The 144179-nt window shown below is 37.6% G+C and overlaps 1 protein-coding gene and 1 pseudogene across 1 annotated transcript; both read left to right on the top strand.

The window, feature by feature from the left end:
• The first annotated feature begins 31635 nt into the window (after positions 1-31635).
• Positions 31636-135384, top strand: GPM6A (glycoprotein M6A). Its single transcript, XM_036763338.1, has 7 exons — positions 31636-31651; positions 45133-45325; positions 77708-77864; positions 113458-113611; positions 128273-128349; positions 129161-129226; positions 133245-135384. The coding sequence occupies exons 1-7, from the start codon at positions 31636-31638 to the stop codon at positions 133395-133397; spliced, it is 816 nt and encodes a 271-aa protein (XP_036619233.1). The 3' UTR covers positions 133398-135384.
• On the top strand, positions 113668-114459 carry LOC118853220 (annotated as a pseudogene).
• Positions 135385-144179: the final 8795 nt, after the last annotated feature.

Genomic DNA, 144179 nt, shown 5'->3' with positions numbered 1-144179 from the left:
AATAAAGCCTGGGTTCGCTAACAACCTGGTAATTATTTCTGTGTTTTCTGATGAAATGTAGAGTGTCCTTCAAGCTCCATTGTTTATTGTTTTCTGGTGCCCTATATTTGATCTGAAAGTGAACAGTGTTCAAAGAGTGATAAAAGGGAGGAATGGTTATTTAGCTCCTTAAAATAATGCTTTTCCCTGGGAGAAATGTCACTGCTGCCATCCTGTTGAAAAGTAGATAGAATCCTTTTCATGGTATTCTTGAGGCTGGTCTAATCTCAGTGGACTGATTTTGAATCATCCTTGAACAGATTTATTAATATCATCATCACTATGACTATTACTATGACAATAGCCATTCTTCATCCACTTGATTTTTCTCATGGGGATAGTTAGAACAAATTCTTTGGAGTGATTTGTTTTTACTTAATTAGAGAAATGTATATTCTTTTGTTCTGCTTGTACTGATTCATCATTGCCTCATACAATTCTTTGCATGTTTTGTTGTAATCTTTACATTTGCCATTTTTCATGGTGTCCTAGTATTCCAATATTTTTATATATTTTATTAGCTATTCTCCAATTGTTGGACATACAGATTGTTTCCAGTTTTTTTTTTTACCATTTCAAATAAAGCAGTTTTAACTGTTTTTGTATAGATGAGTTTTTTTTTCCTCTTTTCACATACATTTGACAAAATTTAAAAAATAACTGGGCCATTTGATTTATTCCTGAGTGCTTGATTCTAAATTCTGAGGAAAACATATACTAATTAAATTATTACTATTTATTATAGCTAGTCTATTAATAGACATCGTATAGGTTAGATATGTAAAAAAATTATGTGCTATATCAGAATAAAAATTATTATGAGGTTACTAAATATCAGGCACTGTGCTAAGCCCTAGGGATACAGGCAAAAGAAAAAAAATAGTCACTGCCCTAGAGAAGCTTCATATTGTTTTACTTAGGAGCTTTCAGTATAATAAATGTATGCAGTATATGTACACTTCATAGGTCATAGTCCACAATTTTAATACAAAAGTATAGAGTTTTACTGTTGTATCTTTGCTTTGAATGCACATTTTTTCATGTCTGAATAAATGGTCAGAAACACAACTTCCCACAATAGTATTCGTATAGGAAAATAGAATTCATTTTAAAATGAGATATATTTTGATAGTTTCTGGGAATATATTGTGGCAAAAAGTATTAACTGCCTGGACATTGTAAAATTAGAGGGCTCCAAATCTAACTTTGGAGAAATCCTTGTGTCACAGAACTCTTGAAAACCGCAAAGAAAGGTCCAAATCTTAACTAGCCATAGTCCTTTCTAGGATACTGCACATCTTTACCCCTTCCGCAGGCTAAATAGGGCCTTAATCTTATAAGGTCATTTCTTTCCTGTAAACCTTGTCATAAGGTGAACAGAAGATGAACAGAACATACTTCCCTTCCTCCTTTTCTTTTTTTTCCTCCTCCTCCCTTTCTCCTCTCTTCTTCCTCTTTCTTCTTCTTCCTCCTTTTCCTCCTCCTTCTGCTTTTCCTTCTCCTTTTTCTGCCCCTACTTCCCCTATATATCCTTCCAGTTCCTCCCTACCCTCTATATTTTATTTCTAGATATTTGCCCATTTCCACATGTCTGCTACCTGTTAATAAGAAGTGATCCTTGATATTGCATGTTTTGGTCGGAAATATGAAATTTGATGGAGATATCCTCTCATTCTGTAGTTAGAGAGCTTGAGTTTTCTGGGAATCGAAGAACATTTTAAGGCTCATTCCACGTTGCTTTTGATTATTTGTCTTCTGCTACTCTCAAGTGTTATTTTTCTTGATCAATTTTGACCTTCCAGGTTGACTTGTTAGACTTGATATTGGGACCTTAATTCTTATTCATTTTACAAAATGTTATACACAATATATATATATACACACACATATATACATGTATGTATATATATATATACACACGTATATATACACACATACATATATATATGAGATGTATATGATGGTCATCATTATCCTTAATTACTGTTGGTTATATGCAATCGAAACAAATGTAGTCATTAGTATGTAATCTTCTTGAGGCCAGGGTCTGATTTTGCTTTTTCTTTGGATATCTATTGCTCTAGTACCTGGCACAGGATAAATACTTAATAAATACTTCTTGAATGACTTCCCTTTGGCAAAAAGTGTTGATCAGGAATGACTAAATTTGTAATACAATGGCATTTAGGTTACAAAATAAAAGCCTGGAGGAAATAGGATAAATAGGTATCCGAACCAAAGTTTTATGCAAAGATTCTCATCTGAATACCTGAGCCTTCCAATGTCCCAATGAAGGCATACAAAAACGTCACTGCTCAGTACCTGTTAGCTTACAAAGGCATTTTCTTTAATTCTTGCTTTAAATTGACATCAGATACTCTTCACTTTCTTTGAATAAGATAAGACCACCTCCACAAATTATGGTGTATTTTGACAGCTAATGTTTCCTCAGTATGAGGTCAGGCCACAAGCCTTCAGAAATGAGCTGCAAGCAATTTTTTTAAACGAATGTATTTAAAAGCAAAACTGATACCCACTCCACCTGTAACTTTGTATTTCTAAAACCAGCAGCAGATGGTGTGTGGGGAGGGTAGCACTCAAATATGTTTGAGATTCAGATTCATGGGTTTGTTTTGTCTTAGTCAAATTGTCAACATGTTAAATCATTTAAAAAATTTCTTACCTCTCATTTTAGAGATAGGGTTTCATGCCTTTTGTTGTTTGTTTTAAAAAGATCAGAATCAGGACAAGTGGGATATGATGGCATTCCTTTGATAGGGTTGTTTAAAAAATGTCTTGGGTCTGTCATTATAAAAATACCGTGAAAAGGGAAGTTTTTGTTTGTTTTTGGTCCTCTCTGCATGGATTTTAATGTAATCATTCTTATCCTCATGATTGCCTTGAGTTGTCAGCATGTCAGCTGCCGGTGAATAAACCAGTGTTCCAGTGTTCACTAATACATTTTCTAAAATCAGCCACACTTTAAAAATAGAGAAAGCACCGTGTTTAATATTATGACCCAAGAATCATCAAATTACTTATAGCCAGAGGCATAATGGTGTTTAAGATTAGAGCCAAGGATGGGGAAACACAGATTGCAAAAATGAAATTACCTCAAGTATCAAGCTGGCATTGACAAATTTATCTTTTGAAGAAAATGAGTTACTGGACAAGCATATGATTAAAATGCAGTGTGGCTGCCAGCTTGCTTTATTCGATGGACAGCTCTTTTGGCTTGTAGTGCTTTTCCAAGTGTTCCGCTGACAGCCTGAAAACCTTCCCTTAGCAACACTGAAAGGAAATAAATCCACACATTTCTTAGCTTGGAATCATTGTTAGCATATGAACAGTATAGTGTCAAGAAGTCCTTTCTTGGAATTTATCTATTTTTATAACTAGAGAGTTGGGGCATATAGATGGATCATTGCTAGAGTCTTTTGTGTTTATAACACTGCTTTGTTATCTTGTCTTATGAAACAGGATCAGAGGACTGGAGATTGAGAACTAGAATATTTGGATGGCAAAAAAGGGAAAACATTGTTGACAGCTTTAAAAATAGGACGTTTCAGGTACCAGGAGACTGTATAGTTTAGAATAATAGTTTTCGAGACCTGAAAGTAGTCTTTGATATAAAGGTATCTGTAAAAGGAAAAATTGACTCGCACTCTAAGATTCCCATCTGAATACCTGGGCCCTCAAGAGAACTGATGAAAGAACACACAAAAATTACTATTCAATGCCTTGTTAGCTTACATAGGTAGTTTTCCTTAATTCTTGCTTTAAATTGACACCAGATATTCTCCACTTTCTTTGAAAAAAATACAACCACCTCCACAAGTTATGTTGGATATTGGATTTTGACAGTATCTGTGATGATCGCCTTCTCAAGATCTGAGAGAATTTTTCTTGTAAAAAATACCATGTTTATTTCTATTAAGTATGTTTAGGAACATAGTAAGATTTCTTGTGGGGCCGGATGGGGGAGAAGAATGGTATGTTGCAAGATGTAAGGGCAGCTTTCTGTATCATGTGGTCCCAGAATGCATTTGTGGGTTAAATGGATGGTAGGATAGTGGGATAGTAGGATAGCTGGAACTCCCTTCCCTTCTCTTAGCCACCTACAAAGCCAGCCCATATTGTCCAAGAAAAGTCTGTGGTTGAAATCTTGAAGTCTTGGCCAAAAGTTAGTGGATGGGGAGGGAGGCGGGAAAAAAGGGACACCTGTCAACTATGACTGACACTGGTCAGTGGTTGGGCAAGCAAACTCCTAAGTCCAATTCAGCTGAATGCCCTTGGATTCTGTGCTTAAGGCTGCCAGTGGTGAAATTCTCTTAGATAGTATTTTCAGGCATAAATTTAATGTCCAGTCTTGTAAAGTAGGCACAGAGAATCCCCAATTACTGACCTTTGGAAAGAATTGCAATAGCCATTTTGCCATTTTTGTTGTTTGCCTGGCATTTGGCGAATTAAGAATAATTCCAATCCAATCATGTCACGCTGCTGGGGTCTGATTCAGTAGTAGACAGCAGGTATATTAACTTCCCAGTATTTATATTTATTTATCTTATCTCTATCCTGCTCTGTATTCCATAATAAGGGTAAACAGGATCAGTCCTCAGACTGATGAAAATCCATAACTTGATCATACAATAATAAGTGTTTTTATAGCATTTTAGAGTTTGCAAAGTGCTTTCCATATGTTAACTCACTTGATCTTTGCTACAACCCTGTGAGGCACGTAATATTATTATTCATATTTTACAGGTGAGGAAACTGAGACACAGAGAGATTAAGTAACTTATCCAGGCTCAGAGAGAGAGTATTTAAAGCAGAATTTGAATTCAGTTCTTTTTGTCTCAAAGTCCTGCTTTTATCTACTATGTTATCAAGCTGGGAATTTTTTCTTTGTTTCATGAGTATTTGCATATGGGGTGTACATGTGGGCGTGTATGCATGCGTGTGCCCGCACACGCTCCTTAATCTTTAGCTACAGTGTATTCATAACTTTAATTTCCCTCAGTACCATCAAGGCTACTGTGTTTAAAAAGGAATGCAGGACTATGACATGGCATATATTTCCAGTTAAAAAGTAATCCCTGAGAAGTTTTTTTTTTTCACAAGCTTTTCATTATAATTCACTTTATTTGGGTTGCTTTTCCTGTTTTTTTTTTGGGGGGGGCAGGGCAATTGGGGTTAAGTGACTTGGCCAAGGTCACACAGCTAGTACATGTGTCAAGTGTCTAAGCTGGATTTGAACTGAGGTCCTCCTGACTTCAGGGCCGGTGCTCTACTCACTGCACCACCTAGCTGCCCCTTCCTTATTTTTTTTTAATTTTACAAAGTTACATTATCTTTTTCCCCCCTTCTGGGATACTGAAGTGAGTCACTGAGAATATTTCATGATGTTCTGAGCAATCTAATTACTATTCCAGTATGTCTTAGATTTACATATCTATATGTCCTCAGTAGGCACCTGAAATGGACATATTTAAAGAACTCAATATGGATGCATTACATTCACATAATTTGTAAAGGCTAATTTGTTCATATAGTTCTATTCTTCCATTAGTTTGTTTACTCTAAAATTCTAGGATGGGGTAGCTAGGTGGTACAGTGAATAGAGCGCCGGCCCTGGAGTCAGGAGCAACTGAGTTCAAATACGGCCTCAGACAATCGACACTTACTAGCTGTGTGACCTTGGGCAAGTCACTTGACCCCAATTGCCTTGCCTTCCCCCCTCCAAAAGAAAAAATTACAGAGCCATAAAATTCTAGGATATTTAAATGCTATATGTTAATATTAAATGTGGTAAGGTTAGGCTAGATGAGAGGAGTAAGCAAGGTATATCAAATTCAGTGTAATTCCGGAAATGGAACAGATATTTTTTCCTACCTTAAAGACATCCTTTTTTTTTTTAAACCAAAAAGTTTCTAAAAATTATTGAGTCCTTGGTATAGTCTGAGATTCAGAGGCTTAAGTAAGAGAAGAACTTGGAAGAAAAAGCTATTTTACATATTACATGTATATATTTATAGGCATCCATGTATAAGTATGGTGAATATATTCTTATATATGCACATTTGCACTTATGTATATGTAGACACATGTATGTCTATGTGTACGCCTTTATAGACATATATATGCAAACATGTGTATATATATTTGTACATGTACAATTGCATGCATGTGTATATATTTGTGTGTATGCATAGTTGTATGTATGTATACACACATATATGTTTGCATATATATGTATACATATACACGCATGCATATATATATAATGCCTTCTGTATATTTGGGGTACCCCCAAAATCTTAGTGAAGTTTTGAGCTACTAAAACTTATTAAAGTTATAAGAGATTTAAAAAGTTTAAAGACGACACTAAGATCTTTTGCGATACCAGCGAATATAGGTATGATTAGCTGTTTTCCGTACATGAGCACTAATACCAATTAAAGGATTGAAAACTTAAGGCTGTAAGGAAAGAAAAAAGGAATGAAGAATGTTTGTCTTATATAGAAAAAATATTCTAATAATGGTTCTCAAGTGAATTATAATGCAAAGGAAAGTGATTAACTGTTCTGCAGCCTCCATCCCAGGAGAGTGGACTGAAATTACTAAAGGAAGAACATGCTCTGGCAGCGAGGGATGGAATGGATTAATAAGGGACATTGGGGATCTCTTTAGTTATTGTTCATTAAAAACAGTATGCTATTATTCATCTTGTGAGACATATCTAGGTGTGATTCATTTCAGAAGGTAGGGTTTGTAAAAAATGGATGCTCATTTCAGCTTGTAATTGTTAGAGAAGTCCAGAGGGCACAGGCGATTCTGGCAATGCATTAGTCCATGACTCCCTAAGTATACCCATTTCCATTTTAAATTTGATGTCTATGAAAAGATGGCGATATTTGTCTACTTAAAGGAAGTCGTACCACAATGGATCGGCTAGGCAGGTCCTTAATGGAAAAGTTGTATAAAGACATGGACAGGAGCCACATGGAATGAGGAGTCATGGACCAATAGCTATCTACAGTTGGACGGAGTAGATGCATCTGAAACATCACACTCATTCCTCAAATTTTCCATCAGGACTGAGCTGATGAATAGTAACCTCTTTCTCTAAGGACTGAGACAACTCTATGAAGGTAGTGGATTTTTCATAATCTTAGAATCATAGATTTAGAGCTGGAAAGGACCTTGGAGGTTATCAGGTCCAATCCCCACATTTATAGATGAGGAAATGGAGGTACATAGTGATTCAGTTACTTACCCAGTAAGTGTCTGAAGTGGGGTATGAATCCAGAACTTCCTCACCCTAAGTTCAGTACGCTACCTGCTATACCATATTGCCGTTGGTTTTAGACTATGTCCTTTTAAAAATTTATTTTCAAGTGTTGGAAGCTACTTTCCCAACACTACCTACTTTGTCTGACTCATAGAGTGTTTTTACATAAAACTGGCATTTCCCTCTCTGTAACGCCCACACGTCGATCCTAATTCTTCCCTCTCTGGCCAAGTAAATTAAGTCTAATCTTTTTTTTTTCCCCACATGATAGCCTTCTCAATATTTGAAGACTGCTGTCATACCCTGCCCCTCCCAACCAGGATCTCTCCTCTTAGCTGATATTCCCAGTTCCTTCATCTCTTGCTTAACATGGCACGGTTTTAATTCCTCTCTCTCCATCTTAGACTATCTTCCTTGGGGAAGAGCACCCACCAAACATGACACGTTGAGGCCGGTAATTTCACGATTGTAGAAGATAACAGTTCCCAAAGCTGTCGCATGTTCATGAAGGTCAGCTGTTTCCTTGAGTCTTCCCTGGGAATTCAGAGGCGGTGTGACAAGTGGTTAGAGAGTGAACCTCGGAGCTAGAAAGACCTGAATTCAAGTCCTAACTCTGACGCTGGCTGAATGACGCTGGGCGATCCAATCAACTCTCAATATCTTAGGCAAGTTTCTGAGCCTATGGGTTTCAAAGAAAGTGCTGACCGATTCTGGAAGGACTTCCTTGTCTAAGAGTTTACCATACCAATGAAATCGACAAGTCCCATCCCTATGTCTGTCCCTAATTCACAGACTCCTGCAAATATGTGAAAAAGAAAAAAAATAAATCTCTGAAAGGCTGCAAATACTCTCATCTGAAGAGTCTCCTTCCATCTTTGAGTATGGATTTCTTGTACTTTGCCTCTACTGTACATCTCCCTGTGCCTCCCCACTCCAAACTCTTCACCCCACACCTATTGTCTAACTTTCAGTTAGAAGTAAAAACAAACAGAATCGTGTTAATGTCCTAGTTGTTTTTTTTTAGCTGCATCCTGCGCTAGGATAGTTTCAAGCCATGGTGAACCGAGTAAGTTTTCTATCCACTGCTTGGTTTCACATACAAATTACTATAATATAAGGCAGAATACAAGTGGTAGGGAAGAACAAAGTGCACTTCTAGTTAAGCAGGGAATGCTTCATGAAGAGGGTGGCATGTAACCCAGAGCAGATAGGATTTGACTGGATGGGGGGGGGGATTAACCATAGCAGTGCAGGAAGGCATTCAGGGCAGAAAGAATCTCATTAGCAGAGGTAGGAATGCTTATGATGTGGGTTTTTTTGTTTCTTTTGAGACTGTCTCCCTCTCTGCTCTAGTCTGGAAGTATAGCTGCCACTCCCAGGCCTAATCAAAGCAGAGGCTTTGACCTGCTCCATTTCTGATGTGGGTTGGTCCACCACCCTCTTCAGGCAGCCTGGTGGACCCTCTCCCAGGGGCTTACTGTATGGATGCCAGACCTCAGGTGGACTTCTTGTAGTTCAGGCCACTGCAGCTCAGAACTGCTGAGCTCAAGAGATTCACCAGCTTGCATTCCCTCATAGCAGGGAATATAAGCGTGGCCAAGCACACCCACTTGAAAGATGTATTTTGGCTGGAACATAGGGTATGTTTAAAAGAATGATGTAGGATAAAGCAGAAGAGGTAGCTTGGAATTAGAAATGAAAATCTTTCAATGTCAGATTCCCATATTCAATGGGAACTCATTGAAGATTTTTGAGCAGAGGAGCACCCATATAGTTATCACTGTGCCTTAGGAAGATTACTATCATATGATAGTCTGCATAGATTTCAGAAAGGTGAAACTGGCTCTGGAGACAAAGAGCCCCGGTGAGTGTAAGTTATGCTTTCATCCAAGTCCAAGTTTTAATGTTGCGCCTTAGGTAAGCATAAGAATGAACTCATTGCTTTGCCTGCCTCTGAATGGTCATCATGAGTTTTCCCCAATGCAAACACTTCCAAGGTTTGTTTGTGGTTATTTTAATTCCCATTTAATTAATGTTTTCTTAAGAGAAAATAGGAAGAACTTTGATAAAGGAAATGCCTTTCTTGCACTGTCTGTAGGCTTGGGCTCTCAAACATTTTCAGATACTGTTTCTATTACAAAATACAAACTTCTCCATACACCAATTTAATAAAACCTATGAGAGCTGGTACAAAACAGTCAAAGTATATGCTCTTTTTGTTGACTTGGACATCTAATAAAGAGAATATTTAAATCATGGTGCTCACAATGAGTGGAATAGTGACTGAACCACTCATGGATTTCATAACCCCACTTTAAACAAAATAGTGAAAGCTGAGATCAGCAAATGAAATTAGTTACTAGGAAATGAGGACGAAGGATGATTCATGGCTATTCTTGGTAATCTTAGCAGTAGGATCACATCAGTTGTAGGTGTGAAAGGTGATTGTGCTTAGCATTTTCTGATTTTTTTTTGTGTTGACATATCGCTTGAGAGAGTTGTTTTAGAATTGTGCTATCTTTTATTCAGGTGGCAATGAGTATCTTTCTGTTCACTCTAGGCAACTAGGTGGCATGGTAGATGGAGTCTGGGCCTGGAGTCAGGAAAACCTGAGTTCACATCCAAGCTCAGACACTCAGTAGCTATGTGACTCTCAGCAAGTCATTTATCTGTCTGCCTCAGTTTCCTCAACTGTAAAAAGGGGATAATTTTTGCCTCATTTGCCTCACATCTTTCTCTTCTCTAGATTTTAAGACATATAGATTCCAAAAATATCTTTCCTTTGTATTTAAAGCTGTCACTTCTACCCTTAATTGTTAGCAAAACCTGAAAAATCTGGGCCACACACAGTTCTTCTAAGATACTACATATACATAAAGACTAATGGTAATTTCTAGATCATAGAATTTAGAGCTAGTGGTGACCTTAGAGAATATTTAGTCCAAACTCCTCATTTTGCAGTGTGGAAATAGCGTTCTATAGAGGTCAAGTGACTTGTCCAAGGTCACACTCATAGGCAGTAGAATTCAAGTCCTCTGACCCCTGATGTAGTGCTCTTTTTACTCTATTAACCTTTGTCAAGCTCTAGTCCAAGGGTTCTTATCCTTTGTTTGTGTGTCATGAAGACTATGGACTCCTCAAAATAATGTTTTTAAATTCATAAAATAAGATACATAGGATTATAATGAAAATTACTTATATTGAAATGCCATATCAAAATATTAAAAAAATAATAAGCATCTATTTAAGAATCCCTGTACTAGTAGATAATTTCCTGTGTCTGAGTATCCAAAGGTCAAGTTAAGCAGGTAGAGGAAGATGAGAGAAGTTCTTCCAGTTCAGCCTGAGAGAGAATCATTGCAACCTTTTGAGAGAAGCACTGTGACCAGAATGGCCAATTTGTTCCTCTTGAATTGTGCTCATGCCTTGGTTGATCAGGAAGCAAGTTTCTTGGGGAAAAATGGCAGTGAAGAATGGGCCCTAATACACTGACAGAGTCCATTGCTATGAAAAGGAAAGTATGTTGGTCCCCACAGCTTTAGCCTCTACGTCATCAGCCAACTTCATTAAATGTACTACTCAGCATTAGGTTCAGCTGGACTTAATTATTTAGTTTATAATTTGGTTTTGATTGGCTGAAGCTTATCTCTCCCTATACTTCATAATTAATTTGCTTATAGTTCAGGACCAAGGAAAGCTTCTACAATAATAAGTTGCTCAGTGTTTAACTTCAGCAAACCATATCATAAAATAGAAAGAAAAAGACCTTGAAAATATCTTTGTTGATGTTTTTTTACTAAAGGAACTGAGAGGAAAAAAAAACCCCAGTAGGAGAAATATGTGTGCTATTTACATGCACATGCATACACATATATTTACACTATTAAAAAGTATTCAATTATATCAGTTTTATTATAGTTATTCATCAGCCACTATCAACTTGATTTAGGATAACAATATGGGTTTCTGTACAAAGATAAATCTACCTGATAATAGGTTTTTTTTTTTACAGTTGGAATAGTTTTTGTTGGGAAGATATTAGTAGTAATTTTTTTTCCAGGACTGTAGTTCCCATGAGAATCAGGACTCTACCCCAATAAAAGTAATATGTATTTTATTATGGGAGTGGTATTATAGTTTACATATTTGTGATGGTTTCATTTTCCATTCAATAATAGGTAAAAAGCTGTAGTTTTAAAAGGTATTGTTTCTAGCTATAACATTAATATAAAAGAAAAGAAAGTAAATAAATTGGATAAAATAAATTTTAGAGAAGTAATTTGATGAAAAGTTTTGATTTGGTAAATTTAATTGTATTTCAATGGATTACCATTTCAAATTTAGTTCTTTCTACATAGTATAATGCAAATTTGGTGGGAAACAAGACCAGGCCTCTGTAATGTTGTAGAAATTACATTTTCCAAAATACTTTCCCCGTAATTAACTATACAATCTGCACATTAGTCTCTCAATATAGATTCATGTTTTTATTCTTGATGAGAGGCACAGTAGCATGGTGGATAAGGGCCATCTATGACATCAGGAAGACCTGGTTTCAAGCCCGGCCTGTGACTCATATTTAATCTATCATCCTGGACAAGTCATTTATCCTCTTGGTGACCCCAGGTAGCTCTCTCTAAGATATTTTGTCACAGAAAAGTACCATGATCTTCATTTATTTTTTTTAACCACAGAAACTCTTGAGGACCATTTGCTAACCTGTAGAAAAATTGCAGTCTGTGTTGGTGTAGGGTGGTGTCCTTAGCCATGTAGTACTTTGCAGAGGGGTCAAGTAGGCTGCTGCGACACTTCCCAGGTGAACCCCAACCAGATTAAAATGTAATTGGGAAGTATTTAACAAAATACAATAAAAATAGATGTTGCATTTTTAAAATAAGACAATATGTAGCCCACAGGGATGCCTACATACAGATTAATGACCTCCATTTCCAATTGAGTTTGACCCCACTAGTATAGTGGATAGGATACTGGACCTGACATGAAGAAGGCCTGAGTGGAAATCCTACCTCAGACACTTACTAGTTGTGTGACCCTGTCACTTTCCTCATCTGTAATATGAAGGGGTAGGACTTCTGACCTCTAAGGTCCTTTCTGCCTTTATCTCTATGAGCCTGTGAACCTAAAGGGAAGCTTCCATTAGCAACGATTCTTCAGCCCCATCTTGTCAAGTCACAGACACTTTAAATACTAAAAGCTGTTTGATAGATAGACGCAAGTAAAGACAAGAACAAATGTTAATATTTATCTTTGTTTCTTTGAAGGGGAGATGCTGTGTACCTATTAGATGCATGTGTTATTTTTTCAAAAAATGAATTGTATACATATTTCATAGGCCACAACCATTAGTTCATTTTATTATTGTTCAGTTAACAGCACATATTTTGATGAACATCCAATTTGCATGTGTAAACAATATAGTCCTTTGCAAAAATCCTTCTCCAAGGTCTTATCACAGCGTGAAGATGCCTCTCAGATCTCCCCTGGGCTTTTCTAGAAGAGCTTGACCTCTGGAAGATTTAATCAAGCTAGATAGGCTTCAGGTATGGCCCTGACTGTTTACTGTCCAAGGACCAGACTTACTATAGAAGGAGAGACTCCTCACCAATAAGTTGACTACTTAGTGATACATTATTTGGCCATGAAAACCCATAAAACAAAGAAAATTATAAGATCTCCACCAATACTGTACTGTGATCTTTGCTTCTGTAATGAGGGTCTCTTAGTGGTGAAAAGGGGTTGCTCTATAGTATTATTTATAGAATACTAAGTATCGCAGGGTTTTTATAAATATTAAATATTGGTATTCTAAATGTCCGGTATATGTACAATGGTCATTGAATCACTATGCTATTCAAGGAACTGAAACATCACAATACAAACCTCCTTGCTTTAAATAAATCCAGAAGACAGAATGAGGTTGCAGCCAAATGAAAGGCTGGCTGATAGGTTCTCCTTAGAGAGGCAAATAAAGGAATCATCCCAATTGGGTTCATCATGCTCCCCAAAGCAAAAAAGAAACATCATTTCATGGGGCATTCTTTTATCTTGTCTTCCAGTACTCATGATGAGCAAAAGCAAAGACTACCATGAAAATACTGATGCCAACATCTATTACTGAAGATGAAAAGATGGGCAAATTTTATTAAGAACTTGTCAAGATAAATCAGCATTGATATACAGTGATACTCTGTTACTTGAATGCAAACCTGGCCATAGGGAAGGATCATGAAAAAGCTTTCAGAGAATAATGTTTGAGACTAAGAAATGAGCTTGATCAAGGGCTTTCTTTCTCTAGCCCACATATCATGAATATTCTCCTCCAGGAGAGAGATGGAAGGTGCATAGATGGGAGATCATAGAATCATAGAATGGTCATCTTATCCAAATACTTTGTTTTTACATATGAGAAAAATGAGTCTCAGAAAGGAAAAGAAGGTCACATGTAGTAAGTAGCAGAGCTGAGATTCAGGAATTATGGTACCAAACCAAGTGCTGTCTCCCTTACTGAACTGACATGGTGAGCACTAAACAAGATAAAAAAGGTGAAATTGACTAGTCCCAGCAGTCAGGAAGTTACTGGATATTTATGTTAGTATGGGGCAGGGGGCATTGATTGCTTTACTCCCTACTTTAAGTAATAAGATCCTGACATATTTATCCGCTGAGAACAAGCCTCAAGCAATCAAACATTATAGATTAGGTATAAACAGTCTTTAGATGGCCTAGAGTACCATTGAGAGGAATTAGTGTTCAGATTGTATGAAGAAACTTGATCACCCCTGGGCATCTCCTCTAAAATAGAAGACAGGTTCAGAACAGAAGTTATTAGAATGTTTGACATTAGAAATTTCTAGTATCTGGAACCAAAGAGCATGGGGTTATCTATGACTGAAATGGAATTACCAGCAGCCCTAGGGCAAGCCAATAAAAAGTGAAGGAGGAAGTAGGACTGAGTGATGGTAGATAAAAAGATATTGAGGAGAACCATTTGCCACCTTAGCATCTCAGAGCTGGAGGCTAGGGTTGATACAGACTGTTTTACCTACTTCCTCAAGTTCTGAAGTTAGAAGAAAAGGTTTGCTTTGTAAAAAGCTTCCTCTCTCAGTGCCTATTGACAGATACTGTGACATACCATGCTGCTTCTTTACCCAGTGTATCTACCAATCCCTAATTAACACTTTGCCTCAACTACAAAGAGGCCAGAGGTTAATTAGAGATAGACATAAATGTAAATTTATGGCAGAGAACCAAACCTCTGTCTAAATGTTAGGAATTTTTCTAACTGGGGGCTTGGAGTGACTGGCATCATACTACCAACCTTTGATCCAATATAAGCTCCCTAAAGAGCCAAAGGAGGGAACTGGGTAGACCTATGGGTTCAAGATATACTGCCTCTACTTTTGAAACAAGCTCCTAATTATAATAGCATTTCACTTAAACAGGAGGCCTTTTTCAATCAACCACATGTATTCCTTTTTACTGTCAACTACTTATGGCAAAGGCCAAAATCATCGCCAAACCAGAGGAAGGTGAAAAGATGAGAAGACAATGAAAGCAATTAAAATAACTCCAACCTGACCTATTCAAACAGCAGTTGGCACTGAAAATAGAGAATAAGGAGAAAGTCATAATGGCTGATTATCACCATTTCCTACAGAAGTTGAAAGCAATGTAAAGCATGAAGTTCCTTCCATGTTCCTACCCTGTTTACAGATTTTAAATTTCGAATATTGTGATGTATGGATATAATTCTCCAGATTTTTTTTCTCTCAGCTAAAAATGAAAAAAGATGATTTCCCCCATGAATTTTTCACTTGCTACCAACTCCACTTACAATAGATTGTCCGTTAACGATCTATGATTGGATTAGTGTGGTTGGTATTCCCCTTCCATGCAGGATAGACCCCTAACACTTCCACACCTTAGTAGATGCCTTTGAGTTGTTGTAATTCTTTCCTTTTCCCCCACAAGTGAATAAATGAACCATCATCTGGTGGCCATATCTTCTGGTTATAGTTTTGAGTTTCTCTGAACCTAGCTAGGTTGGTCTTGACACTGTGGGCAACTTGACACTAGAAGACTCCACTGGCAACATTCAAGATCAGTTCCACACTGCAGTGAACCATTATGGTACAACTCTAGAGGAAAATTTTAAAGGATAAGTTTGTAATTTTTATTCCACTTATAGCTGACATATTTTTTTCTATGTGGCAAAAACTTAAAATGTGGCCACATATATATATATTCATTAGACTTGGTTGGTTTGGCTCACTTCTCCATCTTAAGGACTTCTAGAGAACTATTTAATAAGAAGAATTAGAATGACCAGTTCTACTCTAGCTTCCCTGGTTACATAGCACTTAGGAGTATATTGATATATAACCATAATTGATTTTCCCACTTTTTCTGTGTGGTTGTGGTTATGTCTTTTCTCCCAATTATAATTGTGAATCACATAAAGACAGAGGCATAATTTTTCTTGCTATATATAAATCCTGTTTCTACCATAGTCTAATGCTATTTATGCAGTAGGTGTTCAGAAATTATAATTTAGGGACTCCCCCTTCTCCTGCTCCCATTTTATGTTGATTATACATTTTGAATATTTGTACATTAGAGGATACTACAGAGAGTGTGCTCTAGAAAGAACTTACATGCTAAAGAAGGAAAAACTTGAAGATATATGAAAAATGGAAGGAATTCTTATGATCAAGAAATATTGAAATTTAGTGCTGGACTATATTAGGAAGGCAGAATTTATGATTTCAAAGAAAATCTCATATGTGCCTAAAAGGTCCAGAACCGCAGGATACAAGGAATTCTTTAGGCAGAAGGCAGGAGAACTAAAGCATGTATTTACACTCCACAGTAACAAGCCCACAAACCAGCATCCCCATTTTGATATTTTCATCAAAAGCTTCCAGGCCCAATAAGTTCGCCTCACAAGGGCAACCAGGAGGCCACAGAGAAGCGAGATGGTATAAGGCAAAATCGTATACATGCTTCCCCTCTACAGTAAGAAGATTACCCACTAGCCTCCAGTCAGCTCTGCTACCGGCAGCTCAGCTTTGGCTGTAGGCGTCTCTGGCTCCAACCGGAAAAGGAAGAGAGGATCTTCAAGCTGTCCTCTCCCCTCTTATAGAGTTTTTGACATCATCAAGTGCCGCCTGAACGACCAGGGCCGATTGGTTCTTGACTTGGCCCCTCCCCCTAGAGTAGACCAGGTTAACACATCTCCCTTCAGCCAGCCCCATGACTCACCACACAAGAAGTTCTCTGATTCCTGGCATGGTCGCTGGGCTTCCTGCCCTGCAAGAGCAAGCCCCAGTGTCCAGGGAAGCTCAATGAGGTAAGCTGAGTCATTCAAAGAAAACAAAGTCCATTCTGGTTACATGGACACAAAAGATCATTTTTTTGGAATTCAAACACACCTTAGTGATTATTCTATAGATGAGGAAACAGACCCAGAGAGGTAAAGAATCTTACCCAAGGCCACATGGCTAGGAGGTAGCAGGGCCAGAATTCAAAACCAGGTCTTTTGACCCCAATCCAGTTCTACATTAGGGAGATACTGAAGTTCATTGAGTTTTTGCTTCTTAACAAAAGTAATACATGTTCTTAGTTTGAAATCTTTTGCATTCTTCACTCATTGATCAGTTCAGCAAACAAAGGAGCTTTAATAGCTTAAAGACTTTTAGGACAGCTTCTACCAAATACCCACTACATATGTCAGACATTGTATTAATACTTGAGTACTGAGATTTTCATTATCTCACAGAGACAGATTTTATAGGTATCAAGGTGGCTGGTTTAGGGAGAGTATTTGTTTTGCTCAGAAAATGGAGGAAACAGTGCTATATGTGTATATGTACATATATTATAAACAATATATTTATATTATATTTATATATCATCACATATTATGGTATAATAAATATATTAATATATAATTTCTATATATTGCAGTCCAAAATATAGTCGAGCTCATTTTGTTAGTTATATGGAAATATATATATATATATACATATATATATATGTAATTATTTGCTTCACTTTATATAATTGGGGTTTCCTTATAATTGGGGTTCTCTAGTAACACCTTTATCCAAGAATTTCAATTTTCCTACCAGCATCGTCTCATTCATGACGTAAATAGTGAAAAGGGCATGGGATGGTAGAGAGGGCAAGAGATCTGGCGTCCTGGTGCCATTTCTACTATTGACTAGCCAGCCATGTGCCCTTAGTTGTAATGTTTCTGGGGTTCAATGTCCTTATTTATTAAAAAAAGTTAATCTATCTCTCTCCCACCCCCCACTTTATGCCAAGGAGTTAAGATGGGATAGCACTTTGTAAAAATAAAAATGTTATGTAAATGTAGGTGTGTATTATTCACTTTCATTATATATCTGCGAGAGAAAGCCAAGAGAGGCAACTCAGTAAGAAGCAGTGTTTTTGTTGTTGAGTCATTTTAATCATCTCCAACTCTCCATGACCCCTTTTAGGGTTTTCTTGGCAAAGATACTGAAGTGGTTTGCCATTTCCTTCTCCAGTTCAAGGAACAGTGTGGTCAGACTCAAATATAAACATCCCTGCAGGTAAAATATTGACTTAAAAAACTATAAATTAACAATTAACAATTATCTATAGTGTATTGTATTTTTATTTATTTTTAAAATATTTCCCAATTACATTTTAATCTGGTTTGGTGGCAAACAACTGGGGTATGAGTTTGGTACCTCAAGAGAAAAAGCATGGCATTTGGAGACCTAATCTTCTAAGCTTGATTATTTATTGCCTATTACCTGCTTGACCCTTGGCCTTTTTCCTTATCTGTATGAGAGGTTTGGACTACATGACCAGGGAGCATTCTTTTCAGTTCTAAACTGGAGTTGAGAAGACCTAGATTGAAGTCTCACCTGTGGCACATACTGTCTCTATGACCCTGGGCAAGTTATCTAACCACTTAGGAAGGAAGGAAGGAAACATGTATTAGGCTCCTACCATGTGCCAGGCACTGTGCTAAGCTTTGGGGATACAATAACAGGCAAAAGACAGTCCCTCCTCTCAAGGACCTTACAATCTAATGTACATAACCTTCCTCCTGAAAAGTCTTCTAGCTGTACCACTTTTTTGAATGTTATTAAGGTCCTTAAAATCCAGACTGTCACAGGAGGGCTTCCCCAAGATATCAAAGGCCCTTCTTTTCAGTCATTCATTCAACATTTATTAAATGCCTACTCTGTGCAAGGCACTATGCTAGACTCTGCCACTATATCATATAACCTACCGTTTGATTATATACTAGTTAACACTTGAAATAGAAGAAAATCTCTCTATTGTCTCCCCAAGAAGACTAAGGTTCTTGAGGGCAAGGTCCCATTATAGGCACACAGTAAATTCTTAATGAGTTGAGGAAAGCTGAGGTTTTCTCACATGCACACATAAGTGATGATCTTTCATTTGTCACTTAAAAGTCATAGTCCCTGCCCTTCAAGAGTTTATATCTGATATCTGAAGGCATTTCATTAACTCTTAGCAACCCTTTTTAGATCCTACAATCAAATTATGACTACACATAAGTCATTGTATACTTGTCTTTTTTCTAAGCAGAGCTTTCCCTGCTGTAGAACTCTGCACATAGTAAGGTATGCAGTAACTGTGTGGAATCGAATTGAAAGTCACTAGAATGCTTGTTCTGGTAAAACAGCATTTCTTAGACCAGTGTGGAAAAGGTGGACCAAAATCCTGACAGTGATTAGGTAGAGGAAGTCGACACCTGGTATGTGGCCATAATCTCCCTGGGAAATGTAAAGATAGTGTGAAGTAAAGCTTATTATTAAGAAAAGGACAGATGGTTAGTACAGGAGATGCTACTAAAAATAGTGTGTGCTTTCTGTGAGTTTCAGTGATTTAGGCTAATAAGCACACATTAATGGTCTAGTTATCCATGGATAACTTCAGCTGAATAGGCCACCTAGATTTCATGGCCTTCTCCTCTTTGGATTATGAGGTCACAGGTGCTGTATCTTATGTTAGCCCTATAAGAGGCTCAGAATTTATTTGGCTGTAGTCTCAACTGACTCTTCAATTCATTTGTTTTGCTTATTTCTTGGAACATCTTTTTTGAACGTCCTTGATGCTCAATAAAAAGCCAGCTGTGCTTTGTAGGACAAATTAAACAATAGATGGATGAGTTTGCTCTGTTTATCCCAAGCCATCACATACATACTAAATCCTTTTTTATTATCTTTGGAACCAGAGCTTGGAAAGAACCCAAAACGTTACCTTATTTTGCTCAAAGCATTCCAAATAGGAGCTGGACTACAACACATGAAAATAATTTGTCATTTCCTGTCATTTAAATATAAATATATGTATTCTTATATGTATTTCTATTTATTCCATTTGAACTTCACTATGTACTAGTTTTGAGGGTTTTTTTTTCATTTGCTAGTCCCTTGATTCCTCTTCCTTTATCTGCTGAAATCACCACCTTCTCCCCCCAATTCTTTTACAAGATTTTTGTTTAAAAGGCGAATGCTCTATGTGGTTCATACCACTGAGACCACTTGCTTGCAAATTTCTGTTGTCTTTGACCTATGGTTATGAATTTATTGGTCCTGTGAAGCTAGCACTTTTGCCCATGATTCATCCCTAACCTCCCCTAAAATCTTATTCTGGAGTTTCATTATCATGATTCATTTGCCTTTGGTTTTTAAAAGCTATACCAATGGACTACCAGCTCTGTCAGGGCCTACAAAGATGGTAGGGTTTAGACATATGCCCAGTGATGAAATGGTATGCTTTCAAAAGAGGTCTAGTCCAGCTAAAGAAGTTTATCACTAGGTTGGCCAGGGGATGATGAGATTTTAGGCCACTACATCTTTTCTAGACAACTTGTTAATTCAGTCAACAAAATCATTGCTCCTTTTATATTCAGTGCATTCATGGCAACAGGAAATTCAATGATTTGTTGTTATGTATTCTATTTGTTGGCTAGATTCATAGATTCAAAGAGTAGCAGGACTTTGAAGGGGCAAAAATTTCTTACTACAAAATACAATTTAGTCCTTTAAGATGTTTAACATTTTTGTACTCTAAATGCAATATAGCTTCTAGGAATAGATTTTTACTCTAATTAGGGAAGCTTATAAATTTAATTTTAAAACTCATATTATGTCCTAATCCATCCCTGGAGATTTACCAATTAATGGTGAATAAATTGTTATAAACAGAATAAACTGGGTCTCTCAGAATATTAAAATTTTAAAGTTAAATATTATGCTTCTCTATATATGAATTCTATCAATGACATTTCACACCCAATGGATATGATTTAGCTTATGATTTTAAATAAAGCATGAATTCACTTCCTATTTTCAAATTATTGAATATTTTTCAAGAAATGAGAAAAAAATAGATATCCAGCTTTGCTCACCCCCTTTTTGGGTTTTATCGCTAAATAGCCTGCCTCTTAATAGGGCATGTTGACTTGACAGAATTCTATGGAAGTTCATCTCTCAGTGCCTTAATTTTGAGAAATTTCTTCTTTGCTCCTCACTGTTTCTTTTCATTTTTTTGCTGCGACTTTACCCTTCACTGAGCTTGATGATGCACTTAAAAACTGATTTTCCATCTTTTTAGCCATTTTTAGTAATTTTTTCTTCTTGTTTTTTTTTGAAAAATACCAGTCTTCCAAGGAAATACTTTCCTCTTTGCTATAGAGAGATGAGAGACTGCAGCTGTGGAATGTTATAGATATTGATAGGTACGGTCACTCTACATGGTAGATTTTACTGTAACTATTTTTCTTTCTATCAAGGAAGGGTTCATTTGGTAGAGGGGGCGACATTTCTAGAAATGACTAACAGCCCCAATAAACCATTTTAAAAACCTTACTTATTTGCTTATTTATTTTAAAAATCTTTCCCTTTATGTTCATAAGGTACAAAAAATCCCCAGCCTACTATTAAATTTACTATATTTCTTAACATCTCCTATTCTGCTCACTACTGCTCAGAATTTCAGAGCTCAAGAGAGCTCCATACTCAGTTTTCCTGATAACTAGGATTGCAGACATGTACTACCACACTTGGTCCTTGTTCTTTTCATAGGAACTGTGAAAAGATAAAATTGATACTTAAATTTCTAGATTTTATTAAATTTCATATTATTAGATTCAGTTCATTGTTGTATGCTTTGGGGATATAATTTATTTTTGATTCTATGTTAGAATAAGTTAACTCTTCCTTCCATCTCCAAACTTGATAAGTCTTCCATCTTTGCTTTCATCCAAGTCATTGTTCAACACATTTAAATGAAGAGAGTCAAAAACTCTGTGGAACTCCAAAAGAAGTGTCCTTCCTGATCAACACTGATTGCTGGCCTTTGGGCCTAGTCATTCAGCCAGTTCTGAAGTTACTGACTTGTACTGTTACTTGGCATTCATTTTTCCATTTTGTCTCCTAGATAATTTCACATGCCTTACTAAAATGCTAATATAACATATTTTCATCATTCTCCTGATGTACTCATAGTGTCATAGTGATCACCACTTCCCTTTCAAAATTTTCTGAAACCAACCATCCTTTTAATCGTACATTTTAGAATTATTCCAGGACTGGGAATGTAAGTTCACCATCTTATGGTCTGAAATCTCTATCCCCTCCTACCCTTCCAAAAAATAAATAAAATATAGGTAACATTTGCCCATCTCCACTTTTGTGGCTCCTCTCTCATTCTATATTATTTCTCAGGGACAACTGGCAAGCAATTCAGTGATAACAATTGGCTCTGTAATTACTTCTGACTGGATTAATCAGAGAAAGTTTTATGGAGGTGGTAGAATTTGGGTTGGCTTTTGAATGATGGTAGGGTTAGAATATATAGATTCATGGGAAACCAAACAGGAGAAACTATGAACAATGATATGATAATAGGAATAAGTATGATGTGTCTGTGGTATAATAAAGAGGCTACTCTGAATATATTGAGATGCACATTCAAATATGGGTTACAACTTACACGTTAATTATCTTGGTGCTTTCCTAGTCAATAAACTTAGGTTCACAAGTTCTAGGACTAACAGGGATCTGAACCCCGACATGCCTTACCATGTGGTTTCATGAGTTGCTACATCCTCCGAAGTTGTTTTTGTTTTGTTTGTTTATTTTTACCTGAAGACTAATCCTCTGCTAAGAAGACTGGTTTTCCAATGGAAAAAGTACAATCTTTCTATGGGCCCATATTTGAAACCTTTCCAGATCGGTAGTCTCTGCCATAGCTTGTTATCTGTTGGCATTTCTTCTGAGAAGTCAAGGTCACCCTCGTACCAAAAGGAGTCAGCACATAAGACCTTTGAAGTAGGAGTCAATCACTTCTTAGACACATCCCTAGGAAACTGGGCTTGACTCATAAAATTGCTTTCCTCCTAGAGCGGTCTGTTATCCCGTTAAATGACACATCTAAGGAAGCTCAGTATTTACCACATGTTCTCCCCTTTTCACAGATCCATGGTAAAAGCCCTGAATATACCAAATATTTGGAAAGGATAACTTGCCTCCATCCCCCACAGCTGGGTTCATGTCTCCAACAGAAATTAATGAGATTCTCCTTTACATAAAATTAGGAAAACATCAGTACATATTCATTCCTTGGGATGGATTTCTTTCATTCTTGGTGAATTAACAGTCTTGATAGCATGTTGCCTCTATTACTCCCAATTCTTTCCATGAGACCCAGCATTGTTTCTGGTTTTGTCACCTTTGAGCATCCATATCTCTTCCTGATTTCAAGCAACTGACTTGTGGGTAAGATTTGAATTTATCATTCATCCTTATAACAGAGAGATTCATCTTCCTACTGGAAAGGATAAAACAAAAATGGTAACAGGGACTTGAAGCCCAAGATAAGAGGGAAGATAGGAATAGACCACTGAGCTGCCACTGTCACCTGGCTGAATCGAACTACATTTTTAGGTACTAAAAACATTAGGAGATATGAGTGCTGAAACACATTGGTAATCTATAAAAATCATGGAAAATAGGATAGTCATTGCATGACTAGAGATAGTCCAAATAACCTTCAGAAAAGGGATACTTCACACTGTTGAATAGTAAGCTCAATATCTGTATTGTTCCCGGCCAAATTCTAGGACAGTTTATGAGCACATAGAAAAGGAAAGGTGATTACTATGTGCCATCCTGGGTTCAGTATGAATCATTTATACCAGACTAACCGCATTTACTTTTTTGACAGGGTTCTTTGATTGGTAGACCAGAGGAATACTGTAAACTTATATAACAGTCCCCCTATGCTACCACCAAGGATTTACCCAACTTTGGGTTAAAAACCACTCACATCAATGCTCTAAAAGCACATACCTGCACACTTTCTTATTTTAGATCGATGAGAATTTATCATATAACATCAAATTGTAATGAGGAGAGGCAGAATTTATTTAGGTGCCACAGCTAGGATTTGACCTCAGATTTTCTCAACTTTAGCGCTCCATTATTTTACACTGCTTTTCCATATGTCACTTACTATATAAAAATTATAAATAATATTTTTCAGATTTTCCAGGTTTATAGGAAGAGTTCACCTGGATAGAAAGGAAGCCAGTCAGGTAACAGCAGGACTTAGGTCTTTTAAGTAGCATTCTCCTATATTGAGGAATGTCATGATTACGAATATATCATGGAGCTCTAGTACACACATAAATATCTACTGTTTCTCTAGATGGGGAAGAAATAAAATCAGGGCAGTTGATAAATGAGGAAAAATTTGACAGCATCTTGCTTTATTATCCATTTTGTTAATTGTGTTGAATTATGCTCTTCATGTTGATAAAGTAAATTAGGCAATTTGAGCATAATATATGTTTTAGTAAACTAGGAAGCATCCATTTTATTAGGATTTTGAAGTTGACAAATGGCACAACATTTCATTTAGGAGGTTGACTTAGGGCCATAGAATTTATGACATGACAGCTGACAGATTTACCTGTGTTCAGAGGCTCCTGTATATCTGTAGTTTGTTTTTTATTACCTTTCGGATTATGATCTGTCTCATTTAAATTGCAATAAAGCTTGTGTTATAGGGAAAGCAAAAGCTATAATCACAGCACAGTCTCCTCTGCATTTTCATACCTTGTTTTAAAGGAGGCTGGGATTGTGCATATAGGGAAACTAAACTCTGGAAAATCCTAAATATGTAATTTAAAATGAATATTTAGATATGGTCTAGTCTTTACTTTCTACGTTAGCATATGCCAAGTGGTGACAAGACATATGTATATTCTCATCAAGATTTTGAAATCTTCCTTCTTCTTGCCCCTTCCTGAACTCTCTTCGTATGCACATGCTATAATAACTCTTCATTTACTGCCTAGCCACTGCAGGCTTAAACCATTCACTATGACTCACTGACTTAACCTCACAAAATAACGATTACTTACATGACTTCACATCACAAAAGAACTACATAAAATATTATAGAGTAGAATTTTATTACATAAAATAAATAGGCATTTATATGAAAGAAATACTAGAAAGTGCCCACATTACCACTGCCCCTCCACAACATATTTTATCCTAGACTTCCCTCCTTTATTCTCAGGCCCAACTTTGAACACATCATGAATTTTCCTATCGAGGAAAAGCAATAGAGGACTTCCTGTCTAGTGCACAGATATGCTCAACAAATTAAGTAGGGATAGATAACTTGGTGCTCTCAGTAGAATAAGGATGTTCTAAGTGCTAGTTTTTCTTTTCATCATTAGTTGTCTTAGCCCTATATTTTTCATCCCTCTTTATGCTCTTGAAAATCTGATTAGGGAATTTTTGGGGAAGCCTTCAATAATCATTGTTATCCCCATTTAATAATGAGAAAACTGAGGCCCAGATAAGTGAGTGAAATGACTTGGCTAACATCACACACATTTAAGTGACTGAGTTACTCACAGTCAAGTCAAACATTTATTAAGCATATGCTGTATGCCAGGGGTTACAAATACAAACAGGAGGAAAGACTGTCTCTGCCCTCAAAAATAATGCTAATAAGGAGAAACAGCTTATAAAAAGGAGTTACACGGCTGCTCCAGGCTCTACCTGAAAATGGCAGCTCCCGAAGGAAGTAACCAATGGGGGAAGGGGGCTACAAGGTTGGAAAGAGAAGGCAGCTCAAGTATGATGAGGAGACAGAAGCATGACTCATGAGGGGTTTCCTCTAGGACAGGAACTGTGCTAAGTGGTGGGGATACAAAGGAAGGCAAAAACAATTCCTTCCCTCAAGAAGCTTACACTCTTGTGAGGGATACGACATGCAAATAGCTATATATGTACAAGATAGATAAAGATATTTCAATATATTTCTCTCTATATTTATGTTTAGATCTATCTACGTGTAGTATAAATTTGAAGTAACCTCAGAGGGAAGGTACTGGCGTTAAGGAAGACCAGAAAAGGCTACTTTCAGTAAGTGGGACTGTAGCTCAGAATTGAAAGGAGGCAGGGATACGACCCCCAAATTCTCGACTCTGCCTACCAGAACACCCTGGGCAAAATACTTTTATTAAGCACCAACTATTTGTAGGGCTCTATGCAGGCACTGGAGATATAACAATAAAAGAAAATCTTTTAGACTCTTAAGGAATGTTACAAATACTAGAGAGAATAAGAAGCCATAATAAACGTTAGGATATGTTAGAGTACATGGGGTCATGGGATTTGTGCCACCTAGCTGCCCCGTTGTCATCTTTCTGCAGTCTCCTGATCCAAAATGCTCATAGGGAGAAAATTCTCCTCTTGTGGGTGGCCATTCCTTGCCAAAAATATACATTTGACATTTTTCGTTGCTAATAGCTACTAGATTGTAAGTTCATTATGGACAGGTATATTTCTCTAGTTTCTTTTTAGAGGCAGCATCATGTAATTAAAAGATCATCAGACTTGGGGTCAAGGGACCTGAATGCGGGCTCTGTGATTTACAATGGGTGATTTAACCTCTCTGATCTCTGTTGTTTTTCAGCTTTAAAATTGGTATGGTCATTCATACAATACATATGTAATAAGGTTGTTATGATGAAAGTACCATAGAAAAATGAGCTATTATTGTAACCCTACAGGGCCAAGCATAGAACTTAACTGTGTGAAGTGAATCCTGTGTTGAGAATTTCCTCTATCAAAGTGAATCCCAGCCTATCTATGATTTAGTACATAAATCTCAGAAATTGTTTGAGGCACCCAGAGGGTAAGTGGTCTGCTCTGGGTCACATAATTCCTGAGTGTCAGAGATGGGTTTTGAACTTTGGTCTTCCTAATTCCAAGTTGGGCCCTCTTTATTCACTATGCTGTCATGCTAGTTCTACACAGGAAATAATATGAATAATTGAATTCAATAAACTACTGTAATCAAGACTCTTTCCGCTAGGTATTGAAGAATATAAAGATGATTAAGACATAGTAACTATCTTCAAGGAATGAATAATCCCATTGTAACTAGAAATGAAAGCCTTCAGGTACTTAATGATATATTAAGGAATAGAATCTCAGAGTAGCCTGGTCCTCTCTGTACAGAATTCTTGCTGTTACATATAAAGAAAGAATGGAAATCTCTAACCAAAATCAGCTTTAAAAATAGCCAGAAGTGAAATAGGTTCTTTTCCAGTCTTTTCCAGTCACACTTTGTTCGTTAATCATCTGTATGCTCCATTATTTTACTCTGAACTCCATAATTAGGCTATATTTGTCCTGGTCCATGTAGACCTTATACTCTGATAGACAGCATGGACAAGAACAATTTAAAGAGTAGCTGTGTGCTTTCTCAAGATGAAAGAAAAAAGGGTTACCATTTAGAATAGTTGGAAAAAGGGCTGCTTTTATTGCAGTGGGTGTCCTGGGACGTGGGTTCAAGTCCTGAGGCTATTACTGATTAGCGCAAGTGTGATGTTGGGCAAATCTCTTCACACTTCTCTCCAATGGTTTTATCATTTGTAAAGTGATGGGGTTAAAGTGGATGCTTTCTAAGGTCCCTGCTAACTCTGTCATTGTTTGAATCTAAGATTATTTAAACTGACCAATTTTTCAGTATTCAAATAGTTAAAATATTGGTCTTAATTGTGTTTGAGTCAAAGCCTCAGATGAAGAATAAAGCACTGCATGCTTCAAGGGAGGCCAGGGAGCTAGAGGCAGGATGGATAGGAGTAGAGGCCAGAAAGAGGTCCAGAGCTTTGTCAGTGGTTCCTGGTGTTCATTTTTAATCTTCTTTATGATCCTGGGTGACTTTTTTATCCTTAGCATAACCATATTGAAACCAGGTTTCAAATTGCAGGTAGGTCCTTAGAGGAAGAGATGAAGTGATATTTCTTCTTTTATTAAAACAGGGTGCTGTGAAATGTGAAAATAAAGATGTTTCTTTTGCAAATGTGTTTGGCCATATTTTTTAAAAATTTAAATAACTTTTCATTTGGTGCCATTCTAAAAGTAAATCATGCAACCAATATCATACAGTAATCACAGTCTAGCTTAGTGTTATGAGAGATGTTTCTTATGCTCTGAAAATTATAAAAATTCATATTTTAAATGAGCATGAGGATTTTTTTCTATTTAAAAAGTTCGTTTCTAATTCTTTGGTCCCTAGGCTGTTCTGCAATCCAGTCATCATACAGTTGTCAAAGTAATCTAACAAAAGTTCTAATATAACAGTGGCATTGTCCTGCTGAAAAATCTTCGGTGGCTCCCTATTGCAATTTCTCAGCTTGATATATAAAGCTCTTCACGATCCAGCTTTATCTCCCTTTCCGGATTTACTTTATGTTGTTCCCTTTCGTGTCCCCAGAACTGCTACTCTTTGATCATGCCTGTGCATAAGCCTATCCGCATGCCTGTGATGAATCCATTTTTCGTCTCTACCTCTTTCAAATTCTTAGTTTCCTTCAAAGATTATCTCAGATGTTAGCTCTTTTGTGAAGTCATCTCTGATCCACCTCAACTTGAGGTGTTTCCTCCATCTTTGAATTTCTTAGGTACCTCCAATTGACTTCTTATATACAGTTTATCAGTTTCTAACTTTATTTTATGTGTATATTTATATACATGAATTTGTATATTTATCTATTAATATTGATAGAGGAAGAGAGATATTTCTTATCTTCCCTATTAGATAAGCATTGGGACAGGGTCAATTTTCATCTCTGTATCCCTAGTGAGAGGCACTTCTGACACATCCTGGTGATAACTCTGGGTAAATCTATCAGTACCCCAGGCCAGTATCTAAGATATCAGGCTGTACAGCAGATGGCAGTCTGCTTTGGCGGAGGGAGTTTCCTCATTAGAACACTTTGCTACCAATAAAAACAAGTCTACACCAAGAAAAAATAACAACAAAAATCAACCCATTGTGTGCTAGCAGGTGGTTTAAATATTGAATTGAATGGAGTGGGCTGCCATACCTGGCATGTGGTTACCAAAATGGTGTACCTCTGTGTAGTGTACTTGTGCTTCTCCAAGGAGGCATGGCTTGGGATGCAGAAGTAACAGATTATAGGGGAGGGAGGAGACTGGCAATGTTCCCAACACGGTTGCAGGTGAAGCTCTAAATATTTGATTCATCACCATGATATGGCAGCAGGTGGTAGCTAAATTAGAGATTATAATAAAGGGGAAAGAGACTTATGATCCCCTTATGCCCAAGAGAGCCTATTATTTTGGGACTTTGAAAAAGGAAACTGCTTCCCACTGAGCTTTTAGAAAAGAGTTCCAGAATACACCCTTAAGACTTTTGTTTTACATTTCATTTAATGAGCTATTAATGTGCACAACTTAATGGGCTTGGATAATGGTTAATACTTTTGTTTTCTGTTGCATACATACCACACAACAAAGATTATAGTTATTAATTTGGACACAAAGAATGGCATGTTAGCTTTGTAGGGAAGGGTCCTACAGGCTGAGACCCAGTAATCTACAAATTTTGAGCTCATTCTGTTTATAAAACTGTTTTATTTACTAGGCTTAGGAGCTGGAGTAATTGGTAGAAGACATATGTACATATGGATCATATCCCCTAATCCCCAGGTCTAGTCTTTGAGTATAGCCTTTTTATTTTGCAAGAGCTCTTTGAGACAGTGTACAGTTATGAGCCAGAGTGCTCTGCTCAGTTTTTCCCTTTATTGGAGGGGCAGGTGAATGGCCATTTAGACTGACATCTTTGGGGCTTTTAGGATGGGTCATCTGCCGGAATTGTAACATATGTATTGATCGTGAGTACTATTAAATATAATTCTGAATATTTGGATAAATATGAGCTCTTTAGTCCCTCAGAGGATCTGTGATGTCTTTGCTTTGGGCAGTCCTTATATTGGCACAGATCGTAATCTGTTTCTTCCATAGTAAATGGTCTTCAGGAGGCTAGATGGCACAGAAGATAGAGTGCTGGGCCTGCAGTCAGGTAAACTTGAATTCAAATCCGGCCTCAGATGCTCACTAGCAGTGTGACCCTGGGCAAGTGACTTAATTCTGTTTGCCTCAGGTTCCCCATGTGTAAAAATAGTTGGAGAAGGAAATGGCAAACTACTCTAGTATCTTTGCCAAGAAAACCCCAAATAGGGTCACAAAGAGTTGGACACAACTAAACAACCACAAAATGGTGTTCATGAATTGCTTTGGTCAAAAAATTCATCATCTGGTAACTAGCCTGCTAGTGATGGGCTTTTTGGAACTTAAATAGGCTAGCCTTTGGACAAAAGGCTCACCTAAGCACATTTTCTGAGCTTGGATCCAAAGTATTTCCAGCTTGGCAGACACTTGCCACAGTCTCCTTAGGGGTCAGTATGACTTTTGAGGACCCATGGATACCTCCATGCTATGATAAACCATTAGAGTAGAAAGTTAATAAAGCATGAAGGAATCTGTTGCTACTAAATCTAGAGGATTTAAAAAGGGTAAAGGTGATAATAGTAGTAGTTGATATTTATATAGTTCTTCAGAGGTTACAAACATTCTCCAGGAAGAACTCTGTGAGGTGGATGGTATCGTCATTATTATCCGCAATTTACAAATGTTGAAATTCTGAGTCTCAGAGGTAAAAATGCCGTGCCTGAGATCACAGTTATTAAATTACAGAGCTGGTATATAAACATCAGATCTAATGATTTACTAGTCCAGGCCCCTTTCAGCTGCTTCATGCCGTTTCAATTTAGGCCAATAGAAATGAACACCCATATTCTTTAAGGTCATAGTTTGCTAATGTTAGCCTTGTCAACAGGAAGCCTTTGACAATCTATTTCAGGCTTTCTTGTGGGTTATAAAAAAGCATCTTTCCTATTGTTGCTACATAATCATGACACTTCATTAATATTTATTGAATCTATTATAGATCAGATATCTTTTAAAATGGCTTTACTTAACTCAGTCACGGATTTTGAGAGTTGAAAGAAACACAAGTGACTTGCTGGTCCAATCCACATATGAGAAGACTTCCCACTATAACAAAGGGCCATCTAACCTCTTCTAGAAGATCCTTAAGAGAACACATCATGTCTCCAGTCATCTTATTATGCTTTTAGAGGGTTCAAATTGTTAGGAAGATTTCCCTGAAAAGATGCCTCAGTTTCTCTTTTTCTCACCTCCATTCATTGTTTCTGGTTGTGATTTCTGAGACCCAACAGAATAAATCTATTCAATCCCTCCTCTACAACACAGGACTTCAAATACTTGAAGGGAATTATCATATGACCCTTGAGTGTTCTCATCTCTTAGTTAAACATGCCCGGTTCCTTCAAATGATCTTCATATGGCATGCACCCAAGGCCTCCCTCCATCCTGGTGGCCCTCTTCTTGACAGTCTTTTTCGGTTCATCAGTGCCCTCAAACTATGATGCCCAGAACTGAATATAGAAGTTCAGATGATGACCTGGCCCGCAGGTCACACAATCGTGGGTTAGCGAAGCTGGAGAGGTCCGGGGGAGCTAGGCTCGAGGGGAACCTAATGGCTCTAAGGGCCAAGAGGCTCGGGAACGGGATCACGGAGAGGAAGGAGACTAGACGCGCTGCTGGTGAAAAATGTCTCTCTTTATTGTTCCTGGTAAGGGTTTTTATGAGCATGTTATCAGGATGCCACGTCCCCAGAGGCGTGGCTATGCATTGGACGCAGGCCTGCGTCATATCCCAGAAACGAGAGTTAGCCAGGAAATGAGAGCTAAGCGAGAAATGAAAGCTAGCGAAGGGAGGGGGCGTGGGTCAGGCAGAGGGGAGGGGTAAGGCGATTTTCCAGTCTCCGGCAAGATGACATTTGTTAAAGGCAAAATAAAGTAGGATTCTCATCTCTCTATTCCTGGAAGTTCTGCCACTTTTAACATAGACCACGATATCATCTCTCTCTCTCTCTCTCTCTCTCTCTCTCTCTTTCTCTCTCTTTCTCTCTTTCCCCCTCCATCTTTCCTTCCCTCTCCTCCATCCCCTCCTTCTCCCCCTCCTCTCCCTTGCTCCATCTATCCCTTTCCCTTCTCCCTACACACACACACACACACACACACACACACACACACTCTCTCTCTCTCTCTCTCTCTCTCTCTCTCTCTCTCTCTCTTTCCTGATGTGGCAGGTAAACTGACTTATATTGAGATTGCAGTCCTCTGAAATCCTCCAATCTTTTTTCATAATAACTCATGTCTAACCATGCCTCTCCTATCCTATACTTGTAACACTGATTTTTTTTGTACTCAAGTACATTTCTTCCTATTGAAATTATCTTGTTAGATTCAGCTTAATATCCTAACCCGGAGAAATCATGCTTGCTGCCTGAAGGTACAAGGGACTGGTAAAACTCCTGAGTGCAGTGAAACCAGATTAAAATATAATTTGGAAATATTTAACAAAACAAATCAAAAATATAGTATAACATAGATAATGTCAATTTGTGTTTTCTAAGTCAGTGAGTGCTTGGCAGACATCCCTTTCTACCTGAGTTTGACACTGCTCTCCTAGGCTGTCAAGGCCCGTTTGGCTCCTGATTTTGTTTTCCACTCTGTTGACTATTCCCCCCAACTTCTGTGTCTTCTGGACATTTGTTGAACATACATCTATGCTTTTATCCGAATCATTGATGAAGATGTTAAACAGAACAGTGCCAAGCACAGATGCTTAGAATACAATGCAGCAGACTTCCTACCACAATGAAAAGTCTTTAAACTCCTCAAGTCTATCCATCCATTTAAATCTGAATCCATGTAATTGTGAATTACCATGTAATCCATATCTTTCCATCTTCTTTAAAGAATAGTGTGAAATTTTATTTTAAAAATTTGATAAAATCTAGGAATAACCATACCTACAACATTTTCATCAATTCTTTCTGATATCTTGAGAAAATTGTACACTAAAATATAAACTTAATGGAATACTAAGTGATCTTGTGGCCTTGGTGTGGCTCTAAAAATGCTTATGTTACAAGGGAAAGGAGATTGATTCAGTGGGGTAATCTAGCCCCATTTCTTACGTGGGAATTAACACTATACCACATACTGTACATAGTATGTTGTATATGTCAATCTAATGTACAACAATGGGCTGATGTACAATATTAGCCTTGTTTGGGACTGAATTAAATATTCAATGTAAATGGAGAAAACCTAGGAGGATCCCCTCCTGAAGTTTCAAGTCAATGATGAAAGATAGTCACAAAAATAAAAATTCAATAATTCTACAAATAGACATTTTCAATAGGTGAAAAAGTTGGAGAACTAGCACTGGTGGTTTGAGAGTTAAGAGCTATGAGTTCTCATCTTGGTTCAATGATTAACACAGTGTTTGGAAAATGTCTGTAAGTCATTGGACACAAGTTCGAGGCTTTATTTCATCTGTGAAATGAGAGGGTTAAGACCAAGCAATCTTTAACTTCCATTTTTAGCAGTATTCTTCTTTGTTTCTGTGATTTACATTGAACATTAGATACCCCTTCAGGCTAATAGTGAATGCTGTCCAACTGTGGGACATTAACTAGTGTCCAATTTATGAGCCATATGGGCTAGGGAAAAGTATTTCACTTCTCTGAGACTCAATGTTCTCATCAAACATTCAGTTCCTGCCTCCCAGGGCTGTTATGAAGAAAACACTTTGTAAACTGCAAGGTCTTACGCAGATGTGAAATATAGAGTTCTCATATATTTGTCTCGTATCTCAGACTACACAATTATAAAACATGTTCCCATAGAATCAACACCTGGTTCTTAATTAACAGCCCAACTCACATACAATAAACATAGGACTGCCCATTTCAGAGAACTGTTAGAACAATTCTGTACTGGTTCAAGATGTCCAGATCACACTTTAGTGACTAAACGTGGTTTATAACTTAGAAAGTGGAAGCAATTGCCCTGAGTTACACTTGATTGAAAGATCCCTGTGTATTTTATGTCTGATGACTTAATTGGTATCTATCAATATTATCAACATGTTCTGCAGCCTGTCTGGTTTCTACTTAACCCCTTACTCACAAGCATGGAGCTACCTAAGGCATATTCTTGGTGCCCAGAAGTCTTAATTATTTTTATTGCCAAGTAGAGGTAATTTACTATGGTGCTACTCTGAAGGATGCATAACACGGACATCTGGTTTAGAAAAAAAGAGAGGAGACTTACCCTTTTGGGCTTACCAACTCCAGAAATGCTTCTTCTCCAAACCCGCAAGTACTGTGTGCATAGCCATGTTCAAATGGGAACCCCAAATAATTGAGAGTAAAGACTTGGAATTATAGATGTTTTATCTTACACTTTAGAGAGAAAACTTTTTTTAAAAAATGTACCTTTTTAAAACAAATGTTAATTCTCGCTTTCAAACTACAGTTTTGTAGTGTTTTATAGTTTGCACAGTGCTTTCCTGACAAAAATCTTATGAGGCAGAAAGTATAAATATCACATCCATTTTACAGATGAATACTCTGAAGCTCAGGGCAGTTAAGCATCAGAGACTCAAATCTAGTTTGTCTGATTCCAATTCCAGTGGTTTTAGAATAAAAACCAAAAGATTTCCTAGGTATAGATTTGAAATAGTGAGGAGGGAGTTGAGATAGGAGAAGGAACAATGGAATTTTACCCTTTGGCTCAAACCTGCAAAGACCTTGGAGTTGTAGGGAGATACAATATTACGTAATGGAAAAATCACTGGATTTGGAGCCCGTGAGATCTAAGTTTTGAATCCTGGCTCTGCTGGGTACTACCAGTGGTATCTTAGGCAAATCCTTTACCCTTTCCTTGCATGAGTCTCAACTCTAAAATGATAGGCATTGGACTATATTCCCATGAAAGTCTATGATCTATGCTCCGTCTCTGATCTATGGTTGGTCCTCTTTGTGGTTTCCCCTAGGTCTCCTACACCACTCGTTGTCCTGCCCTTTGTCTAGGTTTCTAACAGTTTCTTTTCTATTGGAAATCATCTCGTGGATCACCATCTTGCATTCTTTCCTTAGACACTCAGACCTTGGTGTTTTTGAAGGCTTTGGCTTCTAAAAAGTAATGGCAATTTTTGTTATGTCTCCCATGGGCTATTGTATATATTTTCATTGCTTTGCATTCTGTGGTGGTAGGTAACTTAGATAATGTAGGTAAATTTAGTATATAATATAGCTAGAATTCTTTTACAGAAATAAGGAACTATAATTTTGAGGGTTCATGGGAACCTTCCTTATTTTATACATAATCAACAATCCTCACTTAGGGAATGGAAACAGTAAACCTGGGAGGTAGAAGATTTATAGAGAAGGTTACTGAGCCTTAAAGAGGTAATAAGCATGGGGATGTGAATCCAGATGCTCTTGACTCCAAGTCTTGCTGTTCTACATCATGCCATGTCCCAAAGAGAACAGCCACAGACTTAACCAAGCAGAATGTTATAGTGGTAAAAGAGATGGTCTTGGAGTGGGATGAACTGTGTTCAAATTATTCAGGTAACATATACTCCCTGTGTGGTCCTGGGTAAGTTATTACAACTCTCAAAGCTTTATTTTCCTCATCTGTAAAATACATACTTATACTTATTTGCCTTAATGGGTCATTGGTGGGAAACTATTTTTAAAACCACAAGACACTAATTAAACATTATTATTCCCACCCTCACAGCCAACAAGCATACCCTCTTAAAAGGCATGCATTTTCCAAGCCAGGTTTGATTTTACTGCTAACAGAGAACCAGTCTGCTACCTCTTGGGAATTTCTTTGTGAATATGTGGTGTCTTAGCACTTTTATACCAGGAGATTAATCAATCATATTTAAGGAATTTAAAAAAATGGTAGGGAAGACCGTTTTTTTTTTATGTTATCACTTGAAAACAGAACTTGCCTCAACTATTAATTTAAAACATTTGCAAAGCTCTTATCCTCCACTTAGATGCCTAAGTCTCAAATATAGTAATAGTTGGTCTTGAAAATGAAAGGCAGAACAGAGAAGTCATCATTCTCTTTGTCAGATGCGTTGGCTAAAAATAATTCTCCCAAATGTACAAAGCTTTTGATATTGCTTCTCTGAGAGATTCATGAAACAACAGTGACTTTTCTGTGGTACTATAAAACACAGTCTTCAATGTTTTCATCCCAGCTAAAGGCACTTAGATATTAAGCAGGGCCTTTGAGAGTTGACTGCCAGGAGGATTATATCACGTTGATCTAAGGGAAATGCAAATACTAAGGAGCTAGGGCAGCAGTTGTCATGATAACCAAACCTGGCCTACCTACTTTATAAAATGTAAGTCTAAGGCCTACAATTTGGTTATGTGCCTCTCATGTCTTACTAGAACCAAATATTGCAGATGGGAAGGGAGTCCTAGGCTACACATGTACAATCTCTGTGGTGATTACACCTCTATGTCTATTTACTTTGGTCTGCACCTCTTAAGTTTCCAAGCCAGATTGCGTCAGAGGCATGACTTAGAAGCCAGCTCTCCACTCATGTAGTCATAATGCCTTTCATTTGTTTATGTGTAGAGATGTTTCTAGACATGAATAGAGATATGAGATAGTTCTGCCCACTTTTCCCTCAGTCTTTCTCCTGTATATTTTTTTTCTTGTTGTGCTAATCTCTTAATCAAACCTGCAAAGAACTTGGAGTAGTGTAATGAAACAAATACCTTATATCTTAAGGTATTTGACTTATAGACAGAAAATGAATTCTAATAGTGAGATTTGTTTTCAAATACATTGGAGGATAAGAATATGAAATAACATGGCATCAGTATAGTGTATACCCGGACCTAGACTGAATTGGCATCGAGATCTGTCCCTGTGGTGTGACAGACTACCACAAATAAACTAGAAGAAATATATCAACAATACCATGCTTACAATCTCTCTCTCTTTTTTTTTTGCTTCTCCCCCACTGGGGAGAACCATATCAGAGAGACCTGGGGGATGCTAGTATTGGAAAAGATTAGCTTTAATGAAGGTGGCTGCTTTTAAAAGCAGCTGGATTTTCCTTTCACAGGCATGGATACGACAGCATCACTGTGAATAACTAGGCACCAGTCGATGAATAATTAAGGGCTCTGGTACCTACAAGCAGTTAAGGAGCAAACCTGTGTTTTGCTTCAATGAGACCCATATTTCCCCTTCCCAGTCAACAAGGATCCAAGAACCACTTTGAACTCCCTCGGCAGTTCTGCTCTTTGGGGAGCTGACCTAGTAAGTTGGCCAAGGAAGAGGGAGGCTAGCCTTTTGTTGTCAGCACAGCATGGTGACGGGTTGTAGAAATTGGAGATAGAATTCTATTGCCTATGTGTTAAAGACATATTTTTCGAATTCTCAAAGGCTTTAGTTGTAAGTTAAATAAATGCTCACAGATGTGAAGCCCCTGCTTCCTTTGAAATGCTGCCATTTTAAAGTGCCTTCCAGGTTCCAGGAGTGCCTACATCAACATTAGTCCAAACACAAAGCTTCTTAACAGTGCTCCAATACCGATGAAGGGGGTTTCCAACCACTGCCCCCTCCCCATAGCAATTGTAACAAAGGTATTGTTATATATATATACATATATATATAACAATATCCCCATATCAATTGTAACAAAGGTATTGTTATATATATATATTTTGCTTGTCCTGTCGGATAAGAAAGGCTCAATGTAAATACTGAAACAATAATTATGGGCTTGCCTCTCTTCTTTCCTCTTTTCTTTTGAAATGAAGTTTCCATGTAGGCAATGAATGAATGAATGAATTTTGACCATGTTCATTTTTGCCAATGTGATATTTCAGAATATTGCTTTTAATTCAAAGCATCTATTTTTATCCATTATCCATTTTTCAGCAGGTTTCAATTGTCAGCAGGATTTTTGTTATGGACGTTAAATTGCACTTGCTTTTCTAACCATCATTTGTGTTTGCTCGTTGAAACTGAAGACAAAATATACCTATAAATGCCAGTTTGTAGGGCAGTCAGCCTTGTGGAAAATGAAGATCCTTGTAGATTCCATAGTGAATTGGCATGGGTTGAATCAAAATATTTTCCTTGATATATATATATATATATATATATATATAATATATATATATATATATATGTTTGACAGCTGCTGCTGGACATGAAACATGAAATGAAAGCAGTAAGGTTAAAGGAGTGTGTGTATATATATATATATATATATATGTGTGTGTGTGTGTGTGTGTGTGTGTGTATGTATATGTATATATATATACACTTTGTTTTTAAATATACTTTTCTTAAACAAAAACTGTCCTTTTCTTAGTTCTAATTATGATTTCACTGTTAAGACACAACCATGAGATCTGCTATTATTATTAAAATATATAATATTAGGCTATAAGTTCTTTAGAATATAGGTTTCAAAATCTGAAAACACTTTATCTAAATATAATTTTCCATTCCTTGATTGCATTTCAGATGTAACATATGATCTATAGCTGTTAAAAGGTGGAAATGGGAGTTTGGAAAACACTCCCTTACTCTATACTGCATTGTTTAAGGGAAATGTGATTTGTACATGAATGTTCTATCACACTGGGAGTTCAAACATTGGTCAATGCAATTTCAATATTGTAACTATACCTCACTAATTCCACGAGGGCATACTTAGGATTTGTTTATTTCCTATTTATGGTTTTAATAAAACAGCTCATGATATACTAAAACATATGGTAATCATATTTATTGAAGAGTAAAATTTTTTCAAAAGAGTTGAAAGAATGAAAACTAATCAAAATGTTTAAGTTCTTATTATATATTGTATGAATTATAAGCAAAATCACATAACTTTATATTACACATAATTTGCATATATACACAAAAATAGACTTCATATATACATGTGCATATATTAATATATGATACATGTCTATATCAATCTAGTATATAATATATAGATATAAACTATCTAGTATAGATTAGGCATTATATTATTAGATGTTATATGTGTGTATGTACGTGCCGAAGTAAATGCCAAGAAGTAATGTGGCATAGTATACAGAGGACTGGTATTGGAGTCAACACATGCTGAGTTGAAGTTCTGTCTTCTGACACATACTGGCTGTGTAACCTTGTATAAATCACTTAACTTCTCAGACCCCTCATGAAATTTTCCAAGTTGGAAAACATTCTGCTCCTGTAGAAAAGGTTTTCTTACCCAAGTTCCTCACACCAGTAAAGTCACAGTCCAGATAGTCAGCTAGAAGGTAGCTTGTAGCATGCAGAAAAAGGCATGGAGGCTTGCATGTCAATTTTTAAAATGGTTACCTTTTTTCAGTGCTATCAAACATTCCTTGAGGAATAGAAAGCAGAAAGAGCCTCGAATGGCTTAGCTACTTGTTTACAAATTCAAATATAATATCCATGCAGAATAATTTTTCACTCCAGTGAGTGAAAGAAATGTTTTGCACAATTTTATTGAAATTTGCTAACGTTTTTACAAATAATCTCAGGCTTCATTTTGCTTTGTGGTGTGATATATGGCCACTTCAATCCTATTCTTTAGATTTAGTTAAATGTAATGATGACAGATGCTGAAGGGGATGCAAAGATGAATAAGACACTTATGGAGAGACCTTAAGGAGTTCACAGTCTTTGATTGTATAGAGGGGAATAGAACTTGTACACAAATAAATACACAAAAATAATAGTAGTTAACATGTAGCACTTTGAGGTTTGCAAAGCCATTTTACATCACTGTGAGATTGATGCCCATTTTATAAATGAGGAATTTGAGACAGAGAGAAATTAACTTGCTAAAGTAGAGGTGATGGAGTCCAAGACTCCAAGATGACTTTCCAAGGGTCACACACTTTGTAAGTATCAGGCAGAACTGGAGCTAACATTTTCCTTAAGCATATAAACTTGCACTATTAATGACAAACAACATACGTTATTATATAGAAATAGCAGTATAAAAATATGATAATCACTAGAAGCACAGGCTACTCATGCTACATAAATGGCATTTAAAAAAACAAGCCAAAACTCTTGGTTGTCCTTGTTCCAGGAGAAGGGAATGGCATCAAAACAAGCGACTTGACACTGTGGCATTTCTTTATATGTGTAACGAGATTACATTATAGACTATACCAAAAGTGTCATCTATAGACACTATTGCAAATACATCTTGAGTTGTCAATAATCGGAAGCTGACACATTCCAGACAGGTTTTGTATAGGAATAGAATAATAGCTTCAGATTTGTTTCAGGTACCCTTCAAGGCATTTTTTTTCAGCTGCCATAACTCCCATATTGCAGAGAGCCAGTGCCTTAAAGGAAGAATTGATAGTAACTTCTAGGTCTCTTTCCTGGATCCTTGTTTTTTACTTAGTGCCCATCATTCTACACGTATAGTTTGGATTATTTTAAATATTAATACATTACCTTAGACTTGCCTGCACTTAAACTCAGCTGCCACTCAAGCTAAGTACACAATCTCTAAGTATTTGTTAATCGATTTTTGTTCTGATCAACTTGGGAATTTTATTACATACAGAGTCTCTTTTATGTAATTTTTTAAAAAGTTAAAAATATATAATATTTATAATATAATTGAACAATATAAGAACATATTATGTTAGTAACATTATTATAAAACAAGACATCCAGATGCCTTAGGTAAAGTCTGGAAATTGCTCCCCTTGTGTGTTACTGCCTACTGGAGATTTTGAGCCTTCACTATAGCATATCACAAAGTTAAAATGAAACTGGATACCATGGAGAGAGGCTTCCTTATCTTGCACTGAAACAAAATGTACAGTTTAAAAAATTAATTTGACAAAGTGTCTCTCATTGTACTCTCTGCATGTGGCGCCCTAGATGGATGCCTACACCTATACCCAGGTACATTATTAATCAAAAAACTGATTCTTCAAGCTATGAATTTCCTATTTTCATTTCTGTAGCCAGAGCAGTGGCTATTTATTTTAACCAGTTATTAAAGCAGTTCCCTGTTCAAACAACAACAAAATTCTCACCTCTCCTTTCCCTCCTCTCCTATGGTGACTTCAATTTTTAAATAGCATTTGGAAGAAAATAGTAAAATCTTTCAAAATCATTTGAAAGGCCAAATAATTAAATTCTTTTGTTCTCTTTGTTCATATGCTCTTTTATCCCTGGACAAAAAACTCTATTATATTAGTGTTATAATTTACTCTCTCATTGCCTAAGTTATGTTTGCCGAAGTGTATGGTGAGTCTATTGTTTATTATATAGTCTACCTACTTCATTCTATATGAAAATGAGACATAGGAGTCTGTTGATTTCAGAGTCCTATTTAATTTCCATTTTCTTTTAAGAATGAGTCATACATTTTGGTCAATAAATTTTGAAAATTCTTTTTAGTTTATTTCGTACTAGTGTTAAGTGGGTGTGTCCACAGATAGGATTGATAGATTTGCAGAAATATATTTGTGAAAATAGATAACATTTAGCATTAGAAATTATGCATAATTTCCATGGTTTTTATATAGTAGTTCGGCTATTTGGAAAGACAATTTGAATAAGGACTTTCAGTCTCTCTGCTGTCGTCTTGTCATGCAATATAGAGTTTTTCCCCCCTTTCTTTTTTCTTATGGTTGAGACCCTAAAATGACTTAAGTAGGGAATTTGTGAAAACTACTCGATAATTCAGGCAAGATGTGGCTTTTCAGATATTTATTCTGGTGATCATCACTACAATGTTATTTTGCTCTGTATTACTCAGATAACTGTGTCCAGGATAAAATACTAGTATTGGAGTTTAAACAAGATGCTTTCTAAAATATTTTGGATATCTTAACATTTTTCAAAATCTTAAAAATAGAATGATTAAAAAAATCGAATCAGGTTCATACTTAATTTCGATTAAGTACTATCTCATTATGATTTTTTTCATTTATATGATGCTTATATATTTGGGTTAGTGATTATTTTAAGAGGCCTTCTTAATCTTGGGTCAGTGGGCTAGTTTAAAATATATATATACATATATATATATATATAATTGCATTTTAGTATCATTAGTTTGTAACCCTACACATTGTATTTTATGAATTTAAAACACTATTCTGGAGAAAGGGTACATAAGCTTCAACAGATTGGCAATGGGATTCCTGCAAAACAAAACAAAACAAAACAAAAGATTACAACCCCTGTTTTTGAGTCTCTAAAAATCCTTTGTATGTTTTCAGTAAATACTTCACTGATAAGTTTGAATGTTTCAGAAATAGTATTTGCTTATAGTTAGAAAATTTTGTAGCATTAAGCTTCTTGTTAAATGAGAAGCCACAAATGTTTTGATTTTAAAATTGTAAGTTTTGTCTTACGATCTAGAAGTAAGGATGAGAATTTCACATTTAAAAGTAATATTGAAATCCAGTAATTGTCAAATTCACATTCTTATTTGAAAAATTCCTGTATATATTCCACCTTTTTTTCTATTCAGTGTCCTAGATGATTCCCTTGAACACCTATATTTAAAGTTCTTATGGTTAGACCTTTAAGGCAAATTCCATTTAAAAATAGATTATCTTGGTACTTCTCAGATTGTGCTTTCTTCCATTTGTAATTATTGTATCCCTTGATAAATCTTTATCTCATGAACCGAGGTTGTAAAGCTGAGGATATGCATAGCTCTTGAAGTCTGGCCCCTAAGGGGTTCCTAGCCTGGTCTAAGCTAAGGGATAGCTGTGTTGCTATGGTGATGCTGCTCTTCTACAAATGGGGATCTTTACTTTTGGATGGCAGACAGCTCTCTGCCTGCCAACAATTCTATGTCCTCCTGTCAGGAATATTACAGAAATGAGGAGAGCCTTCCCAGATGGGAGTGTTGTTAACATCCTCCTCAATCAAAGAGAAGACTTAGGGTGATTATGATTTAGTCCACCACACCAAAAGACTAAAAAGAAGTTTGAAATGAATATGTTTCAACTTTCTTTTCTCTTTCTGCACTTAGTTGGGATCAGACAATTGTGTGTGTCAAAAGTTTTATTGGAAATATTCTAGATCTAAAAGGTAACAATGGAGTATGGGACTGGCAATTGGCTGTATGTTAGTTGTCCAAGGGATGAACCTGGCTAAGTTTTAACAGAAATCAGCTGCCATTTTTCTTTGTGCCAAAACAACTTGGAAAGACTTTCTAAATAAAAATAGAGATACTCATACAACTTATGGAAAGCTTTTTACATGTTATCTATAACTCGGAGGAAGTTGTTATCAGAGTTGGGGTATACACACTAGAAACATCATGGATCTTAAATGAAACCGTACTAAGGAACTACTCTTTGTAGCAGCTCCAACTCAAGCAGGAGGTCCATATCCCAAATATAAATTTTCCACTCATCCACTGAAATAAGCCTGAGTTTCACCTAGTATTCAAATTTTGCCTGTGTTTTTCTAAATTTTCTATATCACAAAATATCCTGAACTAGAGCTGTTGTTTCATTCTTTGGGCTGTAGATTCAAGAATCTAAGTGCACCTCACTGCTGCTCATAAGCATCTATCTAGGTATAATGTCAAATATGACAAAAAAGAGGCAGCGTGAAGGAATGAAAAGGGAGCTGACTTGGGAGCCAGAAGATTTGCTTTCAAGTGCTAAATGTGACCTTTACTGTCTGTGTGGCCTTGGAAAATCTCTTCATCACTCTGTGCCTATAAAATAAGAAGATGGGAACCGATGAACAACTGTGCAACCTTTCCACAGTTAGCATTTTACATGTTGGTAGTTTTTTGGGGAAAGAAATTTTGCTATGAATTCAGGTCTTTTGGATGATTCAATGATGCTTTTTAGAGAGACAAAAATATATTTGATGGAAATGTATTCAGGCTTATGAATTAACATATATATTGCTAGGAGTATGAAATTTAAATTAGCAATTCTTAGGTAATTTGTTTAGGTAGTATTGATTATATGGAGGAAAGGTGGGTTATTCATGTGGAAAAAGGGGGAAAGATAAGAATTAGAGAGCAAGAGTGCCCATCTAGTATGCTCAGAATTTCCACAGAAAGTGAAGAAGACCTCCAGCATGTTGGGGGGCCCTTTGTAGTGGATTTCTGGAGAACATGGTCAAGAGTCACACATGATGGGCAGGTATGGATGGACTGTAACCTACATCAGTGGAAAGAACATCTAAATTGAAGAGATCTAAGATCCAAGAATGCTTTCTTTGAACATCCCATTAAAAAAATAAATAGAACTCTGATGATACGTTCCATTTAATAGTACATTCAGTTTCAGGAGCTAATGACATTAATGTTTATTAAGTACTTGCTACGTACCCAGCAATGTGGTTTGCATTATAAAGGATACAGAAAGAAATAGAAGACTTGGTCACTGTACTAAATTTGTCTGCAACTTAGGTAAACAGGTGGAGTTTAACCTACATGAAACAATTTTGAAACAGCATCGTCTAGTACAAGGGCTTCCTCATGGAGTAAATGTATGTCTAGGAGGTATGGGAAACTTGTCAAGGGGGTACAAAGTCATATTTGGCAAATAATTACATTATCATAATGAAATTAATATCTTTATTTTTTTTACTTATGTACAGATGCATGATAAATACTGAAATGTATTTCTGTTAATACTGAATAGGGAGTAGGAAAAGATTTACTGAAAACCAAGAGATCTAGGATCCAAAAAACATTGGGAATCTCTGCTCTAGAACATAAGGGTTCTGGAAATACTGAGATAAAAACTCCATTATTGACTTAGGGCTGTGGGAATCAGAGAAGACTTCTTGGAGAAAGTGGCTCCATAGCTAGGCCTTGAGGAATATATAGGATTTGGATTGAACGAAGAAGTGAGGAAGGGCATTTCAAGAAAAGGGAATAACATGAGCAAGGAACAGTTTTGCCAGTGGATTTGTAGCAGGTTGTCTTCAATGGGAGAAGAAAATGGAGTTAATCTCAATTCAGTTCAATCAACAAAGAGTTAAATTAGCTATCTATTATGTCCAAGGCATGGGACCAGCCTCTGAAGTTACAAAGGCAAGTTTCCAGAATGATACAACTTATATGTATGTGTGTATATTACATTTCTTATTATTTTCATACCCTTGGTAATGGTTGTCTCATCTGTCAATATGAGGCATGGTGCAAGAATTGGGCAAGCATCTCTTCTCTACAATAGTTAGTTCTGTGCTCTGATGGTGAAGAACTTGATAAGTAAGGAGCCAGATGTTTATCCTGTTTTCATAATCCCCAAGGCCTGATTTCCAGAATCTGCTAGATTACACTTGTGAACGCAAATATCCTATTTCCTCCCTAATAAGAAGCTACTCACAACTTGATTTTTAAATTAATTCCCTCTTTTCTTTTGGTTCTCTGTAGGGTGTTTTGAGTGCTGCATTAAGTGCTTGGGGGGTATTCCCTATGCCTCCCTGATTGCCACCATCTTGCTGTACGCCGGTGTCGCCCTCTTCTGCGGCTGTGGCCATGAAGCCCTCTCGGGAACTGTCAACATTCTGCAAACCTATTTTGAGATGGGAAGATCTGCCGGGGATACTATTGATGTCTTTACCATGTAAGTCACTTTCTTGTTACTGTTGTTTTCACTCACTGCATGTGCGAGTGTGTGATGAATTTGATGTGTATGACAATTTTGTGTTTAAAGGTGAATTGAGTGATTATATCAAATTATTAGAGGAAAAGGCTGTATTTGTGCATTTAATCCCCAAGGGAATGACTGTCTTTTATAATCAATCAGTGAGAATCAAATTTCTAAGAACAACATCCCAGATTAACTGGTGTTTCGACTCCTGTGCTAAGTTATATCTGAAGTTCCACTTCACCCCAAAGCTACTTGTCTTCTGAGCTCGCTTCTTAGGGCTTTTCAGTGTTTTGATTGGGGTGAGAACGTCAAAGTCTCATGGTAGAACATTAGGTTGGTCGTCATGGTTTAGTGTCCAATCTACTGCTGAGTTGCTGTGTAACTGGATAAATCCCTTAACTGATCTGTGCCTAAGGTTTTAATGGCACAGGATTTAGGAGCCAGAAGTCCTTAGGCGAGTCTTGGCTCTGTTACTCACTAGTGGCTTCATGGTGGGCAAGTCACTTAAACTCTCTGACCTATTTCCTCTTCTGTAAAATGGGGACAATAATAATTACATTATCTATAGCACTGGACAGTTATGAGGAAAGGACTTTGTAAAATATGAAAGCGCAAAATCCAGAGAGGCAGATTTTGGCTCAGTATGAGGAAGAACTTCTGAACAGGGGTGCCCAGAAATGCAATGGACTTCTTCTGGGTGAATGCCCCATCACTGCATTTAAGCAAGGCTGAGTGACCCTTTATGGGGGATGTTGTCAAGGGGAAATATGCCTCAGGTATGGCTTGGAACTAACCGGTCTCTGAATTTCTACAAATCTGTAATATAAATGTGAGTTACAGTGAATGAATTCAAAGCAATAAGCATTTATTAAATTCCTGCTATGTCCAAGGCACCATACTACAGATACAAAGACAGAAGAGGGCCCATGACTTCATGAAGTTTATGTTCTTCTGGAAAGATCATTATCATTATCAACCAGTCAAGCAGCATTTACCTATTAAGCCCGTACTATGTGCTAGGTGCTGGGTCAGGTGCTGAGGATATAGAGACAAAAATGAAACAGCTGTTGTTCTCAAATTAACGTTAGTTAGACTTCTGACTCCCGAGTCTAGTGTTCTCTCCAGTACATCAAGCCTCACTAAAAACTTATGCACAGAACACTTAAGGGATTTGTCTAGCCGCACAGCAGCTCAGCAGTAGAGCCAAGCCAAGATTTGACGCTGAACCATAACTACCAACCTAATGGTCTGTGTAAGACTCTGTAGCATCTCAGTCAAAAGAATGACAACATGTACATAAACAAGCATATACCAGATTTATACAAAGTAATTTGGTGGTGGGGAGAATGGTAGCCATAGTAATTGGGAGGATCAGGAAAAGGAGAGAAGCTTTGAAGGAAACCAGGGACTCCAACAGGCAGACATGAGGCATTATATTCCAGGCATGGGGATATGCTTATGCAAAGTTACAGGGATGGGAGTTGGAAAGTCACATGCCAGAAACAGCGAGAAGGCCTGTTTGGCTAGAATGTAGAGTATAAGAAGAATGTATTAGAAGTCTGGAAAGGTGTATCCTTTTATCTGTAAAGCAGGAGTGATTTCCCATGCTTCCCTATGCCAGTTTGAAGGTAGGATTGCAAAGAGTCCTGAAGTCTTTGGAATAAAGGCTCCTAAGAGTAAGAAGTTAAAGGCAGAGTTTTTGGAGCATCTTGTCTCTTTCATTCATAAACTCCTTGCTGAAAGTGAGTTCTTGTGGTTGCTTACTAATACTAGTGAGGTTGTGATTCCAAAGAATCTGCTTTTCAAGATTTGGTCTTTTGGGTATGATTATGAAGCATGATTTAAAAAACAAAAACAACAACCACTCATTGTCAGTCAGCTGTAGCATTTAGTGATTGTAACCAGTTGAGTCAAGAAGGTATTTATCTTTAGGTAGGCTGAAGAAGTGGGGCTACTTTGAATGATTCTGCTGCCACTGAAGTATGACAGCAGGTTAATGTGTTCAATCGAGCATTTCTCAGAGCTCTGTACATGTGGTCATAACTGTCATTTGAGGCTGCAGTATTTAGAATAATGTTTCTAGCTTGACTACACAGCTAAGACTTTTTTGGCATCACAGCAAGAAAAATCCATCATTTTATTAGGTTCCAACTTATTTTATGAGTCTCTGGGAACTTATTGATGCCCACTGCTCTCAAATCAATATTTCTGGTTTTTAAGTTTGCTTGGTCTAGTTCCTCCTTGGTGCAAACCTCAAACAAAAGCCGCAAATAGAAGGATGAGTGGTCAATGGAAATACCAAAGGTGTTGCTGAATCCGGAATTAAATTTTCTTGCACTCTAAGAGTAGGGTTGGACCCAGGCCTTTCATGAAGCGTATGTATATATGTGTGTATGTATATGTATGTGTGTACATATACGCATTTATGTAAGCATGTGTATATACATATATACATATGTACACATAGACATATAGACATATACATATGTATATTATATATGTGTGTGTGTATATATATATATATATATATGCATGCACACAGACATAAGGATGCATATATAGCATTTGTGGTCCTAGGAGCCCTGCTATTGAGTTTAGATTCCAGCTGGGGTACAGGTGAAAAGAAAGTAGCCAGGATGAAATCTTGAAGGGGAAAACACTGATTGAAAACAGACCAAATTGCCATCTGTAGGTAGACAGATCGGGGCATTCTCAATGGAGTCTGGCTGGTGCAATTTTCTCCATTTCTTTTGAAAATGTATACCACTTCTTAATCAATATTATAGTCTGCCTTTGAAGCTTTTCTTCCAGGGACATCCAATGATTTGGTAAAATAATAGTTTAAAAATATAAATGGAAAAACTTCCATAATGGTAATATTCATTCTAATTGGGAAATGGATGTTTTAATAGTTTCAATTATTCATTAAAATGTTCACATTTCCCTCAAGTGAATGCTTTCATAAGTTTTAATAGCTGCATTTCAACACTTAGGCTTTCCTTAGCAAATACTCAATAAAAGTTTATTTAAAAAAATGTTGAATATCACCCTTCCCAGCCATTCTTCCCTTTTCTACTTCCCTTCCCTCCCTTCTGCCTTTTGCTTCTCTTTTCCCCCTGCTATCCTTTCTTTTTCTTCCTTTCTTTTTTTCCCCATATTCTCCCTTCTTTATACAAGATAAAGATGTTACAAAAAGAATTTTTTTTTGTTCTGTGCCTTCCGTTTTACAAGTGAAAGTGTTGCCTAGGGCAACAAATGTTATACTGTAAAAAGGAAGTTTTTTGTTCAGTCTTTTACCCTGATTAACAATGCAAAACTCTGGACAAAGAGAATTAAAAGGAGTTGATTAAATATATGCAAAGTAGCAACACATTGACAGGCTAATCAGTGGAGATCAGAAAGGGTATCAAGATGGAGCCAGCTTTCATTGAAAATTTTTGTAACGAGATACAGACAATTCAGATAGGTCCATGTCAGTAAAAGGGGATGGGCCAATTCATCTTAGTTCCTCCCCAACTGCTTATAGGTAATGTTATGGGTATAAACATCACTGGTATGAGTACATGCCAAACAACAGGTAATACAAAAGCTGCAGGCTGGGTGACACCTTCTCCAGGAGAGCCTCCCACAACACTGATTTACCAGAAGCACTAGAACAGTGGGTCACTGAGTCAGTATAATTATCAGTAATATATGTGGCCTCGCTTTCCCATTGCTGAGTTCCTCTTAGAACCTTTCTTTTCAAGAAGGGCCCAGAATAGCCATTCTTCCTTCCTTTCCTGAATCTTCTGGCTCTGACCATCTCCACCATGCCCCTCAAGCAGGTTCGCCTTCCTTTTATGCCTGCCTTTCTATATTAGATTATAAGCAACTTGAGGACAGGGACTGCCTTTCTGTTTATATTTTTTGGGACCCTGTGACAGTGACCTAAATTTCTCAGTCTCAGTTTCTGTATCCGAAAAATAAGAATAATAGTAACGCCAACCTCCCAGAGCGGTTGGGAGAACAAAATGATGGAGTATTTGCAGAGCGCTTTGTGAGTTTTAAAACACTATATGAATGTTAGCTATCATTGTTATGGCTAAGTAGTATTATTATATTTGTATCATTCACTGCTTAGCATAATGCCTGGCACATAATATATTTATTTTTACAAATTTATATAATTAAATGATGAATATTCCTAGCCCTTAGCACAGTGCCTGGAACATAGTATGCACTTGTTACCTTGATTTCAAAGCACTTTGGAAAGGACTATATAATTCCAAAATATGATGATGAGGATGATAATGTTGATTATGATAGATAGTGATAATAAAATAATCATGACCTGTTTATTCATAATTTTGGAACTTCCCAATTCTCTCAGACCCCCTCACCCAGGGTCTTTAAAATAATACCTTAGTGACTAATTGGTAATGGGATTTAATCTCATATACAGTAACAGCAATGTTGTTTTAAGAATGACTTTGAGGGATTAAGTTATTTTGTCTATTATAAATGCCCAAATTAACTTTAAAGGATGTATGAAGACAGACACTATCTGTATCCAGAGAAAAAATAATATTAGTATCTTTAGAATAAGTGTGTATATGTATGTATGTGTGTGTGTGTATACACACACACACACATCTATTTGTGTCTAATAGGTGGCCATCTCTCAGGGAGGGGAAAGAAGGAAGAAAAAAAAGACAAAAAATTTACATAATAATTTTGTTATATATTTGAAAGGAATAGCAAGCTATGTATAGTAGATCTGCAGCTTCATGTACGATCATCTTTTTTATTGTACTGTGTTATGGAAATGCTTGTTTAATTCCATAAACTAAAAGTAAAATCCAAAAAAAGAAATAAATAAAAGGAGAGGCATTAACTATGAGGTTCCTGAAGACCCTTACGCCCCTTGGTTAGGGATGGGGGTCCTATGAGCCCCCAGAACTCTTTGATATGTTCGGCAGTGTGAGATATGGGCACTCTCTTTAGAGATACAGATCACAACCCCTCCAGGCCGTATAGTCCTATGTGATTCTTGTTTGTGCCCATCCATGAATCTTCAGTAACAGGAGTTGCTAGTGTTATTGTTTTAAACCCCTTTAGCAATCTGGTGAAAACTATGGGTCCCTTTTCTGAGTAATGTTTTTAAATGCATAAAATAAATACATATGATTACAAAAGAAAGTAGTCATATTAAAATACAGTAATCAAAATATTTTCTAAAAAGAGAAAAAATCAATTTTGTGAATCCCAGTTTAAGAATTCCAGTTCTATGGAATGTCTTATTAATTTGCTGGAGGCTTTCTCTTTGCTCTCTGAATGAAGTCACCAATTTTAACTGTGAATGTATGAAATGAAGGTAAACCTAACCCTCCCTATTTCTATAATTCAATTGAAGTTTAAATTGCAGTGTCCTTTACAATTAAACTCTGAATATTAAAATTATAACCTGTATCATTCAGTGAATACCATGCAAGCAACTAAATATTTCTGAATTGCTATATAACCATTGGTTGGGAAGAAACCAAATGTTTGTCTTATATACTGTGAATTACTTTAATGATTACCGTAGACTATTTTGCTTGATTTTTAATTTTAAATATAAATTTAAAATTTCTTAATTATATAGAAGAAAAATTTAGTCATACTATTTTGCTATTATGTGGTACTAGGAATTCACCTGTATATAGTACTTTCAAGGCTCAGAAAAGGCTTTTCCAGCAACAGCCCTCTTGGGAAATGCCAGTGTTATGACTTACATTTACTACATGATGAAGCTGAGGTCCAGAGAGGTTAAATGACTAGGTAGCAGAACTAGGCATTTAAGTCAGGTCTTCACATTGGTACACACTATTGTACCATGCCGCCTCTACAAAGTCTTGCTGCTATAGGAGTTCAGAGGACAGGGCAGTTACAAAAGGAACATTTTCCTAGAGATCGTGGGGCTTAATAAGTGGGTGATGGGAAAAAAGAACTGCACTAAGACTTTTGGGACAGTGTATCATGGAGCATGTTTGTGTTAGCATGATAGAGGAAATGCCACTTAGAATCAGGGAGACTTAGGGTCTCATTCTGCCCTAACACTTATCTGTGTGAGCATGAGCAAGTGTCTTAACCTCTCTCAACATCAGTTTTCTTATCTAGAAAATGGGCATAGTTATAGTACCTATATCATTGGATTTTTGTGAAAAAACAGTGAAATTATATATCTCAAACACGGTTGCCAAACTTATAGCTCTATATAAATGTTTCCTCCTCTTTTCCTTCCTTCTCCTTCTCTAAATAACCTGAGGCAAAGGAACCAATCAGCTGTATGAGTAGAAGGATAAACAGAAGGATAACGAATTTTGAATTTCCCAATGCTTTTTCATCCTTTTGAATTTTCACTCAAGGATCATAGCACTTTTTAGACCAAAAGGACCATTGAGGTTCCCTAGGTGCAAATGAGGACAACCACATGCCCCAAAATGAAATTAACTGGCCAGTGTCACAAGGAAGCTGGGATCATTCAAAGGATTCTGATTCTGTCTGGTATTCTTTCCTTTACTCCACACTGACTCATTTCTTTTTATCATCCTCCATTATGCATCATAGATACTAAAGTGCTCTAAAATAAAATATTTGATTATCTTTTGTCCAATTCATGAAAGGTGAGTACAATTTGTCAGTTGTCATGTCTGTCTAGAAACTTAAAATGAATTATATGCATTTATGATAATCCAGAGTAAATTTTAACCATTTATTTGACTTGAAAATTTTAAAAAATACATCACAGTGAAGTTTGAGATTTAGGAAAGATATCACTAATAATAATTCACATGTATACATTATTCTAAGGCTTATACAGTATATGAGTAGCTATGTGATCATGAACAAACTAATAAACCACCATGAGAATTTCTTCATCTGTAAAATAGACATCATAATATTCATAAAACCTAACTCAGAGTGTTTTTTTGAGGTCCAAATGGGGTATGGGGTATAAAGCACTTCATATATTTGCTCTTGGCTGATAAGTAAAATCACTCACATGTGATTCCTATGAGACAGATTTTAAGTGGTTTTAATTTTTAATTTTCGAAATATCCTTGTGGGGGTGATTTTTCCTTGACATTTCAGTTAGAAAAGTCATGTTAAAAGGCAGAAAAGCCCATAGCATAAAATACTTTAAAAAGCAAAAAAATATCATTTTTGACTTTATAAATATTACATTTTCCTTATTTAAATCATCATTGGAAGATACTTAAATTTTATTCTAGAAAAGTAATTCCCTGAACAGACATTGAGTAGTTAAAAAGCTATGCTATTCATGAAATTCAGGTTCAATATAAGAATTCCTTCTTGTATATGCACTGGACTAGGTGATCCCTGGGGTTGCTCTGATATTTGGAAATGAAAATTGAGGACACCTCTTCTTCTGAGAAGGGAAGGAAGAAAGGGTGGGTAAAGGAAGCTATGGTAACATTTTTAGGGTCCCAGGAGGGTAGATTCCCTTTTTGAATGTCCAGAATCTTCTTAGTACAGTAGGAGATAATGTTACCTATTTAGAGTAAGCATCTAGAGGTGGGATATTTCTATAGGTCTGTTTTACAATTCTTGAAGATGCTGAAATGTCCATTATCAGTAGTACTTGCTCTTTGAATTACTTTTTTTTTCTAGTAAGAAATTCCTCTTGATTCCTCCACATTCTTGGGTCCATTGATTTTTGTCAAGCCTTTGTGGAGTAGCTAATTTCATCAATCATGATTTTTTTTAAAAGATGTATTCATTGAGCAGAGGGGTGGGTTAGATGACCTTCAAGTCAATTCCAACTTTGAGGTAATGTGATTCTTTTACTGAGCTCCTTCTAGCGTCATATATACATACACAATAGAGTGTGTGTGTGTGTGTGTGTGCGTGTATACATATACATACAGGCACATATATGCATCAGTCAGTCAATAAACATTTATTACGCAGCAGTTATGTGTCAGTCACTATACTAAGTGCTGGGGAAATGACGTAAGGCCAAAGGTAACCTCTGCTCCTCCAGGAACTCCCTGTCTAATGGAGAGGCAACATATAAACTATGAATAAGCAAGATATATACAAGATAAATTGGAAATAATCAAGAGAAGGAGGTCATTAGAATTAAGAGTGATCAGGAATGGCTTGGGGCAGATAGAATGCTGGCCCTGCAATCAGGAGGACCTGAGTTCAAATTCGGACTCAAACATTTCTTAGCTGAGTGACCCAGGGCAAGTCACTTAACCCTGTTTGCCTCAGTATCCTCATTTGTAAAATGAGCTGTGTTGGTAACCAAAAATGGGCTCCTTAGCACTTAGTTCAACAAGTGCCCTTGAACAGTTTGGCTTTTGTTCCCTTTCAGTAATTCATTGAGCCTTACTAGGTGCTAAGCCCCAGGCCCAAACCCCTATTAGGTGTAAAACCTTAGTGGGTGTGGATTGGCAACTAAGGTGGGGCCCAAGGTAGGGCTAACTCCAGGGAGGGCCTAGTTTACATGTCTGGGAGAGCAGAGGCTTTTAGACCACGTGGATTTAAGTCTGCCTCTTTGTGACGATTCTAGGTCACGTAGGTGAGTCGCATGTGTGACTCACCCCTGACGCTGAAAAAGATATAAAAACCAGGGGTTGGCTGTCTGTTCTTTGGAGCTCTTTGCCGCAGCAGTGGTGGCTGCGTGACTCTGGGCCAGCCCTTGTTCTGAGCTCCCAGGTTGAACCTAGATGTTGGTAACTGTGAATTGTATTAGGTCTCGTCTGTTGATGTTTGTAATTTGTTTGTATTTTGTTCTGAAGTTCAGGGTGCTGGTTTTTTCCTCTGAACTAAGTGAATGATATTTGTATGGTGAATTAATATAAGCTTGTCAACCCCTTCACCTTACTTTCCTTAGTTAAGCGGATCAAAAGAAACTGTGCTGTTGGCAGCTTTCCGGGTGGTGGCTGTGGGTGGATCTTACACCCCCACAGAAGCTGCTAGCCGGATTGTTGAAACATGAGCTGGAGAAGGAAGTGGCAAACCATTCCAGTTCTTTGCCCAGAAAACCCCAAATGAGGTCATGAAGAGTTGGACATGATTGATTGACTAAACAACAGGAAAGGCTTCCTGTAGAAGGTAGGATTTTAGATTGAGCTTGAAGGAAGCCAGGGAAGGGAGAAATGAGGAAAGAAGAATTCTAGGGAGGAGAGAATGTTAGGGAAAATGTCCAGAATTGAGAGAAATGGTGCTTTGTTCAAGGAACAGCAAGGAAGCCTGTGTCCCTGGATTACAGAGTACATATGTGGGATTGGTGTAAGAAGGCAGGAAAAAGGAGGAAAACAGTGGAAGGGCTTTGAACCCAAACAGAAGCTTTTATATTGGTTCCTGGAGGTAAAAGGGAGACACTGGAGTTTTTTCGAGTGTGTGTGTGTTTGGGGGGAGGGATTTATGCATGACATGGTCAGACCTGTTCTTTAGGAAGGTTACTGTGTCTGTCTGTAAATGTATACACACAAACATATACCCTATTGTATGTGTTGGGACTGAAGTGAGAGAAGACTTGTGGAGTGGAGAACAACCTGCACTGTGCTACAAGAGCCCAAGCTTGAGATGATGAGGACACGGACCAGGAATGATGACAGTGTGCGAGGAGAGGAGGGGGTGTGTGTGTGTGTGTGTGTGTGTGTGTGTGTGTGTGATTAAAAAATCAACAGACCTTGGCAAGAATTTGGATATTTGAAGGGGAGGAAGAGAAGAGTTGAGGATACATATGTATACATATACGTTCTATACACATATATGTATATTCACTGTTCAGTCACTTCAGTTGTGTCTGACTCTTCGTGACTCCTATTTAGGGTTTTCTTGGAAAAGATACTAGTGTGGTTTGCCATTTCCTTCTCCAGCTCGTTTTGTAGATGAGGAAACTGAGGCAAATGGGATTAAGTGACTTCCCCATGGTCAAACACTAAGTGTCTGGGTTTGAATTTGAACTCTCAGGTCTTCTTGACAGATATGTGTGTGTATATACACACATACACATACATACACATGCACACATACTGCCTCAAAGCCAGCAAAGTGCTTTATAAAGTGCTATATATATATATATATATATATATATATATATATGTATATTATCTCATTTGATCAATGGGGCCCCCCATGTTGTAGGAGGTACAAAACAGTGAGAGAGAAGCAAGTGAAAACATGGGCTGAACTAAATGACCCCTGAGAGTCCTTGCCAGCTCTCAAATTCTGTGATTCTGTGATGGTGTTACATTTCAAAATGTTAAATACTTTGGTGAAGAAAACAAGTCCAATATTAGTTTAGATAATGATTGATCAGTATCACCAATTAGGGATGTATCCTATGGTCACAGAGCCATGTAAAGCTAGCATATTTACTGAAGGATCAAATACCCAAACAACCTTCTTAACAATATGATATAACAGACTTGGTTAGCCAACCACAACCCTGAGGTAGTCACAAGAGGGCAAGAGAGTCATAGCAATGCTCATATCTGATTATAGGAGTCACTGTATGTTTTTCCTCAAGGAGATCTCCAAGTAATAGAGTGTATAGAGAGAAGAGCTAAGAATTGAACCTTGAGATCTGGGTCAAGTTAGAAACACTCAGCTCTGTACTCAGTCAGACTATAAGTAAGTCCATATGGATTATTTCACAGTTTATTCTGAACTTCTGGTTATGGATATTTTGCCTTAGCAAAGAAAGATGTTCATTCCTCTATGCTAATCCAAGTTGGTTTTCTTTGTAGAGAGTGAAGAGGCCATAACATTTAGGAGTTAGATTGTATTGAAATGTTATGCTAGGGCACTGGTCACTGTTTGTTCCTGGAATATAGCCTGGCGACTTCTGAGATAAACTAGACAACATTCTTGGATACTGCTTTCATCTTAGAAATACAAAAATAAAAGTTTCTCTGTTAGATTTTCCACCGAGTAGAAAGATTAGTCTGTATTACCTTTGATGCTTTGTGGCCTTATTTGTCTGCTAAATTTCTCAGCTTGATGAGGGCTTGTAAGTTGTGTGAGCACACTATGCAGGAAGCCAACCTGCTTAGGACTGTCAGCCTGTCCTGACCTGGAGGGAGAAGGTAATACACCTGTCCTGTGATCAGCAACACTGGATCATCACTAATGTTTCAAAGGTGAAATTCAAATGTTTTTTCTTGTTGCCTTCTTCAGCTCCAGGTCATTTGGGGAAGATGAGCAGTTTTCAGAGCCACCAACCTTCAGCAGAACCATTTGTTTAAACATGGATGGGCTATTTTTCAAAAAGTGATTTTAAGGACTCGAGGGTCAGGATAATTCTTGACCTCTGTCATCCCTTCCAATTTAATAGAAAAAGAAATAGAAATGTTTGTCTAGAAGTTTCAAACTCCTCTGAAGAATTTTGTCTTTAAAATACCAATGCCTATTTCCCCACCCATTTTTCAAGAAATGGAAGTTTAGTAACTCTTCCTGCCCTTTTTAACTAAGAATTGTATGTCAGCATCCCCACTTTCCCTGCCTCATGATAACCTTGCTTCTTTTCACTCCTCAGAGAAGTCAAACGGGTCATCCTGTTGTTCTTCACATAAGAACCTTCCATGTTCTGTCCCTGTGTCTCTGAACAGGCTCTCCTTCATGCCTGGAAGGGACTGCCTCCTCCCCTCTTTGTCCAGATGAAGCACCACTTTCCAAAGGAGGCCTTTCCTAATCCCTCCCACTGCTGGGTACCCCCCATCATCTTTAATTTATTTTGCATGTATTCTCTCTTTTTAATTATACTTTCTGTGCGTATGTTATCTCTTGATAGAATACAGCATGAGCTCCTTAAGGGCAGGAAATTTTTTTACTTTGTCTCCTCTGTGCCTAGCACAGTGCCTGTCATATATTTGGTGCTTAATAAAAGTTTCTTGGTTGGTTAATTGATCCTAGTCTGCTCTACCTTGAATCTCTTTTTACTTACAAAAATTTCTGAATATCAGACTGTAAAACCTATAACTTCCATCTCTATAATTTATGTTAGGTGGCAGGTATCTGAAATGGGACACTGGGAACATCCTGTATTAAAAGGGACTTCTTAGATACCTCAGAGGGATGGGATACATTCACATTTTAATAAACAGCAGGCAGTTGAGTGGAGTACACTTACAGTCTCAGAGAGGTTTGGGTTCAAATACTGAACCCAACACTTAACCCTTTGTGTGACCCTGAGAAAGTCACATAATCTTTGTAGCTTCAGTTTCTTCATTTGTCCAGTAGAAAAGAGGAAAGAAACAAGCACGTGTTAAGAATCCACTAAGTGCCAGGCATTAAGTTAAGTGCTTCACAGATATCTCATTTGGCTTCACAATAACTCTGGGAATAATATCTGTAGTACACACTCTACGGACTGTTCTGAGGAAGAAATATGATAATGACAGAAATAATATCGACAATGAGAACAGTAATAAAGGTCCACCCCTTTGTGCCCCATAGACCCGTCTAGGCATGCCAGGCCCGTCTATCCTCCACTGTCTCTCAGAGTTTGTCCAAGTTCGTGTTCATTGTTTCCATGGTACTATCTAGCCTTCTCATCCTCTGCCATTCCCTTTTCCTTTTGCCTTCAATTTTTCCAACAATAGCTAGCATTTGTATGAGACTTTAAGGTTTTCCAAATTACTTTACATTATATTAACTCATTCCATCAACAACCCTGTGATGTACTTCCTATTATTATCCCAGTTTTAAAGTGAGGAAACTGAGACACAGAGGGGTTAAGTAACTTGCCTGGGTTCACATGACTGGGAAGTGTCTGAGGAAGGATTTGAAATCAGATCTTTCTGACTCCAAGCCACCCCCCCACTTTAGCCACTGTGCTACCTAGATGCCTGTAATGTGTGTTTACACATATAACCAGTGTATACTACATGAGTGCATATGTTACACACATATACATATATACATGCATGTTACATGTAAAGCTCATATATATACATTAGTATATGTGTGGGCTTTGCAAAACTTAAGAGGCTGTAAAAAATGTCATCTGTGATGATGGCATGATAGAATTAGAAACTCCTAGTCTATTAGAGAATTATAGAATGTCAGAGTTGGAATAGACTTCAGAGGCCATCTAGTCCAGTCTGTGCCTCATCACGTATTTTCTACAATGTCCTCAATAAGTATTTATTCAATATTCATTGGAAGATATAAACTTAAAGGGGAAACCACTGTTTCTTGAGACAGTGCATTCTATTTTGGGGTAGTTCTGATTGTTAGGAAGTTTTTTTTGCTGTTCTGACCTGGAGGGATAAGGTAATATACCTGTTTGAATTGATCTTTTTTCAGCTATCCCCCATTTTTCCTAGATCCAACTAACAAATCCCTTTTTTACATGACTGCCCTTTGCTAAAAAGATTTAACTCTCAGTTCCTTCCTCACCCCAACAAATCTTAGAAAGCTTTTCCTTATATCCATCCTAGGAGAAAATATACATAAAAAATTTATTTTTAAAAAATGCATTAAATGCCGAATGTGCATAAATTCAAAGAGCTTCGTTACAAGAGGTTTGGCTGCTGTGTATTAGTAGTTTGGGGATAACTTATTGACCCAATAACTCGTTGACCTAACATCCTAAGGTATATAGCAGTGTGCATTCATTTGTGGAAGAAACAGTCATACTAGAAAATAATGAATCCCATTACAGAAGAATTTAGAGTCAGAAGAATCCTGGGTTTGTCACGTCCTAGCTATCTGAATTTGGGCAAATGTTCAAACTGTCTTGGCCTTAGTTTCATCATAAAGACTAGATGATCTCTGAGGTCCATTTCTGTGCTAATTCCTATGATTCTTGAAGTATCAAATATTAAAATGACATTCATTTAATTAAGCCACAAATATTATCCATCTGAATATCCTACCACTCTTGAGGAGCCAGCTAGATATGGAGAACAAGAGAAGAAGAGTTGAATTTATCCTAGGTTTATCCTTTACATTGTAAGGCAGTTTTCTAAAAATGAACACGACTTATTGGTTTCTGGTCTGCATTAGTGAAGGGAGCTCCCAAGTGGTAGTTACACATATCAGTGAAATCACAGATCTGGACAAAATAAAGAAACAAATGTAGTGAAGCTCCATGTGTTGCGATGTCTGTCTCCTACATGTAGTCTCAGAGTGTCATATGGTTTGAGGGGAGGTAGAATAGATACATCTAGCCTCTTCTTCCTCTACCCTTCTCCAAGAGACTTTAATTCCTGCCAGGAGAGGAAGCAGGAAGTTGTGGCCAGAGATGGCCATTCTGCTCTCCTCAGAGAAAGGAGGTATGAGGCTAGAATTTTATCATCTGCTCTCTTAAATATTATTTTCTCAGTTCAGCCTAACTTCTCATACATTTGAGAATATGTGGCAAACAATACAGAGTAAAGGAGCTCTCCCTTTGGGAGCGAGGTAACTCGGCTCTGCTGAAAGAGATTTCTACATTTCACCCAAGGGGAAACTCCCTGAGGTCTCTAGGATAGTAAGCTGGGAGTAGGGCCATGATGGAGACTGCTGGCTCCTCTTGTCTTCCCATAGTCTTTTCTTTCAGCAACCTGAAGTAGGGCTGCCCTCCTCCATCTCCTCTCTCAAAACTGAAAGTCAGAAGGAACTGAAGCACCTGCAGCACTTAAAGCTAAAAGGGACCTGAAGAGACATGAAGCTTCAAAAGATTTAAGCTCTTCGTTGGTCTGGACAACTCTAACCCACCCCTCATGCAAGGCAGTGCATTTGTCCCTACCAATGAGGAGCAAGTCCCACACCAATGGGCTTTGGGACACAGGTTATACAAATATGCTTATATTTGAAGCTAGTCCTCTTATATTTTCTCTTGAGTTTCAACAATGTCTTAGTCAAATGTTCTGCAGTTCAGTTTATTGGCAGTGAGAATGTTGTCATCAGAGTTTTTCAGCACTATCCACAGTGATTTTTGCATATGAAGAACCTTCTGGATGGTGTCCCTCTTGTGTTTTCCATCTGTTGCACTTTAGATCAGTCCATATACATATTGACTTTCAGCTCCTGTTTGCTCTGGTGAAGGCTTAATAGGTGGCCATAGATGCCTGTTCCCACACTGGAATCTTACGAATCTATACCTTATAGCAACTTCTAGTTCTTTGCTGACGTTGCCTATGAAATAATTAAACCAATGTCTACTTCAAATCCTACCACAAAAATGTTTCTTAAATTACATACGAGTGTGTTTATATATGTGTCTGTGTACATTTGTATGTGTATATGTGTATGTATATATACATAGACACAGATTTATACATGTATACATATACACATGTATGTATACATACATACATATATGCTCATATAATTCTTAAGGCTGTGATAAGATTTCTAAGACTTTATCCTTATAAGTTTTTGAATAAGCCTATTAATTCTGGCCTAATTAATTTATCTTACTTGTTTCCCGAAAAAGGCCCTAATAGTTTTCCTTTGTTCCTTGCAGTCATATGTGATTATAGTTAGAGGATTCTCAATTATTCATCCAGTTTATATATTCTTTGTCAAAAGAGACTGTCAGTAATTTTAAAAAAATCTACTCTTAGGCTCAGGGATTTTAGAACCTATCTATAGAAATCATTTTGCAGAGGAGGACATTGGTTCAGAGAGACCTGGTGACCTAAGCTGAATACTGGGATTTGAAACCAGGTCCTCTGACTACAAATCTATTGCATACCACATTGCCTGTTTCATGCTTAATGTCATTTGTTTTAATTACTTATACTTCATTTCCCCCTTAATTTTCCTTCACTCTATCTCATCATTTTAATTTGAGAATACCCTCTATATTTTAGAAGAAAGTAAATGCTTCTTTCCACCATCTCCTTTCCTTAGTCATGTGATTTCATGTGTCTTGACCTGAATTTCCTCATCTTTATTTCAAGGTAATAATATCTAAAATTCTGACGTGATAGATGATACTCAATGTTCTAGGATTCTAAATTGCCAGAGATCAGTGTGTCTGTCTCTTGCAGAATTCCTTGTCTATCAGATGACTAAAATTCTGCCTGAGCTACTTTTATCTAATCTTTTTTGAGAACTTGTCAGGATTGTTCAAATGATCTTTCTGAATATTTATTATGGACTCTTAATTGCAAAGAAAGATAGACTGTTTAGTTTTATATATGTCCTTGTGTTCTTTCAGTCACTAAACATCCCCCTTCAGTGACTCTTCCATCACATGCAGTGAGTTTTCCCTGACTGGTTTTGGTTCTTGTTACCCCTGTTTATTGCAGAAAAGCCATTTGTTTGTACTGTTGACACATTTTATTCACTAGAATGTGATCAGAACCTTCCATACAGGGGCATCTAGACGTTTAGCCATTGTACACCTGATTTAAAATTTTATGGAAAAAGCTTTTTCAGTGGAAGGAATATATTAATGTCAGAGCATTCATCTGCTTTTGTTTTCTTCTTCATTTGATATATATGATAATTTCCTGAGCAACAGCCTTTCTTGGAGCTTTAGTTCATTTTTTCTTAGTTATCAATAATGAATCATATTCCTGAGCTGCTTATCGTAATAATTTAGTAATTCAGATATCCATGATTTCATTTGTGGCTGCTCTGTCCGCCCACATCATTCCCTCCATGTCTTAGTAAACAATCTTCATGAGTTAATATGGCCCCCCAGAAGTCATTCCTGATGGCCGGGCTTCTGATGATAAGCATCTGTGATCTTAGGGACCCCATCACCTGGTTGGTTTCTGGGTGGTACCCAGAGTCTTTCCTCCTTGTGTAGGACTCATCAAAACCTATGTTCCACTGGCCTTAGAGAACCCAATCTCACTCTTATATTTGATGAAGCAATGACAATGAAGGAAACCAAAGAAGGAAATAAAGTATCTTTTCCTGCCATTACTCCGTATATAGATAATGGAGGAAATAAGACCCATATTAAGTAACATTTAGTTAAGTGACATCTTGAATATGATTGTATATTTTTGGTAAAAGTCCTCAATTAAAAAAATCAGAAGTAGTAGTCTATGCCTGAAGTTCTAGGTAAATATATTATGTAGAACCTTAAGTAATATAAATAACATTTACTAAATTACTTTGCTTGGAAAATTTGTTCTCTAAAAAACATTTTCATTGCTTAGCAACTGTTTTACTTCTGAAAGTTTAAAAAGTTAGCATAGGATGTGCCTTAAAAACCAGAGAGAGAGAGAAAATAGCAAAGTTTCGAGTCAACACCATCTTTAACAGGCAAGTTACATAATATGAAATAAAAAATGCTTCTCAGCCCTGGAGTGAAGCAGCAACATATGTGAAAACTTCATAAGGCTTTTGGGACAAAGCTTATCATTTGGAAGTGGCTCTAGGACTTAAGAGAAATTTTATGCCATCAACCAAATAATTATTCCTTATCATATTTTTTGATGCTGATATTTCTGATGGAAACACATGTGAAAAGCCCTAGGGGAGAAAAATCTCACTCTTCTTAAAGGCAAGAAGACAATAGTCAAGGAAAAGAACTTCCAGAACGGAATAGAATCTTGCAAGGAACAGAATATTGTAGAAAATCTGATAACAGCAGGAGTTCAAAGAGACTTCTTGTCAGAAAATCTCTTCTTAAATCCTAGCCTTTGCCCTGCCCCTACTCTTCTAGAGTCAAGTGCCATTAGATTATTAAAGGTAACGGAACAACTAGAAACCGCAATCCTCTCTCCACTGAGTACCAAATAATCATATTACCTCCTAAAATCAACCTAGATTTTCCATGACATTTTCAGCCATAAATGAAATGGCAACATTATCTGGCCATTTTAGTTTATCTGCCAACCCCCTCAACAACTCTCTTTAATCAGGTAGAAAAAACTCTAGACAGTGAGTCAAGAGATTTGGATTTGGGTCTAGGTATGTCTGCTTCTTTCCAGTCATGAGATACTTTATGAAGCTCACCGAACCTCAGCAAGCCCTAGTTTGCTTAGATGTAAAATATAAAATAATACTTTTACTACCTGCCTAATTCTGCTCTGAAGAAAATGCTATATAAATGTCAGCTTTATTTTAGGCAGCTCTGCTCCTAATTACATATGTGATCTAGGAAAAATCACTTTACATCCTTCAAAGGTTGAGTTTCACCATTTGTAAAATGGGAATAGTATTTGCACTGCCTGCTTTATTGAGCTGTTATGAGGAAGGAATGTCTGAAGTAAAGTGCTGTAGAAATGTGAAGCCGTTCTTTTGCATTTGTGCTCTTCACTTCCAGTTTTGTGAGGAAAAGGGGGAAAATTAACCATCACCAGCCAGAATTCTTTAACATTAAGAAGTCATCTGGGAAACCCAACCTAGATTTCCTAACATGAAGTAAATAGGAACTTGTGGTCTCTATTTGTCCTAAATATGGGCATGGATAAAATAGGAACCTGAGAAGTGTATATGAATGGAAATAGAGATATGTGTGTATGGGGGGGGGGCTGCAGTCTTTCATTTATGGTAAAATGGTGACTGATCAAGAGTGGAGGAGAATGGCTTAAGGCCTTATTTGTAAATATAAACCTTTTATTCAGGCATTTTTCACTCATGCCTGACTCTTTGTGATCCCATTTTGGGTTTTCTTGGCAAAGATATTGGAGTAGTTTGCCATTTCCTTCTCCAGCTCATTTTACAGATGAGGAAACTGAGGCAAACAGGATTAAGTAACTTGCTCAGGGTCATACCATAAGTGCCTGACAGATTTCAACTCAGGAAGACGAATCTTCTGGACTCCAGACCTGGTACTCTTTCCATTGTGCTACCTAGCTGCCCAAACATAAATAAATATATATGTGTATGTGTGTGTGTATATGTTTACACATATACACACACACACATACATGCATATACACACACATATATACATATATATCACACAATAACAATCAATCAAAAATTACTTGTTAAGTGACTATGTGCCAGGCACCATGCTAAGGACAGACAGACAGAAAGACAGAAACACACACACACACATATACATGCTTTACTGTCAATTAAATATAATTGCTTTGACATTTCCTTTCCAAGAGAACCCATTGGTTTGCCTTCTCTTGGTAGAATTTTTTGTTTGCCAGTAGGTTTTCATTTAAATCTTGTTTGTTTTTGTGTGTATGCCCTAAGGCATATCTTGACATGTCTTTACTAAGAGGTCATAACAGATATAGAAAATTTATTTATTAGTTGGCATTTGTAGAACATTTTTGCATAGTCTTCAACAATTATTTTATTATTTAGAACTGGAAATGAAGGTGAGAGCTCAGCTAGTCTAACCCTCTAATTTGACAGGTAAAGCCCAGAGTGGCAAAGACATTTGGCCAAGATTACATAGGTAATAAGAGGCTCTTCTGAGTCCAAAGCCTCCATGGGTGAAGAAACAGACTTGGAAAAGTTATATGACTTGACCATGTGTTTGAGACTAATTTTGCTCACTCCGCATCCATCCCTATGTCATCTTTCCTCTCTGGTACTGAACCTGGTGATTTAGAGAAACTGCTTAAGTGTTGGACTTACGAGTCAGGAACATCTGCATTTGAATCCTACCTCAGACCTGCATTGTGTGATCCTGAACCAGTTCCTTGACCTCTCCCAACCTTACTTTCCTCAGCTGTAAAATGGGAATAACAGCACACCTGTCTCACAGGGTTCAGATGTCATAATTTATGTAAAATAATTGGCAAACTAAAAGTTTCTGTATAATTGCTATTGTAAGTATCATTACCCACATTTTACAGATGAGAAAACTAAGTACTTTCAATGATTTGGTTTCCCAAGTATCCCCAAGAGAAAGAGGTAACCTACACAAAAGGTAGTCCAGTTCATCCGAAGTTATAATGACCATTCATTTCATTCTGAGAGAACTATCTTTTAGTATTTCGTTAACTGTAAGAAAGAAAAAAGTAAGAAAAATGTCCCTGAGGATGCGATAGCCATGGTGGTATAGTCAAAAGAGAATATTCAAGAGGTCACTGGAGCAGTCCAGGCAAAAACTGATAAGGGCCCACACTTGACACTTTTAATTCTCACAGTATGTCTCATGCAAGGATATTAGAAATACTGTACACACTTGGTGCTCATTGGATGGTGATTGACTGATATTTTCATGGCCACAGCTATTAGCTCAAATTTAAAATGGGATAGTGCCAAACAATATCACTTTTTGGTCTTCATGGTTATGGTTATTACCACTTGCAATGACATCATCTATTATTTTTAAAAATTTGATTCCCTTCAAGAGTTTAGCAGAATTAAAACACCAACTCTGCCACCAGCTTTCTAGCGTGGTCTTTAGCAAGGCATCTAATTATTGTTGGTTCCACTTTTATCCTCAGGAAAAATGAACAGAATGCCATGTAGGCTGGTTTTACATGATATTCATTCATGACAGCTCCCAAGGAAGTCTGAAATGGGAAAATTAAATTTACTTCATTAGTTGAAAGAAGTAGAAATGTCTGCACTTCTAAACACTAATAAAACCTCATTATGTATATATAGATCCATTTATACAAATGTATACATACATATTTTTAATGAAGCTGTAGCCATTAAACATTTGAAGTTCTGTAGAAAGACAGAGCTTTCTAGGAAAAAGGAAAAAAACAATGTGGAAGCCTAGAAATTCTGCCTAGTGTGTGTGTGGAGGGGCAGATTCTTGGTACCACTGATTGAAGAGCTGGAAGGGACATTGGATCATCTAGTTCAACCACCTCTCTGATTTACGTGAGGTGATGAGTAGATGCATAACCTCTGTTCTTGGCAGCTACACCCAGCTCTGTCCCCTACCAGCCCAGGTGGCAAGGAACAGAGAACGCTCATTTCTTAGTCAGAGGGATTTTTAATTTACAACTGAACAACAAAACAATATTTTCTTTTCTTCTTTTGACATCTGAATTATCTCTTTTATGATTTTTCACATTTTGTTTCAAGCTGGCTCTCCTTTTAGTTAGAGCAACACATTTTTCACTTACAAATATTACGTAAATTGCTACACAATAAAGTTTATTGTCATTCTACCACATTGCCCTAAGAGTATGACATGGTAAATTGGCTTTGCTAGTTTAAACAACTCAGACATGTTAATTGGCATGACCAACTTGCTGGCTCACATTGCCCTTGGCAAATAAAGGATGGCAAGATTTAGGTTTTTACAGTCAAAATAAGCCACTGAACAATTTCTCCAGTACATTACACAAAAGCAGTGTCTTTCCTCTCCCAACATGCAGTATCATCTTTTTAGGTTATCAAGTGTTTTATTAAATATTTTAACACAGATGTATCCCCCAAAGAGTCTAGGTTTTTTGGCCGTCGTCTTCTACAGCCATTTCTGCCTCTTTCCCTCAGTTCATACTTGAAAAGCCAAAAGTATCCCTTCAGAGCATCATACAACACATTCTCCCTGCTCCCCCCTCTCTCCACTTGCATCCTATCATATGGAGGAAGTGAGAGAAAAACAGGGCAATTTACAAATACAGTCATATAGCCCCTAGAGAGGGGCTGGGGTGGGGCCCTTTCTTGTAATCACACCCTAGACTAGTCCTGGAAGTCACAGAATCACACAGTTGAAAACACTGACGCTTTGACTTTGTAAACCAGGGTGAATCTAGCATCCATTCCCTAACCCTTATTAGACAGAAAATTCTTTAAAACCAGCCTGTTCATTGTTTCCCTATCAGACTTGCATCATCACCATCATCACCACTACTTACTGTTCCGGGGTACTGGGCTATCTCTTCTGGTTTTTGTTGGAAAGGGGTTTGGAACTCCCTATTAAGGGTCTATCCCTCACCCTCCTCTTTTGCTTTCTCTTCTTTTGCTATTTCATTTGCAAGTTCAACTAACAGCTGTGTAAGTGCCTCCCAAATCTACGTTTCTAGTCCTGACTTGTCTTCTGAGCTTTAAACATGCAACTCGTACTACCTTCAGGATAGGGAGGTATGGTACAGAGGATACTACAGAATGTTGATCGGAGAATCAGAATGGGTCCTTGGGTGTGGCCTTTTGACTGAGTCCAGGTTTTATAGAACAAATTCTTTTATTAAGGGAATTTGCTCTGTGAAGTTTGGATCAGTCAAAGGGCTGCACTTAAGGAATCCCACTTCTAATGCTTGCTAGCCATGACACTCAACCTCACCGATCATCAGCATGCTCACCTGTAAAATGGGTATAGTAATGCCTGTGTCACTTAGCTCACAGATGGTTGCCAGGCTTAAGTGAGATCTGTCAGACATTTTGAAAACCCTGTTATGTCCATCTAGTTTTGCAGATTCTGCCATGGATGCCGGTTCATGGTATCCTCCTGATCTTTCAGAGCTCAGTAGGTCAAAGCCTCGTCCATTCTACTTTTAATACTCCCTTACCTGACACAGGAAAGAATAGACACAATTGGGATAAATGCCGGGGGAGGGCCATGTATTCATGACAACCTGTTGACTTGGGCTAGGAAAATAGCTAGCTCTCTCCCCGCCCCCAGATATTTAGAGCAGTCCTTGTCTCCTCACTCACATTTAGCCAGGTGGGAAAAAGAAAACACATTATCTCACATAATTTTGTAATTTTCTCCTGTACTACCATGTTCTAACGTCTATTACAATCATTTGGGTCCAGATCAAATCCCCCTTCTTAAAGGCCTGTGTCTTATATATGTGTCCTCCCCACTACAGTCTGTCTGTCTATCATAAGCATCCAAGAAATCCTTCTTGAAGGAATGCCGAATGAGTTTTATGCTCTCATGTGACCAACTCAGATAGTTTACCATCTTGACTGATGATGATTTGTAATGTATTCTCAACATACCCAAAGGAAAAAGTGCTTCGTTTAGGATGGAGAAAGAGGGGAGGGTCATACGAGCTGTACACTTATTCAGGGAGAGGCCAAGATGACTTGGTTTACATTTCATAGTGACTTGACATTAGACATGTACTTGCTATCCCTACATGAATACTTTATTAGGACTGTTTTGATTTCTCCTCTGCTCAAAAATCTTTGGCAACCCCCATTGCTTTCCACTGTCTGCTGTTAGTGTCTCTTTCCAGGTTTATCCTCATGTCTTCTCCCTTCCTTATGCTTAAAACTTTAGCCAAACTTGACTACTCTCTGCTTTCTGAACATGCCCCCTACGGGGGGAAGGGGGGGAACCTGTGGCCCTGAGGCTATATGTGGACCTCTAGGTCCTTAGGTGCAGCCCTTTGACTGAATCCAAACTTCGCAGAACAAATTCCCTTAATAAAAGAATTTGTTCTATAAAACCTGGACTCAATCAAAAGGCCACACCCAAGGACCTAAAAGGCCACAGGTTACCTACCTCACCTAAAGACCTAAAAGGCCACATGTGGCCTTGAGGCCACAGGTTCCCCGCCTCTGTCTATACTTTATTTCCTTCATGCAGTATCCCCATGCCAGTTATTTCCTCCTTCCTTTTTTCTGCCTGTTGAATTCCTATCCATCTCCTAACCTGCCATCTATTCCCAAAGGTCAGTTAAGCTCCTTAACCAATCAGTTCCTCATCTGTAAAAAGAGACAGACTAGGTGCCCTCTAAAGTTGCTTCCAGTTCAAAATCTATGATTATGTGTCACCTCCTCCATGAAGCCTTCCTTTATTCCCCTGTCCACCCCTGTAGTTAATATGATCTTTCCATTCTCAGATGTTACTTATTATGTTGATTTTGACTTATATTTTTCTGTGTTCAAGTCACAAAACTTAATGGATTATTAACTCCATGAAAGCTCGGACTGCATTTTCTTTAAACTTTATGTTATCTAAAGCCTAGCAAAATGGTCTGAGCATAGATAATTGTTTGCTGAATTGGAATACATACAGAATAAAGCCAATGTCACATAAAGCCCACACATTTTCATACTTGATTAAATGATGGTCCCAAGCTCTGACCCTGGGCTGGTTCTTGGTGAATAAGAAAGGTAAACTTAGATTTCTTCTCCATTTTCTTCCCCTTGTCACACCCCCAACCAAAAAATGTGTGATGGGGACAGAATAGCTGGAATCTATGTGAAAAGGAGATTCTAGGTCATGTACCAAGTTCTCCTTCCAAGTGAAATTTGCATGCCTGTTGTCATCACAATCTTTTTTGCTCTGCCAAGAACACAGCATGTTTGAGCTTCAAGGTACTGGTGGCGTCTGCCAAAAATAAAAATAAAATACCCTTTCCAGAGCTAGTTTCATATCATCTCTCTGGATGATATATCCTTCTAATCATCTAATCATCCTTCTAATTTATGAAACTATTCAACACAGAATAATTAATTATGAGAAATAGAAAATAGCCTTGTACGTGGAAATGAAGCATTTTACAAATTAGGTTGAAGCTGTAAGAGAAATTTGTGGCCAATCTGAATAGAGGGAAAAAGTCAAGTAAAAATAACTAAATAGGCTTACTGTATTTGGACCAATATTCTTAGATATTCTGAAACCTGGAAATGAAGGACCACAGACTTTGCAAACTGTATTGTTAAGATCTTCATAAGAAAAAATTACTTTTAACATTTTTCACATTAAAAAATGCACTCCATTTGCCACAACCTCATTTCATATATACAATATATATGTATGTATATACAGATATGCATATAGCTATGAATTACTGAATAAAGCATTTATTGAGCACTTACTGTGTGCAGAACATAGTTCTAAGTGCTAAGGATGCAAACAGAAAAAAGACTCCCTGCTTTCCAAAAGCTCACATTCTAAAGGAGGAAATATCACATGAAAGATTTCATATGCAAGTTAGATGGAAAGGTCTCCTAGTCCTGAGGGTGCAGAGGCAAAGCAGGTGGGAATGCTTCTTTAATGTCATTTCCACTTATAAAATCATACCAGTTTCTGATGTTGAACAGCTTGATAGTGCCAGGGATTTTGGTGACAAGAACTTACTTTTGGGGGGTCTTCAGTAGCTGTGGATGTAGCACCTGGAGGGGCAGTTGTCAGGCTGCATCTTGTTTTAATAATCCGGCTAGCAGCTCCTGTGGGGGCATAAGATCCCCCCACAGCCAGCACCCAGGAGGCTGCTGGCATGCCAGGAAAGCACAGGTTCTTTTTATCTGTTTAAACAAGGAAAGCACGGTGAAGGGGTTGACCAGCTTACTTTAATCCAGCATTCAGTTAGTTCAGGGGAGCATACAGGCAACATTCATTTAGTTCGGGGGAAAAAGCCAGCACCCCGAACTTCAGAACTAAATACAAACAAATTACAAATATCAACAGACAGACCCAATACAGATTCATTCACTTACTTCAGGGGAAAAAGCCAGCACCCCGAAGTTCAGAACATTCATTTAGTTCAGGGGAAAAACAAAACCAGCATCCCGCACTTCAGAACAAAATACAAACAAATTACAAATATCAACAGACAGACCCAATATAATTCATAGTTACCAACATCTGGGCTCAGCCCGAGAGCAAGGGCTGGCCCAGAGTCACGCTAGCCACTGCTCCCACGCCAACCGGAAAAGGAAAGAGGAATCTTCAAGCCATCTTCTCCCCTCTTATAGAGTTTTTGACATCATCAAACGCCGCCTGAATGACCAGGGCCGATTGGTTCTTGCATTGGCCCCTTCCCCTAGGTTAACACCCAATTGGGCGTGGCTCTGGAGTCAACACCTCCCCTCAGCCAGCCCCATGAGTCATCACACAGGAAGTTCTCTGCTCCCAGGCATGGTCTGTGGGCTTCCTGCCCCGGAAGAGGAGCACCAGGCCCAGCACCCAATGAGATAAACTGAGCCACCCAAAGAAAACAAAGGCCATTCTGGTCACACATCTCCACAGAGTTTGGAAACATTGCTTTTCCTAGGATTCCTGAGGTTAATTCCTGAGTTGTCTCCATGAGAGACCAAGGGGAGATGGTGGTCAAGATGCTGCTGGTGGTTTTACTTGACTGAGACATACCTGTCTTTCCTTTGGGGTGCCTGGATGCTTTAGTTAGGCTAGTTGGTCTGCCCTGGGGGTAGCAGTTGGTGGCCTCGTCTCCACAGGAGATGCTTCTTAGCAAATGCTAGACCAAAAACAGAACTGGTGATCTGGGAAGGGGATTGCTCCTGCTCCCAGGGCTCTTGTGCCTTTCTTTCTGTTGGTGTCAGTTGGTCAGCAGTTGCTGCTTATGGTGATAAGAAAGGTGGACATCTCCACAATGATTTCTCCCCTCAGTGATAGCTTTGGGGGCTGGCCTAAAAGAAAGTCTGTTGGTTTGGGAGACAGTGCCATTCCGTCCGTTCTTGAGTTCATGGTCCTGGGCTGTCAGATAGGTTATCAATATTTAGTAAAGGGTTGTTATTGGTCCATTAGTTTATTTGTTAGCATGCAGCATTAATAGGGCCAGATATATAGATTTAACTCTCTTTAGAGTTGTTAGCTTTACACTGTGCCGTAGCCACAGACTTCATACTTTACCCCATTCAACTGCCTCACAAATTTATCTTTACCTGTTAGGAGACTGAGTTATAGAATGTGAATTAATGCTTGTGGATCCATTACAACAAAAGGAAAGATAACTCAAGATAACACTGATAAGAATGGGTCTGAGACATCATAGGAACACACACCCTGAACTGGAAGAAACCTCAAAAGACATCTTGTCTCACCCCCTCATGTTATAGATGAAGAAACTGAGGCTCAAGGAGGCTAAGTAATTTGCCAGGGTCACAGAGGTAAATATACATCAGAGGCAGAATTTGAACACAGTATTTATATTTTTTCCCATTGCACGATCTTCATATTGGGAGGATGAAAATATTTTATCACAGTAATGATGTCTAAGACATTTATTTTATATACATGGCAGTAAGTTCTGGCTAGTACCTGTTCCTGTTTCTCTAAGGCCTAAAATAGGCTCTTATACCATTTCCCAATCACCACTATCAACTCTGGTGACTTCAGCTCCACATAATTCTCCAATTTAAGTCAAGGACCCCTTTTTCAGCGGTAAATTGGAGAACCTAGATTGAAAAGTGTGTTTTGAAGGGACCAACAAATATTACTCATAGTAGGAGGAAGGGGATGGAATGTGGCTCACATTTGGTTTACAAACATTCTTTGTTCACAACAGCCTTATAAAGTAGGTAGCCTAAGTATTCCTATTTTTTATGAAATTTGTAAAAGTTTACATAATAAGTGGAAGAATTAGAACTGGTCTTTGGATTCAAATCATCTCAAGCTGAATTTTAAAAAATATTGCCTTCTAATTACTTTAAAGGAATCTGTGTAGTTAAATACTTTGCAATTAAATATAGGACATTACAAATATATACTGTTATAAAGGTTACTTATTTATTAGACCTGCAGTGAAATGGTGTACTATGCTAGTCTCTTCAAGAAAGCTTCATTCTATTAGTATTCCTTTAAACCTATGAATGTGCTGAAAATAAAAGTGTAAAGTAGCAGCAATCAGTATGTAAAAATATTTAGCATAACTAAAGCAAGGTGTAATCGACACTGAACGTGTGCTAATTGAGTGTGATTTAGCCACAGGTTAAATCACGTAGTTCTTAACAGTGAATATACCAATAGCTTTAAAATAAATAACACAGAATGGAAATACAGACTTAATGGAGACGTGTCACCATTTAAAAGATAAGCTTTGACATTGTAGGTGCAAAAGGAACTCTAATTCACGGATTTACCATTTGTCTTCCTTGCTGTAGACTGACAGTAGCTGCTTGTCAGTCTTTATGTTTATGTCAATATAATTCTATGAGTGTTAGCATGTGAGACCCAACCTTTGATCAGTGTTTCTTATTTAAGAATGAGACCTAGCCAGGATTGTCAATCTGTTGCTAAGCTGTTTTGTTTAGCTGTCTTAACCCTTGGGTTCCTGTGATTCTTGACTCATCATTACAGTTTTTAGTTTTGGCTCCTGTTGCCTGTAAGGCTGAATTCTGAAAGATCACCTCGGCAGGAGTGTTTCTTTGCCCTCCCCTAGCTGGGCATTTTTGACACCTGACTCTGATTTATTGATGGCTAGACATCACTTCCTCAACCTGACCCCTTCCCTGATGACAATGTAGTTCAGACACTCTACCTTGTAATACAATCTATTCATTTTAACATAATTAATCTTAGACTATTTGATTGTTAAATGGAATAAAGATTGATCACATATTTAAAGAAAGCAGTATTGCACATATAATATTGTATGTATGCAATCTTTGATTCCCACTGCATGTGTACATTAAATGTACGTATATTTTGCTGTATATATAATGTGTATATTCAGATATGTAACATGTGTGTATTTATGGAAATATAGTTTTATGTATATAGAGAGAAACAGACAGAGAGAGAGAGAGAGAGAGAGAGAGAGAGAGAGAATGATAGCTTTGTAGACTGAATCATTGGTGCCTGTTAGATGGATCCAAATTGATATTTTATAGCACAGTTTAATTTAGGAACTGTGCAAGAACCCATATAGGGTTTTGGAAATGGAGCCTGGAAAAAAAAATCTTCCCTTCTAAAGAGCTGAATAGCCATTAATTAATCAATCAAGCTAGCTGGTGAAGATGGAATTGTGTGGTGGAAAAAGTACTATGCCAGGCATCAGAGTGTCTGAATTGGAACATGACCTCTGATGTTCCCTCTGTGACCCTGGACAAGTCACAACATCCCTGGGCCTCAGTTTATTCATCTGTAAAATGAGCAAATTGGATGTGATGGTCTCTGAGGCCCCTTCCAGCTCTGGATCTATGACACTATCATCTACTACCCTATTTAATACAAAAAATATCTAGGAATTTTACATACCTAACTTTCATAGACATATATCAATATATAGCAAAAGACTAAGTGTTGGCTAGTGATGAAATAGGAAAGAACAAATACGATATTCATGAACTAGCATTTAATTTACATTTACTATCAAAACTAATTTATGAACATTTAGCACTTTTCCACTAGATAGATCTATTATGAGGTGTGCAAAATACACACACATATGCATATGTATGTATATAAAGTGAAGACAGAAAACCTTACAGATATGCATATATATATGTATATAAAGTGAAGACAGAAAACATTGCAAATACAATAAACCATTCAAAATTCTGACACAAATTATTCTGAACCACAGCAATTTATATATGAAATAGTATTTCTGTTAATGTTCTTCTGCAAAATGCATGAGTATTATGTAACGTAATAATTCTTTATTCCATTTTGGAACTAATTAAGCTAAAAACAGCCTTTTGCTACAATAGTACAAGTCCCTTACATTTCTTATAAAAAAATGGAAGTTTCATACCAAGCTGGATGCAGTAATAGTAGTTGAAATGATCTACACCAGTCGCCAGACTTCTCAACCCACAAACACCAAAGACAACTGAGAAGAACTGCAGAACCCACAAAATAGCGGAGGGAAGCATGGCTCTAGCCCAGGACAGCCTGGATAGTCTCTGGGTAAGGTCTATCCCACACGGAGCTGGGAGCGGAGCACAGTGGAGCAGAGCAGAGCCCAGCGTGGGTGGCGCAGACCAACCAGACCAGGAGCCAGGCGGAGCATGCCCTAGCGCCCTGAACCAGTGAGCTGTAGCAGTTATCAGACTTCTCAACCCACAAACACCAAAGACAACAGAGAAGGTTAGTGGGAAAAGCTGCTGGGGGCAGGGTGATAGAGTTCGCAGTTCAGCCACTGCCCCGGGGCCGTGGAGGTGGGGCAGCTACAGAACTACAGCTGCACTTGCTTCTGGCCCCAGGCCCACCTGGTGGGAGAAATTAAGTGGTGGATCAGAGCAGGAGTGAAGAGCCTGCTGAAGATCTAAGTCTAGTCCGGGTTGGGGAAGGAGGAGTGCTGGTGTGGCAGAGGTGGCACATCCTCCCAAGCTTGGAACATAGTACTCTTTAGTCTACAAGCAGTCACATCCCGCTGAAAAACTGAAGGGTCAGGTTAGTTGGCTGGGAATATGGCCAGGCAGCGAAAACGCACCCAGATTGAGTCAAAGACTTTGGAATCTTTCTTTGGTGACAAAGAACACCAAAACATACAGCCAGAAGAAGTCAACAAAGTCAAAGAGCCTACACCAAAAAGCCTCCAAGAAAAACATGAACTGGTCTCAGGCCATGGAAGAGCTCAAAAAGGATTTGGAAAAGCAAGTTAGAGAAGTAGAGGAAAAATTGGGAAGAGAAATGAGAAGGATGCGAGAAAACCATGAAAAACAAGTCAATGACTTGCTAAAGGAGACCCCCAAAAATCCTGAAAAATATACTGAAGAAAACAACACCTTAAAAAATAGACTAACTCAAATAGCAAAAGAGCTCCAAAAAGCCAATGAGGAGAAGAATGCCTTGAAAGGCAGAATTAGCCAAATGGAAAAGGAGGTCCAAAAGACCACTGAAGAAAATACTAACTTAAAAATTAGATTGGAGCAAGTGGAAGCTAGTGACTTGATGAGAAATTAAGATGTTATAAAACAGAACCAAAGGAATGAAAAAGTGGAAGACAATGTGAAATATCTCATGGGAAAAATCACTGACCTGGCAAATAGATCCAGGAGAGAGAATTTAAAAATTATTGGACTACCTGAAAGCCACGATCAAAAAAAGAGCCTAGATACCATCTTTCAAGAAATTATCAAGGAGAACTGCCCTGATATTCTAGAGCCACAGGGCAAAATAGAAATTGAAAGGATCCATCGATCGCCTCCTCAAATAGATCCCCAAAAGAAATCTCCTAGGAATATTGTCGCCAAATTCCAGAGCTCCCAGATCAAGGAGAAAATACTGCAAGCAGCCAGAACGAAACAATTTGAGGATTGTGGAAACATAATCAGAATAACCCAAGATCTAGCAGCTTCTACATTAAGAGATCGCAGGGCTTGGAATACGATATTCCGGAAGTCAGTGGAGCTAGGATTAAAACCAAGAATCACCTACCCAGCAAAACTGAGTATCATGCTGTAAGGCAAAATATGGATTTTCAATAAAATAGAGGACTTTCAAGCTTTCTCAGTGAAAAGACCAGAGCTGAATAGAAAATTTGACTTTCAAACACAACAATCAAGAGAAGCATGAAAAGGTAATCAAGAAAAAGAACAAGAAAAAGAATTGCAAGGGACTTACTAAAGTTGAACGGTTTTGTTTGCATTCCTCCATGGAAAGATGATGTGTATGATTCATGAGACCTAAGTATTAGGGTAGATTAAGGGAATAAGCATATGTGTGTGTATATGTATATATATATATGTGTGTGTGTGTATATGTATATATATATATATGTGTGTGTGTGTATATGTATATATATATGTGTGTGTGTGTGTGTATATGTATATATGTGTGTGTGTGTGTGTGTGTGTGTGTAGAGGGGGAGAGAGAGAGAGAGAGAGAGAGAGAGAGAGAGAGAGAGAGAGAGAGAGGACACAGGGTGAGTTGAAGATGAAGGGATGATATCTAAAAGAAATAAAATCAAATTAAGGGATGAGAGAGGAATATATTGAGAGAGGGAGAAAGGGAGAGATAGAATGGGGTAAATTATCTGGCATAAAAGTGGCAAGAAAAAGCAGTTCTGTAGGAAGGGAAGAGAAGGCAGGTGAGGGGGAATGTGTGAACCTTGCTCTCACCAGATTTGACCTGAGGAGAGAATGCCATATACACTCAATTGGGTATCTTACCCCACAGGAAAGAAGGAGGAAGAAGATAAAAAAAGGGGGGATGAGAGAAGGGAGGGCAGATGGGGGAGGAGGTAATCAAAAACAAACACTTTTGAAAAGGGACTGGGTGAAGGGAGAAAATTGGATAAAGGGGGATAGGTTAGAAAGGAGCAAAATATAGTTAGGTTTTCACATGAGTATTGTGGAAGGGTTATACATAATGATACGCATGTGGCCTATGTTGAATTGCTTGACTTCTTAGGGAGGGTGGGAGGGAAGGGAAGAGGGGAAAGAATTTGGAACTCAAAGTTTTAAAAACAAATGTTCAAAAACAAAAAAAATTAGTTTTTGTGTGCAACTAGAAAATAAGATACACAGGCAATGGGGCATAGAAATTTATCTTTCCCTACAAGAAAGGAAGGGAAAAGGGGATGGGAGGGGAGTGGGGTGACAGAGGTGTGGGCTGACTGGGGAACAAGGCAACCAGAATGTACACCATCTTGGAGTGTGGGGGGAGGGTTGAAATAGGGAGAAAATTTGTAATTCAAACTCTTGTGAAAATCAATGCTGGCAACTAAATATATTAAGTAAATAAAAAAAGAAAAACAAAAAGAAAAAAAACAAACAAACAAAAAAAAGAAATGATCTAGACCTGCTTTGATCTTCCATTCCAGAACATAAGCATCACATTGCTTTTCATTACAATGGATCCTCAGAATATTAGTTTTGAATTTTTAGCTTTTTCAATGAAGTTACTAAGATAAATAACTTTAAATTTTTCCCATATAGGATTGACATTTTCAAGTATGTGATCTACGGTGTAGCAGCTGCCTTCTTTGTGTATGGAATTTTGCTGATGGTGGAAGGATTTTTTACAACTGGTGCCATCAAAGATCTCTATGGAGATTTCAAAATCACCACTTGTGGCAGATGCGTGAGCGCTTGGGTATGTAATTGCATGAACTCTTTAGTAGTTCCTTTTAACAATGCACAGGTGTTTGAATGTGTTTACATAAGTACTAAAATATTTTTGTCCCTCCTTTCCTATGTGAGAGGGGTGAGGAGAGTATGGGTTTCTGTGATATTCCAGTAATCATTGGAGAAAGGATCCTGGCTAGAGAGGATGAGTTAGAGCTACCTTCCCATAACTATCTGTGGCCCAAGTACTAGATCTCTCACCATCTCTAACCAGCCATTCAGTCCCCTCCCCATTCTACCTGTGGAGTGGTAATCCAGTGACTATCACTGGAATTGGGACCTGGGGCAGATCTACTTTGGTTTGCTAGAAGGTTGCCTAAGCAAAAAACAAATTCTCTACCTACTGCTTCTCTCCCTTTTCCCTCACATGCCCATCTACCTCAGCCTTACTTCTTCAGGTTCTATCCCTCAAGAACCTCTATCACATTGTTAACAAATTGCTCTTCATATTAGGCTTTTACATACTCTTTCCATCTCCCTGAAGTCAAGGAAACCTGGCTATATTATGCAGATACTCTCTAGCACCACAAGCTCTTCCAGGCTTCCCCCCTTACCACACCCAATAGGAATAAGGGTTGGGCTATTCCCTTTTCCTCATGGTCCCTCCCATTTATGAATCCCTTCAAAATCTCTCCTTTTTGGTGGTTCATTTCATCCAAATTTATCATCTTTTGGAAATCTTTTTGCAATTACATACTGAAGTTATATACAGGTCAATCTTCCTCTTATTTCATGGGTACAATACCAGACTCACATTTTCCCTCTATGTTCCAAGCCCTGCCTTTATAAAACTTGAGGATTTCAGTATATAAGTTGACATTGCTCCAAACACACCACTCTCCAAATTCAACCTCTCCACTCAGGATGATCAGACCTTTGCTATTATCATCATCCACAAGGGTTCTCCCTCTAAAATTACAACTCTGAAATTCTGCTCATTGATATTAACCCCCTGTCTTTACATCTTGCCCTGAGCTTCACCCCTCCTAAACTTAATGAGGGTCTTCACTCTAGCTCCAAGTCACTCTACCCTTCTGTGTTCTCACATTGGATCTGTTCAGGCCTCAATTTCTTCCCTTCAAAATCTTGACGCTGTGGTTAGATCAACTTTACAGTGTTTTGTATCCTTGAATCCTTTGCTTCTTGATAGAACTAATAGGATTCTCACCCTACTTATGCTCCATTAGTCCCACTGCCTGCCTTCTCCACTCTCACTGTGCTGACTGGGTCTACAACAGATTTATGTTAGTTGATCTCCTCTTAGTACTCTCTTATCTTTGAAGGGCAGATTGTAGGGTGCCTTTGGAAACTGAATAGTAGAGGGATAAATTAAAGATTAGAATTAAAGTTATCTTAAATATTTGATTACAAGCAGTGCTGTTGTGTTTCATGGGATATTTTGTCTTGCAAAAACATCTGTAATTCTAAACTAGTTTCAAGAGATAGATCCTGAAATCTTTATGTATAATAGCAATTTTGTTGCAATCTCCCAGCATCGGTGGTAGTAGTAGTAGTAGTAGTAGTAGTAGTAGTAGTAGTAGCAGCATCCAACTTTTTTGTATACATGCAGCACAGTGCCTTAAAATTTAAAATCTTTTAGCTCCCTGTTTCCTAAAAATCCTAGTGGCGAACTTTCTGTAACACCTTAAATCTTGTCAGCTCTCTTTCCAATCTTGCTTACCAAGTTTACGTTGTTTGATGACTAAAGAAGTAAAAACCCTATTAGGTTGTTGTTTTTTTCAAAATCAAGGAGAAAACCAAATAATTTTTTTTGCTCTCTATAAGAGAAGAAATAACTGATGTTAGAGTTTGGGCAAATTGTGCTTGGCATAAGAAAGTAGGCCATCCATATTCTTACCCTAAGGATATTTTTCTAAAAGAGTAAGTAATACATTTTCAAAAGTCTCTGAATATTTAAAAATATATTCAAGAAGTTTCCCTTTGTAGCATGTAAGGCAAATATAAGAAAGGTCTAAATCTGGGTCAGTTTTAGTAAATGAACATAGTATTTCTATTCCCAAAAAGCTGATAAAACTTTTGACATTTTATATTTTCAAATATAGTAAAACCCTCTTGTAAAATCTCTTCTCAGTTATATTTGGGGTCAGAGTGTGTTCTTGCATACAATGAATGTTGAAATTCCTAAGGAGGATGGCAGAGGATAGCCTAAAGAGAAAAGCTCTAAGACAGATCCAGGAGTCGTGAGACACTAGTATATATTGTTATAAACATGGGACCTTCTGCTAAAGTCCTACTCTGAGGCCTTATTGCAGAGTCACCCTATGTTCTTGAGGGCTATGACAATAGACAAGCTATGATAGGTCTTACCAAGCCAGAAAGGCTCTGAATATGAAGCTAGAGGTAGGACCTAGCTATATTTCTGAGAGGTCCAGGTGCTGGAATACTCAGGACCTGACCACCAAGTATTGCATTTTCATAAAGACTTATAAGATGTGGAGGGGATGGGCTCTTGACTGGAAAAGGGAGTACCCACATTGATTAAATCATGGATCTTCTTTAGTATTGAAGTAAGGAGTACAAAGCACATGAAATCTCTTTAACTTAGGTATTATCCTTGTCCCTTAGCACCTGAATCCTAGTGGTGTTTAACTACTTTGCCATTACTATTTGCTATTTCTTGCTAATAGCATCTTAAATAGGACCATATGTGGGCACCCACAAAGGAAAGGTAAACATTTATTTGGCAAGTCTTTTGTTTATCCTACCCATATCTTATTCAGGGAAGCAAAACTTCAGGATATTTAGGTCTTCTTCATACAAAGGAAGCCAGATACAAAAATGTAGAGAGCTAGAGGAATTTGAAAGCAGAAGATGGTTGTTTAAACAATTCAATATGTCTGGGGGTTTCTATCAATGAAGCAAATAGTTTGTACAAGTTAGTAGGAGGAGAAAAGGGAGATTTGAGGGAAATGTTATAATTTTAATATCCATAAACATTTTTTCTCCATTTTCTAAGATGAACCAACTCAACCCTGGCTCTTCATTACATAACAATTCAGTTTATCTCCTGTCGTATTTGTCTCTCAATTCCAAGGAGGTAGTCTCACTCACATTAAATATAAGACATGTACTCCTGTTGTCCTCTTTGAATCTTCATCCCTATTGAGATCAGGTCTCTTTTTCCACAGGCCCATTGCAGACAGATTTGCTCTTTTCTTGGCCTATTCCTCTCTGTGTTTTGGACTGTTGTTTTCTTTTGGCCAAACTCATCTGTATCCTAAAGCTGGTCAAAGATTATTCCATTTACTTTCTTGCTTTAAAAACCTGGCTTTAAAAAAAAAGGTGATTTCATACCTGACCATCCTCTTCATTGGGGACCATTCTCTTTTTGACACCGTGTTGCAACAATTCAGCTAGCAGCTGCTGTGGGGGTGTAAAACCAACAACAACAAGCTAACAGAATGCTGCAGTCCCACGTTCTTTTGATCTGCTTTACTAAGGAAAGCAACGTTAAGGGGTTAACAATCTCAATTTAATCCAGCATACAAATATCATTCACTTAGTTCAGGGGAAAAAGGCAGCACCCTGAACTTCAGAGCAAATACAAACAAATTACAAACATACATTTGTAAACAGACCAAATACAATTCATATTTACCAACATCTGGGTTCATCTGGGAGCTCGACAACGGCAGGCCCAGAGTCAGGCGTCACTACTGCTGTAGCTCAGAGCTCTGAAAAAAAAAGAAAGCCAACCCCTGGTTTTATATATCTTGTTCAGGGTCACAGGTAAGTCACACATACGTCTCACCCATGTGACCTAAAATCATCACAAAAATGCGACTTAAACCCATGAGGTCTAAAAGCCTCTGATGTCCCAAACATGTCACTCAAACCCATGCAAACTAGGCTTTCCCTTGAGGCAAGGAGGTCATCAAAAGCTCCTAATTTAATCAAGGGAACAAAGGCCAAACCCTTCAAGGGCACTTGGTTGAATAAGTGCTAAGAGCCCATCTCAATTCCCAATACACACCACCGGAACAAAGAGGAGGGTTTGGCATCTTTGTTCACCACTGTCACTACCAGCCCATTCCTTTGCTTCCATTCCTAGTTCGTCTTTCCTACCTTGAAATCTTCATTATCTTTTTATAACACTCTCCATGCATTGCATTCTCCCTGCTGTTATCTACTGACTTCATGGTCACTCTTGTAACTTTCTTAATGATTTTTGTACTTACCTCTCAGGATTTGGTTCTGATTACCATGCTCTAGGAAAACTGTTTACTTAAAGGGAATTAAATAACTGCCTTACTGTCAAATTCAGTCCCCCTATTCTCCTTCTCGCCCTCTCTCTACCTCTTGATAATGTTAACAACTTCTTCCTTCTGGGTATTTTCTTTCCTCTTCAATTCATCAATAACATGCTTTCCTGGTTTCCCTCTTACTTCTTTTACCATTCCTTTTCTGGCCTGTTATAAGGGCCATTGTCCTCTTCCTAACTCCTTAAAAGGCATCTTCCCCAAGGGAAGTTGTTTTCTTTTGTCCAGTCTTCCACCACCCGAATACCTCTTCTTCTCTATGCAAATAGAATGTGTTGAAAAGACATGAGGGAACCGTTCTAATGGAGAAGTGCAAAGATATCACCACAAGACTTGACTTGCTCCTTCACCTAGGTGTCTCTGTCACATGTGTTCCTGATGACAGAATGCCTTCTTTGTGATCCCTTTGTTTATCCACTCTTACTACTTAGGTAGGGTGTATGTATTTGTTACAGAATGAACTCAAAGTCTATGGGGTCAGGGGAATGCCTTGATGTTATATTCATTAGTGGGTTACTAAATGTCTTTGTTTGAAATTGTCCTCTGTGGCTGATTAGTAAAAGTAAATGAAAAGTAACAGTTGAGGCCTTGTGACCTAGGTTTTGGTGAGGATTCTGATGTAAAGGGAAAAGAACCTGGTTTAGTTTTTGAGATGCCATGGCTGCTGCAAATGTACTCAGTACTCAGATATCCAAATGCATCCCTGTTCTCAGCAGCTTTGATATACTTTCCAATAATATGGATCACAATCTGCTTATGCCATTGACTGCTCATCCTGAAAAACACCTAGCCTTGTCTTTCCACAAATTTGCTACAGGAGATACACTCATTGTGCTAGGGACTTTCTTTACTTCCTCTTGACATAACAAAAAGATAATTGGAGAAAACAAGTCAGTTATTCCCTACTCATGCCACATAACTGTCACATATTCCTTTTTGATCATATCTGATATCAGATGATATATGCTTTACTTTGGTTTGTTTTCACAGATCCTTACTTATTATATGTAGAAGCCAAGGCACACCTGCTATGTGTTTTTCCACTGATTGATATTTGTTATTAAAATTTCAAAATCGGTAGTGCCCAATTACTTATAACCACACAATAATACTGGTAGAATATTGGTTTGTAAAAGTAGGCCCTTTGTTTCAGGGAAATGTCTAGCTGTCAGTAAAGAAGCTTTGCAATTTCCCAAAGGGGATCCAGTCCCTTCCTTCTTTTTAATTTTGTATCCAAATTGTTGTTCATTTGAAAGATATGTGTGTGTAGATAGATAGACAGACAGATCTTTCTGCCTACTTCTGGTCTCTATCATCCTCTCTGCAACTGAGGTCATGCATTTTGTGAAGAAACACTTCAGGGAATCTTTCTAATTTGTTCTCTTCTTTCCTGTTCTTTCTTGCTGCCTACCTGTTTCCTCCTGTATAGTGTTAAATAATTGCAATCGATGCTACTTTTCTAGACCCATTTCCTCCTCTATAATCTTTACTTCTGGGCTTTTAATTTTTCCCTAACCTTCCCCTTCCATCTTTAGCCTAAGGGCCCAAAATATCCTGAGAGTACTCTCTTTGGACAATGCCAAGAGGTTAGCTTTAAAATCTGATGTTTAAAACTGTAGTTGCTGAGTTACATAGGTTTTCCTAGGTTAGGGAAGTCATCTACAAGGGGATGCAGGAGGTCAAAGGGGAACGGAAGAAGGAGTGTCATGATCGAAAGACCAGTGAACTGGCCTTAAATCATTTTTTCTGCAAATATATTACCTTAAAGTGTCAGATACTTATTGTTTTTAGATTACGATTATATCCCCTTCTTTTCATACTGAAAACTCCTAAACAAGAGGCAGCTGGTGGTACAGTGGATAGAACACTGAGCCTGCAGCCAGGAAGAACTGAATTCAAATCTGGCTTCAGACTCTAGTTGTATGACTGGGCATTTAACCTGCCTCAGTTTCTTCAACTATAAATTAGGGATAATAGTAGCACCTATCTCTCAGAGTTGTTGTGAGGACCAAATGAGAAATTTTAAACAGTACTTAGCTCAGTGCCTGACACGTAGTGGTGTTCAGTAAATGTTTATTTTCTCTTCTCCTCCCTTCCTCTAATCTTGATATTTCATTATCTGGATCTGTTCAATGTTCACAGTTATTTTATCTTGACCATTTGCTGAAGCATTCATGTTTGTAGTGAGATGTGGTTAGAATTGTAGTTAGTAATTTTGGTGTCTAGGGCAAATGGTTTTGTACTGTTTACCCTCAAATTTGTTCTGTAGTTCATTTTGGGAGAACAAAAATTAAGAAAAATTCAGTTGAGCAGGAGGGCAAGTCACTATATAGGTTTGGAAGGATATATAGAAGGCATTTCTGAAGTCATTTAGTCCAATTTATAAGGTAAAATGTTCCTTCTCCTCCATTAGAGAGGCCTCAGAAAAGTTTGCTTTTCCCTCAGTGCAGGAGGAAAAGTAGCCCTGAGCTTATTCACCCTTCCTGGGTGAGCTTTTGGAGGGAAGGCAGGGGAGAGGCCAGTCATGGGAAAAGACAGGTGTAAGGAGAAGCTCCAGAGCAGGGACTTGGTGGTATTAGGGATTTACTCGTGGGGAGCAAATTTGCATTCTGTCGTCCTTATATAGACCCTGAAGTCAAACTCCTCTTTTCTTTCATTATTTGGGCAAACTTGATGAGGGAGTCCCTGATGAAGGAAATGCCATACAGACTTGGGTCCCCACCTTAAATTTGCATTTCCTTTACTTCCTAGTTAGCTGGAGGAGTGCTTGTGTCCTCTGAGTGTGAGTAGCTTGGGGCAAAGCCCTAGCTACAGTCCTGGTGTTTTTTTATCTGACTGCAAGATGATGGTGGGTGTAAGTACACATGGTCTTATACAAGGAGAGATGACAATGCCTTCTGTTTGTTTTGAATACTCTTCCTGACACTACTTCTGATTTGGGATCTGTGGCAAATATTAGGCCTCAAAAAAAGGAGATAACCAGCGTTTGTTAATCCGTCATCCTTTAAAGGCAGTTTTCAAGTTTTTCCTTAAACTTACCCATCTCTGTTATTGAATTGGAGAAGACTGAGTGACCTTGGGCAAGCCACGTCTTCTCTAAGTGTCAGTTTCCTCATCTCTAAAATAGATAGCTTTCTATCTAAAGTCCTTTCTGGCTTCCTAGTATTCCACAATCCTTTGATTCTGTAATCACTGGAATTCACAAAGATGCTCGAGATTGGAACACAAAGTATTGGATTATTTTCTGTTTGAACATACCATCTATATAGTCATCGACCATCTGGCTTTTTAATACCAAAGGTGCACATCTGTATCAACAATCTTGCTAGCTGCTACTGTAGAGGTGTGGGATGTAAGACCCACCAGCAGCCAGCACACAGAACGCTGCCAGCACAGGTTCTTTGATCTGCTTTTCTAAGGAAAGCAACTTTAAGGGGTTGACAATCTCAGTTTAATCAAACATACAAATATCATTCACAGTTCAGGGGGAAAAGATCAGCCCCCTGAACTTCCAGGCAAATACAAACAGAAATTACAAACCAACAGATACAGACCTTGTCTGATTCAAATCACAATACATAGTTACCAGAGAAGAATCAACATCTGGGTTGCAAAGCTGGAGGACAGTTACAGCTTGCCCAGAGTCTCAACACTCCTTCCAAGAGTGTGCCCCAAAAGTCAAATGCCAAGCTCTCCTCAATAATATCTTCTTCAGAGCCCTGAGGGCTCTGACCTCATCCAGGCTGGGTGTAGAAAAGTTCCCCATCCCCAGTATCACATCATATACAATTCAGTGACTCTCAGATTATCTTAATGCTTAGGAACATTCCAAGGCAAAATCCCACTTTATCTGCCCCATTCAAGCAAAGACCTGGATGCTTAAAGGCACTTAAGAGAAGAACAGCAAAAAGTCCCACCGTAATTACTATTACAACATCTCATTTCTCTCTGAAATGGAGATATTAGGAATACAGTGTCTATGTTATAATCTCCACTTTGACCTAAAAACATGAATTTGCTTATCATTTAATCATTGTTATTTAATACTTTAGTTTTCAACATTGATTACCATAGGATTTTGAGTTACAGATTTTCTCTCCATTTCTATCCCACCCCCCCACTCCAAGATGGCATATATTCTGATTGCCCTGTTCCCCAGTCAGCCCTCCCTTCTGTCATCCACTCCCCCCAGCCCCACCTCCATCCCTTTTCCCTTTACTTTTTTGTAGGGCAAGATAGATTTCTATGCCCCATTCCCTATATATCTTATTTTCCAGTTGAATGCAAAAACAACTTTTTTTTTGAGCATCTGCTTTTAAAACTTTGAGTTCCAAATTCTCTCCCCTCTTCCCCTCCCACCCACCCTCCCTAAGAAGGCAAGCAATTCAACATAGGTCACACATGTATCACTATTCAAAACACTCCTATAAATATTAATGTTGTGAAAGACTAACTATATTTCCCTCCATCCTGTCCTGTCTCCCTTTATTCACTTTTTTCCCTTGACCCTGTCCCTTTTCAAACGTGTTTGCTTTTCATTACCTCCTCCCCCATCTGCCCTCCCCCCTTTTTTATCCCCTTCCTCCTAGTTTACTGTGGGGTAAGATATCTAGTTGAGTGTGTATGTTATTCCCTCCTCAAGTCAAATATGATGAGAGCAAGATTCACCCATTCCCCCTCACCTGCCCCTCTTCCCTTCCAACAGAACTGCTTTTTCCTGCCACTTTTATGTGAGATAATTTACCCCACTCTATCTCTCCCTTTCTCCCTCTCTCAATATATTCCTCTCTCATCCCTTAATTTGATTTTATTTCTTTTAGATATCATCCCTTCATATTCAACTCACCCTGTGCCCTCTGTCTATATGTGTGTATATGTGTGTGTGTGTGTGTGTGTGTGTGTGTGTGTGTGTGTGTATGTGTGTGTGTATTCCCTTCAACTACCCTAATACTGGGAAAGGTCTCATGAATTACGTACGTCATCTTTCCATATAGGAATGTAAACAAAACAGTTCCATTTTAGTAAGTCCATTATGATTTCTCTTTCTTGCTTCTCTTGATTCTTGTATTTGAAAGTCAAATTTTCTATTCAGCTATGGTCTTTTCACTGAGAAAGCTTGAAAGTCCTCTATTTTACTGAAAATCCATATTTTTCCTTGGAGCATTATACTCAGATTTACTGGGTAGGTGATTCTCAGTTTTAATCCTAGCTCCTTTGACCTCCAGAATATCATATTCTAAGCCCTTCCATGACTTAATGTTGAAGCTGCTAGATCTTGTATTATCTTGATTGTGTTTCCACAATCCTCAAATTGTTTCTTTCTGGATGCTTGTAATATTTTCTCCTTGACCTGGGAACTCTGGAATTTGGTGACAATATTCCTAGGAGATTTCTTTTTGGAATTTTTTTCAAGAGGCAATCAGTGGATTCTTTCAATTTTTTATTTTACCCTCTGGTTCTAGAATATTAGGGCAGTTTTCTTGATAATTTCTTGAAAGATGATGTCTAGGCTTTGTTTTTGATCATGGCTTTCAGGTAGTCCAATAATTTTTAAATTATTTCTCCTGGACTATTCTCCAGGTCAGTGGTTTTCCCAATGAGATATTTCACATTGTCTTCCATTTTTTCATTCCTTTGGTTCTGTTTCATAATATCTTGATTTCTCATGAAGTCACTAGCCTCCACTTGTTCCAGTCTAATTTTTAAGGTGGTATTTTCTTCAGTGGTCTTTTGGACCTCCTTTTCCATTTGGCTAATTCTGCCTTTCAAGGCATTCTTCTCCTCATTGGCTTTTTGGAGCTCTTTTGTCATTTGAGTTAGTCTATTTTTAAGGTGTTATTTTCTTCAGTATTTTTTGGGTCTCCTTTAGCAAGCCATTGATTTGTTTTTCATGGTTTTCTTGCACCACTGTCATTTCTCTTCCCTGTTTTTCCTCTGCTTCTCTTACTTGCTTTTCCAAATCCTTTTTGAGCTCTTCGATGGCCTCAGACCAATTCATATTTTTCTTGGAGGCTTTTGATGTAGGCTCTTTGACTTTGTTGACTTCTTCTATCTGTATGTTCTGCTCTTCTTTGTCACCAAAAAAAAATATTCTAGAGTCTGAATCTGAGTCTGTTTTCGCTGCCTGGCCATGTTCCCAGCCAACTACTTGACCCTTGAGCTTGTCGTCAGGGTATGACTGCTTGTAGAGTATAGAGTGCTTTGTCCTAAGCTTTATGGGCAGTCCTACTGTTTTCAGAGCTACTTCTACTCCACTGTCCCCACAAGCTCTGCCACAGCAGAGCTTCTCCCCCAAGAACCACCAACCAGGATTGCGACCCAGATCCAAGCAGGGCGCAGCAAGAAAACTTGCCTCTGCACCAGCAAAGCTGTCCTTGCACTCCTGCATAATCCTCCGCTTGATTCCTCCCATTGTGTGAGCCAGGGACTCCAGAAGCAGCTGACACTGTTGCTCTGGAAGCAGGCACAGGAGCTTCATGCTGCTGCCACTGCCACCGCCACACCACCTCTGCCACTCCCAGTGCTGGGGCCGGACCACTTTCTAACCCGATTTAGCAGTTTTCCCAGTAACCTGCTCTGTGGCCTTTGGTGTTTGTGGGTTGAGAAGTCTGTTAACTGCCACAGCTCAATGATTCATGGCCCTAAGGCCTGCTCTGGCTGACTCCCAGTCTGTTCTGTCCTGGTGTGGCCCAAACTGGGCTGCGCTCCACTTCCATCACCATGTGATAGACCCTTCCCAGCAACCGTCCAGGCTCTCCTGGGCTGAAGACCTGCTTCCCTTTGCTATTTCATGGGTTCCACAGCTCTAGATTTTGTTCAGAGCCATTTTTTACAGGTGTTTGGAGGGATTTGGGGGAGAATTTAAGTAAGTCCCTGCTTCCTAGCCCCCATCTTGGCTAATTTGCTTATCATTTAGTACTGAGAATTGAAGGCAGAATAACAAGGCTTTTTTCTGTTTTAAGTAATAACTCCTAAGTATCTTACATTAGCTTGGAAATATGTTTTCTCAGAGAAGGTATCACTAGGATAAGATGGTTTTCTCAATCTAAGGGAATTAACAGTTTTTGAATTTAGAATATCCTGGTAAAATATAGTCTTTTAAAAAAATTCATACTACTATATGCATCTTTGTTTCTCTTCACACAGTCCACTTGATGCAATTACACACTCATCTGGAGAAACAGAAGCAAGCCTATGCCTTGGGTTACATCAGGCAGCTGTATATGGAGTCCTGGTTTTCAGAACCTAGGTTAGGAGATTTCAACTTGGTCTCTGCCCAGGACACTCACACTCTCAGTGAGATCAAGTAGGCACAGATAAGAAACAACACTATAAATAGGTCTTATACACATAATTCATTCTCAGCATCTTGGTAGAATTTAGAAAAAAAGAGTATAATGTTTACTGAACAGGAAACAGAAGACTGATCTAAGCATATGGTACAGGATACAAGTCAGTGGCCTTATCATCAATTCCCCACAGCTCTCAGTATGGAAATGTAGTATGCTGGAAAGCTGAATATGAAGCCAGAGGACCTAAGTTTAAAACCTAGTCCTTCCTCTTATTACCAGTGTGACCTTGGGCAAATTAATTTATTACTCTGAGCCTCAGTTTCTTTAACTACAAAATAAGGGGGTTAGATTAGACAATCTCTAAGGTACATTCCATCTTCAAATGTATGAGCATTTGGATTGTAATTTGCTTCATGTATCTAAATCAGAATTCCTAGTGTCAGAATTGAGCTCTGCAGCTGTAGTGTTGGATTTCTTTTGATACAAAGTTTTGCTTTCTGCAAGTTGTTGCAGAAATCAGGAAAAGAGATTAAATGTGGAGCTCATTCTTGTCACTTCTGTGTTGTAATAGGTGACCTGTATTAGTTTACAGTATTGCATTGAGAACTTGGGAAAATCCACAGAAAATGGAAACCTACCACAGAAACACTTTTAAGCTATAGGCATAAAGCAGCAAAAGAACTAAAGATCATCTGGTCCCTCTTGTATCTCTCTAAGTCAGGTTCATATATTCAGAAATGGTTACAATTGAAAGGAAACTTAGAGATCATCACATCCAAATCCTTTTGATAAGCTCTCAAAAGGGTTGTATCAGTTCACCAACAGCATTTTCTTAGGCTATGAAAATTGGGTTGTTTTGTGGTCTACTACATCCTACGATGCTGATTATTATATAATAATAAACTACAAAGAAAAAAATCATTCTAGTATATGTGGCATGTAATATTCATTATTTCTAGATACCAGATCATCCTAGAGAGTCATCTGTGGGTCAGTCTTTGTTGATGACTTCTTATTCTTTCATAATGCTAAAATACTCTTATGAGAAAAGGTAGAGGGTAATATACATATCTATTCTATTTCTTCTAACCCATAGAGGCAGCTAGACCCCTGGGATACAACTCAGAAGAACTAGCTCATCCCTGGTGGTGTCTTGCTGTGTAAAATAAATCAAGAAGCATTAAGCATTTACTCTGTGCCAAGCAATGTGCTGGGTGCTGTGGACTGAGATACAAAGAATGAAGTAATTCTTACTCTCCAGAAACTTACATTGGAAAAGAGTAAAATCCAAGCACAGAATAAATATAAAGAGAATAAATAAAAGTGAATACAAAGTCCAGGGGTGGAGAGACTGGCTCACCCTGCCTGCTACTGTGCATCATTTCATTTCTCCTTCAGAAGTAAAATGAAAGACTGGATTAAATGACCTTAAGGCCCCTCCCAGGTCTAAAAGTTGTTATTTGGGTATAAACAGTTTGTTTCAAGAGTAAAATAATATCTAATATTTAGATAGCACTTCAAAGTTTGAGACCCATCTCATTTGATCTTCATGGAAACCCTGTGAGATGAGGGCTGTTGATATCTCCATTTTACAAATAAAGAAATGGAGTTTCTGAGAAGGTAAATAACTTGGCCAGGAAGACAAAAACTAAGAAATTCTTTTCTGCAGCAGAATTTGAATCCAGCACTTTTCTCTAATGTGGCAGGCTGCCAGTAGTCCAGCACTTTAAAGCACCGGAGCTCCTACGTTTTAACAAAACTGCTTCAGTACTTTGAGAATCACAAAGTTTCAAGGCCTCAAATTTGGGAGGGACCTCAGAGGTCATTGAATCCATCCTGCACCTGAACAAAATCATACTCAGTGATGCTGCATCATGTAGTCACCCAACTTCCTCTTGGAGATCTCTAGTGAGGAGCAACTTAGTCGTGAAGCAATCTCTTCCATTTCTGGGTGGCTCTAATTGTTATGAAGATTTTCCTTACTCTGATCCTAAAAACATTCTACAGCTTCTGCCGATCTCTTCTCGTTCTGCCCTCTGGGGCTACACAGAACAACTAGACAGCTGTGATGTCCTTTGTGTGGGTGTTCCCTCTACATGGATTCACTCCAGTCATGATTTGCTCTGCCCTTGGCTTTCAGACCAACCTTCTATTAAGGGGCTTACCTGTGTTTGGTTAGTCTGGTCCTCACATGACACGCACACACAGTCTGTGAGTGGGCCTGCATTTCCAAAACCTTGGAAGCTTAGATGGAGTGTCCAGAGCTTGCACTTGGCATTCAAAGGCTTGGAGAAACCAGGTGCCCATCCACAACCCAATGAGACACTGGAATGTGTCTTTAGAGGAAGTTTTATAAATGTATTCCAATATTAATATCAAATTTAATTAAAGATTATTATATGTACTTGGAAAGTGCCAGGTGAGGGTGAGAGGGAGAATTTTCCCCAGCACTTAAGCAACTGTCACTTTTCCTACCTATGTAACTGTTTAAATAAAGATAACAGCAAGTGTCCCTTGTTTAATAAAAATTAATTTAATAGAATTCTACACCCATGAATCAAGTCACAAATCAAATTCCCTCTAAGAAGTGTATTCCTACAAACTTAGAGAATGGATGAGTCCTATGACACCATTTTGTGTCTGCTATCTTCCCAGTTTTACCAGAATAAGAATACTTTACAATCATTCTGTAACTGGACAATACTAGGCAGGTTACCAGGCTCAACAAATAGCTTTATCATATGTTAACAATCTCCCTCCCTGCTCCATGAGGACAAGGATAAGTCATCAATTAAAACAACACCAAACAATCATGAGATTGAGAACAGAATTAGTAGAGCCTGCCAATGTATTGGTCATTTCCAACATTTGTCTCTTGTTGGATGCTTATGTGTTCTAACTAAAAACCACACATCCCAGAAGATGAGTGGGTTGAATCTTTATGCAAAAGTTCACTTTGACATGAGACTAAACAAAGCCTGGGTATTTTCAGGCTTTATTTTTTTAAGCTACTACTAATTTATTCCTTCCATTGAAGCATAATTTAACAAGCTCTTACTTGAGAATATTTCTGGGAAGAAATGATGATTTTCAACTGGTTAAAAAAAAGTATCACCCCTAAAAAAGGTAAAGGTTACCTAGAATATGAAGCCATAAAAGTTAGAGCAGTTTAAAGCTGGTCAAATTCTCAGCAAAATGAATAAATCTTTAAATATCTCTACTGTTAAATTGAGAACAATCTATGGAACAGGTGTGAATATTTTTAGTTACTGAAAAGTGGACCATATTGATACTGTTGTAATATTTTAAGAGGTAGAGTCTGGAAATTGCAAGCAAATGGATTTGATATGAATCCTCAGTAAATTCTAGAATTGATCATTAAACAAATAGTTTGTTTATACTTTGAAAAGAATCTGGAAATCACTGAGATTCATTAAGGATTCATTAACTTCCTTTGTATTAGGTTTACTAAATTGGAAGATGCTGTTATATATTACGTGTCTGTATATATATGGATGTTTGTGTACGTACACATATGTGTGTGCATATAAAATTTCAACAGTATATTTGACAAAATCTTTCCCTTTAGCCTTAGTGACAAAATGGAGGTGTCAGCTAGCTGATGAAACACTTAGGAAAATTCATGGTTGGTTGCACAGATAGAAGATTATTGATAAAAGAATGTTTTAACCTAGAGAAATATCTGCAGTGTCATTCCATGAGTCAGTGCAGCATTGTCCCAATAGTGGTCACAGTTCTTATCAATAACTTGGATGAGGCATACTTGTGAAATTTATCCAAATTATTTGATACAGTAGGGAATGAGAACTATTATAGAAAGATGATAGGATCAGGACTTGAAAAAAATCTATATAGGTTGGAACATGGCCAAAATTAGCAAGAAGAAATTTCATAAGGATGTCTAACAGCTGTGTTTAGGCTAAAAAAGTCAATTGTACAAATATGGGATGGCAAGAATCTGGCTTAACTGTACTTCACATGATAAAGAATAAGAATTAAAATGACTGCTGGCTTAAAATGATTCACCAAGTGATACAGCTATTCAGAAGGCTAAATGCTCTCAGAGGCTGCATCAGGGCTTAGTTTAGGTGTATTTCCTGATTTCTCTAGTTGATAATCCCTACTCCCTCCTCAAATTTATTAAGAGCATTATCTCTGACTCTCCCTTGCCTCTTTCAGTCCCAGACTTGTATTTATCTATGTACAGGCTCAAACTTCCCAGGAGAAGGCAAATTGGCTGCTGGCAGGGTCTGTTTTGTTTTTCTCTTGCTATCTCTCCTACCCAGCATAATCTCTTGCAGTCAGTGAAGAATTTGCATAGGCAAAAAGGAGGTGTGTGGGGGTGGTGGGGGAGTGTGTAGAATTCCAGGCTGGAGAAGCATCATGAACAGAAGCATTGAGGGAATGAACATTTTATTTTGGGGAGGACAGTTGAAGAACCTGTCCTTGCTATTAATAACAATAGCTAAGGTTTATATAGTACTTGGAAGTTGGCCAACATCTGGTAATGTAAATATTGTAGGCATTATACAAGTTCTATGGATGAGGAAATTGATGTCAAAAAAGTGAAGTTGCTTCATGTGGTCACATAGTGGGTGTCAGAATTAGGATTCAAATCCCAGGCTTTCCTGACTTTTTCCAGTACACCACAGTGCTAGAGTAAAGCACCATTTTGACATACAGGCATCAAAGAAGACTCTCCCATTTTGTCTGTTACTGTTCAGAATAATTACCTTTGGAAGGAGTAAGCAAAATTTGAAATATTAAACTATCAGAAATTTTCCCATATGAAAATGTGATACAGGATCATATTATTTGGAGGTGGAAGGAATTTTAGAGGTCATCTAGATGATTTTGTTTTACAGGTGAAGAAATTGTGTCCCAGAGAAGTAAAAATAATTTGCCCATGGTCAGACAGTAGTAACTAATAAATACAGAAATTGAATCCAGTTCATCTAGCTCCAAATATGACTTTTTCACCATATCATACCACCTACCACATATATTATGTATGTATTATATACAAGAACACTTACAGATTTTTTTGAGAATTCTTTCCATATTTAAAGGTATTTGAGTATTTCATTTCTAATTTGTATTCTTATTTACAAGGAAGACATAGTTTCCCAGGTCTCTTAGAGTCATACTTGATTTTTGAAACACATTAACAGATTCTTTTATGGAACATTTGGTTTCTCAGACAATATTTACTTAGCTTCATTATTACCAGATAGACAGCCAGTGATGTACTTTCCATTATTTCGAACCCATTTAAATCTAAATTTAAATCCTATTTGCTTTTTTTACTGTCTATAGAACATTACATGTTCTATGACTCTTCTGTTGTTTATGCTTCCTTTCATGTTAGCATAATCTGGTTCTTCCGTAAGGAAGGGATTTAGAAGAATATAATGAAAAAGGAAAAATGAGCTTTCTCATTTTTTCCAGCACTTTGGGCAGTATTTTACCCTGTCTTGTTTACTGGGTTCTATATAGTTGTCTGGCCTCAACTATATATGGATTTTGTTGTTGTTGAAAGGTAAATTGGTACAGACATGGCTCAGATGGCAAACGTGTCAAGAGAATACATAAACCCTCTTACATGCAGTACTTTTCTGTCCCTATAGTAGCTTCTAAGACAGTCAAAAGCTAAGCCTACATTTTAAGTAGGAAGTGTCTGACATTTCCCCCCTCTGCTTTAAGGCTGTAGTTATTTCACTTCTTTTTATAGTGAACAAACTCAGAAGACGGCCTCCAACCCATATGATTATGATTCTCAGAGTCAAATGATTGGTGAATATTGTCTTTGTGCCAGACCTTTCTCTAAATTTAGCCTACTTGTGTCTCACTGAGGCAATTAAAATGAGAATACTGGAAACATCTACTTATTTTTATAGAAATATAGGGAATTGGATTGGACATCTTAAATTCTATATAAAATTCAAATGTTTCTTTTTTAACACTGAAATTGACTTATCTAAGATGACATAATTCTCAACCATCTGTGATTTCCTTGACTTCTTATCCCTTTTCATATTCACCAAAAAATTTGAGCCTGTTGCTTTAATCTTAAAAATAAAATCCTTTCCCCTAATAGTGATGTCTAGTTATTTCTTCAAATTTTAACATTTTTTTTCATGTTTTTGATTCAGTATGACAAGGTTCATGGGCTACCAAGGTCAAAGATGGTGAGAGATAACAAATTGATAGTCTAAATACAGCATTAGTAACAATGAAATATTTTAACATAACAACTAGATTATGCTGAAATATTTTAACACCTGTATGATGGGTTAATCTTTTAGGAAGGACTTATGGAAAGTCATATAGAAAAGATTTACCTAAGATTGTTGTTGTCAGGAAAGGTCTGTTGCTCCAGGGTGAGAGGGGAGTACAGTCCAGCAGAGGCTGTACTAGTGCAGACCAATCCAGAAAACCAAGAGCAGGCCTGAAGGTGACTGAATGAGTGGCAGCAGTGGCAGTTTCCAGACCTCTCATCCCACAGATATTAAGGGGATCAGACAATGGGTTAGAAGATTTACAGGGGTCCCTTTGCTGGCACAAGAGGCAGGAATCTGTTGCATTGCCTATACTTGGATCTAAGTCATATTCCTGGGTCTTAGTCCTAGTGCCAGGAGGAGCACTAGTACAGCAGAGCTTGCTGCTACAGGGGAGTAGGGACCCTGGTCACAGTTCCAGGGTTGACAAGAGTACTTGTGGTCACTTACAAATCAGTGCACCTTACGGGAGAGTAGAAAATGCACCTTCCCTAGATCATACCACCTTGGAAGAGCCAAAAACTTACAGGTTCCCAGAATTACCTCTGAAAACAGCTGCACAAAAAAACCTGAAGCTTGAAATAGAAAAAAAAATTCTGACCGTAGAACATTATGGTGAATACAAGGAAGATTGAAAAATACATTCAGAAGAATACAACAAAGTCAAAATTCTAGCATCCAGAGCCTCAAAGAAAAATATGATTTGTCTCAGGCCATGGAAGAGCTCAAAAAGGATTTTAAAAATCAAGTAAGAGAGATAAAGGAAAAACTCGGAAGAGAAATGAAAGTGATGCAAGAAATTCATGAAAAAAGAGCCAACAGCTTGGTAAAGGAGGCACAAAAATATTGAAGATAACAACACTTTAAAAAAAAGACTAGGCCAAATGGTAAAAGAGGGACAAAAATCTAATGAAGAAAAGAATGCCTGGAAAAGCAGAATTGGCCAAATGGAAAAAGATATACAAAAATTCACTGAAGAGAAAAACTCCTCAAAAAGTAGAATTTGCCAAATGGAAAAGGAAGTACAAAAGTTCGCTGATGAAAATAATTCCTTCAAAGTTAGAATTGTTCAGCTGGAGGCTAATGACATTATGAGACATCAAGAAACAATCAAACAAAATCAAAAGAATGAAGTTATAGAAGAATATATGACATATATCATTGGAAAAACAACTGACCTGGAAAACAGATCTAAGAGGAGAATTATTGGACTACCTGAAAATCATGATCAAAAAAGAGCCTTCTTGGCAATGAGGGGGGTAGGAAAGGAGGAAAAGAAGTAAAAAGTGCATAGTAGAGAACAAAAGAAAACTTACAAGGAGGCAATGAAAAGATAGAAAGCTCTGAATGCAATGTGTAGCATTTATTATATAGATTTTCTTGAAGTGGAAATTTATTGCAGTATACATTGAACCCTCTCTTATGTTCTGCTATGCACATGGAAATCCTTTTTTTCTTTTGTCATTTTGTATTTGTTTTAATATTTAAGTTTATAATGTTTCTTTTTCTTTTCTCATTGTAAATTCAAGTTTTAATATTTAAGTTAATAATGTTTGTTTTTCTTTTCTTATTGTGTATTTAAATTTTAGTATTTAAGTTTAAAATAAATTAATTTTTAAAAGCCTATATATAATCTTTCGAGAAATTCAAAATCAAGGAAAACTGCCCTGATATTCTAGAATCAGAGGGTAAAATAGAAATGGAAAGAATCCACCAAAAACCTCCTGATAGATATCCCAAAATGAAAACTCCCATGAATATTATAGCCAAATTCCAAACCTCCCAGATTAAGGAGAAAATGCTGCAAACAGCCAGAAAGAAACAATTCAGATATCATGGAGCCACAGTCAGGCTAATACAAGATTCTACATTGAAGGATCAGAGGGCTTGGAATATGATATTCTGGAGGGCAAAAGAGCTAGGATTACAACCAAGAATTACCTACCCAGCAAAACTGAGTATAATCCTTCAGGGGGAAAAATGGGTAGTCAATGAAATAGAGGATTTTCAGGCATTCCTGATGAAAAGACCAGAGCTGAATAGAAAATTTGACTTTCAAATACAAGATGCAAAAGAAGCATAAAAAGGTAAACAGGAAAGAGGAATCACAAGGGATTCGATAATGTTACACTGTTTATATTCTAACATGGGAAAATGATATTTACAACTCCTAAGAACCTTCTTATTCAAGTACACATAGAAAGCAGAGGTGTGAGTTGAATGTGATCTATAATTATCAAAAAATAAAATTAAGGGATGAGAAAGAAGAAGGGGAAAAAGAGAGGTAAGATGAGATAAATTATCTGACATAAAAGAGGCCTATAAGAAATTTTACAGAGGAGGAGGAAACGGGGGAAGTGGAGAGGGGAGCACATGAACCTTACTCTCATCAGAATTGGTTCAAAGAGGGAATAACATACACACTCAGTTGGATGTAGAAATCTGTCTTACCGTGCAGGAAAATAGGAAGGGAAGGGAATAAGAGATGGAGGGAGGGGAGGGCAAGCTGATAGAAGGGAGGGAAATTTGGGGGAAGTAAAAGTCAGAAGCAAAACACTTTTGAGAATGGATAGGGTAAAAGGAGAGAAAGAGAGTAGGGTAAACAGAGAGAAAATAGGTTGGAGGGAAATACATAGCTGGTAATCATTACTGTGAAAAAAATTTTACAGTGAGTTTTTCTGATAAAGACTTCATTTCTCAAACATATAGAAAACTAGGTCAAATTTATAGAAATAAGAGCCATTCCTCAGCTGATAAATGGTCAAAAGATATGAACAGGCAGTTTTCAGGCAAAGTAATCAAAGCTATCTATAGTCATGAAAAAAAAATGCTCTAAATCACCATTGATGAGAAAAATGCAAATTAAAACAATGGCTAAGATGACAGAAAAGAAAAATGACAAATGTTGGAGGGGATATGGGAACATTAAAACACTAATGTACAGTTGGTGAAGTTGTATACTGATTCAACCATTCTGGAGAGCAATTTGGAACTATGCCCTAAGGGCTATAAAACCATGCATATCCCCTTTGACCAAGCAATGCCACGACTAGGTGTGTATTCCAAAGATTTAAAAAAAAAGGACCTATGTGTACAAAAATATTTATAGCAGCTCTTTCAGCAGTGGCAAAGAACTAGAAATTGAGGGGATGTTCATCAATTGGGGAATGGCAGAACAAGTTGTTGTATATGATTGCAATGGAATACTATTGTGCTTTAAGAAATGATGAGCAGGGTGCTCTCAGAAAAATATGGAAAGACTTACATAAAGTGACACAAAGCAAAACGAACAGAACCAGAAGAATACTCTATACAGTAACAGCAATATTGTTTCATTATCTACTATGAATAACTTAGCTATTCAGCAATACAATGATCTGAGACAGTTCTGTAGGACTTATGATAAAAGGTGCTGTCCATCTCCAGAGAAGATGGTTGAATGCAGATCAAAGATGCTTTTTCTTTGTTTTTTTGTTTTTGTCTGTGTTTTCTTTGACTTACATGGAAATGTGTTTTTCATTACTGTACATGTATAACCTATGTCAAAATGCTTGCCTTCTCAATGGAGGGGAGAGGAAGGAGGGATAAAATTTGGAACTCAAAATTTGAAGAAAAAAAGAATGTTAAAATTGTTTGGATTCCAATTCCAGGGCTCATTCCAAAGTTGTGTGAGTGAAAAAGCATGTAGACTCAGTATTCGCCTTCAAAGTATATACTGGTGCTCATAGAATAATAACAAAACCCTCAAGAGTTTAAGCATTGTGCTTTGGTTTCTAAGCATTTCAAACTATGGCAAAATTTTAGAAAATAGGATTTGTCAAAACTTCCAGAAAATGGAATGTGATTAAGTTCCTTCGATTCATGACATTGCATAAGGTACTTTCAATTAAAATCAACAAATATTTGTTAATACTTATTTTTATTTATTAATATTAATTTATTATTTATTTATAAATATTACTGATACTAATTTAGTCTTAATTTATTAATATTTGGTTATGCCTTGTGTGCAGAGTACTGGGAATAAAAAGATAGAAGCAATCTAGCCTATGAATAGCTTACAGTCTAGTAGAGAGATGAAAATGTACATGAACAGCTAAAATGAAACATTACAAAATGATTAAATGCTCATACAATGTCATCTGGGGTGTTTAAGGAAAGGGGATCATTTGTACCTAGGGAGATAACAGGAAGGTTTAAAAGAAGAGGTAATACCTGAGGTGGGCTTGAAAGAGGCAGAGCTTCATTTATAGCATAGGCAAAGGCTTTTAACTAGGAGAGAATAGAATGGGACAGGAGATGGACCTGTAATTACATTGGTATAGGGAGCTCTCAATTGAGGAAATTTCCCCCACCGATGCAGGTTAACACCTTCTCTGCAATTTATAGTCTCAGAGAGTTGTCTAAAGCATTGGAAAGTTAGATGACTTGACCAGACTGACACAACCCCTGCTGTGAGACAATCAACTTGGAGTCTGTTCTCACAGAACTCGAGAACATGTGTATTGTCCTGTACTCAAGGGTTTGCTGTGGTTCCCCCCAGCCCACTTGTGATTTATGTATAAAAACTTTGCCTTTATTCCAATATGAGCAGCTCTTATTCTCAGAACTTTAAATTTTCAAACCACGTTTCTCACTCTGAAATTCATTAATTAAACTGCCACTTGATGCGTGTCTCTGATCTACACTGTTTTGCCTCTGGCCATTAGACTGTACAGTAAAAATCTGTTGATAGGCTATACTGTAAAAGAGGATGATGGAAGGATTAAAAGCATTTAGGAAGTTAGTCTACTATAAGATACAGCGTTGGCTTGAACTAGCATAGTGGCAGGTGGGATGGCTATATGGGGTAGGAAATGGAGAGAACTGACAAGAGTTGTCAACTGATGGAATGTGGTGAATAAGAGTGAAGAGTCAAGAGTAACTCTGAAGGCTGGAGGAGTGGGATAAGGGTGGAAAATTTGAAGGAGGGAAGATAATGACAAATATTAGGCATGTTGATTTTGAGAGATAGGCCAGGACATCTGGATGGAAATGTCCAGCTGGCAAGAGTGTGAAACTGTAGCTCAGAAGTCAGGGCTGGAGATGTACATGTAGTTAGTAGTTATCACCATACTGATAATAACTGCAGATCATGGGGATTGATGAGGTTGCCAAGGGTATGGAAAGTATGCAAAGAAAAGAGACAAGGACTGGAGGAGAGAACCTCCGATTTAGCAGAATTAGATTTTAAAATTAATTTGTAGGGAGGCACTAATTATTTTTGCTTTTGTACATATTTCCTTACGTATTCACATTTTAACAGACTCGTCATTCATTCTCTACCTGCCTCCTATAAAGAGTAGATGGTCTCAAACTACTGGCATCTCAATAAAAACAGGCTTTTAATGTCCCCCATCTCATCTTCAAAAGTACTTTATCCTGCTGGAATGAAAAACCACCTTTAAGTCTGAAGAAGCAAATTTTCATTTCTTGTTGTCAACATTATTTCACAAACAACTGCACTGGGAGAGTGTTAGAATTCATTACTGAAAACAAAGTGCTATGTTATGTGCCACTTCTTTTACTTAATGCCATGGGAGTCATCTTGGACTGCCAGAGTTGAACTTTGGTACCCGTTTCATAATGACAGTAGTGCCATTTTCTTTTTTTCAGTACTCTGGGGACCCTTAGTCCATTCATCCCAATCTTACCATTTCAAATTTTTGAACATTCATACAAACATTTTTCATCTATTTCTTCTTCTTCAAGCTTCTGACTCACAAGTCCTGCCAATCTTTATTTTTTAAAAAATCATTATTCTTGAGGATTTCTCACGCCTTATTGGATGGATTATTTTCTGCACTCTGCTTAAGCCACTGTGTTCAGTGGTGTGTTTAGCAATTTTAATGCTTTTCTGCTTTGCATTTGCTGATTTGTGATCTTCCCATAGGGCAACTTCAGGACTTTCCCTGCTTTTCTTTTAGGCTTGGCACTTTCTTTCATTTATAGACTTGGCCCACATTCTACACCCCATGTTTCTCTGCTTTTCTGGCTGTTATGTAGAGATTATCTTTGAATTTGTGGTGTATTTTCCTGATGTTATTTGTTTGCTGGCTTCATATCTGAAGTAATTACTCAGATTACCTTGGCAGCCACACAAAGGTTGGATAGGAGAAGGGGGAGTCTGAAGGCAGAGAGACCCATTAGGAGGCTTCTGCCAGTCTACGCAAGAGAAAATGAAAGGTGGAATTATTGATTTAACTGTGAGAATGAAAAGGAAAGGATGGATGTGAATGATATTTCAAAGGAAAAATGGAGAACTAATCTGCCCTTAGATAATTACCACATCTGCGACCCTGGGAAAGCCAGTTAATCGCTGCCTGCCTCAGTTTTTACAAATGTTAAATATTGCCTTATAGGGTCGCTGCGAAGATCGAATGAGATAATGATTGTAATGCAGCGTCTAGCCCAGAGTAGGCACTTAATGAATTGGAATTCCTTCTCCCTGATTAGATATATGTATGAAGGAAATGGGAAGAATCAAAGATGACTCTTACATTTTGAACTTCTGTGACTAGGATGTGAATAATAGTTCCATCCAGAGGTGGAGGAGATTGGGAAGATGTGCAGGTTTAGGAAGGATAACAACGGTTTCAGTTTTGACAGTAAGGGCTGCAGGCAGCCTGAGGGTGAAGGCCAACACCCAGGACCTCCTCCTATTGGTTCTTTTTCAGAATCTTTGAGTGGCTGTCTAGTATTCTCATACCTGATTTCCTATTGGCTACGGGCCCCCTCTACCAGTATGCATTGACGCAGCCCGCTTACAGGCAGAAAAGCAAGGGATTCAAAGCACTTGGAAGTTTTGCTTTCCATGTACTTTGTCCTGACTCGTCGTTGAATTGCACGTGCCTAATTTAATTTTCTTCCAGGTCTAAAATTTCAACTTTGTGGAACCTACAATATGGACAATTCTTCTTCCATTCAGATCATCAATGTATCTATAACGTACGGAGTCCCTTGAATTTATTATTTTCAAAGTCTCTCATGGAAGCTACTATTCCTTAAGGGAAGAACCGATTTGATTTTATCTTTATGTAACCTGCGCCCTAGCGCAGTACCAGACGTAGAATAGGTACATAATCTATCGAATACAAATGTACTAAAGCGTCCCTGATTTTTCTGAGCTCTAAAGATTTAGATAACCTTATTCTAAAACTGCATTTTATTGATAAGTTTGGTTTACATCACCTTCGTTTCCAAGCCCTTCCTGACGCACCAAGCCATCTCATGTAACAATGATTTAAAACAAAAAGGAAGGGGTACTGGTGGAACAGTTTAGCAAAAGTCATCAATATGTAGGTCATGTCTAACGTCATGTATAAAATTTCTCACGTATAGGGCACATCTTCTTCAAATAAGGGAAGGGACGACCGTGTATTACATCTTGTTGAGCCGTGATCCAGTTGATGGACGTAGCCTTAATTTCTAATTCTTAGCCACTACAAAAAAAACAAAAAGCTATAAATAAATGAGTCCTCTTCCCTTTTTCTTTGATCTCTTTGAGATAAAGACCTAGTAGTGGTATTGATAGATCAAGGGGTATACACCGTTTGGGCGCAGTTCCACATTGTTCTCCAGAAGGGATGCACCAGTTCACAACTCCACCAATAGTGCTTTAGTGACTTGATTTTTTTCCACATCCCCTCCAATATTTGTCAGTTTTCCTTTCCTATCATATTAATCAATCTTATAGGCATAAGGTAGTATCTCAGTTATTTTAATCTACATATCTGTAATGAATAGAGGATTTAGAGCATTTTTTCATGTGACTATCAATAGTGTTGATTTCTTCTTCTGAGAAGTAACCTTTCATATCCTTTGACCATTTAACAATTGAGGAATAGCTTTTATTTTTCATAAATTTGTCTCAGTTCCTTATTTGAAAAATGCCTTTATCTGATAAACTTCTGTATATTACCAGATTTATTGGCATATAACTGGACAAAATAGCTCCCAATAATTATGTTAATTTCACCTTCATTCGTGGTGCATCCAACCTTTTCATTTTTTTCTGCAAATGTGGTTTTCTTTTTTAAAATCAAATTAATCAATGGTTTGTCTGTTGTTTTTTCATAAAACCAGCTCCTAATTTTATTATTTCAATAGTTTTTTATATTATAATTTTATTAATTTCTCCTCTAATTTTCAGGATTTCAATTTTGATGTTTAATTGGGGAGATTTTTTACTTTTATTCTTTTTCTAGTTTTTTTTAAATTTGTAAGGCCAATTCATTGACCTGTTCTTTCCCTTTTTTATTGATATGAGCATTTAGAGATACACATTTCCCTAAGTACTGCTTTGGCTGATGCCTTCTGGTTCTAGAATATCAGTATAGTTTTTCTTGATAATTTCTTGAAATACAGTGTCTAGGCTCTTTCGTTGATCATGTATTCCAGGGAGTCCAATAATTCTTAAATTATTTCTGTTCAACCTATTTTCTAGGTCAGTTGTTTTTCCAATGAGATATTTCACATTTTCTTCTATTTTTTTCATTTTTTAAAATTTTGTTTTACTGTTTCTTGATGTTTTATGGAGTCATTAGCTCCCAAATGCCCAAATCTAACTTTTAAGGAATTATTTTCTTCAGTGAGCTTTTGTGCCTCCTTTTCCATTTGGCCAATTCTACTTTTTTAAGGAGTCATTTTTATCAGTGAATTTTTGTACTTCTTTTTTCCAACTTGGTAATTCTGTTTTTTAAGGTGTTATTTCCTCCAATATAGTTTCATGTTTCTTTTATCAAGCTGTTGTCTTTTCAAAACTTTCTTGCATTTCTCTAATTCCTTTTCCTAACTTTTCCTCTAACACTCTTATTTAATTTTGAAAACCGTTTTTTGGCTTTTCCAGGAATTTTTCTTGGGCTTCTGAACAATTAATTTTTTTCTCTTTGAGCCTTTGCATGTAGCTATTTTGACATCATTGTCTTCTGATTTTGTGGCTTGATCTTCCCTCTTACCAAGGTAGCTTTTCATGGTCAGGTTTTTGTTGTTGTTGTTGTTGGCTCACTTTTAACTCCTGTTTCTTGTTTTCGAACTTTAGTTACACTCTGTTCCCAGAGTGGGGTGGGAAGTATTTTGTCCTCAGATTCAGGCTTTTTCACACTGCTATTTTCAGAGCTACTTCTGGGGTTTGGGAAGTTTTCAGTGCTTCCAGGGTTGTTGTAAGCTGGGGAGAGATGTAGTCACTAATCTCCCAGTTTGTGCCCTTGCTCTGATCCCTTGTGACTGATAGTGTTCCTCAGGGCCCCTGCTCCGTCTTAGCCAAAACTACTCCTCTCTGGAACCACGATGGGCTTTATTGGGCCATCTTTGCCTTTGTTTTTGCTCATTCTAGGCCTTAATAGCACTTCTAAGATATCTTCAGCCAAGTCACTACATTTGCAAAGCCCCCTTTTCCTCTTCCATCTCATCTCTGTATGCTGTTTTCCTTCATCAGAATGTAAAGGTCTTTGATAGTCACTCAAAAGTTTGCCTCTCACTTCCCCTCTGTCCTCCTCTGAAGTATGTCCCCCAAAAAACTGATGGATAGATACAATTCTAACCAAATACCCCTTCTTGGAAGTATGGAAGAGAAGAAGCAAATATCCAGCCAAGGTTCTCTTCCTACTACCTACAAAGGCAAAAATCATAGTCCTACTTGGAGAAGAATGGACTAGGTCTCAGATCAGGTTGTTTCCACCATCATACATGATCCAAGGCATTTTAAAAATATTTATACAGCTATTACATATGTATAAATAAATATATCACACACACTTCTCTCTGCCTTATCCTGTGACCCAGAAGTGGTTATAAATAATGGAGTGTCCAGTCTTGCATTCAGTGCTAGCATAGAGGTCCCCTGTAACCTCTTTCTAATTAGTTGCCAGGCCATCTTATAGTCTCTGGATTGACAGCTCCTGAAGCTGCTGCTTCTGTTCACACTACTACTGTTTCATCCATGTGGGCTCCAGGCAAGCTTCCACCCCACTGTGTCACGGAGCTCTCTTTACAACCCCCTAAGTTTCCTTGGGCTAAAAGAATGTTCTACCCTGACGTTTTATTATCTCTGCCACTCCAGAATTCAATTTGAGGTATTATTTTAAAGTTGTTTAGAGGGGAAGATTGGAAAAGCTCAGTTGAATGCTTTTTCCATTCTACTATCTTGGCTCTGGCCTCTGAAAGTCTCTCAGGGTTATGTTCTGCCTGTGACACATACTCTCTATGTGATCTTAACAAGATTCTTCCTTTCCCAGTTTCCTTAAGCAGCATTGTAAGACTAGAAGTTATAGAAAAGTTGCTGATTTACCTTGATAGATACAGTTTCCATACCACTAATTCCTCATACTGATAAAGTCACAGGTATGGGACCCTGTTCCTTCAATCCTTTACAAAAGAAAAAAATATTGGGTATAGCAAAGAGTATGTGCGTGTGGGATAAAACACTTAGCCAACATGAAATCTAAGTGTGGTTTTTTTCACCCTGTTTAAGTAATATGAGCTGGCATTCCCTGTCACAAGCTTAACTGTTCCCAGGCTCAAGATCTCACGGAAAAGGCTTTTGTACCTTCCTTGACCTAACAAACTCATCTTGGCATAATACAAACAGCTAAAAAGTTTTTCTCAGATTCACACCTTGTCATATATTATCCTGCTCTATTAATTAACTTGAGTAGCATAACTTTCAGAGGAAGGGAGATGTGGGGCCATTCAAAGAGGCAGTACTCAAATTTCACAAGTCATCCCTTTCTTGGACTTGTCAAGTAGCAGTGACAAGACACTGTGAAAACCTATCCCAATGCACTTTGAATCTAAATCAACTGAATGATGAATTTCATTCTCCAAGGAGCAGCACCTTCAAAAAATACAGCATTTGAAAACCTCTTCTCATGGAAAAAGCAAATGACTCAGGAATGAGGAGATGCCACAAGTACTATATTGATTTATTCACCTGAGCTCTTTAGTATTTTAAGAAGCTCTAGAGTCTTTTATTGCAGTGGTCATCTGACATCCATTTTATTTTGTAAGTGCTTGGACCGTTAAGTTGGACTTGAGACATAATGATATAATCATTTGTTAGCTGGGGGTGGGGGTGAAAAGAAACAAATATATAAATATATACACATACATACAAATGTGCGTGTATACACACAGACATTTAATCAAGGATGGAAATACCAAATAATGTAGAAAGACATGGATGAGCAAAAAAGGAGGTGGTCAATATATAGAAAGGAGAGACGAGAGAGGTGAAGTATTACACTGGAGAGAGAGAGAGAGAGAGAGAACAAGAGAACGAGAACACAACTGACAGTGTGTGAACCACGATGTCTAAGACTGGAGAGAAGGCAGTCCTGCTATACTCCAGCCTAGTTGGAACACATCTGGAGTTCTGGGTTTGGTTCTGGGCACACTGAACAAAGGCCCTTGAGAAGCTTTTAAAGATTAATATGGGGGGGGGGAACCAGGATAGAGAAGGGATTAAAATCAGTTGAAGAAATGGGGACATTAAGCCTGAAGAAGAGATGTGGCTTATCATAGTTGTCTTTATATATTTGACATATACATGTATTCTACATGCATGCACCATGAAGAAGAGGAGTTTTCTTCATTTTCCACAGGGCTAGAAGGAGGACACAGGTACTAAGGGTAGAAGATGCAAAGCAGCAGGTTTTAACTTGATCTTATACTGAGAATTAGAATCTCTTTAAACTTTGATTCATGCTAAATCCCAAAGTTATGTGCCAAAATGAATTATACAAAGTCACAGATTTATAGGATTCAGGAACTGGAAGACACCTTAGAGATGCTGTGGTCCAATTTCCTCATTTTACTGATGGGGAAACTATGGCCAAGACTGGGGCATGACTTGGTCAAATTCATATAGGTAGTTAGTGGCAGAGGCAGAACTAGAGCACTAGTCTTCCTGTTACTCACTACCACATCTGTTAGAGTTAATTTTTCATGGCTTATCTTTGCATATATTTTTCTATACCAATATTAGCTAATTGAGGGCATGAATGATTCCCATTTTTATCTTTATATCCCCAGTGACCAGAGTGATATATGATGCCTGGCACATAGTAGGCAATTATCCAAATAGGTATTGATTTATTATTTTAAACTTTAATGGGAAAATATTGATGAAGTGTCTATTAGGTGCCAAGTAAGAGAAACAGCATAACCTAGTTGATAACAAGATGGCCACGGAGTCCTGTAGACCTGGATCATGTCCTTCCTCTTTTACACACTAGCCGTGTGACCCAACTTGATCACTAAATACCCAGGAAGCTCTCTAAGACTATAAATGGCAGAGAGGCTGCTTTGCATTGACAGAATATGGTCCTCACCAGAAGCTCCTGATTTTACCCAGATAAAAATCACATTTGGTCTAAAAACATATGCCTGGTGATACACCCAATATGATTTCTGGATAATTTTATATAAAACACAGAATTTTTTTCTTTAAGTAGGGGAAATATAAGGTAAATGAAGTTGAAATAAAGGAACTTAATAGCAGTATATGAGATGACCAGAGGTCTGAGCAGTATCTCACTGCCAGCAGCCTAATTCTCCTCCAATTTGTCACATTTCTTTTCCCCCCCAAAAATCATACAAAGGTTCTTCAATCTTCAATCAAATGGAATGCATACTTAAAATAGACAATTATTGCCTAATATCCCTAGAGTGTCTATATATTTCTTTTACCACTGTGAAAAATGTTTTGAGTCAAGAAAAAATATGAGAGATAAACCTAGAACAAGAGAGTAATTCAACAATAGCCATAGCTCAGCCTTAATGGGGAACATGATTTGGCAAACAAGACTAAAGAATACTTGGGGGAAAAAAGGAAGAGATAAAAATGAAATTATTAGCTAAATAAGAGCCCTGGAGGAAGGAATTGGAAGGTTAATGGTATAGAGCAAAAGAGTAAAAATGACATCCAAGTAAGTACTTACCCAAGTACTTGCTGAAAAGTAGAATAGAGCAAGAGAAATTAATGCATACATTAGACAACAGTAAATACTGTAATAGAGATAGCTAGGTGGCACAGTGGATGGAGCAACCAGCTTGAAGTCAGGAAGACTCAACTCCCTGAGTTCAAATGTGACCTCAGCTATTTACTAGATGTGTGATCCTAGGCAAGTCACTTAACCCTATTTGCCTCAGTTTCCTTATCTGCAAAATGAACTGGAAAAGAAAATGGCAAACCACTGTGGTATCTTTGTCAAGAAAACCCCAAATGGCATCATGAGGAGTCAGACATGACTGAAAAACAAACAACAAATATTATATCAAAATAAAAAGATTATTTAATAAAAGAACTGACCTAGGAAATAGGTCAAGGAGATGTAAATTAAGAATCAGATGCTTTGAAAACTATGGCCAAAATAAAAATCCTAATTATTACATTTACAAATTTAAGGCTTGTAAAGTGATTTAGAAATATTAACTCATTTTATTCTCAATAACCGTGGGAAGTAGGTACTATTATTATGCCCATTTTACAAATGAAGAAACTGAGCAAAGAGTGGTCAGTGACACACTCAAGAGTCAGCCACATCAGTTAAGAAACCCATATCTTTTGTTATTCTTTAGAATCAAGAGGGGCTATGGCGTTAACATTTCGTTCTTATGCAGCTTCCACATCACTACTGAGCCAAGCTGGGCTTTCTATCGGGACTCTCATGATGACTGTTCAAACATCAGACCCGTGTATAACATTCCTGTCATAAAGTAAGCTAGAAAAAGCCAAGAAAAATGTAAATGCCCTCATTAAAGTTAGATCTCTCAAGTACAGCAGGATATAGTTACCGAGAGGTAAAAATAATGAAAATATTAAAAGGGAGATATTTCTCAAAAACAGCTTATTTGGGGGTAAATCTAATATGCTCTCAAGAATTTTTACAGCTAGGAAAAATGATAAAAAAGTGAATCAGAGAGATTTTATAAGTGCTGTTTCTATAAATGCAGTAAACCATATTATTGATAGTACTGGTAACTTAACCTGGCATATTTGTCATACAAATTTGTAAGCTCAAGAAATATAGGTAGACAGTTTGTTCAACCATACTAAGGTATGCGACAAAGTCTCTTAAAAACTGCCTGACATTTATAGAAAGATTACACTTATGTTCTGGGGAAAATGTTTCACATTTTGAAGCCTATTCATATTACTATAAGATGTATATCAGAAGCTCAACTGATTAGCAGTTATATCTGCATCTCCCAGACCTTGGTTAAGAGAAATGGACCTTTGAGCCAAATGGCTTCATGCCTTGAATTTGGGTATTTTAAGATGTAGATGGCCTATCAGAAGACGTTAGCTTCATAATAATAAATGCATGAGGAAAAGTACACATATAATATAGTGAGTTGATGTGCATATAAAGGGCTGAAAGTGAGAACTGGAATGATTTTCTTCCATAGGAGTAAATCCACTCTGATTTCTCTTATCTCTACTGCACATATTTCCTAAACTCAGCAAGAACTCCAAGAATAAGAATGAAGAACAATTGGTATGAGGGTGAAGGAGAAGAGAGGTTCTAGATGAATGACGTCTGTACTCTACATATATAGAGAACGAGAGCACTGCTCTGTCTTGCTTAACCCCAGCATAAGCCACAGACGCCTACTTTCCATCACACTAATATTCATTCATATAGAGGTGTACTCCACATGGTTATACAAATTCAGATCAGCTTCTGTAGCCATAAAGACACATAATTTTATGCATTTTATACCAGTGTACACATATACACTAAGAGAAATTGACTATGGGGACAGAAGTCTTCAGTTTTAGTTGAGGGTCTCTTACCGATTCCCTTTGACAAATCTTTGACAAACTAATTTACCTTGAATAGAAAAACAGTTTTCAATTTACTAAGGGGTTTAAAATATGGTCACTGCTAGCCATAAAAGTCTACAATCTTAGATTCTAAATCCAGGAGAAAACAAATCTATTTAAGACCTGGAATCCATTTCATTTAAATTATACTTAGGCTATTCAAAATTTTATAGCTTCCTCAAAAATTATAAGCTTAAAAATTGAACTTATAACAAAGGTAGCATGTTATGATGAAGCAGCAGATTAGACAACCTTATTACTTGTCACAATGACCTAATAAATAACAAAATATATTCTCTCTTAGCAAGGTTCTATGAAAGTTCTGGCATATGATTTTACACTTTTTAAATCTGAAATCATCATTAGTAGTTTAAAAGTCATGATTAACAGAAAAAGTTTTTATTTTTTAAAAGTCCTGGATTTTATATACAAACCCACACAATGTTAACATTTTAACAATCTGCTAATAGTCACAATTAAGTTATCCCCTCACCTCCTTTTCAGTTTTCTCTTTTACAAAGCATGGAGGTTATGTCAGAGAATATCTGAGGTCCCATAGACTGCTTGTAAATTAGAGAGAACATTCCCAAAACCTTGGAAAGGAAAAAGGTAAAAGGCATATTTTGAACAGTAATTACAAAGATGACCATTTTAACTATTTTTGTAAATTTCCTTCTGTTTAAACAACTAAATTTCATCTTATCATCATTATTTTTTTTGTCTTTATCACTTTCACTGCCATCTTCTTCACAACCATTCTGCAATATCATCTTTAATACTACTTATGATTGAAAGGTAGCATTTTTGAGGCCACTAACAACAGATTAAGGAAATATTCTTTCCCATATAGTTTCCCATTTTCAGAACAGATCCCCTGAAGACTTCCAAATTTTTTCTGCCTAGGAGTAGAGAAGTGTCTTCTCACTAAAAGCCATTCCCAGTTTTGACGTCCAGGGTTATACTTGAAGGGCTTATGATTGCTTGTAATTTCATAATTAATAATTGCTGTTTAAAAATTCATTTGGTATAAGTCTTAACCCCCAAAAGATGGATTTTTAACTGAAAAATACTTGTAATCTCTAGACTCATGTGATGATGAATAACTTACCAGGCAACCAGTATCACCTGCTAGATGATCCAAATTTTATGAAAATCACTCATGTATATCAAAATTTCTGAGGTCTTATTTTAAACGCTGGTTTTGCTATCTGCAGGGGAAAATAGTGTAGAATTATAGGCAAAAAATCCGGTTTTATAAAAACTAGAGGTAGGAAAAACTACAAAATATACTTTTGAACCATATTTGTATTTCCATGGAATGAACTCATAGATCAGAAAAAATACTAGATTTTGAATCAGAAGTTGTTCAGTCATTTTAGTCATGTCTGACTCTTCATGACCCCATTTGAGGTTTTCTTGGCAAAGATACTTGAGTAGTTTGCCATTTCCTTCTCCAGCTCATTTTACAGATGAGGAACTGAGGCAAACATAGTTAATAGTCACATAGTAAGTGTTTGGTGCTGAATTTGAACTCAGAAAGATAAGTATTTCAGAGACTCCATGTCAGCACTCTATGGACTGTACCACCTAGCTGCTCTGATAAGTAATCAGAAACTCTAGGTTTAAATATGTGACTTTGGGCAAGGCACTTAATTTGTCTGCAATTCATTTTCCTCATCTATAAAATGAGATACTTGGACTAAAATGACCTTTCAGGTTTGTTTTATCTTTAAATCTATGATAGCATGGTCCTTTGAGTATAAGGGCTTGTGCTTGGGTATTGTTACATTATCCATCTTTCTGCAAGTTCTCTATGCCTAAATCATTGGCATAGATAGACAGTCTAGATGTAGAGATATGGATTTATAGATACACACACACACATATATGTATGTATGTATGTATGTCTGCATACACATACACATACCCCAACACATGTGGGTACTTACACGCAAATGCATGTATTATAGCAGTTCACATATACACATACATGCAGTATGTTTGTGTGCATACAGATATACATATCTGTATACACACACCTACTTTATACCATAGTGCCTGAAACACAGAAGGCATTAATAACTGTTTATTGACTGATTTCTGTCAGTCCCTTTCCAAACCTACGAAGAGGCTCCATTCAGTGCATAAGTACTCTTAAAAAATTTCTTGTGACCCACTATGGATTTAGGAACATACATTCCATTTAAGTCTTAAGGACTTACTATTTCATTCTTCAGATGAGATTTCCTTTGCAGTTAGGCAGTTACCTAATCTCTGTGAGTCTGTTTGCCCATCTGCAAAATGGGGACAATCATCTCAATAGAGCATATTTCACAGGGACAAACGAAATAAGGCATGTAAACTACTCTGTCTACTTTAAAACACTATAAAATGTTAGTTATGTAATAACTCAGTTCGCTTTATTCATAATTTAATGGCAAAAGTTTTATTTATTGAGTTTTTTCTTCATGCCTTTACTCTGTGTTTTTCAGGTCCTTGAACATAATATTTAGTATCTAATGAACATAATCTAAAGGACAGAAAATGGATGATAGAATTTATCAAAATAAAAAGTTAATGAGGCACTAGGGAGGGGTTACTCATTCCCCAAATGTCAGAATCCACGACGGCACAAATTTTCCAGAGGTTTATACCTTGACCTCTATTATGTCTGCCTTCTGGCAGTCTCTTATGCTTGATTCAAATAGTCCATGTTGAAGAAAATGTATTCTTTAGATGAACAGAGTTGGAACATTTGGAGTTTGCTCTCATAGTGGAGCTGTGCTCTAGAATTTATGCTTCCTTTGTTTATTTTGTGTTGCAGTTCATTATGCTGACATATGTTTTCATGTTGGCCTGGCTTGGAGTCACAGCTTTTACCTCTCTGCCTGTTTACATGTACTTCAACATGTGGACCATCTGCCGAAACACCACATTAATGGAAGGAACAAATCTTTGCTTGGACCTTCGTCAGTTTGGTAAGTAAAATGGTAGATTCCAATTGACTGGCAACAGTCTGAACTATTGTCAGAAAATGTTCTATGTAGTAGTTAAAGAACAGTACTTATGAACTATTAGTACTTTGCTGCTGCTCAGATAAATTCATTAAGCGTGCCATTGACTTTTATCACACCCCTTTAAAACTAATGAAGCAAGACTGAGGGGCCAGTGAGGAGCCGCTCCCTGGGTCCAGGCTGGGAAAACAGAGGGTGTAAAGCCTGCTCACCAGGGCCATAGACAAGGACAGGCTGCCGTTGACAGGGTTGGGCATAAACCTGACCAGGGTGCCAGCAATTCAACAAAAAGGGGCTGCTGCATTTCTAAAACAGTTTATGGTATATACGGTATAGTTCCTCAGTCTATTTTCTACAATTTGTGAAGAGAAGCTGTCAGCTCTTACTCTTCAGATCCAACAAATTAAAACAACTCTCAATATTTTGAATATGAAGCTATTATCTATTCCAGATCTAGAAGATGTCAAATTTGAAACATCAACTGCTAATGTTAATGGTGTTGCAAATGGTCCTTAAGTCCCCTCAAGTCAACAGTCATCTCCATCTCCTCAATATGACCAGAACAGTATAAAAAACACTGAGAATATAAAGTGGTAGCAGAAAATTTCTTAACTGTAGTCAAGCATTCAAGATATGCTAGCTATCTCAAAAGGGTCCACATAGGTGTTCCTGTGGTGGCAATAAAAAACAAATTGATATCAGAAAAATTGGACCTAAATCTTCTTGAGGGGCCATACGCCCCAGTGCTTGATGGGGAAGGTGAAGCAAATGCTAAAGAAAGTTCAGATAATGAATCTTCTTTTAGCGACTGAACTTCATATTAACCTTATAGAATTTATATATCTATATAATATACACATTCATTGGGATATTTTTACAGCTTATAGGCTTTAGACCTAAGGTGAAATCCATTTCAATTATATTGGAGGGTGACAACTTTCAGAGATCACCTCTCTTACAAAATATTTACTAGACTAGGATTTTTCAGCTTTTTATGATGGCTTCTAATGACAAGTTGAAAAAAATATCTAGGAATCATCATAATTTGTGAAAATTTTCTATATTGACTATACTACTACTGACCCATAAAGGAATTAATAACCAGCCACATAATCAGCTAAAATTTATTTCTCTGTTTTTAAAATGCAAAGGATTTTTTATTATTATGGTAGATGAGTAACTTGACAGTGGGCATCTTATTACCTCATGGAAGTATCTATAACCCAGTGTACATGAATATGTAAAAATTGCATAGCCTAATAAAAATAAGCCATAATGATATAACAAGTACCAATCTGTGGTACTTCAGTAATGCAATATAAGTTGGAATATAAAACCCATTTACTTTGAGCTTAATGGTAGGTAATATAATTCCTAATTAGCTCTACCTAGACACTGAAGTTGGTTGAATTATTGAGGCTATTGGGGGGTGGAGCCAGCAAGGGTCAACACCAGAAACCCAGAGGTGTCTTTGCACAGCCAGGGGAAGTGGCAGACACCAGCACAGACAACAGCTGAGACCACCAATGCTCTAATGCAGCACTAGGGGAAGAGGAGACTTCCAGCAGCCAGACCACCCCTCCCCTACACCTCACAAAACCAGAGGCCATAGCACACAAAGCCAGTAACTACTCCCACAGTTCCCAGAACAAGAAGCCTGGGACAGAGCCCCCTGAGGCTGAGAAGCAGAAATCCACTTTAAAGCCAGGAAAAAGTTAACCAACATGAAAAAACACTCGAGAAAACCGAGGACCATTGATTCTTTTTATGGAGACAGGGAAGATCAAAATACAAATTTGGAAGAGGACAGCATTGACACTATACCCACATCTGAAACCTCAAAAGGGAATGTGAACTGGTCTTCAGCCCAGAAAGCATTCCTGGAAGAGCTCAAGGAGGATTTTAAAAACCAAATTAGAGAGGTAAAAGAAAAAATGGGAAAAATTATTGAGGCTATTTGCACTAATCACTATTAAAGTGTTCACCAGAGTTCACTTCCATAACATTTACTAAATTATTTTCTATCCAAAACACAATACAGTTCGAAACTGCCAAATTACCTATGAATACTTCAAGGTATGATTGTGAAGATGGTTCTCTTCCTATTTATTAGAGAGCAATACCTTTCAGCACTTGGTCATCATATATTACCAAGGTCAGAAATAATGGTCAACATTGGCTGTACATACAGTGTCCTTTTGAAAGAATTAGCAAAGCATCTGTGTTACCCCTTTTGACTAGATGCTTAAAAAGAGCAATTAATTTGCACAAATTGTAGGAGCTTCTCACCTTTAGAGACAATCCTCTATAAACAATGGTGCAGAGTAGGGAATAGCTTAACAAGTCTCTAAAACATTTGTTACAAGGAGAAACTGAGAAACTTATTGGATGGTGCCATTTCCCAATCATTGAATTGACCTAAATTTACTGTTTTACTCTAAGTATAGAATTGTTCAATTTCTCTTTCGATCCGAAGCTAGATTTGATGCTAAGCCATACTTAAGACTTCCAGATTTTTTCTGTTCAAAAATTTATTTAAAAAAAATCTACCACAATGAGCCAAAGATTAACAATAAACAAGTCTATATCTTTATAATCTGTTGTAATTATATATAAATTTTAAATGTTTCCCTTGAGACACAATCCACTAAGTTTCCTTCTGTCTGTAAGCAGAACATGGATTCTGTTAAATGGTGTTCATGTGGTCTTATGAAGCATCGCCCAGGAAATATTCTTTAATAAAACTGCTTTGTTTTTGACCAGGTTGCTCAAAATAAGAAGCTCCACTCCAGAGTTCACAAAGTATGAAAATCCCTACATTTTAATCTTGTGATATAGCAACTGTTACAGTATTGCCAGTGAGCAGTCATTAAAAAAATTTTGCCTTCTTTTTCTTAAAATGTTAATAAGCTAGAGGATGAAAATGAGTAGTGATAGTGACGGCTGTCTTAGTCTATTTAGGTTGGTCAAGCCATCTTTTTTTTTAGTGGGTAGCTAATAAATATTGGTGGAATTAAAGAAAAACCAATGGAGGAAATGAATTCAAGATTAGCTAGAAGTAGTTTGGGCCTTAAACCACAAAGCTTGGGCCACTTTCCATACATTCACCAAGAATTTGCTAGATACTTACTAGATGTTGGGAATACAAAGACAAAAAAAGTCCCTGCCTTTGAAGAGCTTATATTTGGGGCGGGATGGGGTGCCACAATAAAATATAAGGAGTAAGAGAGTGCTATCAGCTAAGGAGTTCAGTACTTGTAGGCAGTGGCACCTGAGCTGAGCCTTAAAAGAAGCAATAGAGGTGGAGCCAAAATGGCAGAGTAAAGGCAGAGACTCATCTGAGCTCTCCCGCAAAACACTCCAAATACCTTTAAAAATGACTAAACAAATTCTAGAGCAGCAGAACCTACAAAAACATGGAGTGAAACAAATTCCCAGCCCAAGACAACTTGGAAAGTCAGCAGGAAAGGTCTGCTGCACCAGGGTGAGAGAGGTACGCAGGTTGCGCCAGTGTAGACCAGCCTCAGCAAACCAGGAGCAGGCCTCTAGTGACTGAATCACTAGCAGCAGTGGCAGTTTCCAGACCTCTCAGCCCACAGGTGCCAAAGACAACTTAGAAGGTCAGCAAGAAAGGTTCTGTCACAGCTAGGTCAGAGTGGAGCACAGTCTAATTAAAGTCATGTCAGGAAAGCCCCAGCCCCAGGAAACAAGGAGCAGGCTTGGGAATGACTGAATCAGCAGATGTGGCAGCAGTGGCCGCTTCTGGAGCTCTCAGCCCATAGACAGTAAGGGGGTCAAACAATCAGTCAGAAGGAGATTACAGGAGTCACTTTGTGCTAGCACTGAGGCAGGACTCTGTTGCTTTGCCCACACTCAGATCCGGGTCACAGTCCTAGGGTGAAGAGGAGCAGTAGCATAACAGAGCTTGCAGCAGCAGTGGAAGGGAGGACCCTCCTCACTGTTCTAGGGCAGAAAAGAGTGCTTGTGGTCACTCACAGACCAGAGCTTAGGCCAGGAGAGTAGGAAACACCCCTCCATATATGACACCACTTTGGAAGAACTGAAAACTTGCAGGTCCCTAGAAATATTAATGAAAACAGATGCACAAAATGCCTGACATTTTGGACAGTGCTGCACTCCACCCTGGAAGCAGAGCCCTCCTTTAACAAAAAGTTAAAAGTCAAGGGATAGACTGGAAAAATGAGCAATGGGGAAAAAAACTCTGACTATAGAAAGTTATTATGATGACAAGGAAGATCAAAACACACTCAGAAGAAGACAACAAAAACAAAGCTCCTACATCAAAAGCTTCCAAGAAAAATGTGAATTGGTCACAGTCCAAGGAAGTGCTCATAAAGGATTTTGAAAATCAAGTAAGAGAAGTAGAAGAAAAATTGGGAAGATGAATGAGAGTGATGCAAGAAAATCATGAAAAATAAGTCAAGTGCTTACTAAAGAAGACCCCAAAAATACTGAAGAAAATAATACCTTAAAAATAGACTAGCCCAAATGGCAAAAGACATCCAAAAAGCCAATGAGGAGAGAAGAATGGGCCAAATGGAAAAGGAGGTCCAAGGGCTCACTGAAGAAAATTAATTCCTTAAAAATTTGAATGGAACAAATGGAAGCTAATAACTTTATGAGAAATCAAGATATTATAAAATGAAACCAAAAGAATGAAAAATAGAAGACAATGTGAAATATCTCATTGGAAAAACAACTAACCTGGAAAATAGATCCAGAAGAGATAATTTTAAAATTATTGGACTGCCTGAAAGCCATAATAAAAAGAAGAGCCTAGACATCATCTTTCAAGAAACTATCAAGGAAAACTGCCCTGATATTCTAGAAGCAGAGGGTAAAATAGAAATTGAAAGAATCCAGCAATCATCTCCTAAAAGAGATCCCAAAAGGAAAACTCCTGGGAATATTGTAGCCACATTCCAGAGTTCCCAGGTCAAGGAAAAAATATTGCAAGCAACCAGAAAGAAACAATTCAAGTATCATGGAAACAAATTCAGGATAACACAAAATTTAGCTGCTTCAACATTTATCAGAGGGCATGGGATATGATATTCCAGAGGGCAAAGGAGTTAGGATTACAACCAAGAATCACCTACCCAGCAAAACTGACTATAATTCATCGAGGGAAAAATTGGATATTCAATGAGATATAATAGAAAATTTGATTATCAAATACAAGATTCAAGAGAAGCATAAAAAGTTAAAAAAGAAAAGGGAAATCATAAGGGACTTTAATAAGGTTAAACCGTTTATATTCCTTCATGGGAAGATGATATTTGTAACTCATAAGACCTTTCTCATTATTAGGGAAGACAGAAGGAGTATATATAGACAGAAGGCACAGGTGTGAGTTGAATATGAAGGGATGATGTCTAAAAAAATAAAATTAAGGGGTGAGATGATTGTATTGGGAGAAAGAGAGAGAGGTAGAATGGAGTAAATTGTCTCACTTAAAAGAGGCAAGAAAAAGCTTTTACAATGGAAGAGGAGAAGGGAGGAGGTAAAGGGGAGTGAGTGAACCTTACTGTCATCAAAATTGGCTCAAAGAGGGAATAATACACACACTCAACTGGGTACAGAAATCTATCTTACCCCACAGGAAAGTAGGAGGGGAAAGGAATAAGTGAAGGGGGCGGGGGTGATAGAAGGGAGGGCATGTTGGGGGAGGGGGTAGTCAGAAGCAAAATATTTTTGAGAAAGGACAAGGTGAAAGAAGAAAGAGAATAGAATAAGGGGATGGAATAGGATGGAGGGAAATACAGTTGGTAATAGTAACTGCGAAAAAAATTTTGAAGCAAGTTTCTCTGATGAAGGCTTCATTTCTACAACATTGAGAGAACTAAGTCAAATTTATAAAAATAAGAGCCATTCCCCAATTGATAAATGATCAAAAGACATGATCAGTTTTCAGGCGAAGTAATCAAAGCTATCTATATCCATATGAACAAAATATTCTAACTCACTATTGATTGGAGAAATGCAAATTAAAGCAATTCTGTGGTACTGTCTCATACTGACAAATGTTGGAGGAGATGTGGGAAAAAGGAGACATTAATGCACTGTTGGTGGAACTGTGAACTAATTCAGCCATTGTATAGAGCAATTTGGAACCATGCTCAAAGGACTATAAGACCATGCATATCCTTTGACCTAGCAATACCACTACTATCTGTATCCCAGAAGAGATTAAAAAAAGGAAAAGGATCTATAGCAGTTTGTTTCTGGGGGCAAAGAATTAGAAATTGAGGGGATGCCCATCAAATGTGGAATGGCTAAACAAACCATGGTACATGACTATGATGGAATACTATTGTACTATAAGAAGTGATGAGCAGGATGCTCTTGGAAAAACCTGGAAAGACTTGCATGTGCTGATACAAAGTGAAATGTATTGTGTACAGAGTAACAACATTATTGTGAGATGATCAGCTGTGAATGATTTAGCTATTCTCAGCAACACAACTCTGAAGGACTTATGATGAAAAATGTTATCCATCCCCAGAGAAAGAACCGAGGGTGTCTTAATTCAGATTGAAGCCTACTTTTTTAACTTTATTTTTTGTCTATGTTTTCTTTCACAACATGACTATTATGTATAGGTTTTGCATCACTATACATGTATAACCTACATCAAACTGCAGGGAGAGAATTTGGAACTCAAAGTTTTAAGAACCAATATTAAAAATTGTTTTTATATGTAACTGGGGAAATTTTTTTAAATAAGTGAAGAAAAAAAATTGAGGCCTAGGTAGACTTAACAGCTTGCCCAATGTCACGTAGCATAGTTGGGTCTAAAATCTGAGTCTGCAGTGCTACGTTCTCTAGTGCATACATACAACAGAGTATAGTGGGAAAAGCCATGGAACTGAAGACACAAATAGAACTGGATTAGAATTCTTAAACTAGTACTTACTTTCTTTCTGACTTACTGACTTTCTGACTTCTGCTTACTAATTGTATGATCCTGACCACTTAACCTTTCTCAAGCTTCAGTTTCCTTACACAGTCAATCCTCAACTTTTGCTAGGATAACCTTCCTAGTAAACAGCACAAAAGTAAAAAATGCAAATGCTGATACACTGAACCTATGGCAAAGAGGGGGTTAGGTTCTCATGACCACCAGAAATTGTAATCTTTCACTAGAGATTGATGAAAATACACTTTTCCTGCATATAATTCTTTATTACTAAACATTAATTCTGATAATATGCACTTTTCCTAACACAGTAACCATGAAATAACCCAAGAAATGCAGTACACAAAATAAAATTTCTAACATGCAAAACATTGTTCCTCACTAGTAATTCCCTAGCATTCTATGACCCTTTGTGCTAACATCTCAATAAAAAAAGCCTGTTGATTTCAGATGATACTAACTTTTCATAACTCAGGAAATCTACCATATCATCAATACTGTATAGCAAATAAAATTCTTAAAAAACTTAAACATTTTTCAACCTGAATTTACATTCCACTGTGTTGGATGGCACTGTGAGAGGATTGTACTGTATACTATACTTTCCTCCTTTTTGTGGGTGTAATGAATTATCAATTCATTAATACCAAACTTGCAGTTGAAAGCAGCAGCAGCAGACATTCTGGCACAAAGTTTATCTAATGCCTTTATTTTCCCATTAAGCCATGTTACTAACTTTGCACACTTGGATTTAGAGCCCAAAGACCTTGCACTGCGGGGGCATAATTATAAGACAAACTTGAGTTTTAAAAGCAAACAATGAAAATATGCAATGAATGTACAGGGAGTTCTTTACAATAGTAGGGTAAGCAAGACCAGTGAAGCGCCTACTAGAATACTAACTGCGCCAAAAAGTTGTGCTCATTGGGCCTCCCATTTTTACTCTATTGCACATAGCTGCAAATGTGTGTGGCTGTCAACATGAAAGTGAAAATGAGATTACTAATAAAATCGCGTGAATGCTTCAAGTCACGAAAGTTAAACATGCAAATGATGAGGACTGACTGTATATAAAATGGGTTACTGTAAGGTCAAAAATAAGGCTTTGAAAACTTCAAGGTGATATACAAATGCTTGCTATTATTACAGACTCACTGCTTTGGATAATTTCTGTGTTCCACTAGGCCATGCATAGAACTGCCAGTCAGTCTGTGAATGGGCAGATGTGGAGGCATCACCACGCACTCATATGCCCCGGATTCAGAAAGTGTGTTTTAAAGCCCCTGTTCTGTCACTCACTAGTTGTGGGACTTCTGTCAAGTCAATTTTCCTATCTGCAAAATGAGAAACTGGATTAGAAAATGTCTAAGATCCCCACCAGCTCTAACATTCTTCATCTTTGTGTTCCCTCCACCTGTGGAGACTGACACCCATCAGGCTTTCTCATCTAAGAAGAGATCCTGGACCCCCTTAACTTTATAGATCAGTTCTGTGTTACTCTAAGTCACACAGGTAATCCGTCAACCAATAAACATTTTTATAGTATTTACTATGTGTCAGGCCTTGTGCTAAGTGCTTTAAATATTATCTTATTTGATCCTCACAACAACCCTCTGAAGTAGGTGCTGTTATCATCCCCATTTTATGTTTGATAAAACAGACAGAAAGAGGTTAAATGACTTGCCAGGGTCAGTCACACAACTAGGGAGTGTCTGAGGATGGAGGATCTGAATTCTGGTGTTCCTGACTCAGGCCTGGTGCTCTATTCATAATGCTATCTTCACTGCCTTAAAGAATACTGATATTTAAAAGATGGGTCTTTTCAGGGAAAAGGTGGGGCTCAAATATAAAATTGTGCAATTGTGCAAGAGTGATTTTAATATTTATTTCACAGGGCTATGGTGAAGAAAGTACTTATAAACTTTAAAACCCTATATGAATGCATGCTGTTTGTAGAAAAACACATCCATTTTAGTTGTTTGCTGTTTCACATGAGGCCTATGCCTTTTTTGGAAAAATTTGTGATAAATTCTTAATTCCAACTTGGATTCCCTATGCTGCTCAGCATTTCTGAAAATGTCTCCCACTCCCTGCCCTTCCCCACTTCACTATCCAATTTATAACAGCTGAAGAAATACAACTTTATTTTAATATAACATAATGAAAATAATTAAGAAGGAAAGAAAGTCTGCTGTTAAAAAAATATTCACTCCAAAGCCAAAGATGAGTCGGTTTTACATTATATGTTATTTTGGATTATTTGTGCCACTGTTTGTTGTTGTTATTGTTTTCCCATCCAGTATGGAAGTTAAGCATCAATTCTGGGTGTTAATATGTGAGTCTGTGTTGCAAGTCAAGACAGAGATACCTGTCTCTATATATCCTCCAGAGCTGTGCTGTCAAACTTAAATAGAAAGAGATCCCTGCTGACTGCATATTATTTTAGAAAGCCTCAAATTAACATCATCTCTGTTTTACTCTATTTGTATGTTTTGTTAAACATTTCCTGATTGCATTTTGATCTGGTTCTCTCAACGTGGGCTGTTGCTAAGTTTGATACCTCTGCTCTACGGGGCATTAGAGAAAGGTAGCTTTTGTCAAGGAAGGCTTTCTGGAGAAATACTAAGTCTTACCAGCAAGTTTAGAGTTAGGGATGACCTGGAAGAATCAGAATATCACAGGAGACACCTCAAAATAAATAATCTAATCCATTCTGTTTATTTTACAAATGAAGAAAGTGAGCCCTAAAGAGTTCTAAAGGACTTGCTAAAAGCTACCCTGATAGTAAATTGGAAGCTGGAATGCAGGCCTGGAGCTTTGTATGCACATGAAAATGTTGGTGACATAGTGACCAGCTGTGTGACCCTGGACCTTGTTAACTTCGCTCAGCCTCCGTCTCCTCATCTGTAAAGTGCCCATAATAATAGCATTTACTTCACAGCATTGTTGTGAAGTTCAAATGAGACAACATATGTAAAGTGCTTTGCTCCCCTTAAAGAACTCTATGTGTGTTTGTCCTTCATTCTCAGAGGACCATGACATCAGGGAAATGATGACGTGACTTGCAGTTGACTTTGATTTGAGTGAGGGCGGGCTGTGCAAGGTCACCAGCCTCACTTTCTCCTCCAGAGCCATCTGGGTCCAGTGGCCTGATATTCACCAGGAGACCGGAGATGGCCCAGGATGCATTGGGAGACCCTGGCCCTTTCAGGCTAAGGCCTTTTCAGGTTCTCACTTGGAGTGAGGTAAAGCCGATTCAGTGAAAAGGCCTCTTTAAGAAGTGAATTTTGGGGAGGCAGTCAGGGTTAAGTGACTTGTTCAGGGTCACACAGTAAGTGTCAAGTATCTGAGGCCAAATTTGAACTCAGGTCCTCCTGACTCCAGGGCCAGAGTGCTCTAGCCACTGTGCCACCTAGCTGCCCCTACAGAACCATATAAGTGCATATCGGTGGTGGTGGGAGTAGGAGTAGCAGTAGCAGCAGGAGTAGTAGGAGTGGTTCTGTGACCAAGATTAAGTCATGTCACTCACTTGGAGACTCACTTTCTTCATCCATAAAACATAGGCACAAGTTCTTGTGTTACATAAACGACATAGTAAACCTTAAATCACTCCCCAAATGTGAGCTATACTGCCGCATACCAGCCTGACAGAGCTGTTTGATAAAGGGCAACAGTAGGCTAATTCTTCAAGGCAAACCAACAAGCATTTGTTAACACTTATGTGACAGGCACTATGCAAGCACCTGGGATACAAAGAAAGGTGAAAGCCAGCAAAAGACAGCCTCTTTCCTCAAGAAGCTCACACTCTGATGGGGGGGACAACATGGAAATAACTAAGTACAAACAAGATATACAGAATAGATTGGAGATCATCTCCTAGCAGAGGCATGAGTGGTAAGAAGGACTGGGAAGGACTTCTTGTGGAGGTAGGACTCAGACTCGAAGGAATTTAAGGGAGCCAGGGGGAAAAAAAAAGAGGTTCCAGGTATCAGGGAGGAACAGCTACTGGAAAGCTCTGAAAAGAATCTAAACACGTAAAAAATTAAATGGTAACTATTAAAAGGATGTGCAAGATTGGCTCTTGTTGCTTCCTTGCACACAGTAGGAGACTCATGAATTCTGGTTGAGTTAAATGATAACTAATACTATTAGTATTTTGATCAGAGGTTACTGCCGATGCTGACATGTGGATTTTTAGAACTATTTAAGACTCATGGCCTTTGTTAAAATAAGCCACCGCTGGGGCGGAGCCAAGATGGCAGCTGGTAAGCAGGGACTAGAGTGAGCTCCGTACTGAGTCCCTCCAAAAACCTATAAAAAATGGCTCTGAACCAATTCTAGAATGGCAGAACCCACAGAACAGCAGAGGGAAGCAGGGCTCCAGCCCAGGACAGACTGGATGGTCTCTGGGTGAGGTCTATTCCACACGGAGCTGGGAGCTGGGAGCTGGGATCGGAGTGGAGCAGAGCCCAACCTGAGCAGCGTGGAACAACCAAACTTGGAGTCAGGCGGATGGGGCCCCTAGCGCCCTGAATATGTGAGCTGTGGCAGTTACCAGACCTCTCGACCCACAAACACCAAAGACTGCGGAGAAGGTTAGTGGGAAAAGCTGCGGGAGTGGAAGGAGAGGTGGGGCAGCTACAGTTGCTGCTGCTTCTGGCCCCAGGCCCACCCGGTGGGAGGAATTAAGTGGTGGATCAGAGCAGGAGTGCACAGTCTGCTGAAGATCTAAGCCCAGCCCGGGCTGGGGGTTCTTGGGGAAGGAGTAGTGCGGGTGTGACAGAGCTGGCACCTCCCCCCCAAACATGGAACATAGAACTCTGTACTCTACAAGCAGTCATACCCCACTGAAAAACTCAAGGGTCAAGTTAGTTGGTTGGGAATATGGCCAGGCAGCGAAAACGCACCCAGATTCAGTCTCAGACTTTGGATTCTTTCTTTGGTGACAAAGAAGACCAAAACATACAGCCTAAAGAAGACAACAAAGTCATAGAGCCTACAACAAAAGCCTCCAAGAAAAACATGAACTGGCCCCAGGCCATAGAAGAACTCAAAAAGGATTTGGAAAAGCAAGTTAGAGAAGTAGAGGAAAAATTGGGAAGAGAAATGAGAAGGATGCGGGAAAACCATGAAAAACAAGTCAATGACTTGCTAAAGGAGACCCCCAAAAATACTGAAAAATACGCTGAAGAAAACAGCACCTTAAAAAACAGACTAACTCAAATGGCAAAAGAGCTCCAAAAAGCCAATGAGGAGAAGAATGCCTTGAAAGGCAGAATTACCCAAATGGAAAAGGAGGTCCAAAAGACCACTGAAGAAAATACTACTTTAAAAATTAGACTGAAGCAAGTGGAAGCTAGTGACTTTATGAGAAATCAGGATATTATAAAACAGAACCAAAGGAATGAAAAAATGGAAGACAATGTGAAATATCTCCTTGGAAAAACCACTGACCTGGAAAATAGATCCAGGAGAGATAATTTAAAAATTATTGGACTACCTGAAAGCCATGATCAAAAAAAGAGCCTAGATACCATCTTTCAAGAAATTATCAAGGAGAACTGCCCTGATATTCTAGAGCCACAGGGCAAAATAGAAATTGAAAGAATCCATCGATCGCCTCCTCAAATAGATCCCAAAAAGAAATCTCCTAGGAATATTGTCGCCAAATTCCAGAGCTCCCAGGTCAAGGAAAAAATACTGCAAGCAGCCAGAAAGAAACAATTTGAGTATTGTGGAAACACAATTAGGATAACACAAGATCTAGCATCTTCTACATTAAGGGATCAAAGGGCTTGGAATGCGATACTCCGGAGGTCAATGGAGCTAGGATTAAAACCTAGAATCACCTACCCAGCAAAACTGAGTATCATGTTCCAAGGCAAAATATGGAGTTTCAATAAAATAGAGGACTTTCAAGCTTTCTCAGTGAAAAGACCAGAACTGAATAGAAAATTTGACTTTCAAACACAAGAATCAAGAGAAGCATGAAAAGGTAATCAAGAAACGGAAATTGCAAGGGACTTACTAAAGTTGAACTGTTTTGTTTACATTCCTACATGGAGAGATGATGTGTATGATTCATGAGACCTCAGTATTAGGGTGGTTGAAGGGAATATGCATATATATATATATATAAGTGAATGTGTATGTATCTATATATCTATGTGTATGTGTATATATATATGTGTTTATATATATATGTATCTGTGTGTGTATGTATATATATATATATATATATATATATATATATGTAAAAGAGAGAGAGCAGACACAGGGTGAGTTGAAGATGAAGGGAAGATATCTAAAAGAAATAAAGTGAAACTAAGGGATGAGAGAGCAACATACTGAGAGAGGGAGATAGGGAGAGATAGAATGGGGTGGATTATCTCGCATAAAGGTGGCAAGAGGAAGCAGTTTTGTGGGAGGAGGGGAGAGGGCAGGTGAGGGGGAATGAGTGAACCTTGCTCTCATCAGATTTGGCCTGAGGGGGAATACCATACATACTCAGTTGTGTATCTTACCCCACAGGAAAGAAGAGGGAGGAAGATTAAAAAAAGGGGGGGATGATGGAGGGGAGGGCAGATGGGGGTGGAGGTAATCAAAACAAACACTTTGGAGAGGGTACAGGGTCACGGGAGAAAATTCAATAAAGCGGGATGGTTTGGGAAGGAACAAAATGTAGTTAGCCTTTCACAACATGAGTATTGTGGAAGGGTTATACATAATGATACATGTGTGGCCTAGGTTGAATTGCTCAACTTCTTAGGGAGGGTGAGTGGGAAGGGAAGAGGGGAGAGAATTTGGAACTCAAAGTTTTAAAATCAGATGTTCCAAAAAAAAAGTTTTTGGCATGCAACTAAAAAATAAGATACACAGGCAATGGGGCGTAGAAATTTATCTTGCCCTACAAGAAAGGAAGGGAAAAGGGGATGAGAGGGGAGGGGGTTGATAGAAGGGAGGGCTGACTGGGGAACAGGGCAACCAGAATATATGCCATCTTGGAGTGGGGGGGAGGGTTGAAATGGGGAGAAAATTTGTAATTCAAACTGTTGTGAAAATCAATGCTGAAAACCAGATATGTTAAATAAATAAATTTAAATTAAAAAAAATAAGCCACTGCTAACATTGACTGTTCAATGATATTTTTTCACCAGACTCCTAATATGATTTAAAGAGGAGCCACCAGCCAAGCTGAATGAAGGAGAAGTATCTCGTAGCCCTTCTAGATGGCAACAGCTGGTTAAGCATTCCTTGGGGCAGCAGACTGCACACCTAGCAGAAGCTTTGTACCAGACAAGCAAATCTGAATCTGACCTCTGCAGCACAGGGACAGAAACTGTTATGATAAATGCATTATCATGTTAATAAACCAAGTGCTTGCACTGGCTGCAAGTTATTTTCTAACATATGAATACTCTGATGGCTAGATTCATTCACATCCAAGGTGAATTTTTAAAAACACTGCCTGAGGGCCCAATGATCCTGCATCTTCCATTCAAAGCTGTTATACACTATGATGAAAACATATACTCTAAAAACCTAAATAACATACTGGGGGAAAGTAAAACTGCACCTGTAAAATTCGGGTCACTGGTTAGGCTATTTCCCTAATGTTATCTTTCCCACTTTAGCGGCTGCTGGCATTTTCATACTGTATTTCTCACATTTTTCATGTGTTGTAGGGATTGTGACAGTTGGAGAGGAGAAGAAGATCTGTACCATGTCTGAAAATTTTCTGAGGATGTGTGAATCTACTGAGGTGAGTGTGTGGAGAGATTTAAAAAAAAAAGACAGGCTATATGCTGAAGGTTTTGTCAAGTTTTTAACATTTATTGCGTTGGTTGCTTTAAAAACGTTGCAATAATTATCTCCTCCCCTCCCTGAGCATGGCCAAAAAAAATCTCCCATAGTAGTCAGGTTCAAAAATGTATGTCTCTTTCTGCATTTTAAGTTCATTATCTTTTTATCAGGAGGTAAGTTATGTGTTTCATCTTCATTTTTTGGACTTCTGCTACTGTGTTGCTGAGAGTTCAAAAGTTTTTCAAACTTGGATACACATGATTTTTTGTTCATTTTTTCAGTTATGTGGCCTGAAACACAGTGAAAAGATTTTGTTAAAGGTATATATCAATATAGGGTATTATTTTTAGCTGAGGTTGATATTTTAGAGAAAAGGAAAAACAGCTTTTCTGATATGGAAAACAATATCTCCCCTCCCCTATTTATTTTGGTATTTGCAAAAATAATGGTTATGTAAGAGTAAAAAGGAAGCTTATAAAATTGCCATTAAAAGACATCATAGTCATTAAATCATTATGATGATAATTAGAATTATCCTAATTTCCCTTATCCTAATCTTTGTAATGCTATAAAGCATCCAGAGTTGAAAGAAGGTCTTCAGAGTAGAATAAAATGATACAGATGGCTATATCATTAGGTTATTTGTTTAGTCAGAGAAGCACTAAGTGAAATTCTTGATGAGAAATGGTGTCAACTCTGTTGAGCTCTCCTAATTCTGTTGTTTCTAACTCTTTGTGTTATGTTCCATATTTTTTTGGACCTCTCTGCAGCTGAACATGACATTCCACTTGTTTATTGTGGCCCTTGCTGGAGCAGGAGCAGCAGTCATTGCTATGGTAAGTCCTAGTTCTTCTTGATTGATTATTCATGGTTTGAACTGTATTTCAGTTCCTGATTCAGTTTATTCACAAACACGACCATTTTCTTCTGGCGAATGAAGGCCAGAGGAATCCTTTTTTTTATGATGACAGGTCCCAAAATTGTCAGTTTCTAGATTAAAATCGAAATGCATACTCACTGAAATACGATTCTTCATAGAAAGAGGGATTTTCAGGATAACTAAAGCAATGAAGTATACATTTTAATTAATTTTTTAAGTTAATATACACCTTCTTTTCTCTTCCACTTCCTCCCCACCCAAATGAAAAAGAAAAAGAAACCCTTGCAACAAATATGCATAGTCATGAAAAACAAGTTTATCACATTGACTTTGTCCAAAAATACATATCTCAATCTGTATGTATTGAGTTCATTACTTCTCTGTCATGAGGTGGGGAGTATATTGAATCATGTCTGGTCACTACATCAAAGTTCCAAAGTCAATTCAAACTAATTGTTCTCTTGGTCCTCTGCTTCAGTTAAGTCTCTGCAGGTTTCTCTGAAACCATCCTTTGTAAGGCTTTTTTTTAAACTAAAAAAACCTTACAAAGTCTATAAGTAGTTTTGTATAATATCTGCATTATGCAGTGACTCCTAGTGGAAATAATTCATTTTTGCAAAGCCATGTCACTGCAAAACACTGCTGGGCACTGAGACAAAGACACAAATGACAATTATTCTTTAAAAGATTATATTCTATTTGTAAAATATAACATGTGAACAGGAGAAATAAACACAGGATCATTTTAGAAGAGAGAGAGAGAGAGAGAGCACTTAAAATTGGGAGGATTTTGGAAGACTTCATAGAGGAAATGGCCTCTAAACTTAAAAGAAGATAGATTGTGGAAGACCTTAACTGCCAAGATTAAGGCTTTGTGTGTTATGCTATTGATTATAAGAAGCCACTTAAGTGTAGGAGTGACGTGGTCAGATTTTTCTGCACCTCTGAGAGATTATTTGGTCAGGTGTGTGAAAGATGAAATGGGGAATGGAAAAAGGGAGATCAGTTAGAAAGCTATTACAAGAGTCCATGCAAGGAAAGATGAGTATCTGAACTGAGGTGGTGGCCATATAGGGGTACCCTCAAAGGAAACAGTAGACTAGAGGAGCAGTATGTTTATGTGGCTGTAGGGTCTGGAGAGAGGGAGGATGAGTTCATTTTTTCAAAATGTAGCATTTGAGATGTGCCTGGGACATCCAGCTAAAGTTATCTTCCAACTGATGCTTGTACAGGACTCTAACTTGGAAGTGAATTTAGGGCTAGATATAAAAAAATGAGGAATCATTGCCAGAAAGATGATGATAGACTCCATGGAAGCAGCTGAGGAGAAAACTGAGACATAAGAGAGCCACACTTAGAGGCTGAGAGATGAATGAGAAGCCAGCAGATCAACTGCAAATGAGAGTTCAAATAGGTAGTGGGAGAGTCATGAAAGAATATGGAAGCCAGTAGAGAAGGAAGTATATAGAAGTAGTGGGTGGCCAAATGTTTCAAAGTTGTAGAGAAGTCAAGAAGTATGAAAGTTGAGAAAAGGATATTGGTGAATAATCATCAGGCTCTTTGAGATTGAAAGGAGTTGAGAAGTGAGTGGGTTTGGAGGTTAAGGTGACAAATTTCAGCACACATAGGAGTTTGGTGGTGAAAGGGAAGTGACATGAGATGAGAGTTTTGAAAGCTGTGTAAGAATGGGAGGGAGAGGAGAGAAAGAAAGTTGATATTCAGTAATATGTCTCATCTGTAGGATCAAGATATAATCTAGACTTCTTGAGTTTTCTAGATCCGTTTCTCCCCAGATAGTTTGCAATCATTGTTTCTGCTTTTCAATCCAGTCTAATCCAATAAATATTTATTAAGTGCATACTATAAGCTAGGCACTGTGCTAAGCACTGGGGATACAATTCATAAAAAGAGGGAGAGTTTTTACGCTCAAGAAGTTTATGATCTAATGAAAGGAGACAATACACAAAAGTGGGGGAAGGCTGCCCTCTATAAAGGAAGGCATTAGGAGGAGTTTGGTACTCCACCTTCCAGCTCTCCAATCAGAGGGGAAAACAGGCTGAAGGAGGTTGAGTTAGCAGCCTGGTGGTGAGATTAGAAGTGATGAATTTTTCCTGGGAGGGTCATCTTATTCCCTGGAGTTGGAACCAGACAGAACAGCAGATGCAAAGTGGAAAAGTTTATTCTGTATGAGAGGTGCATCATTCCCCTCAGACCTAGATTTTTTTCTACTTCATCAAACACTTGAAAATGAATTAACAGAAACTTGTAGCTTTCTGTAATACGTGTAACAATGATTACAAAGCACTCACAGTAATATGCATGTACATGTTCTTCCATTCAGTATTTTGTGTAGTGGGGGCATACACACAGATTGGAAAGAAAAAGCCTTCTTTAAAAGTGGCTTAAGTAGATTTGTTAAAGAGAAGGCAGCGCAAAAAAAATGGGAATGAGAAATGAGGTGAATACTTTAAAATAATTTAAGATATTTAGAAATTGCATCCTCATTAAATTGGGAAAGCAGAGAATGAAAAGCACATGGGAGAGGAAAACCCTAGTAAGACTTGAGAACTTGCTTTGCATCTGTACCATGCCAGTAAATAAAAAGATATTCCACGATGAAGAACATAAAAATGCACATAAGGTTTATAAGCCACTTATTATAGCTGCTAAAACTAGAAAATTCTAACACTAAGTCACTTTAAAAAAATCTTATGATATTGTTCAGGCATTTCAGTTATCTGACTCTTTGTGACCCCGTTTTGGGGTTTTCTTGGCAAAAATACTGGAGTGATTTATAATTTCCTTCTCCAGCTCATTTTACAGATGAAGAAACTGAGGCAAACTGGGCTAAGTGACTTACCTAGGGTCACACAGCTAGTAAGTGCTAAAGCTAGTTTTGAAATTGGAAAATAGCCTGTCTCATTGCCTGGTGCTCTATCCTGTGCAGGCTGGATTTGAAATCAGGAAAACGAATCTTCCTGACTCTCAGCATAGTTCACTTAAGAATCTAGAAGATAATCCTTCATCAGATCAGTGCCACTGAAAGTCTGGAAGTTTCTAGAATAATTTCAAGGCAAATGTCACAAGTGTGATATGAAAAATCAATAAACAAAAAATGAAATTAGTGGTTTTCATCTTTTGTCTTAGTTTAGTATCTTATCCTATTAAAAAGTTGTATTATTTAAGTAACAGCTAGCTTACTTATTCCATAACATAAGATAATTTTTACTCTTTCCTCTTCCTGGAATAAAAATTGTCATCTCCAATTTATGGAAAGTAGTGTAGAAAATTGTATTTAAAATCACTTTTCTCCTTCCCATTAATCCTTCAGAGTGGTTAAAAACCAACAAGCAAACACCAAACTCTCTGCTCAAAAAATATTCATTAGTTCTAACCACAGTTCCCAATGGCAGTACATCTGGTAGCAATGAGCATCCTCATATCATCTGTTGTAAAACACTATTGGTTTTAGGATCATATTTTCCATTTCAGAGTTGCCAGTGCCTTTCAGACCCTGCGTCTTTGAAGCTATGCTGATTTACATATTAGCACGTGGGGAACTGGGGTGACAACAAGTAGGCGTCAGTTGTATTGCGTGTACTAGAAACTTGGGTTTTTTTTTTAGCTCTAAATGCTATTCCTACAGAAGTCTGCTTTTCAAAAATTAGGAAACTGAGGCTTTGACTTGTCCTAAGTCATACCTATATAGGCAATAAATTCCAGAGGCAGAATTAATAAGATGAGATAGAGCCCCATCATTATGTAGGTGAGGAAACTAAGGCCCATAGAGGTTAAGTGAAATGTCTAAATTCACAAAGGCAATGGGTCTGAAAACAGAATTTCATTAGGTCCTCTGAATCCAGCATCAGTGCTCTTTACCCTGTGTCATGGTTACCTACCTGGACTGTCTTTTATCCAATATCTTGGATATTTTTTTTCTTTTTTTGATAACATACCACTTTTTTCTTTGATAGGTTCACTACCTTATGGTTCTCTCTGCCAATTGGGCCTATGTGAAAGATGCCTGCCGAATGCAAAAGTATGAGGACATCAAATCAAAGGAGGAGCAAGAGCTTCATGATATTCACTCTACCCGCTCTAAAGAACGACTCAATGCCTACACATAAGAAAACCACCATCTCCCTCCTTTCTAACATTTGAATGCTTTCTTGTTTAACTAAAGGCCATCCAAACCATTTCTAAGCAAAACAAAAGTGCTTCTCAAAAATAAGATAGGTGGGGTGACTAGTGAATCATCCAAGTCTATCTTGTTAAGCACTTCTTTTCCTGATTAGTTAATTTTGTGTGATTGTATTCTCTCCTACAAAGCTCCTATTCAGCCTTTCCTGAATCCTCTCCAACTAATTAGTTCTGTCAGATCAAATATACTAATATTGTCAAATACGAAGATTTGTTTGATTTTTTTAATCATTTTGTATGTGTTATGCATAACACCTTTTGCATTGTTTCCTATGTTTTTGAAAAGAAAAAAATAGCTTTTTTATACTTTTTAGTTTTGATTTCAGTAACTACAGGTATACTTCAAAGGGACCATTGTTGTACAATATGTACGATATTACAGAGATGACACAATGATGACTTTCCTTGAAATCTGAAGCTCTTCCCAGATGGATCAATCGCCATCTTGACTGCAGGCCCTCGGTAATGTTTTCAACAACTAAAGGTGCAATTTCTAAATTTATAACAGTAGGTAAAAAAAGTGCTTCTTATCTTTGTTAACATTGTATTATTCTTGATGTATTTAAAGGGTATTTCTCTCAAAGTTTTATTGGTGATTTTTCTTGTTTCTGTTGTGAGCATGTAGACAGTTAATGCATGGCCACTTGCCTTTTTCAAGGATGTGACACCATGATTACCTTTTAAAGACAGAGCATATAGACAATTATTAATGGAAATAGCTTGCTGCCAAATTAAATAACTTTTGTGATCTGACCAATGGCTAGGCTGAATTCAGCGTGATTAATGTGTTAACGTTAGGATTTACTACATTACTACATAACTACAATTAGAAAAGTAATATCAGAAATATACAGCACTTTTCCCCCTTAGAAATCTTTTTACCTGCTTTAAAAATTTTAATAGATTGCACCTCTGTGAACGTTACTTAAAACTGTATATGAAATATTGTAAAGGCTTCCATAAATGTAATAGCTTTGCTTGCAGTTTTCTGACATCTATCAATTTACCTGTAGTATGTTTAAAGTGAGGTCAGAAGCTACTATGGAACTTATTGTTTGGAAATATATAATAGACTTGGAGTTTAAGTAAACCAATTTCAACTGAAAGGTCAGTCATATTCATTTCAAAGAAGTACCTGTAATCAAGATTGGAAAAAAGAAAAAAAAAAGCACTCAGTATTACTGGACCAAATTTGGTGTTTGTTTTCACTTTTATTTTGCCTATTTCTAATGCTACAAGAATGCTGTAAAGTGTCTTTTAAATTGATTTAGCCTGACAAGACATTTTTGTCAGTGTCAAAAATCCTAGATAGTTTTGTGCACTTCTTGAACCATTGTGAAATTCTCTCTCAGTATAAGTGCATTTCTAATAAAGGTTCATGACTAAACATCTTTGTACAATAACTAATCATGCATCACCAGTGAATTTTAAAATCTCGTAGTAGGTGGGGGTTGGGGGTATTACTCTAGTTATTTGTGGCATGGTCCTGCATTTCGTAGTATTAGATGATTGATTTGGGGTTGGTTTTGGATTTGGGTTTGGGGTATTTTTTTTTACACTTAGGCTATCTTACCAGATCAACAATTTTCTGATATGTGCAGTATTACAGTTCTTCAACAACAAAAAAAGTATTATGAACCTCCTTCTGATTCTCTGTTGTAGTGTTTCAGTTCTGTGTCTTAAACAGTTTGTGATAATTTTTAAAACTGTCTTTTAAACTCATGTAATGATGTTGATGCTTTTGGCTTTTCTCTGGTATTAGTTTGTATTTTCACAAAGAATGCTTTGTAGCAGGCATTACAATTAATCTGTTTTGTACATAAATGTGCCAACAGCTTGATGGTGGCGTTTTTGAAATGTAGAACAAAGTGCTTGCAAAATGTAATAAACACACTTGTGTACTTTGTGTATTTATTCGTTAGTCCTTGCTGTTTTTTGTTTTGGCTCTTTTCCAAGTGTGTGACTTTTTTAATAGAAGAAATGAGCCCAGTCTCCACTTGGCCCTTCCCTCTGCAGGACTGACCTAATGCTTTGAAACGCACTAAGTCTGTGGATGGATCTATAGCACAAAAAAGCCAAGAAGCAGAAGGGATCATGTAATATGTTAGGTCGTTTAGATCAGAAAAGCAGAATTATTCTATTTGCTACCTCTTGTTTAATTTTTTCCTGCTTTTATTTAACACCATACAATTTAATTCAGAAGGAAAAATGAATTCTCCTGCCTTCTCCTCAAATACTGTTCATCTTCTCTTGGGAAGGCACAACAAATTTTCTTGAACTTTCGGAAATAATTAGCCAGTCTCCTGGAAACACCAATTTTCATAAGGTATAAGGAATAAAGATTCAGGTTGTTCCTAAGTTTGCTTTATATGACTCAGTAGTGTACTGAGAGTTTCACATGACTGAAGGAAGAAATAATAAGATTATAAAATCTATTGTTATAAAGAACCTTGTAACTTTTAGTTCAACTCCTTTCAAAGATGAAGAAAATGCAAACGTGACTTGACACATAACATAGTTACTAAGCAGCCAAGGTGGAATCAGAACCCAGGGCCTCTAACTCCAATTCCAGTGCATTCCCACTCTATCCCCATTAACTCCCTATACCAAGAAGAGGCATGTGGAAGAGAAATATAACTATGCATATGCATCTCTATAGACAAGAGAAAAATATGTCTCTATCAATGTATCTTAACTATGCAAAAAAATCAACAATATTCAACAACTTGAAAACAGGATTGGATGGGGTTTTGGGTTTGTTTTTTTAATTCTTTCACTACTGATTTTTAATGTAACTCCTATTCAGGGCAAAGATGCCAAAGAACTAGATGTTCAGGAAAATCAAGAGCAGGTATTTTAAGCAAGTTCTTTTAGAAGAGCACAGTAACCACTGCATCAGCTAGTGAGTTTAAGACAAACGGACAGCCTGCATGGTACAATGGCTTATCCAGGACATTTAATGGATAAAAGGAAGGCTTTAAGCACAAGAGATGCATCAATGAGGGAAGATTAATGGGACAACCACAGATAAGAATCACACAGAATGAGAAGGCATGAAAAAATGGCAGTCAGCCTTACAGGGGCACCCACACTCATCGTGGATCCATCAAAATATATAAGTCACTTTGATCACTGTAGAGGGCTTTTATAAATTCTGAAACAATATCATCAATCAGCTCATCAAAACAAAATATTTTCTCTAAATCGTTAAAATACCTTTTCTAAGTTTAAGCATAAGGTTATAATTGACTCTATTCCTCCAATATTATATATTCATGTTCATATAACAACATCTGATTTTCTGGATATCTATCCACCACTATCTGATTATACTGACAGTAGCTCCACTCTTTGTTTCTTTAGCAGTTATCATAGGACATTTTATGGACAAGGACCTAGGACAGGGAAAAGGGACATGTGACTATTCCCAAATATATTGATTGGATTCTCTCACCCACCAGACATTTTTAAGGGATATATCGTGGTGAGTCCTTTTGTACAGTTAGAAATGTGCATAATTTTTCTCCTAGTTGAAATGTGTAAATGGAGAGATTTTTATTTATTCAGCATAAGAGTCTCAGCAATCCTATAAGCTTACATCCTTTTAGACCAATCTTAGGTCACATATTTTAAAACTAGATGGATGTAATTAGTTCAAGATAACAATATGGTTTCTTGTCTTGATTACTTTGAAATATACTTATAGGGCAATTTATATCAAATCTAGTTAATAGTCTAGCAATGTTTGTAGATAATTGTAAACTACAGTCGAAGGTGATTTTGTCTGAGGTGCTATTGGCCTGGATATAGCCATGTTTATCAATGATTTTTGATAAGCTCCATGTATATTGTTTTCTTTCTTTTTTTACCAATAGAAGTTGCTTACTTAGCTTTTTGAGGTCCATCCTGCTTGTTTCTATTTTTAAAAAATACATTATGCTTACAAACTGAATTGAACAGATGCTGCCTATGAATAATAATCTAGTTCTCCTGTTTGCATTTCTGGCTTCCAAAGCCTAAATAAGAAGGAACCAATGGGAGGAAAAGAAATAGAAAAAAAATGGTCGATTAGAACAAAAATGAGATGTACAAGTAAGGAGTATGAATCAAATCAATTCTCGTATAAGGCAGAGTGAGAAAAGGGATAGTATTATTGGAAGTAATATTGTAAAAGTTATGGTTTAATTGCTGAAACTGAGTAACATTGAATATTACTGAAATACTGAATTATCATTGAAAGCAATATTCTTAAATACCAGTTCAAAATGTCCCCTTGTTTCAACAACAACAACAAAAACAATTAAATGACATGGTATGCCATGGAATAATAACATATGATACATCCTCACAGAAATGTATGCTGAAGAGAAACTGGGCTATTAGGTGAAACTAATTTTTTTAAAATTTAATCACAAATGTTTGATATTTCTTAATCTGTACTTCCCACTAATCTCTGCAACATCCCCTGCCCCTCCCCCATTTTACCCTCCTTTGTAACAAAGAAATACAGTTAAGCAAAACAAGTAAATGCATTAGGCATAACTGACAACATGCCTTACTCTGTCACAGATCCACAGACCAACACATCTATGCCAAGAGGTGGAAATCATGCTGAATTAAGCTATTACTAATAAGATGTAAGAAAATAAAAGAACTTAGAATGTTATTTTCCCAATATTGTTATGTACCTGTTGTCATTAGTTTTAGGTTTCCAGGCCATCATTGAATATTGTTAAGTTTTTCACTTTCTTTCCACTATTCAACAGGCATTGTTTTAAAATCCTTACACAAAAACAAAACAAAGCAAAAAAAATCACCAAAAGACATGAAAAATGTGACACAAAGGTAAGTAGCATCCTGTGTCAGTATGACACAACAGATCTGTTATATTTCATCAAAATGTGATGTCTTTAATCCTATTTGTCCCTTAGCACATTAGCACTACCACCACCACCACACACCTGCCTGAAAATAGTATCTTGATCCACATGTCCTTTAGGAGGGAGGGGGTTAAACATTTGTCAGTGGCCTTGATCTTTTGTGTTTTTTAAGAAAGAAAAAAGCCAGTTATGTCTATAATCTTATTCCCATAAGGGTTTGGGACAATGGGATAAATAATACCGTATGGATCTATTTTCTCTTTTGAAATTTTATACAATATAAGGGTAATCTGTTTATGATCACTAGGAAAGCCTTGAATAGGAAAAGAAACAAGGAGGACAGGATTGGTAAACAGAAGGTATGTAAATACTAGGCAGACCTGCCTGAAATTGATAATAGGGAGATCAGGCATCTTACCTATTGGTTATTATGATATGTATGTACTTGGAAGCACTGGTATTCTATGGCAACAAATTTTAATATCTTCTTATTTTCCTGTAGCACCTGATGTCTATGGCAGATCAGGAGAAATTTCTCTAATTTACTGTACCCTAAAGATGGTTTTAGTTTGTTGTTTTAAAACATGATTGTTGAGTGTAAATCCTTTCCAGTCTCCTATTCACAAATATGAAGGGTTCATTTCTTCTAGAGTAAAAACAACTCCCTGTTCTATAATCTTAATAAAAGGATCTTAACAATAGTAAGGAAAGCCATCATGTAATGAGACACTTATTTACAAAGTGATAACTTCCTTTAAAATAATCACTCAGATTTCCAAAATGCCTAACTCAGACCAGGAGAATTTTCTTATATAAGAAGACTCTGATTATACATGACAATGCTTTTAGTTTTCTTTTTTTACTGGTCTGGAATTCTAATTTGATTGTTATGGAAACTTCTTTTCTCATTGAAATAGACATCTCATCTGCAACTTGTAGTCTTAGAGTTTTGACTGGGACATTGAAAGGTAAGCTTAAAATTGGGATTCTATAAAGTAGTGAAGGGAATGGTAATATAATCAAGAAATTAAAAGTGTGTAGTGAAATATTACAAAATTGAAATATATACATTGATTTAAATTCAATATTATCTTTAATTCAAACACATGAATATTAATTGTGTTAATAGCAGCTTTTAGTTATGTGAAGCTTCAAGTGTGAAGCACTTACAAACTGCTTCCTAAACATTTCATTTGTTCTGTACAATCAATGAACAAGTATTTATTTGGGAATGCAAAAAATGAAATTATTCTCAAGAAGCTTATATTTTTTTTTGGACGAGGGAAGGCAGGGCAATTGGGATTAGATGACTTGCTCAAGGTCACACAGATAGTAAGTATGTCAAGTGTCTGAGACTGGATTTGAACTCAGGTCCTCCTGACTCCAGGGCTCGTGCTCTACTCACTGCGCCACGTAGGTGCCCCAGGAAGCTTATATTCTAATGGAAAGACAAACGTAAATAAAAGCGTAAACTAAATAACCATAAGGAAAATAGAGAGAGGAGCGCACAAACAGTTGTTAGGATCAGAAAAAATTTCACGTAGAAAGTGGTGCTTGAGCTACGTCTAGCTTAAGCTAGAAGAGAGGTCACAAGAGAGGGCATTCCAGGTGTGAGGAACAGCCAATTCAAAGGCACAGAAATGAGAGATGGAGTATCATATGTGATAAAAAGAGAGTAGACTCGTTTTGTTCACAGAGTTATGTATAATGAGGCTAGAAAATTAAGTTGGTGAAAGTAGTGAAAGGCTTTAAAAGCTAAACATTTCCCCAGGGAAATAGGAAGCCACTGGAGTGACGCCAAGTGTGTCAGCAAGGCAAGAATAACAATATAGATGATAATTGTCAAAATGCCTATGTGGTTCTGTATCGCAAAATATACAAGACTTTCCACACAGAAGGTAGAAGTAGTAAAACCATTTATTCAGCCACCAGAGAACCATATCCCATAAGCCATCTGCACAATCCATCACAGCAGCAAAGAATTTTATATATAATATCACAGCATGGAGCCTCATTATCCCAAAACTTCTCCACCTCCTGCTGCCACTTCGCACAAGCAAACTTAACAGCACAGCTATCACAGGTCACTCTCTTTCCCTCAGTTCTAACTGTCACAACCGCCTTAACTGCTCTCTAAGCATTTCCTGTGACACAACTTCCTTTTCCTCTCAGCAAGCTCCTCCCACCACATGTGACTTAGGCTTCGTATGACATCAGCAGGTCACATGGCCTATGAATAGGTGGGAAAGATTTTCAAATCTAAATTGCTATTACACCAAGTCAGACCTGTACTTCAGCACTTCAGCAACTGTATGGATAGACTGGAGCAGCTATAGACTCAAGGCATGAAAAACAATTACAATGAAGAACAATTGCTATTGCAGTAATCTTGGCAAGAGGTGACGAAGGCTCGATTACAGTGGTGGCTGTGTGAGAAGAGATTGGATGTGATAGATGTTGTAGGCACAGGAACTATGGCAACTATGTTGAGGGAGAGTGAGGAGTCCAGAATGATGCTGAGGTTATGAATTTTAAGAGATTGGAGACATGGTGGTGCTGTCAACAAAAAGTTTGGAAGAGAAGTTGGTTTGGGGACCAAGATAAAAAATTATCCTTTAGACGAGGGTGGGTTTGAACTGTTTCCAGGCCGTCAAGTTTGGGAATTTGATAGGTATTTGGTGATGCGGGACAACACATCAGGAGAGAGGCTACAAAAGTTTAAAATTGCACTAAGACTTTGGGGTTAATCCCTACAGATCTGTGAGTCACCTGCACAGAAATAACTAAACCCAGGGGATCTGATAAGAACACAAGGGGAGCCAGTGGAGAGCGAGAAGAGAGAAGAGCGTGGTTGGAAGTATCTCCAGTGACACGGATGATGCGTCAGTAAAGGAGACTGAGGAAAAGTTGTCAGGCAGGAGGAGACAGGGGTCAACTATCAAGATGTAGCACAGATGTGAAGAAGAAAAAGCATAATACTTGGCTTTTAAAATATCACTGGCGGACTTCCGGGTCATGTGAACAGCAAAATGGAGAACTGAGACATTTTCTCTGATCCTCACCACCTCTCAAAGTTCTCCCCTTAAACTCTCCCTCCCCCAAAAAAGAAATCATAGGCCAAAGATAAAACAACTTTAGCTGTTCTCTAAGGTCTAGGACACCCAGAATACAAAAGAAGGCAAAAAGCCTCCTAACAACCCATGAACTCACTGACCCTGAGGTCCCTCAGCACCCTTCCCCTACATTCCACACTACCAGGACAAGACTGCACTAGCAGACCCAAGAACAGGACATAGGCTCACAATAAAACCCACTCCTACTCTTCAGTTCCCTCTTTCCAGTACTGTGGAGACCCCAGGCCCAGGCTGCAGAAGTTTGTCTGGCTGACCTTTAAGAGCAAAAGGTTGCTGAGGCTGCAACTCTATAGCACCGGAAGTGCAGTGCCAAGGAGGACAACTTCATGACACCAACACAAAGGGGAAAGGACACTGTGGGAGGGGGGAGTACAAAATTCCCCTAAGCCTGCTGGAAAGAGCACAGAATCCAGCTGAGGCCAGTTCTGACTACCTAAAAGTCACTTGGGCCAGAGAACTAGCCAGAGAACTATGAACTGTCCTATCATTAAGAGGAGGCTGTAGGGCAGCTAAGTGGTGCAGTGAGTAGAGCACTGGCCCTGGAGTCAAGAGGACCTGAGTTCAAATGTGGCCTCAGACATTTGACACATGTACTGGCTGTGTGACCTTGGACAAGTCACTTAACCCCAACTGCCCTGCCAAAAAACAAACAAAAAAAAAAGAGGAGGCTGTGATGCTTTGGGACCTAGCCCCCAAGGAAAATTATCAGAGAGGGCAGACTCAGAAAGTGAACAGGGGAAAATGGAGGGGGGGCGGGAAGGAAGAGAAAGAAATTACAAAAGATCTCAAAACAGAAAACTCAAAGACCTTGAGTATAAGCAGAGAAAACATTAACAAGAGGAGATATGGCCTCTAGATCAAGTAAATGAGTCCAAACATCTACGAATACTATAAAACAACAATAAAAAATGATCCAACACTTGAGGACCCTGTGATATTTCATGAGAACACAAAACCACAACAAGCAGTTCCTAAGTGATGTAAAATAGAAAAATTAAGAATCCAATTCAGAAACAACATGTTTTTTAAGTGATTAGGAGAAAGATTTTCAAATACAAAAGAAAGAAAATTTGAATAGAAGATTATTCTGCACCCAACAGAAAACATAGGAGGGAATGAAATAATGTGTTCTGGAGAGCAATGGAGTTTAAGATGTAGCCCAGGGTGATCTGCAAATCTGTGCTTAACCATATATGAAAAAAGACAGATAATTTGATAATAACGAGGCATCTGAAATATTTTTAGAAAGAAAGCCTGAACTGAAGAGATCATTTGCTTTCCAAACACCCCAATCAATAAAAATGTAGGAGTAATGAATAAAAGCAGCAGGTAAGGCCAGCAACAGCAACGACAACAGTGACAGGTAAAAATAAGAAACTTCTTTCTAATATACATGAGGAAACAGGGGTTAAGGTAGAAGTATAATGGAGGTAAGAGACAAAAGGTATGTGGGGACCATTGTGGATAGAACCTGGAGATACCTGTCCATAGGTGAATCAATGTTTTTTTGTTTGTTTCTTTGTGGGACTATATTACACGAGAGATTAGATGAAAAAGTAGGGAGAACAGCAGGAAGAAAGAGATGAATGTGTGATGTGCCCAGGCCAAATTGAGGGCTAGCAATGAAATGATGGTAAAGCCTGTTGTCTCACAAAAAGACAAGTCTACAAGGGAGTGGGTTAGGAGGAGAAATATGGATTGAAAGGGAAGTGGAAACAAAAAGAGGACTCCTTCTGGTAATGGGATGGGGTTACACTGATGAATGTTCCATGGGTAAAGAAAGATGGTCTGTAAAGGGAGATGGAGATCTTGAACTGGGTGTGGCCTGGCGAATTTGGTCCCTGGACTCGTCCAGCACCAGGAGAGAGAGAGTTGGAACCTGGCACCTGGAAGAGTAGAAGAGCATGGACCTAGAGAGAAAATTTTGAAGCAAATGAGGAAAGAATGGTAACCAGGAGGGGTCCTACCATGGGGCAGTGTCCTCTCTGTCCCTTGCAATAATTAACATTGTTCTAGAAGTGAGACACAGTGGAAAAGGGGAATCCCTGGGACTAGAGCTATAAGGCAGTGTCAGAAAGTACCTAGAGGGAAAAGGCTATCTACTTGGAAATATATTTTTTTGCATATGACTGCATCAGGAATACAGAGAAAAAAGGGACCAGATAATTATAGGGGTCATGAATCAGAGATTGACAGTGTAGACAGGACAGAAAAAGAAGATATGTAATGAAGAGAATGAGCAAAATCCTTTTTGGAAAGGGGCGCAAGAATAAAATTTTTAAAATTATTGAATAGCACTAGTTGAAGGGGAGGAGTAAAAGGGGAAATGTAGATGAGAGGGGGGAAAAGAGGAAGGGAAAGAATTATATAACTAGATAAAATCAGAAGAGAAAAAGAAACTAATAAGCCATCTCTCTAAGGGAAAGGGGTAACAAATGAAAAGAAGGAATCAGCAGTGAGGCTAAAAAGGACAGTGGAAACAGAGCCACCTTTAAAAAAAGATTAAAATAAAGTAAATGAAGAAACAGTACTGTTACAGCACAAAAAAATCATAACATGAAAAAACCTCCAATATTAGAGACAGAAAGAAGATATTAAACCTAACTCTCATAAATTTAAATGTGAATGGATTGAACAATCCAATTAAGAAAAGGGAGTGACAGACTGGATAAGAAAACAAAACCCTACAATTTGT

Source organism: Trichosurus vulpecula, chromosome 6 (genome assembly GCF_011100635.1).
Source record: "Trichosurus vulpecula isolate mTriVul1 chromosome 6, mTriVul1.pri, whole genome shotgun sequence".
Classification (NCBI taxonomy): Eukaryota; Metazoa; Chordata; class Mammalia; order Diprotodontia; family Phalangeridae; genus Trichosurus; species Trichosurus vulpecula.
Note: the sequence above shows the minus strand (reverse complement) of the source record. Positions and strands in the feature narration are given on the sequence as shown.

Bases quoted from the DNA above. Each gene is read 5' to 3' on its own strand.
- GPM6A (XM_036763338.1), top strand. The intron at 113,612-128,272 runs GTAAGTAAAATG...CATGTGTTGTAG, and splicing joins CTTGGACCTTCGTCAGTTTG to GGATTGTGACAGTTGGAGAG. The intron at 128,350-129,160 runs GTGAGTGTGTGG...ACCTCTCTGCAG, and splicing joins GGATGTGTGAATCTACTGAG to CTGAACATGACATTCCACTT.